This window comes from Equus przewalskii, chromosome 5 (assembly GCF_037783145.1).
Source record: "Equus przewalskii isolate Varuska chromosome 5, EquPr2, whole genome shotgun sequence".
NCBI lineage: Eukaryota > Metazoa > Chordata > Mammalia > Perissodactyla > Equidae > Equus > Equus przewalskii.
This window is the reverse complement of record NC_091835.1, coordinates 33,110,560-33,254,322: the sequence shown is the minus strand read 5'-3', so window position 1 is coordinate 33,254,322 and position 143,763 is coordinate 33,110,560. Positions and strand designations below refer to the sequence as shown.

Here is a 143,763-nt window from a genome sequence, read left to right as displayed (position 1 = left end):
TAATATCCCCCACCATACATAGCTACAAATTTTTTTTCTTGTGAACAGAATTTTTATGGAGCATCTTTTTGAATGCTTATTTGCCATCTGGATATCATCTTTGGTGATGTGTCTATTCAGGTCTTGTGCCCATATTTTAATCAAGTTTTTTGTTTTCTTATTGATAAGTTTTAAGAGTTCTTTGGATGTTTTGGATGGCAGTCCTTTATCAGATGTGTCTTTTGCAAATATTTTCTCCTAGTTTATGACTTGTCTTCTCATTCTCTTGACTTTGTCTTTCTCAGAGCAGAAGTTTTAATGCTAATGAAGTCCAGCTTATCAATTATTTCTTTCATGGATCATGCCTCTGGTGCTGTATCTAAAATGTCATTGTCATACCCACCGTCATCTAGGTTTTCTCCTATATTATCTTCCAGGAATTTTCTAGTTTTCCAGAGGAAATAATTTTTAAATGCAAAATGCAGTCCCTGATTTCCCATTTCCGTGATTGGAGAAGACAGTCGGTCACGCATTAGCCCTGTAAGCCCTCCCAAAGCTGAAAGCTTTATGATCGAAACAAATGAGACAAATGAGGATTGGCAGTAATATTTCTCGAAAAATTTTCCTTTTGTGATCTGATAAACACATCATTTTCCTTTTGAGTTTCTTAGCTAATTAGCTTGTAACATCACCATACATCCCTTCCTATTATCGTCTCTCCGTACTTTATAAGAGTGTCCATCTTCTCTATTTGCATTTCGTAATTCCTCATTCTGTCCTCACTCACACAAGCCGGTCTCCAATTCTGCCCTGTTAAAATGGCTGCTCGCAAAATCATGAATGAAAACTTGCACATTCTGGTTCGTCAGCTTATGTCTCCTCCTGCAGCATTTGACATGGTTAATCATGTCCTCTTTCAGGAAATCTTGCTTCCTTTGGCTTCCCTGAAACCCCACTCTCCCATTTTTCTTTCCCCATTGCTGGTAATTAAGAAGCCACTCTGATCTTGACAGGGACTTTAAGACTTCCTCCTTACTCCACCCCTGGGAAGGGAATCTCAGATGTGAGTCAATAACAAAATAGGCTTCCTCCTCAGAGGGATATACACTGGGGTCCTGATACTAGCAGCTGGAGCTTTTCAGTACAAGGAATCAGTAGACTATGCGTGGAAGTGGCATGGGGTAAATTGCACCATGCCCTCTTCTCAGCCACTAAGATCCCTTTTAATACTTCCCTTCTCTCTCTGCCTCCCTAGAAGAGGCATCAGGGCAGGGTTGGAGGGAAAAGAGACTAGATCAGCTCTGCTCCAGCCTTTTGGAAAGAAACCTTCAATTCTTCCCTTTATTTAAATGTTTTTGTTCATTTCCTCCTTTGCGAATTGGAGAGGTAAGACCCCAAGGATCAAGAGCAGGATGGAAGCTTAGAGGAAAGAGGCCAAGAAGAAGCTGCCTTTGCCTTTAGTCAAGATCACAAGTTAAAGTTACAGATGCCCTCAGGACTCACACACTGCTTCGCACAGCTCAGCAGGGTAGAAGTTCCAGCTCGTAATAAAGAAGGTGCATTTGCACGTAGTATCTTCTGTACATCTTCTGTCAGGAATCCACTGTGACCAAAGGTAGTTAATACAGAATCAGGTCCGCGGGTTTCTCAGCCAAAACTCTGTGGGAAACATTTCTCCATCTCCTTTGTGGGCTCCCCTTCCTCCACTTTTTTCTTAACTGTCAATATTCCCCCAGAAATCTAGGGCCCTCCTTTGTTAGTCCATAAACTCTCCCTGGATGATCTATCCTTGAGGTTTCTTCAACTATCACCTGTGTAAAATCAACTCCCTTTTCTCTATCACCTGGCCTCATCTCTCTCCTAATGACCCCAAACCCAACAAAACTGAACTCATCTCCCCTACCAAACCTATTCCTTTCTGGTGTTTCTAGCCTGAGGATGGTCCCATCGGCCCCTGGCAGCTCTCAACTCAGAAACCCGGGCATCAGCCTTGACTTCTCCTTCTCTCTGACACTCGTGTACAATCAATCATTTTTTCCTGTGAGTTCTTCAGTCTAAAGATGTCTCATAACCCTACTTTTTTCTAGCGCAAACGGCCCCTGCTTTAGCTCAGCCTATTACCATCTCTCATCTAGAAAATTTTGAAAATTTTCTGACTGGTATTCCTACATATAGTCTTGTTCCCTCTCAGATTTATTCACCACACTGCCACCAGAGTGATCATCCTGAAACACAAGTTTAATCATGTTGATTCCGTGCTCAATATGTCCATGGTGTCACCAGAGGCTGAAGTTATAATCTAAATTCCTTAATATGTCATACAAGTCCATTGGTACCAGGAAAGTGCAACTCTGCCCACTTTTCCCCTCATTTCCCAGGACTTCATGCCTCTTTTAATACTGTGGTTATATTGAAATTCTTAGAGCTCTCCAAAAATGTCGTGTTCTTTTGTGTCCCTGCATTTTCACATGTGATCTCCCATTTTAAAATAACCTCCGCTATATCACACCTTATCCGCTTGGATATCTCTGACTCCAAAACTCCGCTCAGCTGTCAACTCTTCTGTGAAGCCCAGCTTGACTTCCCCTGGCCAGTTAGAGGCTCTTGCTGCTGGTCCAGAGCCCTGTGAACACGCCTCCTTCAGGGCACAAAGCACAGCCAGAGTAGCTTTCTCTTCAGCGGGTGCTTTTCCTCACACCGCTGTAAGCTTCCTGAAGACAAGGATAATGTCTTTTCACACGTTTATCTCTGAGTCTAGCACAATGTCTGGTATATATTAGGCACTCAATATATATTCACTGAATGATTAAATCAATATTCATTCATCCCACCTTGGAAGACCTTTATGGGTGTAGGAATGGAAATATAATATAATGTGCACACACTTATGCAAGGCCGTTGGGCACTTTGAGGAAACACAGGAATGGAAGGGAATGCTGGGTTGCAGATGAGATAGATATTATATCCCCATTTTACACACATGTTAACTAAGCACAGAGAGACCACATAACTTGTCCAAGATGACAGCCAATAAGAGGCAAGCAGAGATTGGGAACCCCAGATCTATCAGACAGAAGCTGGAGCTTCCAAGCCATGCAACCCATCAGAAGAACCCTGGTATCCACCGCCTCACCTTCAGGATTCCCAGCTGTAATGCAGAGAAGACTGGGTACAAGTCATTGGCTATGAGACCTTGAGTCAGTCAACAACCTTTTTTAGGTCTCAGTTTTCTTATCTATAAAATGAGGGTAATAATCCATCTCACCTCCCTCACAGAGCTGAAAGCTGAGGTGAAGTTCAAGTGAGGCCATGAGGTCTTGCTTTGAAAGTCACGGAGGGCGTGAGAGGTGCCTACGCAGTCGCCATGAAACCATGGTGATGGATGAATTCCTCAACAACATGAGGACAAGCCCAAAGAGGAAGACAGTGTTCTTTCGGGGTACAGGGAGTGTTGGAGTGGTGGGTCGACTGGAGCCCTCGGGTCCGGGTGAGGCTGGTGGCGATGGCTTCCTTCACGAGGTGAGTTTGCTCAGCTCTGAAGGAAAGGAGCCCCGTATTTTGAGGGAGAGGAGAGAAAAGGAAGGAAGAGGCTGTGGAGAGCTCAGGCTGACCTCAGCGCGGGTTGAGAACATGGGAATGTGAAGTGGGCTAAATAGAATAGATCTACCTTCCTGGGGTGGGAAATTGGAAATCGTTGGACGTAAAGAATAATCTGCATAGAAATGCACAGCCCCTCACAGCTTCCAAAGCAGTGTCACACCCCTTGGCCATCTGTCCCCAGATGAAGAAACTGAGGCTCAAAGAGGTGAAGTAGTTTGACAAAGATGGCACACCTGCTGTGGAGCATAGCTCAGTTTCCGGCCCAGACTGTCTAACTCAGGGCCTGAATTCACCCACAGGACCATGTTAACTCTAAGCTACACTAAAGAAAAATGATTCATGCCAGGGAGAGGGCAGCAGTGGGTGAGAGTACAGGGAGCTGCTGGAGGTGTGAGCAGGCTGAGTGCTTGCCTCTCCCCGTGGACACCCAGCTCCCCCCAGTCATGCTGCAGGAGCATCCTGTCTGCCCCCACCCCCATGTCTCACGTCTCAGCAACCATGACCTCCAGCAGGCTGAGGGGATGCCTGCCTCCGGAAGCCCCAACATCCTGCACTCTGCTGAACCCACACGTGTCAGGCGGCCCGTTCCAGCTGCGGCGCTCAGACGACCTGACCTGACAGGCTGGGGCTGAATTACCGGCCCCTCAGCCAGAAATAACCCTCCGAGAAGTGTGTGGTGGCTACGTGTCCACAGGAAGGGGAGGAGGCAGGGCAGGGGAGCCAAGGAGTCCCAGGATCCCGAGATAACCCGGGTCCGGATGTGCATAGTCCCAAACATGGTGGGCTGGCCTGGGTCAGAGGCTGCAAGGAGGTGAGTGGGAACCAGGATGTCTGCTCCCTGACGTGGGCTGCGTGACAAGCCCCAAGCATCCTGAGAGGGTGGGCTGGGTTCCCACAGGCAGCCTTTGAGCACCAATCAGATCAGGTGGACTGTGTGTGCGTACACGTACAAACACACACACACACACACGGCTCCTCTGCAGTCCTGAGTTTCTATTGTTCCTTCCCTGGGCAGAATCCAGCTTTCGAAGCATTACTGTCTTCCCTCGTTCTGGGCAAAGGCATGAGTCGCCGCAGAGTCGGGTAATAGAAGACAGCAGCCTGGCAAAGGCCTGCAGGCAGAGTCGCTGAGGGCTCTCGACATTGCTCCTTCTCCCCTCACCTAGAAAGGAACAAACATCTTCTAGCTGAATCCCTTTCTTCAACAAAAAACAGACTGAGAATCATAAAGATGAAGATGAGCTTGCCAAAGGCAGACTCCTGCCTCTAAGATCTGCTCTTCCCATTATAGGACATGAGTTGGTAAGGGCAAGATCAGAGACAGAGACAAAATAATCATGCAAGGAGTGATTCCAATGAAGAATTCCTTCTTCATACTGTAGGCATGAAGAGGAGTCACTGGCCCTGAGGTGGGGGAAAGTGAAACTATGGGAAGTCAACCTTCCCAGCCCTGGGCCAGCGCTGGGACTAGGGAGGCAAGGATGGATCTGTTTGCGAAGGCCTCATTCAATGCCCAAATGCAGTTTCCTTTATCTCCATAGCATCCCCTTTCCAAGGGTACACGGAGCCACCACGCTTTCTCCGTAGTGCCCTGTATTCCAAGTGGCACAAGAGAGTCCTGAGCTACTTGTGCAAAGCAGATCGAAAGAATCACCCACTAGTCACAAAGTAGGCTCAGAATCCAGGCGGCCTGATTCCTCCCAATGAATTCGTTCCAGTGAATAAATGTAAGTGTGGTGTGATGGAAGGGACTCTTGCCGAGGGTCAGAAGGCCGATTCTAATCCTAGGCTCTGCCACTAATGTGGCTGTGTGACCTTGGGCAAGTCACCCCTGGGCCTCAGTTTTCCTCATTGTAAAAACAGGCTGTAATGAGGATCCCCAAGGTTCCCAACCTCCAACTATGAGATTCTATGCTTTTATGACCATATCCAGAGGAAAATGGGGGGAAGAAGAGACCCCTTGATCGCCCTGGTTGGGAGGAATTAGCAGAGGGAGTAAAAGGAAAGAAAATGATGGGGAAAGGGAATGGATTCCGAATTCACAAATCCCCCAGGCTCAGAAAGCTCCAGGTGGGGTTCCGATTCAGAAAGGCACAAAGAGGAGACGTGCGCACGGGGCGAGAAGGCTGGGGAACTCCCACCTCAGCAAGGACTTCGCTCCACGAAGGCTGGCAGCCAAGGGAGCCTGGTCCATGCTGGCTTGTAGCAGTAACGGCCTCTCCAGGTAGACCACTTCCGTGAGGCACAAGTGAGATAACCGTTACAACAGGATTTTGAAAAGTTAAAAAGCCCTATGTAAGTATAACATAAAAATATATTTTTTTCTTGGAGGGTAGAGAGTGAACAGAAAGAAAGAGGAGTCAAGGGGCCCCCTGGAAGTGACCCTGGAATATGTGTAGGGTTTGGGGGAGGGAGCACAAATTGACCAACTTTACACTGCGAATTCTTAATTCCAAAGCTGCGTCGCCCATGCTCCCCGACCCCAAGTCTGACCTAACTCTGGCTTGGCTCTGCGTGGAACAAACACAACCCTGCTCTTGTCACCCAAAGTGAAGCTTCTGGGGAATCACGCCACAGGCCTGGCCTCCCCAACCTGGGCCACATGTCTGTAGAGGCAGAGGCCAGGAGAGGGCTTCCGGGAAGAAGACGGTGTCAGCGGGAAAGAGGAGGGGTGAGGAATTAAGAGGGAAGGAAGGGAACTCATGGCAGCAGCCATTGACCGGTCACTTGGACTTCTGCGTCCTCTGCTCTCAGGCTCCTCGAGGACCTTCAGTTTACCAGGGTCCCCAGAGCAGTATCCGCAGGGCTTGAACCCCTCTGTCCTGCAAAGTAAGCTTCTAGTAACGGCAGCAAAGGTGAAGCAGACGCGGCACGGATTCTGCAGTATGAAGAGGGTATTTGTATTCGTTTTGGAATGTATAACGAGGGCTCTATTTATATATTTAGATTTACTTTTGAGCAAATCTGTTGGGCTGAGACTGACATTGGAGTGGCCTATAATATTACACTATAAAATATACATCATCATATATACGACAGTAAGTACTCGAGGAAAGGACTCTGCCTTCCTTGAGTTTGTCTCTAATCCAGTGTGGATGTTATAAGCCACGCAGGAGGAGAGAAGCAAGTCCACCAGCAGAGAACTGAAACCCTTCCACTCCCCATCCACAGGTGGGTACCTCCCAGGCTACCAGGTCTAGTGTAGCAGACGATAAAGCAGACAACCTGAGGGGGTTGGAAGACAGGACAGTGTCCTACCCCCCGAGAAACTCCCAGACAGGGATGTCTGGAAGACACTTTAGGGGGTATTTCCTCCACACATCTCCCCTCCCCAATTTACAGCTGGGACACTTAGGTGCAGAGAGTAGAAGTGACGTGTCTAAGGTTACACACATAGATTTTCTAAAAAATGACTTCCACTTTTGACAGGGAAGCGGATTCATGTGATGGGGGTCGGTGAGAGATGTGCTCATGTCTTATTTTAAAGGAATGAAAGGTGACTAGCTGTACACAGGGAAATATATGCTGGTTTCGTGCATTTCACTTTTCTGATCCTGGAATGAGCTGTTCCAGGTAGTGATTAAATTTTGACACGTTGAGGCAGACACTGTTGCTGAGTTTTGCTTTTTTTTTAATAGATTTTATTCTTTAGAGCAGTTATAAGTTAACAAAAGAGTTAAACAGAAATTACAGAGAGTTCCCATACACCCGCTCTCCCCGCCATGCACACAACTTCCCCATCATCAACATTTTGCATTAGGGTGGAATATTTGTTACAACTGATGCGCCGATGTTGACACGTGATTATTAACTGAAGTCCGCAGTTTACATTAGGGTTTGCCCTTTGTGTGTATAGTTCTGTGGGGTTTGACAAATGCATGACGGCATGTATCCACCTTTACAGTATCGTACAGAATCGTTTCACTGCCCTAAAGACCCCCTGCGCCCCAGTGCTTTGCTTTGTGCCCCCCCAGCACCCAGCTCTCCTCACTGTGCGGCGTCTCGCCTACCCACAATGCACCAGTGACACCTACCCACGAAGGCCAGCACAGAGTGACACAGCCCATCAACTGTGCGTGTTCAGCTCTGGCCTGACAGCTGGCCGAGCCGTGCTCAACGTGCAAAGCATTTGCTCCTGAGCGATGCTCTGGGTCATAACAAGTCCTGAGGCTCTCCTGCTTCTTCTCATTTCCAGCCAGTTTTTGTTCACTGTTCTGGCATCAGCTCCTTTTCAGTCACTGTCTCTCAGATCTCCCTTCTGATGTCACTCAGAATTCTTATACTCAGTGTGGCTGTTTTATACTCTGGAAAAACTTTAAACCTCTAAGCAAATGAACATTTGGACATGTATAGTTTTAATAACTAAGTACTCTCAAACATTTGCTACCCTTATAAAAAAAACCTTTTATGCTCTGTATTAAGTTCAAAATAGGTGGCAAAGTTTAATGTTACACATTTGAAAATGGAAGCTTATATTCAAAAGGGCTAGGTAAACAGCTCTTGGATGCCTAGCCTTCTCATCAAGTCGTGAGCGACCCATCCGTGTCAACATTTACAAACTTGCCAGATCGCTGGAAGCTGGGGTTTCACCAGAAGGAGGGGTGGGGGGAACTTGGAGAAGCACCTCGACATTTTACGTGGGTTTGAACTCCTCTCCAGGCCTTGATGTCCACTCCACCTGAGCTCCAGGTGCCCTCGCCCAGAGTGTTGCAGAAGCGCCTCCCCTGGAGACTAGCCCTTCCATGAGCTTCTATTTTGGAGAGGCTACCACACTAGAACAAGCTGGAAACTTTGTCTTGGGGAGGAGAAATGGAAGCATCTCAATTGGAGGGAAAGAGGGAAAAGGAGGAGATTGCCCTGTGGGGGGTCGGTTCTAGACTTCCTAGCCCACCCCCCAGGACTGTTGGGAGCACCAAACGAGACAGCAGGTGTGAATGTGCCCTGTGGGCTGTGAGGGGCTGGACAAATCCACAGTACGCTCTGTGCTTGTGCTGCCTTGTTGAAGAGCAAAACTGTACTTTTTCATTCCTAGGCTTCTCTCAGGATTTTCTACAAAGCGCTAGCCATAAAAATAGGCTTTCTCTAAATAGTTATATGTTGGTTGAGTGGATATATCAGAACAAGCAAGAATCTGATTACATGTAAGGAAGCACATTTTAACTGTCAGGAGAACCAGATATGGCAACGGCATTTTCAGGAAGACAACTCTGGGAAGAGAAGAAACCACCATTTGTCCCTGGATGGCTTAGACACCCAGCTGCCCAAACCTAGGGATTGGATGAGCCGGATGACAGTGAAACCGTTACTGAAACAATGGAGACAAATCGTGAAGTGGTAGGAATAGGGAGCAGAGGCCTACCAGGTCCTACCATGGGCAGCTGGAGCCTTTCGACAGAGTCTCAAAAAGAAAGGAAAACTGCGAGCCGCCCAAGACTGCCTCCCTGTCTCCAGCTTTTCCTTTCACCTCGATGCCTCCAGCATTTTTTCATCATAGCCTAATAACAGTCAAGACAATCTTATCTCCCAAAATTGTTGAAAAGTCTTCACATTGAGAGAACACGATGTGGGGAACATAGTCCTCCTTAGCACCTTCTTCGAGAGGACTGAGAAAAAGAAGTCAGGGGATGAGGGAAAGGAATGGGATTGTGGGAATATAGATTCCTGTAGCCCCTAGTCCATATTTAGAGCCTTGATTCCCCGTTTGCAAATGCAGGGACTGGACCAGAGGCCTCCACGCAGCCCCCAGGGCAAATTCTCCTAAAGCCGGAGCAGGGGCTGGGGGGCAGGCTGGAGAAGAGTGGGTGCCCCCACCTGCCGCCTACCAAGCAGCCACCAGGGCACTAGGGACAGTGATATTTGAAAACCACAAACCACTGGGCTCCTCCCTGGGCTTCCTGCTCCCATCAGTGTTTCACATTTGGCTCCAAGGTCACACTAGCTCCCAGATCCTCCGCCCTGAACTATGACAGATGAGTGCCCCCTACACACAAAGAATAGAAACCGACTTGCCCTGGGCCCTCCCTTCCTTCACCCTCTGAAGCTTCTGAGAGACGCCACACCCACCAGGCTCAAGGAAAAGGCTGCTCAAAGGCACAGTGTACTGATTTGGTGTTCATCACTAAATTTCCTAGAAAGGCCCATTGACACCTTCACTGCCCAATTAGTCTGGAAATCCAGGATTGGAATGGCAGGTGGAGAAGGGGCCTTGGTCTCCACATACTAGTTCCAGGACATGGTTGGGATGCAAACTCAGTTTCTTGATAAGTACTTTAGTGTCATTAACATCTAGTGTGGGAGATTAGACTCTCCAAGGTAGCTTTGGAAAAAGTGCAAATAGCTGGGCTTTTCCCCTACGTGTTCAGCAGGTCTCAGATTAGACCTGGGGTCCTTATAGTGATTCCAATGGGCAGCCGGCGTTGGAGCCCACTGGTAGGGATTTCAACCACGAGCTGGAAGTTCTGCTGTCTGTGTGCTAACGGGCAAATCCTCGTCTCCACTCTGTTTTTCGATATCTCAGGTGGGAAGAATTATTCTGAGAGTGTTGTACCTTCCTTTGTTCTTGTCAAGCGCGGAATGCTTCTCTCCTCATTCCCTTCAGAAATAAACCTACTCGCCTGGCTGTCCTCTGGCTTCAGATCCAGCTGCTAGGCTTTCCGGGCTTCTTCTTGGAGGGAAGTCTTTGGAAGCGAGTAAGCTGGCACATCAATTCTCCTTCCTAATAAGACAAGCTGAAGTGGCCAGAGAGGGACCCCCTCAGTCACTCCAGGAATGGAGCAATGACCGTGTCCTCCTCCGCACCGTGCCGCGGTGGGTACTGGGAAACGCTCTCCCCCATCTGACAAGGCTCCCTCAAGCCTCTCTTCCCTCCCAGTCCTCCTTGACCACAGCGTCCACCCTCTGAGATCGCCCCCTTTTCTGAACACCCTTAGCATTTCTCACACATCTAGTAATTTAGCTCCTCTCAGACACGCCTTGTATTGAACAAAGTTTTTCTCTGCTCAGTTGTGTTACAAGCCCCTTGAGGGTAAGTTTCTTCTGCTTTTTATTCCTCTAAGTCCCTCCTCCCTTCTCTCCTGCCCAGAGAAGTTTCTCAATACCTGCTGATTGTTTCCCAAGTACTTCCCACCCCTACCACTCGAAACCAAAGAGGAAATGTAGGGGCATCAATTGGCAAATTTTCCTGAATAATTCGCATTTCAATTCTGAAAGCTAGCTATTTCTTCATTAGCTAAGATGTGGTACTACATTTATGAACCATCCTGTGATCATTATTAAAGAAGATTGTCTTATACGTAAGCATTTAAACGTCCTAAATCTTCTGTCTAACCAGGGGAGACAATACTGTACCTTAGAGACACATCCCGGATTTACTAGAGAAAAGGCAAAGAGCGGTATCGGTTTGTAACCGCCTCACTGCTCCCTGCACTTTCTTACCAAGCTCCCCGCTCTCACGGCGTCAGCCCTGACGCTTCGTGGGGTTTGTACGCCTAGCAGTGCTGAGGAGGTCTGCAGGCAGACTACTCAGGCTCAGATGCAACCTCTTCCACGTGCTAGCTGCACATCCTGGGGCACGTTACCTAAACCATGGGCATCAGTTTCCTCACCTCTTAACGGAAACAGAAGCACCTCCTCACAGGGTCATTGTGAAGACAAAATGGGTTACTGCGAGGAAAGCACTTAGTAGGCTCTCAATAAGCATTAGCTGTCACCATGATCATTATGCAGAAGCAGCCTCAGGAGCCAGAGACCTTGTCCTAGCTCTCTCATTTATTTGCTTTGTGACTTTGGACATACAAACCCCAAGGTCTCCATTTCTTCAGGTATAACGTTAAAATATTGATAATGCCTGGTGTACCTGCCTCACAGAGCTGCAGTGAGATTCAAATGAGCTAATACATGGGAAAATGCAGGAGAGCAAATGGCCCCTCTTTTCACCTGCACCTGTATGATCGCACAGCCCAGCGCGCTTTGTAGGATGGTTACTTATTTTTATCTGCCTCCTCAATCAGCTTGTGGGTTCCTTGAAGCAAGGATCCCATCTTACTCTCTCTTCTGTCAACCATGATGCCTGATTATGCACGTGATATGTACTCAGGAAATGGGGAACTGGAAGGGCAGCAGTCTCCTTGTGTGTATATTTTCCCAGGATGTGTTCCAGTAGCGTGCTTCCCATTGGACTGCATGTGCTAGGGCTAGCCCCTCACATCAGATGTAGCTCCCAGAAGGCACATCTGTGAGCAGCATCTGTAAGAAGGCATCTAGTCCCAGGAGCCAGGCACCCAGTAGGCATAATGTGGGGACACCCTGGCCTGCTGCTCTGCCCCTGGGACCTTCCTGGGCTCTGATCCCCTGCGCTCAGCCAGCAGTCTTTCAATCTTCATGAGGGTCTCTGAATTCATCTCCATACTATTGGAGAGACCATAAAAGCAGTTTAGTTGCCATAGACAGTCCAAATGAGGGACACTGAGAAATCCAATCTCAGCATTTTATACAGCAGCAGTGACTTGAAGACCTTGTTTTCTTTCTTCCCATTTTGAAGTCTTCCCAAGGAGGCAACTTTGGTTTTTGTGCCTCTGCTCACAGCTCCCATATCTTTATTAAGAGGTAGTCTTGGGGCATGCCATTTGCCTGATGGTGTCCTGTATTATTTCAGTATCCTTCAAAACACTCACCTAGTGCTGTGTACAGAGAAAGCACTGGATACACAGTTCCCAATTGGAATGAAAAGGACTGAGAAAACCAAAATGAGTGGACTCAATGGGAGATTAATTGCATAGGAGTCTGCTGACGGCGTGGCTGAAGCCAGATTTTTTTCGGAACCGCTGACTGCCTTCACATTTCCTGGTGGAAGTGGGACAGGTCAACAGACAACACAGAGTCCTAGATAACTTTTGCCCACACATCATTCACTTTGTGGAGCGTTGGCTTGAAATTGAGGGGTGTGTGTGTGTCTGGAACCGACGTGCCTTCCGTGAGACTCAGAGGTCTCTGCACTCTCTTCAAATGGGCTGATTACAACACAGAGGATGTGGACAGTGGAGTTTTTCCTGTTTGATGTCACACTGCTACCCTTTAAAAGTCCAAGGGAAAAAAGGAGGGAATTCAGCCTAGGATCCTCAGGCCAGATAGCCACAAGGAAGAAGAGGAGAAAAAGGCCAGTGAGGCACAGCTGCGGAGTCCAGGAGGCAGTGTCAGGTTTCAAACTCCGTGCCAGCCATTCAGAGAGCAGCGATGTCAGGGCCCTGCCTTGGGCTCCTGGTCTACGTCCTGTGCTCCGCAGTGAAAGCCTATCCCAACGCCTCCCCGCTGCTAGACTCCAGCTGGGGCAGCCTGACCCACCTGTACACGGCCACAGCCAGGAACAGCTACCACCTGCAGATCCACAAGGATGGCCACGTGGATGGCACACCCCATCAGACCATCTACAGTGAGTAGGGGCTTCATTCAGGCTGGGAATAAGGGGGAGCTCCTCTGTCCATTCATCTGCAATGGACGTGGAGAGGCCTGGGGCTGGACCAGAAGGCTAACCCAGCCTCCTAGTTTCTTGCCCAGGATCCACTTATTTGTGTGTGCGTGTGTGTGGTGTTCAAACCTTGGGAGAAGACTCTGCCACCTCCCTAATTAGTGTTTACTGGTTTCTCCCAGAATGAATAATTTCTAACTTAACAAAAATCCCTCTTCCCACAATACAGCCACTTTCTCTTGATCCTGTCCAAAGAGTCAAAAAATGTGCTGAAAGAAAGGCAAGGAGGCTGAGAGGCGAAGAAACCAGGTAGCTCATTAGACACTGGGTTTTACCTCATGAACTTTGGACTGGGTTAACAATGGAGGTTGTAAAGAAGATTCCGGTATCAGACCAAGGACTGAAACAGACGAACTCAGGGGCTCTTTCCAACTCTGAGCTTCTAGTATTCTAGCCTTATAAAAATTCTCGGGAAAAATGTGCTAAAGACAGACTGTTCAGGTATGTTGTCTTGGTGAGTCTGACCAACTGCATGAACCATCCATGCATTCACCTGTCCATGCATCCACGCATCCTTCCATCCAACAGGTTTACTGGGGGCTTCAGAAGTACCCAGTTTGGTATGAGTTGGTGATTCATCTCTGCGGAGCTGAAAGTTCCACTCAGCAGCAAATTGAGGTTGTTGGGAACTCCTTGGCAACATGAGACAACTGGAATGTTTTAAAGACTAGATTTTTGGCAAGTTGGATCACAATCCACAATAGTCAATCAATTAGCTATGATTCAAATGAGGGCTCCTTGGTGTGCACCTATATAAGGGATAATGACGTAGGAGGCAGGATAGATACTGAAAAAGACAAGGTCTTCTATTTTAGAAGAACATCTAAAAATTACTCTAAGTATACGGAAAAATGCAAACTGATTCAATATAGATCAAATTAAAGGAATGAAAGAGTAATCATAGTCTTTGTTTAACTAAACAAAATTTCTTATAGGAATAATGATTTGCCCTATATTGTTGTACTAAATTAATCAGTAATTTTGCTGTGGCCTTTCTGTGTAAGACATTCAGTATGCTAAGACTCAAAGGTCCTTAAACCTGGGAGCAAGATATATGCAACTGCAAAGCCGACAGTTCACCCCCTCCAGGTGCTCAATGGATGGTGAGAGGAAATGAGAGGAGGGAGAGAGGGTCTCTCCAAATACCAAACGGGTTCTAGAGCTCAAAGGGATACAGTAGGGATCTGGAGTCAATATCTTGGGAGCCAAGTCTGAGTCATTAGATATAAGTCTGGATACATGTGATGCATCCAAAGTGTTGCTCGTTTTTTTCAAAGGATATTTAACAGAATCTCCAATGCGTCCGCCATTGTTTGAAGCTCTGTGACTGCAAAAGAAGACATGGCCTTTCAGGCACCTCACGTCTTTCACTCCTTCTTGTCGCCCAGCTCACTGTCAGACTTTAGGGAATATAATTTGGGACCTCTCATGGGGGGGCACCCTTACTTCCACTGCAACATGATAGGAGATTTAAAATGTGTGATAGTGGGTTCTGGTAAATTATTGTGATTCGCATAGATGGAAGGGGCTTCATACAACTAAAGAATGCTCATAAAACTTGTCTAGAATCATGGAATCCCTTCACCGAATGAACCCGGCAAAGACGCATCCCTCCGGACAAGACATAGAGCACAGCAGTGCGGCAGTGCGACCTGCTGCGTGGGCTGTGAGTAGCACCAAATTGTAGAACTTTTCCCTCAAATATCCACCGGCATCAGGCCCAGAGGAGGCAGGCGCTCAGTCCTAGCTGGAATGAATTAAAGTGACTGGGAAGAAGCAGGTCTGAAGATTTTTTTTTTTTTTATAGAAATGTGATTTTGTTTTGTCAGTTACAGACACTAGCTAAGCATCGTGTGCCTGTGGAAATCAACACAAACCTGGGAAGGGGAACCAGGGTCAGCATGGTGGGAGGGAGACACTTTTCCTAGTTTATATCACCTTTTGTATGATTCAAATCAGCTATCGTGTGTATTACCAGAGAAAATGTATACACTAAGAGAAAAAGTTACCAGAAAAGGACAGAGGAAACATTGATGCACGTAGATGGGTGGCGCAACTAGTTAACAGATTGGTGAAGGATCTGTAATCCCCTCCTCAGGGAACATAAAGCAACGCTTTCACGCTGGTGGAGAGGTGTGGGGTGTTTTTTTCCCTCTTAATTAATTATACATTTCTAGTGAAATCTGGTTCATTGATTATTGTGCTTTAGGAAATTCTTGATTAGTACTGGAGTGCCCAAACCCTCTTTGGGTTTTGTGACGTTATCTGCCTACCAGATTCTAGGGCCACCCTTGGGACTGACAGCGCCGAGGTGAGGGAGCCTCTCCAGTGTCTGCGTCTCCTGCCCACTATGAACGAGGCCACCCCCACGCCCCGTTATCCTCACTTTGTGCAAACAGCAGAAAGGCGATGCTCGTGACTCCTGGTTAATACACTTCCTAGATCCTGATATCTTGACTTCCTCCACCTTCCCCACTGGCGCTTTCTTTACTTGAAGCTGAATTATCCTCTGGCTCTTCAACCCTTCAAAATATTATCTTTCTTTTGGGGAGCTTGAATCACTTTATATCTACTGCCTTATTTGTCATTGACCGGCCATGAGAATAGAATGGGTCAGGTAATTTTCTACTTTCATAGCAGAGGTTGAGGTGAAGTGGCAATAGCAAAAATTATTAGTACTTAGAAAGTGCGTTTATAGTGGATAAAAATATTACCTCATTACATCCTCAAGACGACCAAATGAGATAAGTGATGGTACTACATAGAGAAAACAAAGGTGGAAGAATGTAAATAACTGGCTCAAGGTCACATAGTTAGTAAATGACCTAAAGGACACCTTGACCCCAATCCGTTGCTTCTTCCAGAGTCACATGCACGGACACTGGCCGTCACTGAAGGAAATGTCTCTTAAGTCTGCCTCGCTCTAACAGGTTGTGGCTCCGGCAGCCAGCGATTTGTGCTTTCCTTCTGTCAAATTCCGCCCTTGATTCTGTGACACTGGAAACCTGCCTTCTGAAACTGCAAAGGGAACAAAATCTGTCTCTTATTTTCTGAACTTCCACACTGGCTCATGCTGGTTTGATACATCCGTTCATCCTCTGTAGCAGCTGCTCGCTCTTCTTCTGCAGGCTGTTTTCTGTTGGGACTGGGCCTGGCAACCGGGAGCACGTGTACCATGCACACTGCCCACACTGACCCCAGCATCTGGCTGGCATGACTGCGAGGTCTGGGCTTGTCACAGACGAGAGGTCAGCACATACTATACGTATCCCACGCGCTTCACACTTTCGAGTCACTTTTACAACCATCACTCCATTCGATTCTAACTGTAATCCTGTGAAGTAGGCAGGACGGCTTCTATTATTCTCTCTTTACAGCTGACGAAACTGAGCGATGACTTGCCCATGGCCACAAAGTTAGTGAGCAGCAAAACTGGGACCAGAATCCAAGTGCCCTGGTTCCTGGTCCAGTGCCCCTTCTGTGACCCACTCGGGGGCACTGCAACTTGGGGTTCTTGTGCCTGCGGGCATGAATTCTGGCACTTGGTTTTGTCTTCTCATACTTGTAATGACTTCTGTGGGAGGCAAACTGTAGGGTCATGGCAAGAGGATTCAGGAAACTGACCTGACTTTGAATCCTGCCTTAGTTTCCTTGTCACTTAAATTGGGATACTGAGACCACCAATATTAATACTAATGATAGTAACGATATAACCATTGCCTTGAAAATTTAAATATGTACTCAGAACCCAATCACTCAAAACCAGTTACTAAGTGTAATGTTTTCCCCAATTAGACTGAAAAATTCATCAGGACAGAAACTATTTCTTACATGTTCCTTATGTTTCTCTCAGGGCTTACCATAAAATTAGCCACATATGTGAGACATGCAGGGAGACCCCATTTGGGGATAATTTAAATATCCTCTACACCTCCCATGCTCTACTCCACTTCCAGAAGCTTCCCTCAAGGCTAACCCTCAGCCAAACTTTGAAACAAATTAACTTTTCTCTTGGGCCCTCTCCCCTTCTCTTCTTTCTGGGCCTGCTCCCATCCTCACTCTCTCTGTCCCACATCATTCCAGTTTCAGTCCATATCAGGCTCTATACTCAGCTAGCGGGCCTGCTCCTCTCCTTGGAGGTCTTCGTATTGAGCGTACGTGGGGCAGGGGAGGAGACTCAGGCTGTAAACCAGGCCATGAGGATGATGGGCATTTACAACCTCTCCACACTTCATCTCTAGAAGAGGGATCTGAACCCCTGCCTGGGCTACCTCCCTGGGGGCTATGAGGCCAAGTGAGACGCATGTGGAAATGCTCTGGTAGGCAAATGAGAGTGGCCCCAAAGACTTAAAGAAATGATTTTCAACAGAAAATGTCAGATAATTAAACAGCATTTGGAGCAAAAAAGTCTTGCTGAATTGGACCCTTGCCACAAAACAGAAAGCTTTAGATTTTATTTAACAAGACATTGGTACTTGTTAAAATTGCAAGTCCCCACGGGGAGCGGGAGGGAGCCACAGTTAAAGCCGTTATCAATTATTTAAGGCGTGGCTAGTATGATTGGGCTTCAGGCTCTTGTTGGAGACTAGTTTTGAGTGGGGCGATTGAAAGACCATAAAAGACTGCACCTGGAGGGGACACCACCAAGTGAGAAAAGGACAGAGAACAGCGATAAAAACCCAAGAAAATTCCATGCATCCCCGGTATCTATCCAACATGGAAAGATCAACCCTCTGCTCCTAAGTAGCTCACTTTAGGGGAGGCACAAGATACATAAACTTGGCTAAAGCAAGGTGAATGATAGCCATGCTGTAAGAGAGGTGTAGGCACTGTGCTGAGGGAGCCGAGAAGAAAGAACACTTAATTCTGATTAGGGAGATCAGGAAAGTCTTCATAGAAATGGTGACTGGCCTGGCCTTGGAGGATGGGTGACTTCAGTAAACAGAGAAGGGAGAGGAAGATCAATTCGAATACATACGATTCCAATATGGCAGACTATTACACAGCTACGTGGGTGGACATCAGACTCCACATGCAAGCTGGATCTTTGAAAGACACCTTGGCATAGACTTAAAAATCGCAAAAGCAGAAGGCTTGGAAGAATGTGACCACCACCAGAAACATTAAGAGGGATTAGCCAGGCAAAGGGGAAAATAAAGGCAGTCCAGGCAGAGAGATAAAGGTGTACAGCACAGGAGAGAGATGCCAGAGTTCAGAGTGCTCCCTGCAGGCAGGAGGATGCAGCAGGAGGCAAACGTGGGTGGTGGGGATTGGAGAGGAAGGGGAGCCAGAAGAATCAGGCTGAATAAGTAAGTATAAGGGGAGGGTTAAGTGGAATCATCACTGCCCTAAAACTCAATCACGGGAGGTTTCATGAATGTGGGTTTTCAGGAAGTGCTGGAACGTGGAAACTGGATGCGCAGCAAGCCTTGACCTGAGTAATTTTCTCCGTAGGTGCCCTGATGATCAGATCAGAGGATGCTGGCTTTGTGGTGATAACAGGTGTGATGAGCAGGAGATACCTCTGCATGGACTTCAGAGGAAACATTTTTGGATCAGTGAGTTTCTTTTTGTGCTGGTCACCATTGGCAAATAATTAATTTCTTTGACAGAACATATAGTGTTATAACCTAAAGATTCCATTTGCAGTTTTCACTATGCACTTTATTCAGCCTAGGGACTAAATGTTCAGGTTTATACAGCTGGGGTGTGAGCCCGGGGCTCTCAGCCTCTAGTCTGAACCGCCTGTTGGTACCCACGTTTGTGTCTAGCACAGCTCCAGGTCATCTAGTCACGCCAATTCATGTTGTAAAGTACAACAGAAAGCGTGGGAAGCCATTGGGGTCTTCCTGATTCTGTTGCTAGACCTCCGTGACCTTGGGCAAGTCCCCTCACTTCTATAAACTTCAGCTTCCTCACCTGGAAAAAGTGAAGTGGGATGGACCACGTGCCCTGGGGGGCTCCCTCCAGTTAAAGGCGTCTAATTAACCATTTCTGCCCCAGCTGTGACGGCTGCTCCTTCAGATTGGTAAGCAAAGGATTTCCCAAGCTACAGGTTGCAGGCTTACTCCAAAGGATTTTGAGATAGTAAAATAGTTGGACTGCTTATCCCCGGAGCCTCCTGCCACCCAACAGGCCACTAGAAATTCCACAAGGGCAACGGCTTTCCGTTTGGCTTACTGCTGTGTCCCAGCACGTGTAACAGTAGATAAATATTTATTGAACAAATATAGACAATCAATCAATCAATCAGTGTCTGTTCACCACATAGAGGCACACGGATAGTGCTCATCTGTAACATACTTCGGAGTTTGAGCAGCAGGCGCTCACTAAAACCTGGTACTGGTGAGCAGCAGAGTGAGGGCTCAGACCTAGGCCATCTGTGGCGGAAGTCCATTCCCTAATTCCCAAACCATACTCTCTTTCTGATGGGAGTAACCTCATTTATGTTTGAGCCTACAAACCCCATCCCATCTCCTCTCTCCAGGTAAGGAGACAGACTCAAGCCCCCTTTCAGCCAAAACAGGGTTCCAAAAGGCAGAGCGGGAAGGACGAGGTCGCGTGTAAGGGAGCCCTCCCTCCGGAGCCGCACTCACCTGGGCCCGGCAAGCCCCGGAGGCCGGCGGGGTCTCCAGGCAGGCCTGCGAGGCCCTCGTGGTCGCCGCTCCTGGGAGAGGCATCTGCGCTCGGTGTGGGGCGATTTGGGAAGCACTCGTCAGAAGCACTCTTCCCCGCAGGGCACGACGGGGTGAAAGACACCTACCTGTAGGGTTGTTGCTGGGGGAGGGTGGGGGGAGCCGGGCACAGCGCCAGCCGACCTCAGGGCCGCAGGCTGGCTGGCAGGAGCGCACGGCCCGGTCGGCCGCCCTCACCGGGCCCGCTTGTCCTTCCAGCATCACTTCAGCCCCGAGAGCTGCAGCTTCCGACAGCGGACGCTGGAGAACGGCTACGACGTGTACCACTCGCCGCAGCATCGCTTCCTCGTCAGCCTGGGCCGCGCCAAGAGGGCCTTCCTGCCCGGCACGAACCCCCCGCCCTACTCGCAGTTCCTGTCCCGGAGGAACGAGATCCCCCTGGTCCACTTCAACACCCCGCGGCCGCGGCGGCACACGCGCAGCGCCGAGGACAACTCGGAGCGCGACCCGCTGAACGTGCTGAAGCCCCGGCCCCGCATGACCCCCGCGCCGGCCTCCTGCTCCCAGGAGCTCCCGAGCGCCGAGGACAACAGCGTGCTGGCCAGCGACCCCTTAGGGGTGGTCCGTGGCAACAGGGTGAACACGCACGCGGGGGGCGCGGGCGTGGAGCGCTGCCGCCCCTTCCCCAAGTTCTTCTAGGGGAACCAGAAAGGAATCCTTTCCAACCCATCTTTCAGAAAACTGCCTCTAAAGGGACCAGCTCCCTTTGCACTGCAAGGAAGGGGGAGGGAGCCTGGGGGAGGGGGAACATGTGGAATTAGCTTCTCCTCCCCATTCGCTTCCCCTGAGGGTCTGCTTTGAGCCCTGAGAAACGGGAGTTTCACGGCCTTCCCCACCCGGCCTGTACCACCCTCCTGAATTAAGCCCCAATAGGTAAATTAGAAATTTCCCCTTCATTAAGGAGAAGGGATTCTGACCCCCGGTATTTCTCTTCCTAATGCCCCTTTTCTTTATCAGTTTAACACTAAAACCAAAGCAATGGCTTAGTGAGTTCACCACTTTGAAGGTGAAGGAAGAGCCAATGCCAGCAGCTTCTCCCCTGCTCCGTGCATTTATTTATATTATCTGCCTGGGCCCTGCCAGCATTCGAGTTTGCAACCTTGACCTAGGGCGTTACAGCTGAACTGAGCAAACTGATGAAAATCCTAATCTCAAACCTTTGTTCTTCCTTGAGCATCTCTGGAGAAGAGCTGTCAAAAAGACTGCTGGCAGGCTGTCAGAACTTAACTAGAATGCTTGGAGAACTGAGGCCGAAATCAAGCTAGAAAACTCAACCTCCCTGTAGGGTGGGCACCCCTTGCCGCGCTCTCTCCCTCTGTGCAGCCAGTCAGAGGGCCGAGAATGGGAACAAAGGGCTCTGTTCCCAAGCGGCCCATGACCCAGCCTTGCCTCTTGGCGCCATCTTTGGCACTAGTGAATTTGGCCTGAGGAGGAGCTTTGGTACTGGCTCAGGAAACTACCCTGCTGGGAAGAGGAAGTACATTCAAACTCTCCCAGGAGACATTTAATTAAGCCTCTACTTCCAGGTTGAGTAGTAATCCATTCTGGATGAATTACACAAATGTTACGGGGGGGGGGGGGGGGATCTTGAGACAATGGGACTGTTTCGAGTTAGAGTTTCTGTGGACTGGCAAATTGCGTGCTTTTGTCTAGTGAAGTGGCATCAAGGACTCAGGGGGAGAAGTCCAATAACCAGGGACCACAATGCAGGAGGTACGAAAGGACAACTCGGTCACAGCTCTTATCTCTTGACCATCCTGCAGCAGTGGCTAGAGGATTAGGTAAAACTCTCCTAGGCTGACACATGTGGGTCTTAATCCCCTTGGGAATACTCGGAGCATTAAATGAAGACAGCTTTCAGTCCCAGGAGCGCCAGTGCTACTCTGAGGAAAACAAAACCTCACTTAGCAGCTGAGCAGCACACGACAGGCAGGACTGTTGCTCAGCCCTCACCCCAGCCTGCCCCGTGACTTAGGTCTTCCTATAAGGGGGCCTCATTTCCTACCTCTATTTAAACGGCCAACTAGTGAGCAGAACATTAACAAGCAAGCTAGATCAAAACAACAGCTTCTCTCCAGGTACCTTTTCTTTTCCACTGCCAGCATGCACCCAGCCTTAGAAATCGATCCATTCGTTTTACTTAGGAATCATTACACAACTGTTTTCACCTGATGGTTTGAAGCTGAACTTGAAGGACTAGTTCCTATTCTGAAACACTAAAACTATGCATACTACTATATAGCAGTGCATGGCAAGTATTTTCTTTATATGGTTTTCATTTCCCACTGGAGACATTATACGTATAACAGCTATTAGAAGCCCCCAGTACTGACAACTAGATGGAAAATCCCAAAAGGGCTTTGGCAGAAAACTGGTTGTAATCTCACAAACTCAATACTATTTATCAGAACTTTCTCTTTGGCAAAGCCAAGGTAGCCCCCACAATCTCCTATGTCCCTTAGCATGTGGCAATATTTATTTATTTATTTGGAAGATTTTGCCTATCGCTCTATATTTATAGATATTTATAAAAATGTAACCTCACCTTTTTCCTTCTTCTGTTTAAAAGAAAAATAAAATTATCCCAGCTTCTGTTAGCTTTTAATCTCTGTATTCTTTCATCCAGCATATGAAAATAAAAGGGATTATGGAAGGGGAGCATTGGGGCCATCCAGAGAAAGTGAAATTGAAAAAACAATCAGAATTTTTAAATATTCGAAGTTTTTTCCCTTCATAAGTGGACTCAGCAAATTTGGCTAATCCAGGCTGTATTACTGAAAACAAAGAAATTTTTTAAATCAATATTGGATTTCTGATCACTCTAGCTCTAAAGTGTTTCAAGAAAGTAATCTTTCTATTTGAAAAATATTCAGACATAACCACATCAATATTCCAGTGAACCAGATGCTACACACTTACACACAGTGTCACTGCCCAGTGAGACTTGATAGCAGGACACTAAGATAATGAATCCACGTCTTCCACTTCTGAATTTGGTACCCCCAGAATTCCTTCTTTAATGTCTACCTGATCAGCTACCAAAATACAGGAAGCAAAGATGCTTTCTATACATCTACAGCTTTCTGGATTCAAATTTGCATCAGTTCAAGCCTATAGTTAGTTTTTCATTACGTGACTATAGAACTTAGTGTGGGCTTCACTATTTTGACTGGTGTTCAAGTGACCGTCTGACGAAGTCTCCTGAGGGGACTGTCTTCCGATTCGGTCCCTCTGAGTGCCAAGGTCCTCTGAGCAATAGAGAAGGGCGACGGGTAGCATGAGGACAGGTACAGAAGTACAGGTCAAATGCTCTGTTTCTTTGATTACATAAAACAGAATTATCAAAGGCAGATTATTGTTTTTAAAGTTCTCTCCAGTTTCTTTTCTTTCCCTTTTTTTTTTTTAAATAGATAACTTGGCCTCTGCTTATAAGGTTCATCCCTCCACAGTATTTCAGAAATAAAGGGCAGAAGGAGCAAGGGAATCTGAAGTTTTATTTCTGGTCCGAAGGATTTTAACATGTGATAAGCCATAGGAATGGAGCAGTACCAAAATAACCATTTGGAAATAAACAGGCCTTCATTCCATTATAGAAGGAGAGTTAAATACTGTAGGGAAAAAGATGTCGTGTGGACATTTCCCTTCCACACACTTAGAAGAGTTCCTTTCTCTGTCCGTGAACGTTCTCCCTGAGGAAAGGAAAATTTAAAGCTTTTTAATACAACACAATTAGTGGGGTGGGGATGGAAGAAGGGAAATAAAGAAAAAAATATACATCCATAGTGAATTTCATGATACATTATATACAGCTGGCTACTAGAAGCTTAGGAGATCCAACCAGAGGCAAGGTTTCCAGTATTTAAAGTCCAATCTTTGTCTTGTCTACAGAATTAGAAATGCTTGTAGGATAAAGAAACCACAACCTTTACACATATATGACGGGTACTTAACGTTTCTATAAAACTTTCGTACATCTTAACTACCTTAACACTTAAAGCCACATAGCTTCCACTGCTAGCCATGACACAGCAACTGGTACCAGACTCGCTCTCCTACCAAAAACCAGTATATAATAAAGCAAAATATATGAGGCAATTGTTTTCAGGCAGGGAGTAGCAAAGACTATGATCTTTGAGAGAAGAGAAGTTTACAAGTCCCATGATCATCCCACTTTCTGCCTCTGGAGCACCTGACAGGGAGAGGGAAGCCGGGCAGAGTAGCAGGCTCGCTGAGCTGAGAAAACAGCTGGACTTTGCAGGGCAGAGTAGCTAGAAGAAGGAGCCATGCAAAGAGGGGATTTCACCAGTTTGCAGGAGTGTTCACTGCAGGCCTTTGGCCAAGGACTGGGCTGCACACGCTCAGAGAAAGATTCAGCAGGCCTAACAAAGATCATCTGCTACAGAACTGGGAGAAAACAGTGAGTGATACCAGAGGCCACAAAATCCTGAGAAACTAGAAATCCAACTAAGCCAGGGTAAAGAGACTCCCTGAGTGCATCAACATTTAACTGAGGCCAAAGAAAGGCCACATTTTAGGACTAAGCCCCAGAGAAAGGAGTACACACTAAAACTGAATTCAAAACTGAAATATACCTGCTCTACTAGAGATTATACCCGGCCAGACAAAACCACAATGATCTGCCACTAATTTAACCGTCTGCCAGAACGGTTGAACACATTTCAAGGAAGATGATACAATGCAGACTCAATACATGGCATCATCCACACTCCATGAGAAGGAATGAGGCAAAGGGGCCCACAGTCAAGAGAAGATGCAATCACTAGAAACCAACCATATGATGACCCAAATGTTGGAATTAGCAGGCTAGAACTTTAAAGCAGCTAATATAAATATGTTTAAGGGTTTTAAAGAAAAGTATGATTATAATGAACAAACAGATCAGGAACAAACAGATCAGGAGAAAAAAGGACCAAATAGAAATCTGGAATCAAAAAATACAATATCTGAAATGAAAAATGTATTAAATGGGCTTAATAGCAGACTGGAGATAAAAGAAGAAATCGCCATTTAATATAAGTTAATATATGTTATCTAATCTAAAGAATAGAGAAAAACTATATTTAAAAAATAACGACCAGACTCAGTGATCTGTGGGACAGCATCAAACCATCCAAAATATGTGTAAGTGGAGTCCCAGAAGGATAGGACGGGAAAGTTTAAATGTAAGAAATATTTGAAGACATATGGCTGAAATTTTCCCCAAACTGGTGAAAAACTGATGTACTGATACAAGCAGTTCAGTAAACCTCAGGCAAGATACACACAAGGAAAACCACATGTAGGTATATCCCAGTCAAACTGCTGGAAACCAAAGATAAAACCTTGAAAAGCTGCTGCAGAAAAATGACACTTTACAGACAACTAGAAGAATTAAGGCTGATTTCTCATCACAAAATAATGGAAGCCATAAGACAAAGGGATGGCACGTTGAAAAGGTTGAAAGAAAATAACAGCTACCTAGCCAGAATTAAATCCAACAAAAAGATCCTTCAAAAATGAATATGGAAAAAAATGAAGGTGAAATAAAAACAGAGAACTTGTTGCCAGGCTGAAAAGAAATAACACCATATGGAAAAAGCATAGGAAACAAAAAAGAGCACCAAGAATACTACAAATGTGGGTCCATTTAAAGCCACTATGTGGGATGGGGAAATGAAACAACATGGCTGCAAGATTATAACACTGTACGTGAAAGTCATACTACAATAACTCTAAGCGGACTGTGAAAAGTTAAGGATACTGCATATGTAACTCCTAAAGTAACTACCAAAATAATAATAATAACGCAAAGAGGTACGGTCAAAAATCCAACAGAAGTATTACAAGAGAATACTAAAAACTATTCAATGGTCCCAAAAGAAGAGAGAAAAGGCAGAACAGTAGAACAAAAATCAGATGTGACAAACAGAAAAATGACAGAGTGAATCCAACCATACCAATAATTACATTATATAGAAATGAAACACTACAACTAAAGGCGGGAATGGTCAGACCGGATTCAACAAAAATACCCAACTATATGCTGTCTATAATAGATGCACTTGAAAGAAAAGGATGGAAAGACATTGTTTTGCTAGGGCCGCCATAACGAAATACCACCGACTGCGGGGCTTAAACAACAGAAATTTATTTTCTCAGAGTTCTGGAGGCCAGAAGTCCAAAATCAAGATACCGGTAGGCTTCACTCCTTCTGTGGCCTCTTTCCCTGGCCTGCAGATGGCCACCCTCCTGCTGTGTCCTCACAGGGTCTCTTCTCTGTGTACACGCATCCCTGGTGTCTCTCAGCGTGTGTAAATTTCCTCTTCTAAGGACACAGTCAGATTAGATTAGGGCCCACCCTACTGGCTTGGCCTCATTTTAACTTCACTGCCTCTCAAAAGGCCCTGTCTCCAAATCCAGTCAGAGGCTGAGGTACTTGGGGCTCAGCTTTCAACACAGGAATTTGCAGGGGACACAATTCAGTTCATACAGATACATACAGTGAAAACAGTAAGCACAAAAATATGAGCTCACTGGGGCCAGCCAGGTGGCGCAGTGGTTAAGTTCGTGTGCTCTGCTTCAGCAGCCCAGGGTTCATGGGTTGAGATCCTGAGTGTGGACCTATACACCGCTCATCAAGACATGCTGTGGCGGTGTCCCATATACAAAGTAGAGGAAGACTACCACAGATGTGAGCTCAGTGACAATTTTCCTCAAGCAAATAGAGGAAGACTGACAATGGATGTTAGCTCAGGGCCAATCTTCCTCACAAAAAAAAGAAAAAAGAAGTATGACCTTACTATATAAACTAATATCATACAAAATAGGCTTCAAATTAAGGAACGCTGCCATAAATAAATGAGGAACATTTTATAATGATAATGGGGCCAATTCATGAAGAAGACATAAAAATCATAAATGTTTATGTCTCTAAAAACAGAGCAACAAAACACATGACACGAAACTGAAGAGAGAAACAGACAAGTACAAATCTTAGATGGAGATGGAGCTGTGAAAACCCCTCTCTCAGCAAGTGATCAAGCAAGTAGGCAAAAAACTCAGTAAGGATGGAGATACTAATGAACTTCATATAATTTATATTTATAGAACACTAAACTAAAAAACTACAGAATATACTCGCTTTCCCAGTACAAATGGAACATCCATCAAGATTGACCATAAACTGCGCCAACAAACAAGTCTCTCTTAACTCAAAAGTTCAAAATCTTGGTGAAAAATAAATAAATGAGGAAGAAGAGTCCAATGTCTTAGGCAGAATTCCAAATAATTTATGTGGATGCTCTGTCCTCAGGGAGGGGAGCACAAAGCCACACTGTGCACAGTGACTTCCTTCCGAAGGGGACAACATGGAAAGTGGAAAAGGAATAACTTTGCAGCGGAGAAACCTCACAAACACTACCCTAGCCAGGCAATCAAGGTCAACATCAACACCAACATCAACAGTCAAATGAAATGTCATGTTCACAATATGTGCCCTTGATCTGATGTAAGAAAAATGATACTTTGCCTCTGCGACCTTCCTTTCAGAAAACACAATGCCACTCTAATGACAAGAAAAACGTCAGACAAATTCCAATAGACAGGCGTCCTAGAAAACAGCTGACCAGCACTCCTCCAAACTGCCAAGGCCGTCCAAACGGGACATCAGAGAAACTGTCACAACCAAGAGGAGCCTAAGGAGACAGAGAACCAAATGTAATGTGGGGTGGGATGCGGTGGGGTGGGGTGAGGTGGGATTGGAAATTCTGGAACAGAATAAGGACATTAGGTAAAAACTAAGGAAATCTGAATAAACTACAGACTTTAGTTAATAATAATGTATCAACATTGATTCATTAATTTTAACAAGTGTACCATACTAATGTAAGATGTCAATAATAGAGGAAACTGAGTGCTGGGTATATGGGAACTCTTGGTACTATCTTTTCTGTAAATCTAAGAACTATTCTAAAAAATAAAGTTTATTAAAAAAATACAAAATACCTGCAATAGCAAAAGAAAACCAAAATAAGGCATCCAGAGATAGACCCACACTTACATAGTCAATTGATTTTTGACAAAGGAACCAAAGCAACTCAGGAAGAAAAGAAAGTCTTTTCAGCAAATGCTGCTGGAACAACTGGGTACCCAGGTGAAAACCATGAAGCTCAACACCTTACCTCACACAAATGTTAATTCCAGATGCATCACAGACCTAAACATAAAAGGTAAAATTATAAAGCTTCTAGAAGAAAACGGAATACTTCCATAACCAGGGGGTAGGCAAAGACTTCTAGAACCATAGCAATAACCACAAAACAAACACAAGGATAAATCAATCTTCTGAATATTAACCACTTCTCATTAAAAAACACTAGTAAGAATGAAATTACATTTTGTAACAAACATATACACTGGAATAAAATTATAAATATATAAAAGTACATATTTTAAAAATATGTAAAAGTATATATACACAATTACATATATATACATACACTTATAGCTGACAAAGGACTTGCATCTCCAAAATATATAAAAGGAATGCTAACTCAAAAATAAAAAGACAAACACAATTCTAAAAAAATAGACATTTCACAAAGGAAGCTACATGAATAGCCAATAAGTACATGAAAAAGTGCTCCACGTGATCAATTAACAGGGATATTAAAAATTAAAACCACTGTGAGATACTACTACATACCTGTCAGAATGGCTAAAATTAAAGACCGATAACATAAAACGTCAGTGAGGAAGTGGAGCACCCAAAACTCTCCTACTTTCTTGGTGAGCATGAAATGGTACAACCATCCTGGAGAAAGATCTGGCAAATTTCTTGTATACTAAGCATACACCCTGCCCTACCCTATGACCCAGCAATTGCACTCCCAGATGGCTATCCAAGGGAAATGAAAACATGTCCACAAAAACACATGTTAAAAAAAAAAGGATTTGCAGCAGCTTTCTCAAAACAGCCCCAAACTGGAAATGGTCCATGTTTTCATCAACAGAATAAACTGTGATATATTCATACACTGGAGTTCAATGCAGTGGTAACAAGGAAGACCTAGATTAGTAACGAGCACACCTGGCACCCAGATCTTGGGTCCTTTATGCCATTTCCACTGAAAGGAACCAGGGCTCTTTGGAGAAAAAGCTGATTCCTGGGACTGGGGCTCAGAAGGAATAAGGTGAGTCTGGAGCATCTTGTTATGTCAGAAAGCAAAGAAGTGCTTAAAGAATGAGGAGGATGTGTCCACTGAACACAAGCAGCAGCTTGAAAGGGTTCCTACAGGACAAATTTGGGACAATTTGAACATAAAATAATAACACTGGGTTTTAAGTTACTGAATAAGAACCCCTGAGTTCATACTGATGTAAATAAATAAGGGAGAAGGAAAAGTTCTTCCTGACTGTATGATGCCAACCAACAAATACAGAACCAAAAACACTTAGAAAATAATCAATGGAGGCTAAAAGAGTGAGTGAAAACTGAATGAGGAACCAGATAAATAGTAATTTTTTGGTGGACAGACTCAATACAACATCACGTAGCTCCTGACAACACTCAGCATTTCTGAATGCTTCAGACAAAATGCATAACCTGAGCCTAATAAGGAAAAATATCAGAAAATCCCAGTAACTGACTTGGGGTTTTTTTTTGCTTTTTTTTTTTTTTTTTTTTTTTGCTAAGGAAGATTCACCCTGAGCTAACATCTGTGCCAGTCTTCCTCTGTTTTGTATGTGGGTCACTGCCACAGCATGGCCACCAACGAATAGTGTAGGTCTGCACCTAGGAATCAAACCCAGGCTGCCAAAGTGGAGGGCACCAAACTTGAGCCCTAGGCCTTGGGGCCGGCCCCTAATAACTGTCCTGTATTTTTTTTTTTTAATAACAATGTCAAGAAAGACAAAAAGAGGATGAGGAACAGTTCTAGACGAAAGGAGAATAAAAAGACATGACAACTAAATGCAGGACACAGCCCTGGATTGGATGCTGGACTGGAAAAAAATAGCCATAAAGAACATCAATGAAATAATCACAATATTTCAATACGGTCTGTGGATTAGAGAACAGATTGCATCAATGTCAAATTTCCTGATTTTGATATTTATCCTGTGGCTATACACGAGAACATCCTTGATCTCAGGAAACTCACATTGAGATTTTGTTGGGGGAAAGGGCACCAAGTCTCCCAGCTTACTCTCAACTGTTCAAGGGGAAAACACGCAGAGAGAGAGAATGACAAAGCGACTGGGGCAAAACGTAGGCAAGTGGTGAATCCAGGGAAAGGATATACTGGAGTTTCTTGGATTATTCTGGCAACTTTTCTGTAGGTTTAACATATCAAAACCAAAAGGTTATCAAAACACACACACACCCATACATACATCACTATAATTATTCTCCATTTAACAAGAGGACACAGCAGCTCAGGGACAGGAAGAGACGTGCTCAGCCAAGAAACTACTAAGGCTTAGAACTTGAATGCAGGTCTTCTGACAACAAACCTTTCCCGTGTCACTGCCCAGTCGGGTCAGACTTAAATCAATCAACAACGACCCCCTAGTCCTTAGCATAGGCCACAAGGCCGCGCCACTCTCCCATGCCCTTAGCTCCCTGCCCTCCTTTCCTGTCACTCTCCCAACTCCCCTGGCCCGGGCCGAATATCAGAGCCTCATCTCTCTTCAGGCCTCGCTCGCCCCGCTCCCTGTCTGGGGAGCTCTTCCCCAGTCACGCCCTCAGTACTCCAGTGTCGCTTTAGAAAATCCGTCCCTGCTCACCCTGGATAAGCAGACTTCCTCCCTCCAGTCTCGATTCCCCCTGCCCCACTTCATTTCTCTCAACAGCACAGACCACACTCTCACAGGTTATATATTTACGTGTCTTCCCTGACAGAATATAGGCTCCACAAGGATGGGGACATGACATCGTCTATTTTTTGCTTACTGCTATATATTTGCAGTTCTTATAATAGCTCTCATAGTTCTTATAATAGTCTGGCATGTGTGTGCCATGCTCAAAAAATATATCTTGAATGACTAGATAAATAAACAAAGGCAGGTGATACCAATTAAATTTGCAACAGAATTTTTCTGGAAATTGACTGATTGAGTCTAAAATGTATATGGAAGAAAAAAGACGCACAGACAGCTAATACAACTAGAAAAATGAACAAGAGAAGGTACTCACCTGACAAGGTACTCAGCAGCAAAGCTACAGTATCTAAGATGACATTGTCATGGGTATACACAGCTCACTGAAACAGAATCAAGTCCACAGACAGACTCCCGCGAACATGGGCGCGCGGGGGTATGAACAGAGAACTGCAAGTTATCTAGGAAAGGAGAGACTCCCAATAATGGCGTTGGGGTAACTGTTTCACCACATGGACAAAAACATAAAACTCAGTTCTGACCTCATGCCACACAAAAATAAATTTCAGATAATTTGAAGATTTAGCATTCAAAAAGTCCTCTAAAACTTTAAGAAAAAAGGAGATTATATATGACCTTATGGTAGAGGAGACTTCTTAAAGACACCAAAACAAACCCCAGAAACCATAAAGGGCAATATATATGGGTTTGACTTAAAATGAAAAACACTTATATGAAAACAATGCATGATGAACATATGTAAAAGGCAAGTAAGCTGGAAGGTATTTGCAATGTTACCCCTGCAACTCACTAAGAAAAAGCCACACAGTCCAACAGAAAGCCAGGCAAGGAATCTACACTGGCGGTTCACCGTGAGAAAATACTAATTGTCAATACACACAGGAAAAAATGCCCAGACTCATCAGCAATTACAGAAAAAAGCTTACTAAAACAACAGTATAATGTTTCTCACCTATCAGATTAACCAGATTTCATCAGACAGTATCAAAGATGTGGAAAATGGGAACTTTCGAATACTGCTAGTGAGGCTGAAAAACAGGACGGCCATTTTGAAGAACCATTCGGCTTTTGTCAAACTGGAGATGCACATTTTTTATGACACAGCATGAGGAGAGGTGCCAAAGGCTGTTCCCTGAAGCACTGTTTCTATAGGAAAACAGTGAATACACCTAAACATCCACTAATAGGAGAATAAACAAAATGTGGTATATTTATTCAATAGAATACACTGGTTATAAGTAACTAGTTCTATACACACCAACACAGAGCTCCAAGATACAACAGGTGAAAACGAAGAACACAGACAGCTTGATGATGTTTATGTACATTTTGAAAACACCAAAACAATATCATTTCCTTAAGACACTAGGTGAAAATGTAAAGAACGGGTGAACGCACACACAGACTCAGTGCCGTGGTCCCCTCTGCAGGGCACAAGAGGGCAACAGGACCGCGAGGACTAGTCAAAGGAACTTCACCTGTATCTCAATGTGCTATTTCTTAAAAAAAAAAAAAAAGGTGGGGAGTTATTACTTTTGGATGGTGGGAATGCGGACATTTATCATTATTTGTCCTTTTTGGTAATTTTTCAAGTTTTCTTTTGCAGCATGCTTCCCCTGGGGCTCCACATGTGCTCTGCTCCAACACTGGAGGAAACTGGTGGCACTGGACACTGAGAACAGCATAACACTGAATTTTATATATGATTTAAATGATGTTCAAAGTAAATTTTGCCTATACGTGATTTGAGCCTTAGCTGACCCACTTCAGAGATTCACAGCGTCATCAACATGATAACTTAAAACAAAATGCACCTAAAACACTTCCTGCATTTAGGGGAGGATTTTTGAGACCAATCGAACTACAAAATTAAGTGAACCAAAATCTCTTCTCTCCAGTGCCATCTGGTGGAAAAAAGAGGCAACCTCATCTGCACCTCCCACGGGGACCCACAGTCGCGGTCCTCAGGCCGCCATTCTTCTCAAGGAAGCGCCCTCTCTCACGCTGGGGTGACCATGAGGTACCCTAGTAACTGCTCGCTTTCTTTAGAGCCTTCCTCAAACTAAATTCTTCAGCCTGCAGGTTAGATCAGAAAGATCTGCTCTTTCGTCTTCCCCTGCTCAGAATCCTTCTTTAATGTTTTTTAATCAGATATGCTTTAACTTCTCCCTCACAAGACCACTCTGTGATCATAATCTGCATTCATCCACATTTCAAACCCTCCAGAGTAAAAAATTGCAAAAGCTGATATCTATATTAAACATTTTAGTGTCATTTTGCTTTTACATAAACTTATGATGGCAAGCATTTTTCATTTAAAGGACTTTTTAAATATAACATACTGTCACTATACATATGCAGTGGGAATTATAAATACTTCCTTCTTGCCAGCACTGGACGGGATCGTAAAAAACATACAGTATTTTACCAAGAGCCAATAAAATAGGCTAGATTTTTCAGACATTAAAGAAAAATATCAATTAAGAAAAGGAAAAAAAACAGTAACAAGGTTATGAAACTCCCAATTTGCAATACTGAGTTCCTCCATCCGTTTACAAGCCAGAGACACAACCATGCGGGGTGTAAAATTATTCCGGAAAATGCCAACTGTACTCAGACACAATAAGTCAATCCTAAATGATTCTCCCTTAGTGTTTTTTTGTGGCTATGATTCCATTCGAGCTTTATGACCTGCTATGACAGACAGCTTTTCAAGTGTTTCCAAACCAGCACCAGCAGAGGATGGAAACAGAGTCAAAGGCACTCCCTCAGAGGCTCCACACCGTTAGCCTTTGATGTACGTTTACATTTAGCAAGTTTCAGTGACTCCATTCAGATGCTCCTGCAGGTTCATACAGACACACTGAACTGTTGGTTGGACTTCTCTTCCTTCCTCAAAGTTTACGATAAAGAGACTAATCCCCGTATTGGGGCTGACTGACACGAGTTCAGATCTGCTCACACTCGCTGGTAAGGAACACTTGAGGTCAGTCACAAGATAATCAAACAGGTTTCTCATGTAGGCACCATGACTCACAACTAAGACACTGGCCGCTAACCCTGGAGCACTGCTGTCTGAATTACATGCGGAGGCACAGGTTTTTCCTAAAGGAAATGTCTTTGCCAAAGAAGTTTCCAGAGAGTTGCTTGGAGCTCCTTGGGAAAACTGTCCTTTCTCATCTGCTTCTTTCAGGATCAGTTGACAAAGAAATTCAAAAAAGTCTTTTCCACGCATTTTCACCTTCAAGAAAAGAAACAAAAGCTTAAATAAAGCGACACTAATGACCGTGTTAAACATGAACATAGAAAATAACTGACTGAATTTTTTCTGTCATCGTCAGCACTACACAAGCAGAGGAAACCGTTTCTCTTCATTCAGTCAGTGGTTCCACAGACCTTTGTGAGCGAGTGCCCACCACATTTCTGGAACGACAGAGGCACTTCGGAGACAAAGATGAGTAAGACACAATTCCCCGCTCCTGACTGCAAAGCACTGAGTCTAGTTAGGGAACCCACAGACAACGGAAGCCCATCAAATAAGAGTGTCAGTCATGAAACTACATTTGGCACCCCGGTTTAGTTAGAACCACAACAAGGACAAAACAGTCTTTCCCTTATTAAATTAAAAGAAAGTCTTTACAAGAAAATTGTAAAAATAAAGAATAGGGGGGAAACAACCACCAACAGTACAACTGGAAAGCAGAACACTCCAAAGAGATGCAAGCACGTGACGACGTCCCTCACCAAGCTGCAGAGGCTGTGACCGCTGAATTACTGGGCCTCTTGCTTTGCTCAGTCTCGCCTGCCGCTCCCCTTGAACAGCACCACACCAGCTCTACGGCCCACCACTACCACTGCTGAAGCTATTGCTTCATATTCAAGTTTTCCTAAGAGTCCCATCCAATAACACATTTCCTTAAACCCGTTATCCATAATGACTGCCAACTTAGTAATACACAAGAAAGACAGGATAGCTTAAAAAGGGGGAAAAGAATGACACTGTACCGAGTTGTTTCATGAACCAAACAACTTTCAAACTGCTTAGCTAAAATTTAGAAACATCCCATTTACACACTAAGTCAGATTTCAGCTCCTCCGACGCTGGGCAGTGTATCAGCGTGCACCCTGCCCCAGGGCTCCGTACCTGGGCTAAGGTCTCTCCTCCGGGTGGTGTGAACATGAGGCATTCTTCTCCGGCTGCTTTGGCCATTGCTCTCAGCTCACTCAGTGCCCTGCCTTCTGCAACTCCGTATTTCTGCAACGGTCCAAGAGACAAAAGGGCCTCAAGTGAATTTTCAGTACAACAGGTCCAGGTTTATGGAAAATTTAAGATAATCATCATCCGGGAATCAGCTTAGTTTCCTTCCGTTTACTTGATTATATCTCCTCTGAAGTGATAATGGGAACATACCCAACAGCGGGCCACGTTCCCCTGGAAAACACAGTTGACATCTTGCATTGTACACTGTGTCCAGGTGGGTTGTACTGAACATCTCACTCAGGTTCACTTACATAGACCGTGGGGCTTTACTGGACAAACACAGGGATTTGCACAGATTCCAGGGCAAGAGACTGACAAGTGCAAGGCACCAGACAGCCCCCGACACCCACACATGCTGTCTCATTTGATCTAATCACAGCACTATGAGATTTGTATCTTCATCTCCGTATTTATAGGTGGGAAAGCTGAGCTTCAGAGAGGCTGAGCAACTAGCCTATCTTCTCACAGGCGATAACCAGCAGAGCGAAAGTTCAAACCCAGATCTACGTGACTTCAAAGTTTACCACCTTTTTAGATTCATAAAGATTGAGCCTTAGCAAAGGACACAGAAGTCACAAAGTAAATACAAATGGCCAAGAAACATGGGAAATCGACCTCATTAGGAATCCATAACATGAAAATTAAAATGGCACTTTTCATAAGTTATTAAATTGGAAGACCAAAGAGACCGCTAATAGCTAGTGTTGATGTGAGAAAAAATTCCTCGTAGATCACTCAAGGAAGCGTAAATTGGCAAAGCTTTTCTGGAACCAAATTTAGCCATATTGATAAAAAGGCTTTAAAAAAGTACACCTTCAGCAATTCCAATTCTAGGAAATGTATTAGATATTTATACAAAGAATTAAGTACAAAGATGTTTATTTTAACATTATTTACATCAGTGGAAAATCTAGTCATGACCTAAATATCCATTAGTAGTAGGTTGGTGAAATAAAATTATGCAATATCCATATATTAGAATAATAGAGTCTTAACTAGGTGACCATACTGATGTGCATTTATGGGCACTGGAAAACACAGTAAGTGAGAAAAGGTGGTTAAAACACAATACGTGTAGTAGGATCACATTTAGAAAAACACAAACATAATCAGACAGACAGACAGATAAATAGGCTTACAGACAAACGTGAACAAAAGTCAGGAGTACACATGACCAAAATGTTCACTGTGTTTGTACGGGGTAGCAATTTTAACTGTATTTTTTTCCAAGCTGTTCTGACCTTTAATTACCTACGATAATGGATTACTTGCAGAATAAAATATTTCAAGAGACAAATCATTATTTATGATTTGCACTGATGGTGTCAAAAGACTGTAACACCACCATATGACAGAAATCCAACAGTAAAACATTACGTTTTATAGAATACATGCACATTTTGCCAGCTGCCCATGCAGTCCTCAGGTCCAAACTCTTACACCGTCAACTATATCTGGAGCAACCTCTACTACAAAGAGGGACATTAAAAACCATCACTTGCTTCGTTTTCACAAGAATGGAAACATCCATTTGTTAAATATCCCAATGCTACACTGAGACAGGTCAGGCAGCACGGCCAGAGCGAGGAGGAGCCCGGGACCCACTGCTCCCCGGCCGTGCTGAGAGCGCAGTGCAGTGGGGATACCGACCACGAACGGCGGTGAAAAGTGCCGCAATGGAGGGAGGTCCCGGACACAGACACACAGCAGAGACGTCCAGTGTGGACTTGGGGAATCACAGAGGGCGAAAGCCTCTGGGCGAGTGCATGTCGGCCAGGTTCGGGGAGCAAAGACTCCAGGCAGAGTGGAGGACAGAATCAGCAGCTCGGTGAGGGAAGGGCACAGGGAGCCTGGGTCACTGAGAAGAGCCCTGAGAGGCAGATGACCAGCGGTCCAGAGCATGGACTCCACGGCCAGCGGGCCCTGATCTGAATTGGAGCTCTGCCACAAACCAGCTCTGTGGCCCTGGGTGTGGATTGACCTGTGGGTGCCTCAGTTTCTACTTCCGTAAAACAGGGGTTAAAAAAGGAGGTTTTAAATCTTCACAACATCACGCTGCTGTGAAGATTAATAAACCGGAAGCACCTGGAAGAGTGCCAGAACACGGTGAGCAGCATGTGAGTGCTCGCTAATGGTATCCACCAGGCTGGGCACCAAGCACAAGGCGAGGGGAAGGAGGCAGGTGGAGACAACAGATGAGATCCCACAGCATGCTGAGAGCCAGGCTGGAGTTAGGACAACTTCTCGAAGGTAAAAGAGAAGGACTGAACTGTTTTATCCAGGGCACAGCAACCAAACTTTCCAAAGATTACTCTAGCCGCAGAGTGGAGATTAGATTGGAAAAGCGGGAGCAAGAGAGAAAACAGGAGCATCACTGTTGCAGAGATCTGGACGACAGACGGCACACTGAACTGCAGCAGGATGGCGGCAGTGGGTTCACAGAGAAACGAAGGAGTCCAGGAACTCTTTAGACGTAGACCTGACATGATGATGATAGGGTGTGCAGTGTGCGAGACAGGGAAGAGTCAAGGATGAATGGTGTGAGAAACTGGGTAACGCAGGAGCGGGCGGAGAGAAGAGAGTGCTTTCCAGTGAGCTGGAGGCAGCGGCTACACAAACAGAATCAACAGTAGGCAGTCTGTTGTGTGGGTGTGCGGCTCAGATAAGAGATCTAAGCGACAAATACTTATTTGGAAACCATGAGCCCACGAAGTGAAATCATAAGAGAGGGTGAAAATACTCAGGGAGAGAGCACAGAGTGAGAAGAGATGGCCCCGCCCAACGACCACGTTTTCTTCTACTGGGCCTGTTCAGGGCTCCGCTGAACTCACATTTTTGCTTAACAGGTGAGCATGGGCTCTCAGGCACAGAGTGCGCCTTTGCAAGCAGCATTCATGCTGAAGCTCTCGTACCTTTGTTGAATTATAACAGAGAACACAAGCGAGTTATGGAAAGCAGTTCTTTAAAGGTGCCCTAGCCATTCTGTCACATTCCTATCCAGGTAGAGAAGGAATCACAGGGCTGGCAGGGACATTAACCAGCTTACAGGTCAGTATTACAGAGCATGCTCAAGATGCTGCTCTAGGAGGAGACAGGGTCAAATCTCAAGTCTGAAATTGCTGGCTGGCTCCAGCTAAATCACAGTTTCAGAAAGACTTCTTTCTGTTGTACAAAATGGGTATAAGAAAGTCTATTCATGCTTAAAACAGCAGAGTAGCACTGGGAGGCTGAGGAGAGGACTTCTCACTTTGAAACGCTTCTGTACCGTGTGAAGTTCTTATGAGGACACCTTGCTTGTATAATTTAAGAGGCTTATCTCATAGGATTATATAATCAAGTAAGACCCTATCTACGAGAGTATGTAACAGATTCTTCACACACGTTAGCTGATTCTGCATCCCTAGCAGGAATGCATGTCATTTTCAGCCACGTGATAAACTGAGGTGGTTTATTGATAGTTCATGGAAAGAACACTACGTAAGTTACCTACCCTTTCTCGAAGTCTTGAATCGTACTTTACTGCCATATCTTTGCAAAATTTGCTCTTCTCCAAAATCCCACACGTGGTCTGAAAATCAAAAGATAACTGTTTCTTTTCTCATAAAAATAACCATTCTGGCCAAAACAGCAATATAATACATGCCATTTTAGTGAATGAAAAGGAACTAGAAATAATCTTCCTTTGCAAAGCTTGCCTCTCCTCTCTACTGCTCATCCTTTGTCTCTTCACTCTGGATTTTCCTATTTCCTTCTAATCTGTCCTCTAGTTCAGAGGTCAGCAAACTCCAGCCCACAGGCCAAATCCAGAGGGCCACTTGTTTTTACAAATAAAGTTTTATTAGAACACAGCCATCCACGTGTTATTTATGGCAGTTTCACGGTCCAACAGCTGTGACAGAGACCATACAGCCCACAAAACTTAATATTTGCTCACTATCTGGCCCTTTACAGTGAAAGTTCTAGTTCACTAATTCTCCATTCAGGTGTGTCTAAACTGCTGTTAAACCTATCCCTTGAGTCTTCATTTCAGTTACAACTTCAGTTCTAGAATTTGCATTTGGTTCTCGTTTACAGTTTCCAGTTCTCTGCTGAGACTCTCAATGTTGTCTTTTATCTGTGCATTGAACGGTTATTTTAAAGCCTACGTCTGGTAATTCCCATGATTGGATAATGCCCGCAGCCATTCCTGCTGCCTTTTGTCTTTGCTCATTTTTGTTCACACTCCCTTCCCTCATTGGGTGCCTGGCTTTTTTCATTGACTAGCGACACTGTATTTGCAAAACTGCAGAAATCATTTCAGTCCACATTTGTTTTGTTTTTTAACCCTCTCCCCACAAATTGGACATTTTCAACATTACTGTTTCATATTGTCAATACCTTTACCCATGTCTTTGCTCACTATTCTCTTTTGAAACTCAGACCTTCCTTCTGGAATTATTTTTCTTCTTCAGTTATCCTTTGAAAATTTATTTACAGCCTGTTTGTCTGAAACGTCTTCATTTCACCTATACTCTAGAAAATGTCTTGCTGAGTATAAAACTCAAGGCTAACCCTTATTATCTCTCAACACATTAAAGAAATTATCAATATTGACAAATTTGTTGGTCACCTAATATTGGCCTTTGGTAGATGGTGTTTTTCCTTCTTATTTCTTCGGAGTTTTGCAATTTTAAGTGTAGATGTGGGTTTCTTTTTATTTATCTTGACTGGAATTTGTCATACTTCTTGCATCTGAGAATTTGTTATCTTTCAACTTCTATAAAATTAACTGTGACCTCTTTGAACGTCATGTCTTTCCCATTCTGAGACCTCATTTTGAAAGACACTAGACCGTCTCATCATGTCCTTCATGTCTTTTAAACACGTGCTTTTAGATCTATCATACTGTGCTACATTTCATTTACTATCTTATATTTACCTATAAGCTAATAATTATTTCAGTTGTGTCTAATCTATAATTTAGTATATTCACTGAGGTTTTTGGCTTTTTAACTTTTTCCAGATTTTTAAATCTTTATCGAAGTATAATTTACAATAAAATACACCCTATTTTAAGTACACAGCTCATCAAGTTTTGACAAATGTATACAACCATCTACATACCATCGAAATCAACATATACAAGAATTCCATCACCCCAAAAGATTCCTTTGTACCTTGCCAGCCGATCCCTCACAGCCTGGGCCCCGGGCAACCACTGATCTGCTTTCTGTAACTACAGATTAGATCTGTCTTTTCTAGAGTCTCACAGATGGAATCACACAGGAGGTGCTCTTCTGTGTCTAGCTTCCTCTGCACAGCATGTTTTAGAGACTCATCCACGTGGCTGCTGAGGTGTTTCCATCACATGACTACACCATCGTTCATTTACCCATCCACCTACTGATGAACACATGCGTTGCTTCAACTCTTGCCTATTACAAATAAGGCTGCTATTATCAAACAGTCGTGTATAGTCTTTGTGTGGACATATGTTCTTATTTCTCTTGGATAAACTCCTGGGACTGAAATTGCTGGATCAGATACTCAGTTTTGTTAAACTGTCAAACTGTTTTCCAGAGCATTTATTGTGTTTTACATTCTAACTAGCAATGTATGAGTTCTAGCTGCCATGCATCCTTTTACCTTTTCAATTTTAGCCATTCAAATGTGTGCATAATGGTATCTCATTGTGGTTTTAATTTGCATTTCTGTCGTGATCAATAGTGCTAAGCATCTTTTCATCTGTTTATTGGTCTTCCATACATCTTCCTTTGTGAAGTACCTGGTCAAATTTAAATCATTTGCCCATTTTAAAGTGGGATGTTTGTCTAATTACAGAGTTGAAAGAATTTTAGATATATATACACATCTATCAATATACAGAGAGGTGTATGTATATATATATGTATGTCTTTGTCAGATGTATACATATACACATTTTACATATATAATATACACATTTATAATTTTCTCAATCTGTTTCTTGTTCATGCTTTGTCCTAAGAAACCTGTGGACAAACCAAGGTCATAAAGACTTTTCTCTTGTGTTTTCTTATAGAATTTTTATAGATTTAACTTTTAGATTTGTTCTATATCAACTACAAGTTAATTTTCTGTATGGTGTGAGGTAAGGGTCAAAGTCCATGTTTCTCCACATGGAGAGCCCACTGTCTCAGCCTTTATTGAAAAGACTACTCTTTTCCCATTGAATTACCTTGGCACACTGTCAAAACCCAACTGACCAAAAAAACACAAACAATCAACTATATAAGTTTGAATCTATTTCTGGTCCCTCAACTTTTGCTTGAGAGAAAAAGTCTTTATTTCACCTTAATTTTTGAAGTATTTTCACTGGGTACAAACTTGGAAATTTTTCAGTCATTATTTCTTCAAAATATATTTTTTTATCCTCCATACTCCCTCCCACCCCACTTCCGTCTTGACACTTCAACTACATGTGTAGTATATTGCTTGATATTGTCCTATACTTCACTGAGACTCTTCATTTTTTTTTCAGTCTTTTTTCTTTTCATAGACAATTTTAGTATGTTCTATTTCTGTGTCTTCATATACACTGACCTCTTCTTCTACAGTGTCTAATCTACGGTTAATCCCATCTTGTGAAATTTTCATTTCAGAATATTGTTTTTCATCTCTAGAAGATCAATTTAGTCCTTTTTTAAATATATATTCGATTTCTCTCTTCATTATGTTCCTCTGAGCACAGTTCAGCCTCACTATTAAAGGTGTGATCCTTCTGAAGTCTACATTTTATACTCTGTGTATTCAACAAAATGTCTCCGCTTTGGTTGGTGGGAACCCAAATGGTTCCCAACCATGTGTGAGCTCTAGAAGTGTCTGCTTAGGGCTCCCCAGTAATTGCTCTCCCCGCTGAAGCTGTGCTGCTGGCCTCATCCAGTCTCATTCTCCGCACGTGCAGATTAACAGTCCCCGAAAGATTGGAGGGGATCCCTAGACATGTCTAGAGTTCTTTCTCTGTGCAGCTCTCTCTTCCAGTACTCCGCCCCACGAATTTCAGTTATTTTAACCTCCCCAAATTCCAAGCTTTGTCTCCTCAACTCACTGAGTCCCCTGGACTTTATCTGGCTTGTCCTACCAGAGCCTGGAAATTGTTTCGGCCAGAAAATCAGGACAATCCAAGGGCTGCCTCATTTGTCTCACTTCATTGGGGATCACAGGCCTATGCTGCCTGAAGTCCAATGTCTGAAAACTGCTGCTTCACACATTCTGTCCTGTTTCCTTGTTGTTTATGGGGGTAGGCTACATTCCAGCCCTGTTACTCCCCAACGATTGTCACAAAAGTCTCCTTCCATTGAGCTTTTAGATGTTGATTTGGTTCCTGTTTAAATCTCTGGGGTCATTTGTATAGTAATCTGTTCCCTAAAGATATTTCAAAAATGTCTTTTATTTCCTTATAGTAACAGTTTTTTGGTTTTTTTTAATTTTAATTAAGATTATGATAGATTACAACCTTGTGAGATTTCAGTTGTACATTATTGTTAGTAATGTTGTGGGTACTCCACTTCACCCCTTGTGCCCTCCCCCCACCCCCCCTTTTCCCTGGCAACCACCAATCGGTTCTCCATGTCTATATGTGTAACAGTTTTTTTAAAATTGTATGTGGTAATTCTAATATCTGATGTCTTTATGGGTTAAAGTCTCCTGTCTGTTGCTTCTGCTGGCTCTCTCCCCCATGACATCTTCTCTGTCTTTTTTCAGACATTTCCCCCCAAGCTACTCTAATTTAAAAATTACCAAAATAAAGTAGGAAAATAAAATGAAAAGAAAAGAAGTTCTGTCAGAGGGAGGCGAGGATTGGAGGTGATGTCTGCGTGCGATTTAACTCCCTACAGAATCTGGTGGCAGATTCTTTTTCAAGGTTACAACTGTCGAGACTTTTGACTCATCAGCCTAAACCTTGACTCTAAACTTACCTGCTTTGTCCTCGTGAGGTCACTGGAGAAAACATGGGTAAACTTCACATTCTTAAGAAATATACCAGCAGCAGCTGCTTGTTTAAACCCAGTTTCTGAAAGAGGCTCATCCACTCCTTGTCCTGTGGTGTTAAGAGAAGCAATAATAACATTCAAATACAAATATAAGGGATGAAAATAAAATCACATGGAAGAGAACATAAATAGCACTTATCTATATTTTACTAAAATATTTTCTTGATTAAAAAAAGAAGGAGGGGCCGGCCCCGTGGCTGAGTGGTTAAGTTTGCGTGCTCTGCTTTGGCGGCCCAGGGTTTACCAGTTCGAATCCTGGGCAGGGACATGGCACCACTCATCAAGCCATGCTGAGGCAGCATCCCACACAGCACAACCAGAGGGACCCACAAGTAAGAATACACAACTATGTACCAGGGGGTTTGGGGGAGAAAAAGGAAAAATTAAAAAAAAACAGATTTTCTTGGGTACTTTTCCACATAACTTTTCAGAGAACTGACAGCAAGTAAAATTAAGCAATAATCCTATAAAGGCTCAGGTATTCAAATTTTCCTAAAAGAATGTTTGCCTCATGAAAATAAATGACGAGAATTCCCGTCTCAAGCTTTCCCCTCCTTCACAGTCACCCATCTCTCGATCAGCTGTGCTTTATTAATGCCGGCTCTGAGCTTACATTCTCAACACATGTGTTATGGTTGATGGAAGGACCAGCACCGAAAGACTTTCCTTCTTTATCTCCGTTACCCAAGGGTTCCATATTGTATTACTTTCCCTCCCTTCCTTCTTCCTTCCTTTCCTTTTTTCATTTAAAAAAAAACTCTGAAACCTTGATGTCCAGGAGACAGGCTGATTAGACACTCTGACAGGCCCTCCTACTACAAAAGGACTAAATGTGTGTATGTGGGTGTGTGTGCGTTGTGTGTGCTGTTCACAGGTTATAAGGAAAATCCCTAAAAGGCAAAGCAAAGAGGCCAAAATACCCTGATCTGAAACTTGAATATTAACACGAGAAAATGGAGCTGCCATGATGCCAGAGAGAGCAGGCGGTGGCGGGGGAGGAGGCGGCCGCGCGGGACAGCAAGGGGGGAGAAGGGAACTCAGCCTCCCTGGCGGCCAGGGACCCTGTAAGGAGCCTCACGCAGTCTCAGTCAGTGGTAAAATCAAACACACATCATCTTCAGAGCGAGTCGTTCTCAATAAAGGCTAACAAGTTTTCTACTGATCTACAGCAAATAATAGTTCAGTCACTAAGTTAACGCACAAGAAAACAACCCATCACGAATGAAAGTCAGCAGAAACAACACAAAACAGATTTAGAACTACTGATACAATTCAGACATTGAAATCAGCAGATAAAGACTATAAACTGTGAATCAAACCGAAAAACAAGGGGCCGGCCTAGCGGCACAGTGGTTAAGTTTGGGCACTCCGCTTCAGCGGCCCAAGGTTCACGGGTTTGAATCCTGGGCGCAGACCTACGTATCACTCATCAAGCCCTGCTGAGGCAGCATCCTACATACAAAATAGAGAAAGACTGGCACAGATGTTAGCTCAGGGCAAATCTTCCTCAAGCAAAAAGAGGAAGACTGGAAACAGATGTTAGCTCAGGGCCAATCTTCCTCATGAAAAAAAACCCCAAAAAAACATAAAGATAGAATCACAAAAATAAGCAAGTAACAAGAAGCCATCAAAAACAACCAGACAGCTTTCTAAAAGAACCAAACCAATCTTTTAATAATAAAAAACAGAATTGCTGGGAATTGAGGGAGATCCCTCAGTGGATAAAGGAGACTCAGGTACACAGAGGCTTAATGAACCCCATGAATGGGCTGAAGGTATTGCTCAGAATGCAGCACAGATACAAGGAGATGGAACAAATCTCCAATATATCAGAGACACAAAGAAAAAAGTGAGAATTCCTAACACACATCGATTGGAACTCCAGAAAGAAAAGAGAAAATGGAGCAGAGGGAATAGGAGATAATGGCTGAGAACTGTCCAGAAATAAGACATAAATCTACAGATAAAGGACACACAATGTACACCAAGTAGGATAAATTTAAACAAAAAAGATCCCTCCTAGACATATTAAGGGAAACTATAGGATACCAAATCAAGCAAAAGGTTTTAAAAGCAGGTATGCAGAAAGACAGATTACCCACCATGGAACACCACTTTGCTGGGGAAGACTTCTTAACAGGAAAATGGAAGCCAAAAAAGCAAAATACTATATTCCAAGTGCTAAGAGAACTGTCAGTCTAGAATTGTCTAGACTAAAAAAGACTGAGTAGAATAAAGACAGAATACAGAATTGTCTGGAACAGAAACAATGGAGACTATCTTTACTATCAACTGATCTACACTAGGGGAGCTTTCAAAGAAGATACTTCAGGAATGAAGGTTTGAGATGCAAAAGAAACGAGGAGAGAAACTGGGTAATGTATACGTAAAGCTAAACAAATACTGGCTAAATAAATTAAATAATAATGCCTATGTTGTGCAGTTAAAAAATGATAGGACCAAGATATTAAACAACAGTAACGTAAGTTCCTTGTTATTTTTCAGGACAGGGGCTATTAATCTTATGCTTTACTAGCTATGAATGGTAAACATTTAAAGGTAACCATTAAAAGAATGGAAATGGTTTATCATTTCAAAGACAGTAGGTAAGAGAAGAGGGAGTTGGATAAGAAAAAGAAAAAGAAGCACTTACGAAGTAAAAGCAAGTAAGAACGAAAAGGAAGACTAGAAAAAGGGAGAAAAGAACACCAAAGAAAAACAGTCCAAACAGTAACCAGGAAAAAAGTAAATAGACTACTCTTGCCAATTAAAAGACATATCATTAAAAAAAAAGAGCCAAAATCAGCCACCTACTACTTATGAGGTAACACCTAAGACATCACTAGACAGAAAGGTAGAAAGAAAAGGAACGGAAATAAATACCAGGCAAATTCCAGCCCCAAACAGCTGGGGTAGCTATATCACCATCAGAACAGCAGGACTTTACAACAAAAGTCTTAGTCAGGACTGTCAGGATCACTAGAAATAATCAATGATCCAATTCACTAGGAAGATACAACTATTTTTAGACTTGTATGTGCCTAATAAAATAGGCTCTAACTATATAAAGGCAGAATATATAAAGCAGAAACTGATAGAATTTGAGGTATTACAAGACAAATTGGCCATCACAGTGGGAAATTCAACATATTCATAAATCAGTATTTAGGTCATGCAGGCCAATCAGTAAATTTACAAAATTGGTAAAGTATAGAAGATGTGAACAAAATCGAGGTTGATTATTTGAAATATAACTCCAAATCCGAAAATTAAGAGAACACAGATTTTTCTCTAGCATACAATGGTAGATTTATAAAAACTGACCATGTTAACAACTTTAAAAGAAGTCTTATCAAATAAACCATATTGTCAGAACGCAAACAATTACACTGGAAGCCAGTCACCAAAGATGAAGAACAAGAACAAAACGCCCAGTCATTTGGAAATTTCAAAAGCAGCTGGAAATAACTCACAGATTAAAGAAGAAATCATAATGGAAGTTTAAGACACTTGGTGCTGAATACTCATGAAACTGCTACATATCAAAACTGCAGGTATGCAACCAAAATGGTACTTAGAAATATCTAAGCCTTGAATGCTTAAAAAAAGAAAAAAAGAGGCTATAACTTAAAGAACTAAACATCTAACTTACAAAGTTTGGAAAAGAACACAAAACAAACCTAAAAGACAAGTGTGAACACAAAAACTTTTATTCGTGTTCCACTGTCAGCTTCTAACAAAATGCGACAAACAGGCAGTACTGAAGGACGAAGCAGTAGGGAACACAAGCCCAAAGGGTGATTTGGGCAAGGCACATGTCAACAGAAAACAAAGGTTCACTTAATTATCAGACGAGCTTCCAGAAGAGGGAGTCAGGCTCAGTGGGTAGGAAAATCAGTTTCTGCAAACTGCAGATGTCCCTAACCAAAAAAATAAACCTAAATGCTTTTCGAATCACAGCACAGAAATAGCACGTCTAGCTGAAAGCTGATCCAAGATATTCTTTAAAAGCCAGACTAGCTGGATCATAGGGAGATTAAAAGATCTGAGTCCAAATTAACAGGACAAGGGAGGGAGAATCTGTTTAAAATAAAGCATCAATCTCATGTGAGAATAGCAATTCTCTTTTTAAACCTCCTCTTTGTTACTCCTAAAAATAAAATAACTGTCTTAGCAGAAAAATACCATTAACACCAGCCAGTAAACTTTATACATCCAAATACAAAATCATTTTAAAACCCAGCAGTTATATTTTAAGACAACTAGACCCAGTATAACTCTTTAATCAGCTGACTGGGCCACTTTGAAGCTCCCCATAAACAATCCGGAGCCCCGTCCTTTACAGCCAACTCACTTAAGAGACTTGTTCCTCGTGCTTACCAACAACTGCTCTGATCATACGTCTGCGACTGTGACGCTTTAATTCTGTAATCCCAATTCGCAATGCGGAGCCCAGCCCAGTCCACCTGCCCCACCAAACCTGATCAACTCACAGATCACGTTAACGCTAAAGGAGAGAGCCAAAATAACAGTCAGAGTATACCAACCTTGAAGTATTTTCTCCTTGTTAAATCTTGTTTCTCCACTAAAATAGAGAGAGGGGAAAAAACTTTTAATATCAAATTAGGTTATTTTGGGGACGAGAAAAAAAAATCAGCAATGAAAGGTAATGATACTCAAAAAGACGGCATATCAATTTTGTAACATACTTCATAATCTAACCTATAAAATTATAATTTATTCTAAACTAATATTTGCAATTATCTACTCTAATGTACTTAACGAGCTAAGAATTTCAAACTGCCTCAAATTAAAATGAATAGATCATAAATCAATCTTAAGTGAACTGCAGGTAGAAAATTCTATTAAAATATATATATAATTTTTGTTAAATAATCTTGTTATAATAATGTTGACCAAAACTACCTTCCCAGGCAGCAGGACCAAAACATGAAAGTCAGTCCGTTCACTGTGAAGGAACAAGTACGGGGAATCTGCATGGATGGGAAAGCAGCTCGCAACCCTTCAAATCCCCTGCCTTCTCTAGTTCCTAGATCTTCTCCAGCTGTTCCATTTTGTAGTGCCGAGAACTAGCTTGACGATCGCAATGAAGAATGGAGGTTTGGGTACCACACTTTTAAGAATTAGAAAACCAAACCAAAGCAAAACAACTGTGAAGCAACCAGAAGAGTGAAAGGACTGGAAACTGTCACAAAATAATAGGCAACCAAAGCTGGAAGAGAAGACAGTGGAGGGGGGTGGGTACCTGGCCAAGACTGGAACAGGGGGGACCTACAATGAAAGCAGGCGTCAAATGCACGGAAAGCTATCAAGGACAATTCAGGTGACACTCCCTGAGCTCCGTTTACGTGCTAAGTACAGTGCCGTGCAGGGGAGACACAGAGATGCAAAAGCCGTGTGGCTGCCCTGGAGAAAGGAGCCGCCTTGTTCTGTGTGGACACTGGACCTAGAATTGGAAATAGTGGGTAAAAACAGTAAACAAGTTTCCTCAGAGCAAGTTATTTTCTCACTTGGAATCAAATGTCTACAGCCCATATTTATATCCTTCTATGTCAATGAGAGGTGAAAATCCTTTAAAGTAAACTTCGTTGCCCTATATCAGGCTTGAGAAAAAAACTGCTTTGGCTCTACACTTACCAGCTGGGTTAATCTCAAGCGCCTCAGTGTCCTCGTCTGTAAATGGGGATAATAATCACAGGACTCGTGATACTCGAGTGAATATAGACAGGTAAAGCGTTTAGAGCACTGCTTAGCTTTTAGTAAGCACCCAATAATTATAGTTGTCAGTCATTTTTGGACAGAGCTACAGAGAAATCAAAGATTTAGCTTAATGCATTTTTAATCTTTTAAAAATGCTGAAATAAACAATATAAACAAATAACATAACTATAAAGCCAACACCCACATAAAACCACCCAAGCTAACAGATCACTGCCAGCCTCCTACGCCCTTTCCCACCACAATGCCCTCCCAGCCCAGTGGAACCACCACCTGGACGTCTGGACGCTCTGTGCTTTCCTTTCCAGCCCGTGAAGAGCGTAGATTAGTTTGCCTGTTGCTGAACTTTATAATGAATTGCGTCTTACTACAGTCGTTCTCCGTCATCTGCAGGGGATACATTCCAAGACCCCCAGTGGATGCCTGAAACGGCAGAGAGTACTGAACCCCATAAATACTATAGGCTCTCCTATATTAAGTACTTATCACACACTGTGGCCGTAACTTTTGCAGCCTGGGGTGCAACACAAAAACTAGCACGAATTACTTTTTCCTTGTTCACAATTTCACAGTTAGAAGATTGGTTCTTACTGTAGATCTGAGCAACCTCAGCATACGATTTTTTTCTTTGACCTTTTCACTTAAAGGAAGCACTTTATGGCTTCTCTTTGGCATCTCCGAATTGCCAGCATCTCTACTCTTGCACTTTGGAGCCATTATTAAGTAAAATAAAGGGTGTCAGAATACAAGCACTGCGATACCACAACAGTTGATCTGAGAACTAAGACAGCACTAAGCGACTAATGGGCAGGGAGCACATACAGCATAGATCCACTGGACAAAGGGATGAGTCACGTCCCGCCGGGATGGAACGAGATTTCATCATGCTACTCAGAATGGCGCACAATTTAAAACTTATGGATCGTCTATTTCTGGAATTTTCCATTTCATATTTTTAGACTGCAGTTGACCACAGGTCACCGAAACTGCAGAAAGCGAAGCCCTATATGAGGGAGGGCTACTGTATATGTAGCCTTCTGTGTGTTGCTTTTTTGGTTCAACATGTTTGTGAGATACTTCAAGACTGCTAAGTGGGGCTGTACTCCCTACATTCTCATTACGGTGTAACACGCCACTGTAAGAATTTACAACAAAGCATTCATGTGTTCTATTGTTGATAAGATATTTAGATTGTTTGCAGTTTGGGGCTATGCTGCCGCGAATGTGTTTGTACAGCGTGCATCAGACTCTCGAGGGCAGTGGTTCTTAAAGTATGGTCCCGTCCCAGCGTCACTGGCATTGCCTGGGAACTTGTAAAAACAAAAGTTCTCAGGCCCCATCCCAGACAAGAATCAGAAACTCAGAGGCTGGGGCCCAGCGATCTGTGTTTTAATAAACCCACCAGGTGGTTCTGATGCACGCTCATGTTTGAGAACCACTCAAGGATTGGTAAACAACTCTTTTTGTACACAGTTTTACTGGTATACAGTCACACCCATTTGTTTATATACTGTTTAAGGCTACTTTCACACCATACCAGCAGATTTGAGCAGTTCAGACAGACTGGCCTGCAGAGCCTAAACTATTTACTATCTGGCCTTTTAATTAAGAGTGTGCTGACCCAAGCACTAGAATTGCTGGGCCACAGGGTATGCAAACATTCAGCTTTACCAGACACTGAGAATGTGATTATACCAATTTATACCACACTGCCGTGCTCCACATCCTCACCAACACTTAGTCATGTAAGAGTTTTCAATTTGTGCCGATCTGGCACCAGAACAGTTTATTGCGCCTTGATTTTAATTTGTATCCCTGATTACTATGAAGGCTGATCCTGCTCTGTTTTCAAGGGAAGCATCAGTTTAAAAAGTAAAAAGTCTCACATGGGATTGATTTACTCAGATCCAGAAGGGAACTCCATCAGATCTTAAAGCCAGAATCACAAACTCAGGTCTCTGCCTGGAACATTGTCCCTTATTTACAAAAGACAGTTGCCGACCCCTGCCTAGAGCAGTGGTTCTTAAACTTGAGCATGTATCAGAATTCCGTGGTGGGCTTAATACAACCAAGACTGCCGGACCCGGCTACCATGTGCTCATTCTCCAAGACCCAACACAGGCAGCCAGCTCTTTTAGGTAGCCTTCCCTCCTCAGTACCATTCTCCACCTACCTATCCTATTTTTAAATACCCCACCTCTCTGCTCTCATTTTACCAGGGCACTACTACCATAAGGTATCATCTGTATGCTAATTAACTTTTCAGTTGTGTGTCTACTCTGGCTCCAGTTCCTTAAAGGCAGAGCCAGAGGTTGCACCACCCTAACATGCCACCACCTGGAGAAAGTTCTGGAAAATAACAGAAGCTCAGTGTACGTACTCTGCAATGGAAGGTCATCTGGAAATACCAAAGTGACAAATCTGTTTACCCTTTGCTCCAACAACCCTATCACTGGAAATACCTGCATTCATCCCCATTTAAAAGAATATTTGCTACAGTATTATTTCTAATAGCAAAAGATGGTAAATAACCTACAAGTCCATTCACGGGGAACTGGTTACAGTAACAAACAGTGGGATATCTACTTAATGGAATACTATGTAACTGTGGCCCCTGAAAAGAGAGAGATTGTATCTAAAAATATGGAGAAATCACCAAGATACTTTATTAAGTAGAAAAAGCAAGATGCAAAATAATATAAAGAGACTATCTTTTTAGAAAGAAGAGAAATAAGAATAAACATTTGGATACGCACAAAGAAACACTGGAAAGATACAGAAGAAACTAATAAACATGGTCACCTACGGGGTGAGAGAAGGAGAACAGGAAGACTGGCAGAATTGATTTGATTACCAAATATGTGGAATTATTAGCTTTAAAAACTATATGACAAGTAACTGAAATTACACAGAACTAGTTACCAAGGATTTGCCATTACTATCGTTGTTGTCGTTAATATTAATGAAAGATTTCTTATACTGCAAAATTCACTCAGAATCATATAAAATGGTTGTGAAAGAGGATATTAACCTCTACCATTCAGACAGACAAAGCCTCCAGGGCAATGATGGGAAACTACCATTTCTGATACAGAAAATGGTTCCCAAACACTAGATTCACTTCCGATCCCAGCCTCATGGTCTTGCTGACACCAAGAATGAAAAAACTGCTGTTTAAATACAGGTGACATCCTCTTTAGATAGTGGCTTTGTGGCCAAGTTCAATTTCCAGCAAAATTCAAAGAACCACCCCCCTCAATCCCACATTTACTTTTATGCAGGAACCTCAAAAGGTTTTGCCTACTTTCTGTGGATCACAAGCTCTCTTGCTCATTTCATGAATTTAAAATCAAGGGTGAGGGGAAACTTAATAATTTTGCCAGTCCAGGTCTCTACAAATCACAGAAAATCAGCAGAGATGATAATTTTTTGTATGCCTGGTAAAAAGCTCAAGATCTTAATTTAATCCCAAGAGCTGATTTGATAAAAAAGATTCAGAATAAAAGATTATATCATCAAAATTGTCATCTTATAAAAAATGGAATCTCACCACTTTGATAGCTTTGTAATGGCACTGCCCCACCATCTAACCATTTTTGGTGAAAGGAGAAAAAATAGCTATAATATAACAAAAGGTTTCCTTTAGCTTGAGGTCAGTAGAGACTGCTGCAAACATTATTCTATTATTAACCTTCACTGGCATTCTAATGGGCATTTTGCCTTCAAATCACTTTATAAATATTACAGAGTAGGACTCTAGAAATAGAATTTATTTCCAAAAACATTCATAAATATTTAGCTTTACAGCTTTTATCAGCCTATCAAGAAGTTTGTATAAATCCTTGAAGCAACCATTTAAAGTAAGTGTTCTGGGGGAGTGGGAGAGAAAAGCGGGTGACTAAAATAGTTTTACTGTTAATCTACTTCCCAATTAACCAAAGTTTGGCTTGTGACAGTGGCAGAGAAGGTGGAGGGAAGCTGAAAAGTCAGAGGAATATATTTTGAAGGAGTTAGGAATAACACCACTCATTTTCAAAATCTACAGTGTGACCCACTTCCAAAACAGAACACTCGACTCTGCAAGAATCCAAATGCTTATGCCAAGAAGTTGTCTTATGACCAGCCATTTATAGGCCTACAAATATGCATCATCCGTTTTGTAGATTATCACACTGTTCTTCACTTAAAAAGATATTTTATTTTGTTAGTTCTGGTCTATATTCTATGGCATTTCTTTAGAAATCAGATAGAAATCTTAATTTCCCAATCATATCATTTTAAAAGTTCAATTCAATAGACAAGTACTCAGTTTGCCACGAGAGAGACAAATCATGAGAAATTAGTATGCATTTGGGACAAGTTTTCAAAATATCCATGCTTTAGCGTACACGGAAATGTAAAGCCTCACCTACCGCTTGATCATGAATCCAGCTTTATCCTAATTGCTCTACAACAATTAATTCACTTTAAAATATAGAAGATTTCAAGGATGGGTAACACAGAGTCTTTCCCTAGATGGTTGAGGGGAAAAAGAATATAAGATACCCAACCCATGATATATTTTTGTTTACATAGAGATTAGCCTTGGTGGCAAAGGATCTCCCAACCGATCAACTCCATTCCCAGAAAACAAACATCACAGTAACACAACAATTACATACGTCTCTGAAAGTTTACAGACAATCTAATATTTATTTTTCTCGCTTTGTTAATGACCAGAACAATGATTAACATTCAACAAAACGTAAGTTAACTGATGCTAGAGGTAGAGTAAGAAAAACAAATCAGTTTTGCTAGCAATAATTTCACTAAGTTATCAACTTTAAGTTATTAAAAGTAAATTAAATTCAGTTTGTAAAACTTTAAGAGTTAAAAATAGAAGTGAAATTTGGATGATTTTTCAGGCAACTGATTGCAAACACCTACAAACACCATTTCAAGGGAACTAGGGCCTTCACCGTGTTGTGTAGGTGATGGAAATGCCAACCTACCTACTGGAGTTGTCAACACTGCTGTGCCACATAAGATCATGAGAACTTGCAGTTTAACAATATCAGTAAACTTCAAGTTCGAAATGTTGGGCATTCTACCCCAAAAATGATACATACTGGTACTTTCACTTCCAAATATGATGAAGAAAGATAAACACACATACAGTAACAGCACAAGATTCATAAAGAATTCAGCTGACTTAAAGAAAGCGCTTTTTGAAAAAGTTTTCTTGCATTGTCTGAAGAGGCACTGTTCAAGAAAATCATCCAACTCTTAAAAAACATTGATCGTGCCTTCAGCTCCAAAGTATCTGACTATCTCAAAGAGTTATCCAGAATCAGGTAATAGAAAACTCAAGCGCAGATTCTCAATATTACGCTAAATGATCCAATCTCACTGATTCCAATAAGTCATTATATTTAACTATGGTGATTATCAATCAAGATACAAATCGCTTCTTCTCCTGAAAGAACCACCAATTTTTAGCTTTGAGAACTCTGAAAGAGAAAAGAGAGATGATCTAAACAAGAAAGCAGCTAACCCTAACTCTAGCAATTATTTCAACAGCTTCATTCCACTTTCTCACGAATAAAACAGAACAAAGCAAACTATTCTTATCACTCTTCACCATTATATTAGGAGAAATAAAAAGTAGCCTCTAAAATGGCTGGTGATATTCAAAAAATCTACAAACACTTTGCTTTAACCCAATAAACTAGGAGGCGGAAGGGTAGGTACAGTGGTTAAAAGGATGGGCTGTAGAGTCAAGTTGCGTTGGTTCAGATCCTGCCTCCCCAGCTTGCCATGTACTTTAAGTAAGTTACGCACGCTGTGTGTTCCCTCACTTGCTAATTCAGGAGCAATCCTTACCTAACTGGATTGTTATCAGAAGTTAATTACAACAGGGCCTAGCACATAATAATTTATTAAGACTTTTTTTATTTTTATTTTTTGCTGAGGAAGATCGGCCCTGAGCAAACATCTCTGCCAATCTTCCTCTAGTTTTGTATGTGGGACACCACCACAGCATGGCTTGATGAGCAATGTGTAGGTCTGTGCCCAGGATCTGAACCCACGAACCCCAGGCCACTAAAGTGGTGCACACGAACTTAACCACTATACCACTGGGCCAGCCCCAAGACTTATTTTTTAATTGGTTTCTACAGAAACCGTATGAGGAATCAATTAAAAAATCAAGCCCTTCTGAAGAAGCAGAGAAGGGATAAAATCCACACTCATATAACTATTGTCTATTAAGAATCTAGATAGGGATCACCTGATTTTTCAAGAGGGCGGTTTAACTCAGATGTTCCACAACTTCTGAGCTTCAATTACATGCCAGACACTGTGCTGACTGCGTCAAGATATCAGAAACTGCTCTAACATTGGAAGAAAGGACAATCAGGACTCTGGTCCCTGTTCTGCTACTGACTGGCTGTATGACCTTAAGTAGGTCATAAAATGGTCATAAAGCATTCTAGAAAATGGAGAGAGGTGGTGGAGAAGAGATAGAGAGGAACTCGATTTCTAGTTTAGTTATTAAAATCCTGTGTATGGTAAAGGGACAACTTCAGATGGTTCCCAAGATTGCGGTCTTATAAAAGAAGAAGACAGAAAAGATGGCAGGTAAAGTCAGCTTGACAAGGTTAAATCATATTAGTGTCCCTTGTGAGCTCCATGAAGTCAAAAATGGTATCTTATTTGTCTGTGTAACCCAGTCCACTGGCACATAGCACCTACGCAAAATGCTGGCTTAGTAAACTACACAGACATATTGGAGGACTAACCACATTTTTATTAGAGCTGTCCTTATAGAAACAGAAGTTATTTCATTCTCAGATATACTTCTTCCCCTCCATTGTGCTACACACTTTACCTTTCTCCCATTTAATTCTCAAACTAACGCAGTGAGGTAGGTACTATCATTATCCCCATTTTATATATAGCGAAACCGAGATCGGAAAGATTAAGTCAGTTAACAAAAGGCCAGGTTAGGAGGCTCCTAAGTGGAGCCTGAATCCTAACCTAGGTCTATCTTGCTTGAAAAATCTGTGCTCTCTTAACCACCTTGAATTTCACTTCCTATTAACAGTCGGCAAAGGAGTGTTGAGAAGGAAAAAGATAAGAAACATAAAAACCTATCAGCATTTAGCTCCCAGTAATGTTAAGATAAAAATATTTGTTCGGGGTGATGCGGTAGGCTGAGATGAGGGCGGAGGCCCCTTTTTCTCTCTCAGAAATGTAATCTCTTGGGGGAAGAAATAAATCTCAAATATATGTCTGTGGGGCTGTCTGTCCTGGCAAACAAGGGGGAACAGCAGAGACGGGGAGAGCGGAAGGCAGGCAGCCAGCTTTAGAACTCTCAGCCTTGGACGAGCTATCCTGCAAACTCTTTAGGATCCGCTGGGGACCAAAACGGTGCACTGAGAAGTCCAGAGACAAGGCTGTCTTTCTTGAGCTTTAGCTCTGCCACCAAGTGGCCGGGAGCCTTGATCATTTTACACTCATCCAGCCCTCAGTCTCCCACTCTGTAACACAGGACTGACGTTATCTAACACCTGCCTTCTGGCTCAGCGTTGCTGGGGGGAGGGGAAATCGAAATGGAACAGCACGTACGAAAACACCTGGAAAATAGCCCGGTGCAGGCTACCCCTCTGAGGAGTGAGCAAGCAGGGAAGAGAGGGGATGACAATCAACGGTCCCTTCACCCACTCCAAAACACACTCAATAAAAGGCACCCCGCGACAGCAATACTCACTGCCGGACAACGGTCAGAGCGAAGCGCGTCATCATGCTGGCCCCGGACGGAGAGGAGCACAGGCCACGGCTCGGTCCCCCGCCCAGCGCCGCCGGCCGCTCTGCACTGCGGGCTCAGGGCGCCCACACCACTTCCGCCAACCCCCGCCGGCCTGCCGGCTCCGCAGCCATAGGCCGAGGCGGCCGCCTACGTCATCTCCCGAAGGCCAATCAGGGCGGTGGGAAGCCGACAGGTCGGAGGAGACTGGTGGGAGGCGAGGCCCCGCCCAGGGCCGCGGCGCTTGCGCCCCTGCGCGCGGGCCCGTGATTGGTGCGCGCAGGTGCGGGCGGGCCCGCCCCGGAGAGCGCGGTGGAAGCCGTTCTTGCCCGGGCAAGCTCGAAAGCTGGAGGCTGCGGATAGATAAGGCAGCCGACGCCCGGATTTGGGGTTGATCTGATTTCAGGCTGGACTGCAGCCAGGAGTCTTACCTCGGTGGTGTACAGCCTAGTACAGTGGGCCCAAGGGGCTTAGCTGTTCACGCCTGCTGAACACCTTGGCTGTAGGGTCCGCAAGGTCTGCGGACTTAGACCGACCCACGTTCAGTCCCCAACTGCGCCTTGACAGACGCCCTCCTGGAGCAAGCTTTAGTCAGGCTCTTTTGAACCCACTTCTAGACTAGGCCTCACGCCCCTGTGTTACCAAAGAATCCTGCTCAGCCAGGATATCAGAATCTCTTCGCCCTTGGTATCTAATCAAGTTCCTCTTCCTGTGCTCTTGATTTCTAATCAAGTTCCTCTTCCCTCTCACCCCTGATAGCTAAGTAAGTTCCTCTTAGTAATTTTCCGTTCTCTCCCTCACCCTGAGCTCTGGCTATAAATCTCCACTGGTCCCGGTCGTATTTGGAGTTGAATTCAATCTCCCCCCATTGCGACAGTCTTGATCCCTATTGCAATGGTCTTGAGTAAAGTACCCGCCCTCCCACATGCCGCCCCTGTTTGTTAAAGAGAGTCCGATGAAAAATTTCTCTTTAACACCCTTCAGGGCCTTGATAACTGAGTTGCTTAACCTCTCTAATGCTCAACTGCATAATAGGGAAAATGGGTAACTGTACCTAGCCATGACACAGGTAAAGCTTACAACATTACATTGGTAAAGCTTAATAATGTTACCCTTACAATGTTTTCCATGCATTTTTACCTAAATTCTCGTATTTGATATGCATTTTCCCCCCTGAATCCCCAATTATATACAAGAAGATGGGTTTAGAGAACTTAAGTGATGCATGGGACCCTTAGCACTACAGCCACACATTTCAAAACAGTGCCACATGTATAATCCCATTTGGCCCCCAGAATAACTCTGAGGTACACAGGGTAGGCTGTATTTTTTTCACTTAAGAGATGAGATAGCTGGCCTACAGAGAAAGTAAGCAATTTGTCTAGGCTCACAGCTTGCCGGTGGTTACACAGGACTAGGTCAGAGATTCTCAAACCGGCTTGCACACTGGAATCATCTAGGACTTTCTGAATGTCAGGCTGCACCCGAGAAAAATACAGTCCGAACTTCTGTGGGAGGGACCCAGGCATCGGTAATTTTTTAAATTCCCAGCTGTTTCCAACGGGTAGCCAGTTTTGAGAGCTCGAAGTTTAAAGCAGTGCTTCTCAAACCTCAGTTTGCATACACATCACCTGGCGGTCCTGTTAAAATGCTGATTCTGATTTAGTAGGTCTGGAGTGGGGGCCAAATTCAGCACCTCTAACAAGCTCCCAGGGAAACGTGAGGCATTTTCAGAATGAGATTTTCCAGAGGGATCATCCAGAGGGCACTAATAGTGGGCCCAGATTACCAGGAGGGTACACTGCCTGTACATAGTAGATACTCTATATTTATGTTCTGATGCCTGAATGAACAAATCAGTCCAAAAGAGTCTCCTGGAAATTTGAACTAGAAAAATGAAATTAATTAGGTAGTTATCTGTAATGGCTAAAGCACAAAGAAAACAGAGTGAGAAACCATGAGCTAGAGTTAGAGATATGAAGGCGCATGTAGGCTGAAGCTGTGAAGAAACAGAACCACAAATAATACGAGCTTGAGAACAGATCCACAGAGCAGAGGATAAGAACAAGCAAAGGTAATGGAAGAAGGAACGACACACAGAGAGAAGCAGACACAAGTGAGTGATGCAGAGACCGCCTGGTCCCCAGTCCCTCAAGCCGCCATAGTACCACAGACCTTGTAGGTTCTAGTTTTTTCGATAAAACCCCTTTCTCTTTAAGGTGGTCTGAGTGCATTTCTGAAGCCTAATTAAAAAGAGCTTCCCACTTTGTCTCATTTAATGCTCACAATGACTCTGCAAGGAATGAGTTATTATTTCCAGTTTACAGATAAAGAAACTAAGGCACATAGAGATTAGTCAATTTCCTATGTCTCAAGATCTCAGAACTGGGTTTGACCCCGAGTAAGTGTGCTCCAGGTGGTATCAAAATTATAACGATGAGAGTCAGAGTTGGCTCTGTTCCGTTAGTTCCCTGACTCCCAGCAAAATGTTTGGAACATGGTAGGGACTCAACTAAAATGTGTTAAATGAATAAATGAAGAATATCTTTTATGATCAATTTGTCAAATGAATCATACATCTAAAAAGTTAGCTGATACAATGGAAGAGAATTGTATTAGGAGAAATTTAGAAATTAAAAAGCAATATTAATTTTAAAATTATCTAAGAAATATATATAAAACAGTGTTTTCATAAACTTTAAGAATCAGGGGAAAAAGCCAGTTGAGAAATGAGGATCTTTGAAAGAACACACATTATCCTACATTCTTCATTCAGTGGTTCAAGGATTGCCCTTCAGCTTATAAAATGAACAGGGAGTTCACTTAAACTTTGTTTAGATAGATGCTAGAAATAACCACTGATATACTTTTGTTGGCAACTTATCAAATCACACATACCTTTTTTTTTTTTAAATGAAAAAGAGTGCTTTTTTGTGTGGCACATTGTATGATGGAATTCTGAATTAGTGAGGATAGGCCAAGTTATTCTGAGGTACCAAGTTAACACTGAAATTTCTGTGGCTTACCACATAAAAGTTTATTTCTTCCTCATGCTAAGTGTCTGACATGGATCAGAAAGGGGCTTTGCTCTGCATAGTCAGTCAGGGACTAGGACTGACAGACATGTTGACTTTAACACATGGACTCATGATTACTGGGGCAGGAGAGGTGTGCTTGTGAAGAATGTGGATTCACTCATTATTTGGTGCACAGTTCCATATATGTCTGAATCAAGCTTATTTATAGTGTTGTTCAAATCTTCAATAAGAAAGAAATGAAAGAAAGGAAGGCAGGGAGAAAGAAAGGAAGGAAGAAAAAAAAGAAAAATCTAAAACCTTAAAAAAAAAAGTTTCCGTAGGCTCTGTCACCAGATCACGTCTTGAGTCCAGCAATTCTTGTGGCCCCACTACATCCAATGTTAAGGCTCCATCGCCTCTTGTCTGAATGACTGTCAGGGCCTCTTTGGCTATAGCTCTGCTGCTTATACTCTTGTCCCCTATAAAACATCCCCTCCTCAGCCATCAAAGTGATGTCCTTATAATCGTATCATGTCACTCCCTTGCTGGAAAAGTTCTCTAATGGATTCTCATTGCAACTAAACTCTTAAAAGGCCTGTGTGATTTTGCCCCTCTCCAGGTCTCCAGTCCCATTTCCCTCTGCACTCTCCTCTTCACCAAGCTCCATTCGGAACGGCTTCTCTCTGTTCCTAGACCACGTCATGCTCATTCCTGTCTCAGAGCCTTTAGATTTTCTGTTCCTTCTGCTTACAAAACTCTTTCACAAGATATTTGGATGGCCACCTCCTTCTCGGCCTTCAGATCTTAACTCAAAATTCACCTCCTCAAAAGGGCTTCCTGCAAGCACAAAGGCCTGCCCAGTTGATATGTATCGTCCTACGGTAGAGCACTTCCATCTGAAATTACATCATTTATGTACTGTTTTTACAGGCTCATAGCCTGTCTCTCTCTGCTTGAACGTAGGTTCCCTGAGGGTGGGGACTATCTTGTTCTCTTCTGTCTTCAGTGCCTAGAAGAGTGCCAGACACATTGTTGGAGCCCAACCAATATTTGTCATCATTAGAAATCATGTTCCTAAAGAATATTTAATAATATGGTAACATTCACCTGATATGTGATTAAACGAAAAAAAAGGATAGAAAACTTTTCACTATAAGCCTGATTTTATAAGAAAAAATACATTAAAAAAAAGAGAAGAATAAACATGTCATTTGTATCAAGGGTTTCTCTATTTATAATGTTATAATACTATGACATACTATAATGTTATAATATTTATAATGTTAAAAATGCTTGTGCTATCCTATTATTAAAGGGTTTTTTCCATAGATATATGCATATAATTAAGCAAAATATCTTTCATAAGGAAAATTATCCAGAGGGTGGAAACGACAGAATGTATATATTGTTCTATGTATGTGGCCACTCATACATGCTAAGGCAAGCCGACTTACTATTACTACCATTTAATAGAGTACAACTCTGAATATTCCACAAGAAATCTTAGTGGATGGGTATGTGTGTCCTTGGTATTTGTTCTGTTTACTTCTGATAGTGTCACTTTATGATTCTAAGAAAATGCAATTTAAGACTCACCAGAATAGAGACAAGAAGATTTTAAGTTTAAGACTGAAAATGGACAGACAACGCTGACATCAGATATTAGTATAAACTGAGAGTCTTCAGGACCAACTGAGAATTGTGGTTTTGCAATTACCCAAGTTACACCCCTACTTTGCTTGTTCCTTCTATTGCTTTTAAGTTGGAAATTAAAGTGGTTTATGCAAATTTAATAAGAGAAAGTCTTGGACTTTGACTGGCAGGGATTTTCCTGCACCTCCCACTGTCATAATTGATTACATGCTGTACCCTGATGGAGGAACAGAAATTCTAGGCCAACAGAAAATCACAAATACATGGTAAACCATCTGCTTTGTCCAGCGACTGAGAAATAATAATGTGACCAATGATCCAAGCAAGACAGGGCTGCCAGTCCAACTGTGCCCATTCCTCCATCAGCTTGATGTCTGCAGGCAGAGGGAGATTTATTTTGGCAGCCACTCTGCCAACATCTGACGTCTGTCACCCATAGTTCCCCATTATTGCTGTTTCCAAAAAATCATATCTGCCAGTCAAACAGCTTTTCTACTGATGGACAGTCGAAGGATGCCTTCTCAGGCTGACCTGCTTCCGAGGAACTCCCCTTTATTTGAACACATATATCCACTAATCCCTTTTCACGCCTTGCCTTTTAGCCTGTCACTTAGTGGGGAAAAGAACTCTCCCAAGCCCGAGTTCACTGCTGTTTGGAAGCATGGCAGTCACACAAGGAAAGATCATGAAAGTTGTAAATGCTATGGTTTTACTGCCATGGTATCAAGAGTAGCCCCCTCCATCAGGATCCACAGAAAAACGATACTCCCCTCCACCCCTGCCTTTCTGGGAAATTAACATTGCTTATATGACACCTTTAAAAATATTAACACGGTACTTGATGTATTTGCATCTATTCGGATTGGCTGATTCTTGATGAAGCTTCCTATGTATTAAGCACTTTACACTGGCTACCTCATTCAGTCCTCTTAAGAATGCAGCAAGGTTTCCTATTTTATAAGAGAACAAGCAGAGGCTCAGAGCTCATACAGCTAATAAAGGGCAGCCCTGGATCCAAACCCAGATCTTCTGTTTAAGTGAAACTCTCTTTCCACTACAGCATCCTGACCCTCCCTGTCACCGTATTTGTGACACTTTGTACGTAATGACTCAACGTTTGATCCAGTCAGTGATACTCTGGGCAGACAGCAAGCACTGGGGGGAGTGATTGGGAAGGCCAAAGCACTTGCGTTTGCCAGAGCCCTGACATAACGCTGAGGAAAGAGAAGACCACTAGAGCCCTCAAATCCTGGTCTCCTGGCCCGAGTATCTGGAAAGACTTAGAGAATAAAGCAAGGAAGGCAGTAGGAAGTGCCACATAGAAGCACGTCCTCCAAAGTCTCTTGATTTTGATTTTACAGAGACATATGGAAGATGTGAGTGAGTGACTGCTGTTAGAACATTGGAGGCATCAAGGCTTTCTAGAAAAGTATTGACCAAGATGTCCAGAGGCTCATTGAACCGAGCCGTGAATGGACCCCTGCAGAAGCCAAGAGTTCTCTACTCACTTCCAAGCCTCCCTACCGGGCAATCCTGAACTAAGGATGGCATGAACCCTTACAGATCCTCAGCTTGTTGCATCCGTGGCAGGATAAGATTTTTGGAAATAATAATCACTGTTTTTTCTCCAGTATTTTTCCCCTGCACTTTTTGACCCTTTATCCTTTGTCCCCTCTTTCAGGGAAAGGAAAGTAACAACAAAAGAGCTAAGGGAAAGAATGTGTCTCCCTGGAGGGTACTAAAGTCATCTCAACATAAGCAAAGGCTTGAGAGACTGTGATGAGAAAGCTCGGCTGCCCCCTGGACTAGAAGGACTCTCTGGGCTGGGGGGTTGGGGGGGGGGCATGTGGGAGGAGAAATGATGAGACCATGGACGTTGGTGGGTCCCTGAGGAATAGGGACAAACTAGAAAGAGATGTGATTCTTTTAAATGACAAAAGTTTCAGAGTTTGAGAGGAAAGCAGAACCCATGCCCCTTTCCCAGGCGGAGCTCCCCTGGAGGCGGCGACACCCCGGAGAAGTCGTGGCGGTGCAGCGCCCTGGACAGAGTCATGGATGACCTTTTGGCTCCGAACCCCAGCACATGTGGGAGCAGCACATTTTTTTTTTACATCCAAGAGTAGCAAAAAAGTCACTGAGAAAGCCACAGTTCAATGTTTGCAATTTTCTTTAAAATATTTCAGGATATTCAGTCTGTGTGGGTGGGTGATTTAGGGAAGCTGTCCCCCAGATGCCACCAGCACTGTGTCTCAGTCTCCCGGGCGGCTCTAACAGAATACCACAGGCTTACACAACAAACACTTGTTTCCCACAGTTCTGGAGGCTGGCAGTCTGAGCTCCTGGTGCCAGCACGGGCGGGTGCTGGGGACAGCACTCTTCCGGGTTGCACACTGCTGACTTCTCTTTGTGTCCTCACGTGGCAGCGAGAGAGCTCGCTCGCCCTTGTCTTCGCTGAAGGTGACAGCTGCCTCCCAATGATTTGAACAGCGATAGCATCATCCAACCCACCACGCTCCCCCAGCGGAAAGTCTCAGGCTTCAGCTCAATTCTCAGTGAGCCAAACACAAATAAATACAGCAGCCAGTGTGGTGGGAGAGGCGTGATGTTTGAAGTCAGCCACATCTGGGTTCCAGTCCTAGCGTGACTCCCACTGCAAGCTGTGTGGACAAGCTGTGTGTGCAACCCGCAGTTCACTCAAGCACCACACACGGTATCAAATTCTCTGGGAGGTTGTGAGAATTCCCTGAGATGCTCGTGAAAAGCTCTTTTAAAACTACAAAATCCACTTGGCTGCCAATTACCTAAAAAGTCCCCCTCACGTCAGTGCTTAAGCTGGCAGTACTGAGTAGCTGAAAGGTTGGTACCTGTCTGTAAAATTAATTTTTGAGAAGATGGAATTAGTGCCTCTCTGACACTCTGCCGCAGCCTTGACGGCAGCTGACACTTACAAGCTCTGGCTGTGTGCTAACATGAATCATCTCAGGAGGTCCTGCTATTACTTAACCCTGTTTCACAGACGAAGAACTCAGTCACTGAGGGGCTAAGTAATGTGCCCAAGGTTACAGGCTAGCAGGTGGACTGGTGGGGACTCCAGAGCAGCAGTCCACCGGGGCACTGAGTTCCTCACCACCCCACCAAGTGGCAGGCATCCTGTGACTTCTCATCTGTTCCTGCCACTGGCCATTGAGATCAAGGAGGGCAGGGACGGCACGTGGGACCTGGAAAAGCAGGGGCCGAGGAAACATTTGCTGAACGAGGTGCTTGGCACAGAATGCCTGGGGTGTAACCAGCCCCCCCCCCCCCCCCCCGTCTGTTGGATGCATGAGCAGTGCCCAGGGCCACCCCCACCCCCCCCCCACCCCACGTGAAAGTGAACGATGAAAAGTACTCATTTTTAGTGGTTGGGATGACTGAAACACAGCCATGGCACTTGTACTTTTTCAACATACCTAAACATTTCAGACGTTTGTCTTCTCATGGGGTAATTATGGTGCCATGACAACTAAAAGTGACTACAAAAACCGACAGCAGAGAAAAAGCTGATCTCTAACCAGTCCACCTGGCCCACCTGCAGAATTCACTGTGGGCTGAGGGGTCTCCAAGGAATTTCAAAAATCTGGCCCAGTCCCCGGTTATCTGATAACTAAAAACCCATAAAGAGATGAGGGAGGTGACAAAGGCTAATGAGGAGTGGAGGTCGTTTCTATTTGGGGTAGAAAAGCGAAGGGAGGGTCCCAGACCTGTTCCGCTCCACCTGGGGCTTACAGCCGGCGAGGTGCGCCAGGCACGTTTCAGGCTGCAGAGACGGGGACGCGTTAGGAGACAGGCAGGGGACATCAACGCGTGAAGCAGGTCCGGCGGGCGCTGGGGGCAGATATGGGAGTCAGGCGGTCCTCAGCTGCAGCCCCTACGACTCTGCGGGCCCGTCGCTGCCGGAACCGGAACGTAGATTTACCAAGGCTAGTTAAAACTCTGATTTTCACGTGAAAGCTCTCCTCCTACCCTGGCGAGTGAGTCCAAGGCAATTTAAGTCGTGGTGGGAGTCAAACTAAATACATCGGCAGGCTGGCTTTGGTCTGCAGGCTGCCACTTGGCCATGTCCGAGCTGGGCCCTGGGAAGAGGCGGAAGAAGTCGTTCATCACCTCCGCCGCGCCCAGGCGGAGTCAGATGCGACCGGACAGAGAGAAGCAGGTGCGCGGTGCTGGCCCCGCGCGCGCCCCCGGGCGGCCGGCAGACGCCGGGCTGCGCGGCTCGCGTCTGTGGCACTCGCGCCACCTAGTGGACTTCCTAGGAAGCGCCTATTTTTCAACCTCCCTGTTGACCCCTACAAAGGCCCGAGGGTGGTGGACCAGGGGGGCCAGTCAGAGCCAAAGCAAATGACCACAAACGAAACGGAAGCCGTGTTCTGGATAAGCATTAACCCACAGCTCCAGGGGGATACTGGGATAGGGGCCGAGGGAGACGAGCGGCCTTCGCATCGCTTCTTTCCCAGGCTGCCCAGTGAGCTGGATCCAGGCTGTGGTCAGAGCTGGCAGAAGCGGCCCCCCTCCTGCGGGGAGGCCCTGAGCCCGGGCGGGGAAGCCACTCACCCTCTCAAACTGCCAGCCGTAGTCCTTAAGCCTCAGGAGGAATTAGGTCCGTGGGAATCCCAAACTCAGGTTTGTGGCTGAGTTTATCCTCAGGATAACATCTGTGCACATAGTGTTTACAATCCACTCCACTGTGTGCTCTTCAAGCGACTGGAATATTTCCCCTTCACTTTTAAGATCGCTTCCCATCTCTTTATTTTTGGAAAAGGTCAAATTTTGTTTCTACTGTTTCCAACTATGCTGCCTTTCACCGAAAGTGTTTGCCTAAACGGGTTCGTTTGAGGAAGCTGTCCTGTCTCCTCAAAAGGTGCCCGCCCCCACAGCAGGGCGCCCGTTCAGGCCATAGGCTTGGGCACAGCTGTGACGGCTCTGCACAGCCTCATGGCCGTGTGTGTTGTTTCCCTGTGGAAAGCTTAAACCACAGGACACGGGTTTTGTTTTCTCTGTGTTTCCCTGAAGGCCCAGTGTAGGCCCTGCACACACGTCTTGGCTACGGATGCTCAGCTTTTCTTGACGTGCTGAACCTCCATGCCTAGTCGCCAGCATCTTTGAGGTGGTTGTCGCAGGGGAGAAGAAATCGGTGTAGTATTCAGCTTGGAATACTTGCTTCAAGACAGTACGTTGAGAAGATTGCTAAGCCAACTGGAACGTTTTACTTTGATAGTACCTCTATGCACTGAATAAAAGTTCCAGATCTCTGGAAAGTCTTTAGAAACACAAAAAGACTAAAGCACAAACAAAAGACCTGGGATTTCTAGGTCTTCACTCCATCACCAAATTCCACTTTCCGAAGGGCACTTTTTTCTCAACTTTGAGATTTTCCAATTGTAAGATGAAATGGGTCTGAAAGAGCGTGTAAGGGGCCGGTAGATTTATCCCTGGCCAGCTGTGTGGAATGCAGCGCCTGCTTTGTCTGCTTTTTTCCCATCCTTCAGCATCCACAGCTCTGAATGGGAGAAGCCCTGGTGTTACTGGATGGCATTTGAAGGAGTGGTGGTGTCGTGTTATTAACAGCTCCGGCACCGATCCTGCAGGGAGACCAGAGCAGGAGGGGAGGGAGGGGGGCTGGCTGGACAGCAGGGTGCGCACAAGAGAATTCCAAGGATGGTTCAGAGTGGTAACTAGAGACCTTGGAAACTCCCAGAGGCCCAGCAGAGTCCACTAGGCAGAAACCCAAGAAAAAGTTATCCCTGTTTGTCTCCAAGAACGGTGGCTACCAACAGGGGACGGAGACAAAGGGGAATTTCTAGAGTCCTTGTAAGATCAAAAGTCCTATTCAGTGGACTTACTTGAGAATAACAGGGAATGTCTTCATCTGGACTTTCCCAATGACTGGTGTTAATCTTACTGCTGGCAACTCAGGACAGAATTAAACTGGAAAACAGCCTGCAGCGTCTTTGAAAGACACAGAAAACTACAGAGAAAATGGATTTTTATGATAACGTCCAAACGGCTATTAAGCCATTGCCTTTAGCATACCCACCTCTCTGGGGAACGAAGCTGGTCTGAGGAGCTGAGGTCCAGGAGCAGCTGGGACCAGGGCCTGCCAATTCGTTTAAATGCTGACTTCCTCTCCCCTTTCCCGGGCTCTGCCTCGCCACCCCTCCACCAAGGGCAGCTGTGGCCTGGTCCTCACAGGCGGGATACAGAGCGGATCAGGAGTTAGATGGGAGCCATGAAGAGCAGCAGGCAGGAGGCAGGAAAGCTGCAGGGGTAGGGTTCTCCAGACACCCCCTCCAGAATCTGGAGATGGCACTAGGGGCTTCTGGCACCTCCCAAGCCAGGAGATGCTCACTCACAACCAAGAGTGAGTGGCTGGCTATAATCAGGAGACTAGCATCTGAGGCCCAGTGATGATAGCAGTGACTTCCCCCCCTCATGAAGGTGGGCTGAGGCTTCTGGTCCCTCAGATGGTTGCAGGGGTCACCCAGAACGAAAAAAAAAAAATGTCGTCAATTACTTGTATTGCAATAACAGAGATGCACAGGTGGATTACCCTCCAGATTAGGATTTGTATTTTATGCCGCTACCCACTGTTGCCAACACAGTTCTGACGTGACAAAGATGTCTTCCATTCTGAGGACTGCTGGTATATAAATAATTCAAAATGGCCAGGGAATTTAGGTCAAGGTGAGTTTATTGTCCAAATAGCATAACCTAATTGCATCCAAAACCATTTTCAAATCCATCTTTAAGCTAGTCAGAATAACAGGTTATTATTTTTTTTAAATCACTTAACACTGAACAGATAGGACCTCTTAAAAGGTAGCTGACTATACCATGTCACCATCATAGCCAATAAAACATTTTTTCCATACTTCCTAAAAACCTTTTGTTTATACTGATCATGCTACTTTAGCACTTGCTAGCATCCCGACCAAATAAACACCCACACCTCTTATAGAGTACATTGTGAGAGAATAACATTGACTCGATATGGCATCACACTTGTTTTAAAGCAAAAAAAAAAAAAATTATAATAATAATAAAAGAAGTCCAAGATGAGAAACTGTAACTGAGAGAGAGAGATCTGAGGTACATGGTACAAGGGTAATGAACATAATGGAAAAAATCCAATGGCCCAGTGATTTGCTGGGGATTTAAGAGTTGGCCAGTAAGAACTAAAACCAATTAAAAATAAGAAACAAAAAAATTTTTTTAAGGACAGGCACCTGTCAAAATACATTGGATACTGTAATGGCTACAGTCAGTAAGGCACTTTTTTCCCCAAAGTGGGCTGCAGGCAAAGGAGTAAATGCCGCAGCTCCAGCATGCATGTGTCCATTTGCTGATGGCTTCTTGAAACCTGAGCCAAGAATCGGGTCTGACTGCCCAGCCAAGTCTAAAAGCAGAGACACACAAATGTAGGAGAACAGTTCTGGCTGAAATGACCGTTCTGGGTTGTTCAGAATCCAGAATCGTGAAAAGCCACATGGTATGAGGAAGTCATAAACATCCTCTTGAATCTTCCTGCCCTATTTTGTACAAACTGACGACAGCCTGAGCAGCTCTTGACAGCTGCCCGGAGCCCGCACCGACAGAAGCCTGCACCCACCACAGCTCCGGAGTACGCTGGCTTAGGGGACTTCACCGTCTCAGCACTAATTTCCCTTTTAAAGCTATGCTCAGGGTTGGACTGTCTCAAAGATAAACAAAGAGGACTCCTTTTGGCTTAGAAGCCAACTGGCTTACTCAGCCCTCCTCCCATTCCTACGTCCCATTCCCACACTACCAATATTATCTTCTTGAACTAGAAAATCATTATTTACAGGATATAAGGTGCAAGTCTATTTCTTCTCCCATCCCTGCCCCCTGTGACCCAAGGAGAGAAAATTCCTCTGCCCTCTTTGAGAAAGTCACTCAATCCTGCCTAACATGCTTAACCTGTGGGTTCCAGAGCTCCCAGGGTGGGCTGGAAGGGCCCCACAGGCGCCGGGCCACGGGAAAGCTACGGCTGCCTCTGAAGAGCAGCCCGCTCTGCTCGCAGAGCATCGCGGTGTGCCGCGGTTGGGGCTGCCTCTCCGGGCCGCGTGGGCCCCTGACCTGGGGGCTAAAAGAGGCAGGAGAGAGCCTCTTGCACAGCAATCACAGGGGTCTGGCTGTAAGAGATGGTGAGCTCTTCAGTGGGGTCCTGGGGCAGTTCCAGAATAAAGCGTCCTCTAAGAGAAGCCCCTTCTCAGAGGAGCTCTCCTCTCAGCACAGGGGAGACATTCTGCCGAGGGATCTGTCCCCTGCGTCCACCTGCAGGCTGCATGACTGTTAGGAACCCGCACGGACTGAATTATGCTTAGCATATATTTTTGGCATACTAGGATTTTCCCCCCTAGGATTTGGCCAAAATAGGGGAACAAACAAAATTTGGCAGGCTAGGGGAACAACTTAGCCCCCACTGATGGAGAAATAAAAGAAGAAAAAAAAAACCACAGAGAGGAGGAAGTAAAGAAGAAACAGAAAGACAACAAGGTAAAAAAAAAAAAGACCAGAATAGGTTTGGAACCCCCTTTAGATGGAGATGAGAAAGAGAAAAAAAAAATCCATGGGGAGAATTGAACTCCCCTGGGACAGAAATTCCTACAAGGAAACCAAGAACCAAGATCAAGAGGGTATTAGCCACTTTAACAAATCCAGGGTTCCTTCTTTTGTTTAAGGAGGGAGCAAGAAGAAAAGCCAATCTAGCACCTTCCCCATCATCAACCCCACACCTTCTATCACTCTAAGCCCCGGGAAGGAGAAGCAGCTAGAAGGCCCCAGTGGTACCCGGGGCTCCAGGAAAAGTGGAAAGTTACAGATGCAGGGAGAGTCTGTAGGCCTGTTCCCTTCCTTATTTGTCAGGTTCTCTCATTTGCTGCTTCAGTTTGAGCTTAGAGGCTCACTGTTAAATGAATCTGCACCATGTTTTCTCTTTAGGCTCCAAGACTCCCAAGAACTCTGGAGACCATGCCTTTTTCCATTCTGTGGGACTCCTCAGGGCCCAGAAGAGAGTCCTGTGCAAAGTGGGCTCTTGAGAAAACACTGGCTGCTCAGCTTTCCTCTCCAAAACTTCGGAATTCACCACCCACTGCCCCACCAGAAACTCCCTAGAATTTTAGGGTCATGCTAACTCACCAAATCCTGAACCCTTCTAAACACACTCCAAGAGAGACTGACTCATCTAGAATTGCATCTCTGTAGAGAAGCAGCCTTTCCACCTCCCTTCCACGACCAACCCAATACTCATCTGGCCTATTTTTTCCAATCATGCCAAATCAATGCGATTTAAAACCCGAAAACCACTGAGTGACCCTCAGCAGAGGACCTGGCCTCGCATAGTGCTTGCCTGTTGGCAGTCCGAGACTGGTGGGAGAAGGAACCTCCGCAACACTGCCTGCCACAGATTCACGTACCCAGATTCAGACTTAGAAAACCTCTGAGATGATCCTAACCTGGGGATGCCCATGTCAGGGAAGGGAAAAGAGAATGGGGAAACTTTCAAGATGAAAGGACCCTAAGCAGATGAAAGGCCTGCTTTAGAAAGGGCCTTCAGGTGAGGATTTCCAAATAGCCTGCTGGAATTCTTTTTCGTCTGTCTCCTGATACCTGGGACCTAAGTGCAAATTGTGACTTCCTAGTCCTGCGTCAGTGTTTGTGCTGAAGGGTCTGCCTTGGGGGGGGGGGGAGGGGAAATCCCTTGGTTCAATTGTATTTTTTCCATCATGATGAGGATACCGGAGTCAAAACGGAAGCCCGATGACCTTCATGACTGACCAGGTCCCTGGGTGTGAGACCCTGGGGACACTCACCCCTCCTTCCACCTGAGAGGGGCACGCAGCCCCCTCCCGCCCCTTTCTCCACACTAATGGGCTCCCAAGCAGAAACTGTACGGTTGTGAGGTATTATGAAAACAAAACTGTGAATCATTGTCTTTTGTAGCTATTGATTTTGTCCAGTAAACCTGAGGTAAAGAATACTCTGTCTTTGAAGAATGTGATCAGAGAGGAAAAAAAAAAAAAAAAAAAAACCCATGAATATGCTACCAGAAGAAAACAAACTACGGAAGGGCTTTTCCAGTACGAAGAACTCATATCTCAACCATCTACTTCAGGACTTGGAATTTAAGCAGTAAAATAATATATTATAAAAATGTTTATAAAATAGCAGCACACTCTGTGAAACCTTACAGCTAGGTTCTGTTAACGTGAATAAGGATGAATGATCTTAGCTTCTTAGCAGCGCAAAAAAAAAAAAAATAATAAAAACTGAACACAATAAAATGAAAAATAAGAGACCCTTAGATTTTTCTCCATCCTCAACCCTCATACTACGAAACAAGGCAGAATCTGTGTATAAAATAATTCTTCAAGGTAGCCCTGTTCTGATTTTTCTTTTTTACTTAAAAAAGGCAAATATTTTAATAGCTTCATTACCTGTCAATTAATAATTGTGCAAAAAAAAAAAATTGTTGCTCCAACCTCTTTGCTAACTGAATGCATCTAAGAAGTGGAAAGGAAAAAATTCAAGTACGCTGAATACAACTTTGCAATGAAATTAACAAAAAACGGAAAAGGGAACAAAAGCGGCACTGTGATGCTCAGCTGTCCGTCTTTGCCCAGCAATAACTTTTCTTTCCATGTCCAGAGAAGAAGTATATGGGTGGGAATTAAGATCCTTCTGTGCCATCAAATTGGTAACAGATCTTTGTTTTTAGGCTTTTCTGAGGAATGTTGTGATGGGAATGTCAGCGGAAAGGGGTGTCTCTCGAGTCCCGGCAGGGATACCAGAACTATGTACCAAAGAACGTCAGATACCAGAAGTGAACAGTTACCCGACCAGGGTCAGGAGGGAAAGGGGCAGAGGAGAAAAAGGGGAGGAGTCTCTTCAGCACGATTTGCATAAACCATCCCATCTATCCCTCGGGAACAATGTTTCAAAGTGCTTTTCGAATGGAATGGTTTATAACAATGCTACTCTGTGGACCAGACATGCCAATCAGCACCAAAAATTAGTTTTTTCCTAATAAGGGATGCCAAGGTCACATTACTGTCTTTAATACATCAAGAGAAAAGATTCCACTCCACATCCCACCCTTGATCTCCATCTGCCTCCATTTCGTCTGAGTTTTGGTTATGGCCCATAGCTAGATTGCCCGTTTAGATAAGAATACAGTGGCGTCTGCAATGAACCATGTTTGGAAGAAGAAGCAAGATGTCAAAACCGCGAAGCCCAGGATCCAATCACCTGTGTCCAACTGGCAAAATTAAACATCCTTTCTAGGTAGCAGCTACTGTAGACAGCAAGAGTTTCTAACGAGAGACCCAGCAATGCTCCTGACTTAGCAACAAACAGGTGTCCGAGAGCAAAGGTGTTTCTACATCCAAAATGGTTCGGTCACGTTGAGAGATTGGACTCCCTCCCCATCACGTCCCTCCTTATTTCTAATTCCTTCTTGAGTTCATTGCTTTGCAATCTAATCATGCCATAAGTGGCATATGCACTTCTTTGAAATTATACTAAAAGGGGTGTATATGTGCTAGTTCATAACATGAAAAAAAAAGCCTCCTCTAATTTGTTCCCATGTTGCAGGCGTACATTTTCTCTAGCTACTCTGCAGGTTTTCCTGTAAGCGTTTTACTATTACTTTTAACATAATCAAACAATAACTGTTCGCATATACAAGGGATTCCCTTCTGTTGTACTTGAAATAGGCACCAAATGCTTTTAATTATTCCATTTTTATAGGACCGTTTTCTCTCACTTCTAAAAGATCTTTCAATACGATCTAGGCGGGGGCAGAATTTTTTTTTTTTTTTTTTAAGTTTCATCCTAAAACATAAAGAACAAAACACAATCAGAGAGAAGGAGAGAGAAGATTTGAACATGTCTCTCCCGTTCGGCCCGACTGACATCCTCACAGGTCAATATCCCGCACGTCTGTAGGGGTGCTGGCTTGGTCCAGTTCATCCTCCGACTTGGATCCATCCCCCTGGTCCTGACGGAACTGCTGCAGACTGTTGAGCAGCACCACCTCAATCTGCTCCTGGCAGGCTTTGAGGCAATCCTACAAGGAGAATGGTCCAGACCAGAGCTGTTAGCGAGATCAACAGTGCACAGAGCATTTCATGAAGAAAACATACACAATTCAAGCCTTGCATAATTCCGTGCTAGTTTTCCAGCAGAAATAACTATGAAGTGAAGGAGATGTGTTCGTGCAGTGCCATGGAACCTCACTCCTCCAGGTGGGGTCCGTGGGCTGGCAGCATCAGCATCACCTGGGAGCTTGTTAGAACCGCAGACTCTCAGCCCACTCCAGATCAATCTAATCAGAACCTGCATGTTAGCAGAAGCCCGGGTGGTTGGGATGCACGTGAGACTCTGAGAAGCGCTGGCCTAGATGAGGAGCCATTTATGGACATGGAGCACCTGGTGAACAAAGGGCCAACCAGATGCTTTCTGCTTGGGGAAGTTGGGAGGAGACAGAGAAAAGAGGACAGCCAGGACTACAGACAGTGCTCCAGGACCAGACAAATGTAGGATGTGAGGAATAGATAAGAAGGAAGAGGATGGATTGAACGGTACTAACCTTCACAGAAACTGCATTAAGCGCTTAAAACGAAAAAAAATCTGTTTTTCTGCTTATTTGCCACTCCCTCAACTCTGATAAAAATACAACACAGAATGTTTACAAAATTCTGGACACTTGAGCTGTCCAGTTTGGGAATACGCAAGAATTTGCAGCATTGCTTTGATATTAGTCTATATTTGGTAGGGAAAATTTGGAGCGTGTTTGCCCCAGGCAGAAGCTTCTGTTAGTTGGATGCCATGGCAATTCGTGGTGTCACGAGAAAGGGATGATGGTTCAGACTAGCAAGTGGTGTGTGAGCTCAAGAAACTGCTCCTAGTAGATACTTCCCAGCCTCTCTCCTCTGCAAGGCCGCCTTTCTGCACTCCCTTACCGGCATATACATATGGGAAATCTGTTAGATGGATCCTGCCTGGGTCTTCCCACAGTTTAATATATGCTTCCCTCTTGTCTGTTCCACTGTGCAATTTTCACTGCCCAGAAGTTAATGTTTGCCAAGCACAAAAGCATTATCTTTATTTTCCGAAGATCTAAAATAAAGGTGGAGTTAACGACTGAGGAACCAAGTTTCCATTGCCCCAAATTTTCCCTTCCTATCTGTCGACCGTTTCAAACTTCCAACTACAGCTTTTTGTGAAAATTAAAATTAGGGACAAGAGCAGCCTGAGTGCTAAGGGCAGAGATGAAATCTCACCTGGAGTGTCAGAAGGAAGAGAGGGAAGGTGGCACTTGCTAGTCACCCGCCACACTTGCGGGCAGCAGCTACGTTACTGAACTTCTCTGTCACTTTCCTCACTTGTGAAATGAGGATAACAAAGTGGTCACAGAGTGACGATCCACTGAGGCCACATATACAAAGTGCTAAGTTCAATAAATGATAACCATTTATCGTGAACAGCAATAAATCAGTCCTGGAATCTGAAAGAATTCTTTAGATTTCTTTAAAATGGGGTACAGATTAGCATTTGGTCCAGATTGGTGAAGGGGCCACTGTGTGTCTGGCACCAGGGATTGAGTGTCGAACAAGACAGACCCTGCCACAGAGGCCTGTGTGCCACCCTAAACAAGCTGAGGAGTCGGGGACTGGCAAACCACGGACATCTCTCAACCTTTTCCGTGGCATCTACTGCTCACGGCCTCCACCCTGTCTGACCCCCTGAACCTGTGATTAGAAACCTATGGCCTTGCCTGGCCCCTTGCCCTGGTCTTTCCCATGCTCCTCCTCTGGGGCCCAGCCTGCAGCAGCTGTGCTCCTAGCTCACTCACCACTTCCCGAAGGCGCTTAGGTGGTGAAGGATGAAGGCATATGCTTCTAAGGGCACTTGCATTTCAGCAGAAGATATCTAAAAACTTTAAAGCCTTATAATCTACAAAAGTCAATCTTAAAAAGCCAAAGCTACTGGCAAAAAATGCCTATCGTCCAAACTACTCTTGAGAAGGTCCTCCATTAAGAGACCGACAGTGAGTCCAACTCTGTCAGTTTTCCTTTCAAAGCTGAAATAGACAGCTCGTTCTCCATTGGAGCACCATCTGAAGGAGCCGACTTGTTCTTAGGGGCCATGTTGGCAGCATAAAACCATCTTCAAACTCTGGAATCTTCCTAAGATGCCCCCACCCCCAGAAGTGAGCAGGAGCGGAGACGCAGGAGCACAGCAACGGGTCTCACGTCTCAAGCACCTTCCTTTCCTCCCGTGCACCCCTTACTGAGGAATGCTGAGCCACAGAGTTTACGTGAATATTATTTTCCTCTTTCTTTTTTTTCTTGCAGGTACTAATGAGCTGAATCCAGGCAGCTCCTGTGTGAGGTCCCCCACTACAGAGGTCCTTGAGGAGCTCTTGAAGATATGTTTAAAATTTTTTTCTAGGAGGCAGGGGGAATGAATCAGAGCCCCTCCGTAGCACAGAGATAGTAACTGTATGCTTGTCTCCGTGGAAGGCAAATCCTACCAGAGCATACAGCACGAAAGAGCTTCTGCTATCTAAAGAGGATGGCAGGATTCTCAGCTGACTGAGGGACGATAGATATGTGTTTTGTGTACAGACAGATGATAGCCCTGAACCATTAAATTAAATTAAAAAACAAATGCCTCTTAGGTGCCAGCAATGAGGGCTTTTTAAAGAAAGCTTCACGTGGCACAGCAACTTGGTGAAGACTTGCTGATACGAAGTTCGTGTGGAAGCCAATGCCCCCCAATAAGAAACCCAGAGCCTCCTGGCCAATCCTGTCTGGCTCTCCTTCAGAGGCTCTAATTTGGCCCCACAGAGAGGTAATCTGGGTCAGCACACTTTCCACCTCAGTAACAGGAGCAGCTCAGGACGCCATGATCATCGCTACGTTAGCTCACCAGCATCCCTGAGATGGATAGTCCTTCAAATGAGGAGACAGGGGCTCCAGATAGCTAAAGAACTTGCTTTCAGGCCATGCAGGGTCTTCCCTTTGGAGTCGTCAATGTTCCTACTGTTGCTGGTATTCGGCCTCCCCTTCTAGCAGCCTGAGCTCTTAACGGGACAGTTCTGAGGGCTGGGACATTTGCCAGTCACTTCTACTGGACTTTCAGAGCCATGGGACTTCAAGATATCACATGTATCAAGTGTCACATTTATGTAATTTCCAGCCAAGAACACATGTATAGGCTTTTCTGAATAAAATGAAGGAAGATTTCATATAAAACATATACTCTCTTTCCTTTCTTCAGCCCCATTTTAACTTCAATCTAAATTATTACTATGGCCAGCTCTTGATCTTTGATACCTCTTACTTGAAGGGAAAAATGATGACTACAGCAGTTACCCCAGAAATGAAGGACCCTGAACCCCATTCCCTGCTCTCTTCTAGATTCATCTGTGACACAGCAGGAAGCTAAACCTCTCTGTGGTAAACCATGTCCCCCATTCCTGGAAAGCTCTCTGCCTAACCCTCCTTCACGTTCCACTTGTTCACAACTTGGCTATTACCAGCTCAATTTTCAACTGTGTAGATCTCTCGTTCTTAGCTGGATGAAAAACTCCTTAAGGGGAAGACCCTGTCTTGTATTCACAATGTTGAACATTCTACTCTGAGATGGTGGCGAGAAAGAAATCAGCATCCCCCTTCCTTGAGAGAGAGCTCACTATCTGCATTTTGATACCCTCATTTAGCACCGTAGGAACCCTTCTTGGACTTGCAACGAGCATGTGAATTTCCTGTGAGCTGGTGGAAAGTGAAGGAAGAGAAGAACGTGTGGTGGTGCCATTACCTTCAATCAGACACGCCAACTCCACACGGCCCCATTCTTGCCCAAGGAGCTCCCAGTCTCCCAAGGAGCAGGGCAGCAGGGTGCCTGGGACTGGGGTGGGGAGGCGGTGACCTGCGGGAAAGAAGAGCCCTGCCTCAAATCCGCAAGGCTGCTTGTGCCAGGAGGCCAGGAGAGAAGGAACTGGAAGGGAGGCACGTTGAAGAGCCTGAAGCGAAAAGGAGGCAAGGCTGGAGAAGAGTGGAGTTACAGTATTCCCAAAGGGCAGAATTATAAGACGACACACACGGATAATTACAGAATGTGAGAATTTGGGGGTCCAAAGGGCTTTTGGAGATCAATCAAACAGCCAGATGCTCTCATTTTACAGCTAGAGGACTGAACTGAAGCCTGGCTCGTCCCCCAGCTACATCTAGTTAGAAGCTAAGCCTGCCCTTAGAAGGGCAAGCCTTCAATTTCAGAACTCTTTTCCCTATGAACTTCTGCTTCTTCCCAGCTCTAAGTAAAGACATACAGGGCAGAGAATCTCCAAGAAAGGGAGACACAGCCCAAGTGGCCGGAAAAAACCCGACAGAGCCTCCAATGAAAAGATGCTACGTGCATGTAAAGTGCAGCGGCTCTGGGACCTCTGCTTTCCGGCAGCCTCCCAAAGCACCAGCCATTGTGTTAAGATGCCCCAAATTAAGCTGATTAAAAGGAGAGCCATAATGCTCGTCTGTCAGCCTGGACAGGTGGCACTCCACAGCGCTGGAGGTCGGGCAAGCCTCCAACTTCGATGATGATAGGCCCCTCCTCTGCGCGCCCCCAGCCTCGGAGCCCTGACAGCAGTGTTTGTGATCTCCGGCTTGTTACACGGGCCTCCGACTTCCTCTGCTCGCTGGCTCGAGCTCTGCGCCCTGCACCCTCCTCGGCCCCCATGAATGGGCTGACGGAACTCCTCCCATTAGCCCCCAGTGTATCTGCATCACTCCATTGTCACCACACACGCACTGCACTCAACACGGGGACAAAGGGCTGAATGAGCCCCGGACCCCGGCCAACTCAGGCAGAGACAACTTAGGAAACTATCTCATTCTGCCTTTCTTCACAGGCTGTTTGGCCGATTTCCTTGCATACCAAATGAGGCCCGCAGGAAAAATAAGGCAGGAGAGGGAAGCACCAGCTCCAATTCTATCCCCTCCACCGCCCCACCCCCAGCTCCCCTCCCGGCAACTCTTCACAAGGTTCTCGACCACAGGCCCTGAAAAGTTCACCAAGGATGGTCTCAGTGATACAGGGGGCTCTAGAACAAGGTGTGTGTGAGAGGACTGGTGTTTCTAGCTAAGAAGGACCAAGACACACGGCTGGGGAACAGCATCTCCCACAGAGAACAGGTGGTCAACATCCAGGCTTCTTCCACGGCACCACTAAATGTTTGATAATAGCTCAGACAACCAGGATCATAGCATGCCAGGACAACCCTAAGCAAGAAGATCCTGGCATCTTCTCTGGGCAATATTTTAGAATATGAGAGACTTTAGACGTAACCTAGGTAGAAAAGGATAAATATAATGGCCATGTGACTAGAGCTTCTGTCTGTTCTGTTCAACAGCTTCCAGAAACTTCACAACATCTTCATGGCTTGTGAGCCTCAATTCTACTTTTTCCTTAGTGAATTATTTAGCAAAACTGTGTCACGTGAAAATGAAGCGACTTGTTCTAAGATAAAATCAGGTAAAACTCAGAAGACCCTGACATATAATTTATGTGAAGAAATACCTTTCCAACAGACACGGGGAGAGCAGAGAATGAGAAAAACACTCGAACCCCATCTGCCACCCTTTGTCCTCCGTTCTGTCCTTCTCCCTCCCTCCCTCTTCAGCATCATTCCCCAGTGGCTCTGCCAGGGGCTCGGGATAAAGAGCTGAGTAAAACTTGGGTGTTGTTCAAGAGGTTCTATAGACAAGTGAACAGTGAGATAAACGCTGGCACACAGCGTGAGCAGAGTGCCCGGGGACGGAAGAGGAACCCCGATTCAGCAGGGAGAGGTTCACTGGGGAACCGGGACAGTCGATCCCCCTCTCAAACTTACCCTTGGCAACGGAAGCCCCGGTAGAAGTTCCCCTAAAAGCCAGAACTGCTTCTCTGGCTGGTGTCTGTTTTTAGCAACACTTACGAGTGGAAGGAAAAAGTACTTAAAATATACCACCCTCTGAGACTTTCATTCCCTGTAAAACTGTCAGGCTTCTCACTCAGCTTTCTCTTTGGAATGAAGCGTTCCGGTTTATTTTGGCAACGAGAGGAAGCAACAAAGACCAGCTTTCTTAGAGCTGCATGGGTCCCTCCTATCAAAGCTATCTGCCGCTGGCCAACGAGCCCAAGAGACTCGTCTGGCGTTTCAAAGGAATCAGGGTGAAACCCTCCTTCAACAATCTGATCCTTGCCAATCCATGGGCAGAGAACACTGTAAGCTTGCAGAGGTCACAAACAACAAGGTGCCCGGGCAAGCACAGAACGGCAGGGATCCTAGGGTGAAACGTCAGCTCTTCCTGATTCCTATGTGTTAGTGCATTAGAGCCAGGGGGACAAAATGCGGTCCGTGTCTGTGTGTGTGTGTGTGTGTGTGTACATATGTACTTTTTTTATTGTGGCAAAATAAACATAACATAAAATTTACCATCTTAATCATTTTTAAGCATACAGCAACATTAAGTACATTCACATTGTTGTGCAACCATCACTACTCTTCATCTCCAGAACTTTTTCATCCTCCCAAACTGAAACTGCATCCCCACTAAACACTAACTCCCCCATTTCCCTCACAGCCTGGGCCCTGGTAACCTCTATTCCACTTTCTTTCTCCACGAATTTGATTATTCTAGGTACCTTGTCTACGTGGAATTATATAATATTTGTCTTTTTGTGCCCGGCTTATTTCACTGAGCATGTTTCCATGGCTCACCCACGTTGTAGCGTGTATCAGCCAGGTTGAACAGTGTTTCCTTGCATGTACATACCACATTTTGTTTCTCCATTCCAAGGATATTTTCTATCACCAAGTTTACTCTGCCGGGAGGCCTGTGTTTTCACATCAGGCCTGGTGAGCTCCTCCCTCTGAGGTGATTTCCTACTGCATTTATAGATCTAACACATTTTCTGGTACCTGTTCATTTACGATCTTCATTTGCTAGGGTGTTACACGCTTTACTCTTGATACTCCCTAGCATTGCTAGGTTCCTTGAAGGCAGGAGCCTCATCTTTCACTTCCCACGCACCAGCCACCCACCCCAACTTCTGCCATGCCTTGGCTCCATGACTGGCTCATCTATTATGGCTTGCTCATCATGCAATAGTCTGCAACAAGTGGGCCTTTAATAAATACTTGCAGAAACGAATGGAGAGGGAGTGCTTGCAATACACCACTTCTTGACTCACGAAATGGTAAACAGAGCTCAGGAAGCAAAACTCACCTCCCTCCAAATGCTAACGCCTTCCAAATTCTAGTCCTTTCATATGCCTTCACTCTGGGCTTCAGCTCTTCAGCACACACAGGCTGGTGGATGGGGGCAGGCTCAGCACTTGGAAGTTAGGCACACACAGAAAGCCCAGCCCGCTGCTGCGCAAGCCTTTCCACTAAGAACGCTCCCAGGGAGAGAGTGAACCAGCCTCTGGGGAGCAGAGGTAAGCTTGGAATTTACTGAGGTCTCAAGATGTTATCTGAAACAGTGGTATGAATTTTATATTCTACTATGTTCATGCGTGGGTTTTAATATTAAAATGTTTAACCCTGGGTCCACTGGTGAGAATGAGGCACATGCCTGCATCTCCAGGTTAATAGCTGGGATTTATTTATTGGAGGAGACCTCTAAGCTGGTTTTGTATCCATTCAACTCAGTCTGACAGCTGACTTGAACAGACTGGCTACATAGTATCTGGAAAGGGCCAGCAGTTTCTCCGGGATGAAATGAGAGACTGGATTGCAGTCCTGAAAAGCAAAGCATAGCCCAAGAGCCTCAGTGGCACCCCAGGAGTGAGCTCTGTCCATCTGAAACCAATAAAGGGAGACAAAGAGATAAGGAAGAAGGCTGGAGACCGGGTGGGGCAATCAGCCAATCAGAGCAGGTCTATAAATATCTGAAAGAGGTTACAATGCCTGGGGGTCAAACTCTTGTCACTGACATTTTTGTCTCTGGGGGTCGAGGAAGGGCTTGTCTGAAGCTGGTTGGGAGTCCTTTTTGCAAGGCAGCCTTAATAGGAGATATTCAGAAAAGGAAGGAAGCGTAACATTTCTATAAATGTTAAGTTCTGTCCAAGATTTGTCTCTAGAGGATTCAGAAGGCATTCTTCACGTGAAGCTGCACGGGAGGGGTCTTTTCAATCCGGATTTTGGAAACCACATTTAAAAAGCCTATGTGTTGGAGCCAGCATTTTAAAAGCATATCTGAGAACTGTTTCAGAGGAGGACCCACGTTTGTTTCCTCACGCCCTTCAACACCTCCCTGAGCCATTTCCCTGAGATGGTAATAAATGCCAAGGCAAGACAGAGGCGGGTGGATGAGAAAGCCAGCAAACTGCAGCCTCAGGCTCTCGACGTTTGACCTTCTGCTCAGTGTCCCTGGTGGAGGCATCAGCCAGGCCTGTGAACCACATCATCCCTTAACTCAATATATTCCCACCGCGGGGTGTTCCGAATCCCCCAGGCACGTCCCGAGGGAGTCATCACGAAGTTCCCCTGCATTCTTGGGCCCTTCCATGGTGACTCGCGGGAAGGCCTCCGAGCTGTCACCCCTCTCTCAGTCGCCTTTAAACCGAAGGCCTTTTTCAGACAAAAAGATTCCAGGAGCTGCTGCAAGGGTGGAGTGCAAAGTTCCCAGGGCAGGCGTCAGAGCTTCCAGGTTCTAGCCCCAGCTCCGCTGCTGCCCTCCCCTCCCCCAGGCCTGTGACCTCTGCCCTCTGCACTCCAGCAGAAACTAAAGGAACTGCTTCTGACCTCTCAGAACCACCCTGGCTCTAACCTTCCGAGGTTTGCAACTTCCAACCAGCTGACTCAGAGCCTCACTTAACCCTGGTCTGTCTCAAAACCTTTCTTCTTCTAAGGAGCTTCAGATTCTGCCAACTAGAATTACAGCCTGTGGGCTGTCCACAGGGCACACACAGGGGAAAAATCTATAGCTAATAATAGTTCCTTGAATTCATTGGGCACTGTATTCTTTTAAGAGCGCTTTTGAATCCATTACCACACTGAACAAAAGGGAAGTGAGAGACGGGCGGGGCTGAGAGGTTCGTCAAGGGTGGGCACCACTCTCGTGGTGGGGCGCTTCTTGCATCTCCACTCCGTTCAGTGCAGCTGATCCTGGCTCTAGCTGTCCCTTCTCTCTGTGCTTTCCAGCCTCAGCGTGTGTGAGCAGACACAAAAGCTCCACACTGTGGAGGAGAGGCAGCCTGACAACGTGGACATAAATGGAAATTAAGCAACACTTCAGACCCATTGGGAAGCCCAGGCCATAAAGGAAAACTAGGAAAGAGCCCTCCCTTCCCTCTGTATCTACTCGCTAAGTTCTTTGCTCTATGAGATGGTGCACAGGTTTTTGAAACCTTACAAGAAGGCCACACCTGAGTTTTGTACTCCCTTGGATGTTGATCTTAGAAAACGGAAACCAACCACAAAAAAAATATACCTCTGACACATCATCGTCAAACCAACTGTCTCTTTCCCTGAGCTGACAAAAGAGACGTCTGGTCCTAACCAAGATGATGGCTGCCACCTACCACGTCTGTGTTGGTGATCTTGGCCAGCAGGTCTACCAGGGCATCACCAGTCAGCGAGCTCACATCCTCATCCTGCTGGAGCCCACAGATGGCAGCTCCCACACTTCCAGTTGCGATCATCGATGGCGGGTACATGGCGAACTTAAAGTCTGTGAGAACAAGAGGCAGAAGGTCAGGGCACAGCAAGAATCTGGCTCCAGGAGCTCCCCAGCCTGAAGACACTCAGAAATAGGATGGTGGCAGGTCAGCTGTACAAGTGACCCCTTACCCTACAGACGCATCCTCTCTTGACTCTTTCCTTCCCAAGACACCATTTATTTATTTGCCACCTCACTGAGGTGGTTCGATTTGAAAGGAGGAGACTGCGGCAGGGAAGGCAGAGTTTATCTGAGTGCGCACAGTGAATTCACAGAGGACTCAGGGTCCCCAACTCTCAGCCCCACAATCCTGTGAGGGGCGAGTGTGTGCAAGGGACTATTCTCGGCCCTGGTTGGGAGGAAGGTGAGTGAGACACGGTCTCCTCTGGGGGTGACGGCAGGAGCAGAGCAAGGAGGCCTGAGACCAATACAGATGAGACAGCCCACGTGCCACATAAGTGGGACAAACCAAGGGTTCTAGATGTGGGAAGGAGGAGGTAAAATTTTATGAAGAACAGTAATCCTGATGTAATTTTGCCACATTCTCTGGACAGGAATCAAGGACTAATGTAGCCCCAAACAAGACGATTTTATTTAAAAAAGGAAATGAAGTGAGAGAAGCAGCAACAGAGGGAACGAGATGGTGGGAGCCGAGCTTCACACAATTCCCAACTTCTAGCCCAATGCCAAGGACCTCAGGACATTAGGAGAGAGAAGGGGAATTTAATCACGCACCCAAGATTAACCATTGCACCATAACCAGATGGATAAGCTGGTTTAGATTTTATGACTCTTGGACCTAAAAATTCCATTTTCTTGCTGGGAAAAAAAAAAGTGGTTTGCTAGAGAGAAGTGCAAAATGAGAAGAAATTTGAGGGGCTCAAACCCCCTCCACTTCCGTTTCTCCAAGAGGATGCTCCTAGCACTAGAGAGCTCAGCTTGGGAGACCAAACCCTCAATTTCCTCTGAGCGCTCCCCAAAAGGGGCTGGTGACCAAGATCAGCCACTGCTCCATCCATCAACACAAGAGAAGGAAACCTACACCTTACTCCTGTTAGTGCCGCTGACAGCTACCACCAAGCAACACACAGTACCTTACACGTTATGTCCCGTTTCAGCTGCACGTCAACCATGTAAGGTACACACAATTATTACCCTCACGTTGTGGGTGAGAAACCTGAGACTTCTGAGGGTCTGAACTGCCCTCTCCCCTGCCCTGTGCTGTACGTTAAAGAGGCTGTCGTTTCATCACTCATCCTATTAACGGTCTTGGAGGGGAGCCCATCTTCCACAGCACGCTCTCTCTAGTTTTAGCATACTCCATTGAGTTTGCTGTACGTAGAGTGGGAGGGGGTCAGAAGGGAGGGTTCAGAGGGAAGACATGGGTCATGTTCCACATTTCAGCATAAATATTAGGCTGAATCTAGAAAAACAGTCAACTTAATATTTCTCCTTCTTCCTCTTGTAACAATGCACCCATGCAAGCACCCATATTAGTAATGTCACCATCCAGCATCAAGTTGGTGGTGGTCTTAGAAACACTGCGGGACCCCAGACCATGCACACGCCCTCCCTCCCGCCTCCGCCAAGACCCACGAACAGAGCGGGCCTGGCCGTCTGGCCAGCTTTCTCCTGGACTTCCTTCCCTTAGCTCACTCACATTTCTACCTCTTGAGGGACATATATTGTGGCGTTCCACCCAAAACCTGCTCTCCACTGACTCCTCCAGTGCCTTATCTATCCCCTTGGCTGGTGACAAAGCCAGCCTCTCTGCCTCCTGCTCTGCTGGAGGTCTCTTCCACATGGGGTCACAGGAGACTGTTTCTCTGCCCAATAACCTCGTTAGCTTTCCCCTGTGACACTCATAATGCAGATGAGGCAGCCAGCCCATGGCCCTGGGCCCAGAGGCACTGGGTGGGAGCATCTGGCAGGGAAGGGCATCTCTGCCCAAGGCCTTGGACCAGGAAGCACACCTCACACATGCCTATCTTTGTTGTTCTGCTGCATGCAAAACCAACTCCTATTTTTAGCAAATTAATTAACTTCTGGAAGCCAGAGAGTTTATATGGGCAGTCCTGGGGTACAGCAGGTGCTAGAGTTGCCCAGAAGGACTCCACCTCCCTTCTTGCTTTGCTAGGAAACTGCTGTGGGGAGTTCCCCTGGAGACACTGTCCCCTGCCCCCAGAATTGGGGAGCACGGTGTGCATGAACATGGCTGCTTCTCGGCAGCTCAGAGTGGCACAGACCAGGCAGAGTGCTCCGGTGGCAAGAGAAAGAGCTGCTGGAAGCTGGGCCAGCCACTGTGCCGTTCCTCTGCCGCCCATACAGCAGCAAACCAGTGTCTTCTCTAGCTCCCTGAGCAACTGCCCAGCTCCTCTGGGTTAGTCAGACAGGAGACAACATTAGCACTAAAGCCGGGTCCACACTGTGGGACCGTGGGCAAGTCACTTCCGCCCTCCGAGCCCCAGAATCCCATTTATCTAATAAGGGGTCAAGTTAGATCAGTGTTTTTCAAACTTCCAGCTGCAACTCATTAATGGGTCATGAAGTTCATTTGTGGGTCATGACCACCATATTTGTTGTTTAACTGAACAGAATAGGATAGAAAGTATCAGTAAGTAATGCATGTAGTAAGGGTAAACACTGTTTTGAGAAACTTTTGTATCAGTTTGACATGTATCGTGAGTTTGTGTTATAAAATGTATTTCTTCCTTCATGGTTGAAGTCAAAAAGTCAGAAGACAGCAGAGTGGCTAATCTCCCAGATGCCTTCCAGGTCTAATTTGCTTTTACTCAAGGTTCTGTACTAAGAATGAATCCCAAGGAAAAGAACAAGAACGAGACAACAGAACACAGCACAGCTTCCCCCCGCCAGCAAAGTCACAAGGCATCTACCCCTCTCAGAGCAGTGCTAGTTCTGCATGGCATCAGGGGCTGCCCCAGGCCCACTCGCAGGGACACCCCCTCTCTGTGGGTAGGGGAAACAGCAGAGACAAAAACACCAGAACGAAACATCTGAAGGGTCGTGTCCTTGTACTAGTTCTATTTAGTCAACTTCTACAGTCACCCGTGGAAATTTCCACCCAACCCATTCAGCCATTCCTGGAAACCTTAAACTTTGGCTGTGTAACCATACTGAGAACCACTCACGATATCCACTTGAGAGGAGGCGGCAGAAGAATCAAAACTTCATGCACATGTGCTATGATCAAGGTTATGATCTTCCAGAAATATATGAATACAAACACACATGCGTACGGATGAACTGAGAGGATACAAAGCAAATGTTTGTAAAATTTTCTACCACTGGGGGGGAAATATGAACGTTTGTAAAATTCTCTTGTAATATTTTATTTTAGCAAATAAAAACCAAGTAAAAACCTCTTAAATCTCTACATCTCTTGGTCAAAAAGGCCAACAAGCCATATCTTGGTGCAGAAGGCACACCCTGGGGTGGGGATCTATCTCCACCCTCAGTTGCCCACCTGGAAGGATGAGACATTTGTGACTTCCTGAGATCCCTCCTTCTCCTGCAGCAAGGTGACAGGCAGTTAACTGACCAGTGACCCGTTCTGACCCAGTTCTCACAACATGTTCCTCCCTGTTCTGGGCAGCATGGATGACTCCCCCCAAGATACACAAACACAGTAATACAGCACGGTGCATTCTAAATGGCTAGGTACATACAACATGGATAACTTCCAAAGAAACCTCTCAAAGAAAGGAGGTGCTCAAGTGGACAGGAGCATTGGAGACCGCGGAGGACTCTCCAAGGAGACAGGAAGGATTTAGACAGCAGAGTTAAGAAGCTCCAAGAATCAGAATGTGGAGGACACAGGCTGATGTCCCTCTACCAGCTGTGTGAAGATGGGCAAGTTACCTGAGCTCTCTGAACTTCCATTTTCTCACCTGCAAATAAGGATAATGATACCCACCTCATAGGGTTGTTCTGAGGATGACTAAAATAATCCATGTAAAAGTACAGTGCCTGGCTCATGCTAAGCAATAAATGTCAGCCGCCGCCACCACCGTCATCGTCATCACCACCCGTTCTCACCACTGGAACTTCCTGTGGGATGGGGATGGGCAATTCTGACTGTGGGAGATTCTGTTCAGCATCTGCAGGGGCGAGGAGAAAGGTGCCCAGCATCCGCAGACTGCAGGCAGATGCTGAGAGCAGGCCAAGCACACCAAGGCCAGGAAGAATGAGGGCTCTGATGCCTGGAGAATTCTGCACTATCAGTCATGTAGGTGTCCCAGAAACGACCTCATCAAGTCCCCAAAGCCTTCTGCTGGTTTGTCAGGAGCAGAAGCCAGGGGCCACAGGAGAATGAAAGAGCTCACAAACATGCAATGAAGGAAAGACAGAAGTTGGCACCCGTCTTCCCAGTGCACCCCACAGTCATCAGCTGTCTCTCACCCAAAGGCAAGGACAACGCCCACATGCTGGAAGCCTCTGCATGGCCTCCTCCTCCTCCTGGTGAGGATGTGGAGACAAGGGGCAGATGCTAGGGTGATCCCAGCTCTGCAGACAAGCACGGGCGGCTCAAATGCTGTGGGCCCATCCATGGGGTAGTGATGGCAAGGTATTAATCCAAACAACTCCGAATTCATCTATTTCAAAACCCTTTCTTTGACAGGTGAATCAATGAACTCTTGAGAGGTTAAGTAACTTGTCTAGTGTCTAATGCTGGGCCTGGAGTTAAGATCGAGGCTTTTGGACTCTGGATCCAATGTTCTGTATAACTTACCAGAAGGTGACTAGCTCCTCCAGGTCACCTCCCACACCCCACCAAGGAAGACAAGGTCGCCTTTCCAATCAGAAGTGCAAGAAAGAGCCCTGGCTCAGGAGTCAGAGACAGTCCCGGTCCCAGCCATGGCCCCCAGCACGTACAAGCTGCTAACCTCCCAGGATGCCAGAGGAGCTCCTCGGGGCCCCGCTGGACCCCTTAATTTGGGAAAGGGCAGTGAGAAGTGCTCCCAACTTGGCACCTTGGTAAGATTTCTCTGAAGAGTTCTGATCTAAATGGGTTGAAAAACCATGGATTACCGGGTGGGGCAGGCAGCTCAGCCCTGCTTGTTTTGGCTGCAGCGGCGGGGCCTTGAGTGCAAGAGCGGCTGCTGTGCTTCTGCTCACCACTAGGGGGCGAGAGGCACTTGTTCCGAGGCTGAAGAGACCCAGGGAAGCCCCAGCCAGGCATTTCCCCTCTCCTCCCACCAACCTGCAGTCAGGTGGAAGTTTAAAAGGCCAGAACCCTGGGCGCTCATTGGCCAGCAAATGACGTGAGCAGCACACATGTCATCTGCCACCCCCAGAATAGGTCCAGCACGCCCTGTCCTTGTGGGGCAGGACTGCCACAACAAGCTGATGCCAACTTCACTCCAAAGGCCGAGGGGGAAGGGGAGGGGAGGGAGACGGCTGGAGAATGGAAACAGCCTGCTCCTCATTCATCTATAGCTAGACAGGAAGTGAGACAGCCCTCCTCTCACTGCCTGTCCCCACAGGGCGCACTCACAGAAGAACTGAGACTCCCGGTTCAACATACCACTTCCCCTCAGCCCCATGACCTCTCAGCTGTTGAGGCAGCTCAGGGGCTCACAGATGGAAAGGCAGTTTCAATTCTTCCTTCCTGACAACCACCAAGGCCAACCTCCCTTTCTGGATCAAGGGCCAAGTCATCCACCCTCTCTGGGCCACCACCGTCTTGCTATAGCCTGGGGATGAAAAGTCAGGAGACATCTTAAGGCAAAGCCAGGAGGACTCAGAGAGCACGTGGGTTGTCATCAGCACTGGGACCCAGGCCCCGGGGTGGTGAGCCTGGTCCTCATGCGCGTGGCACAAGAGCTAAGCATGGCATCTTGAAGTGGGGCTCCTGGGCAAACAGAGGGAGATGTGGGGTGCCCTGGGTAGGGAGGATGAGCACCTCCTCCCCCACCCCCGCACCGAGTTCAAACTCAATGCCACCGGCTCTTCTAGACTAACTGGAATCATCTGTTGAGCATGATATCATGCGTCAAGAATCTCCCAAGGCCAGAGCGCGATCCTGAGTCATCTCCAATGGTCTTCTTCCCTCATCAGAGACCTGGAGGCTCCACCATCAGGGCTACAACCAGGGGACGCTAAGACTCAGTTCTGCTTCCTGGGCATCAAAACCTCTAGGAAAGGGTGTACCAGGGGCTGGCAGTTATAAAGGTCTCGACCTCACCCAAAGGCCTCCAGTGACCAGGACCGGCCCGGAGAAGGACGCCAGGCAGATGGAGGCAGTCTCGCTCCCAGAAGCCATTTTGGACTGAGCCAGGAAGGGAAGGAGGGCACCTCTGCGTCTCAACACCATCTCACCCTCGGGCCCCTTACGGGAAGACTGACACTCCACTCCCCTTCCTGCAGCCCCTCTGTGCTCTCCTGCACTCTCTTCCCCTTTCACACACACATACACTCTCCATGCAGACGGCAGAACGACTGCCAGCTCTTTCACAACCAGCTTTCCCCATAAACTAGCCACACAGCCTGAGGGCTGGCTACTTTCTCCTCTGGACCCACCGTGGGCCTCCAAGACCCCAGCTGCAGGTGCTTCTTCAGCTCCAGGACAGAATATCCAGAATTGGGGGGAAAGGAGAGAGGCATGAGGCTTTAAGGAACAGGCTGGAGTGTCTCCGGATCACCTACCTCTGGTCCTCCAGTTACCTTGCCCCTGCTACCTGCCAGACAGCCCTCACCCATGCGTCACACTCTGGCCCCAGAGTGTGGAATCTCATCTAACTGGAAGGCATTTCCTCCAAGAAAAACAGCCCTTGGCCTTCACGCTGTCAGGCTGACTGCCATAACCGCCACACAGTGGGGATGCTATGCGACTCAGTCACCCACCCAAACTCAAGGGCAGATCAGGAAAGAAATGCCTTGCAAGACAGGCCCGTCCTTTCTAGACCGAGGAAGCTTCTGAGAGCCTTGCTCTGCTCTGACTGGTCCCCGGCTGAGCTCAGCACTTGGTGCGTGGTTTTCCTTTGGTTGGAGATGCTCTTCCTCCCATCTTTCCCCACCCCCTGCCCAAAGCTAGTTCAAGGCTCCCAAAGGCAGTATCCGCGACTTCCTCTGCCTCCCCTCAGACCTCTGTCGTCAGTCCTCGAATCCCAGGCTCCCTATTCTGGCCCCAAAGTTGGCTGCCACCCCAAGGATCTAGGCAAGGAGGCCAGGAGTGGGGGATGGGATTCTCAATTTTAGAAAATGGACCTTTACCGAATCTGGGGACCTGCCTGTGCCTGGTATGTTCACCCACCATCTCTACCCCGCTCAGAGATCAGAGAGGAGGAACGGGCAGACAGACCCCAAAAGATCTGTCAGTCAAGAGACAAGGTTGAAGCAGAACTCTGGCCATCAACAGCTGGGCAATGGCGGAGCTGCAGGTCAGGGGGTCAGCTGTCCTAGGGCCAGAGAAAAAAGACTGGTTGACCCCTCCCCCAGAGTGAATCATGACAACAGGGAGGAAAGGGACAGCCGGGCCTGGGAGATAAAATGACGAGTCAATGAGGGACTGACCTCTAAGGCCCAGGCCAGACAGCAGAAGAAGGGAGGAAGCAGAAGAATGGCTACTGTCTAAAAGGCAGCAAGCAAGGATCTATGCAGGCTCTGAAGAATGGTCCCAGGGCTGCAGGACAGGCAGCTAACTCTCCCACAAAGGGGCACAGGGCACAGACGCAAGCCGCAAGCCGTGAAGTCCTGGCTGGATCTGGAAGGGCGGGACTAAAGAAAACAGCGAGAGGAAACCTGTGCCCTGGAATCAACCGTAGGTGGCTTGGAATCCGACATTCGAGCCAGCGAAGGCAAAGTGAGAGGTCCTGCCGGAATCGGATGAGGGCAGCTGGAAAGGTCATCATATCCATCTTAGTTGGAACAGTTAACATCGGAAATGGCAGCATTTTCACAGTCAGTACCCAGGCACGTCGTCCTGCACAGTCCTTAGTCTACAAAGTACTTCCTGGCACATCAACTCTTTCTAATTTTCATTTGCCAATCACCCTCAAAAGGCTGTAGGATCATGTATCAACAGGCATGTTTTGCAGATAAAGCAGCTGAGGTTCAGAGAGGTTAAGCAGCCTGTCCAAGGTCACCCAGTGATAAGGAGGAAAGCCTGACCTTTTGACTGTGAACACAGAGCATATACAGTATTGCATATTATATGATCATCTGTACATACTCCTGAATAACATGTAACAAGGTACTGAAAACAGTTAACCCCTGAGCCCACCTACGCAACTCAAGCACTCCTGGCAAACTTGAGCTGAACTCCTCCCCACGCCCCCCGGGGGGCAAAAGGTCTGCCCAGAGGGTGGGTTCGTTACTTAATTCTGATTGTGAAAATACGAACTCCTGACCTCTCTCCCCTGAACGATTAAGGTTCCAGGGTCTCTACCACAGCCACTACCAAGAAAACAACGGTAGAAACTGTCCAAGTTCAATTTAACGAGACAGCATCAACCACTGTCTTTAGTTTATTAGGAAAATGCAAAGCAAACGGGGCCAATAAAAACTATGTATCAATTGTGGGATCAACATGACGGGTGGAAAGCTTTTAACATGAAAAAGCCACTTGAGACTGCTATGTACGTTAAAGGCTACAACCCAAGTCTAAACTCCCCACGTGAAGGGAAGGCGTCAGAACCCAGGACTTAGAAAGCCAGTCCTTGCTGCCAGCCAGCCAGGTTCACTCCCCCGGCCTGCGGAAGGAACAGCTAGAAGGCTATAAATGCCCCACAGTAAAAAGAATTCCTTCGGCCTCCCTTACCACTTATCAGGGCAGGCAGCACATTTATCTCGACGGTGTGCCTTTAACCTATATTTGCTCCCACCCCCCCACCCCCCAAATTTCCTCTTGGGCTTATCTCCAAGCCATCCTTTTCCTCAAAAGATTAAAGATTCAAACACAACCAGAGAGCAGTATATATAATTTTCAAAGAGTACTTTAGACATCATAAAGAATATTTTAACAGGTACAATTTTTTTTCCCTTACCACACCTGTCCTCGTAAACCATTTATGAGTTCAGCAGAGAAAGAGGATATACCAGCCCAGATAAAGTAAAAAGAAAACAGCCCAAGAATGAAACCTTGGACTCTAGATTAGTGGGGACCACCCCCTTCCCTAAACCCTCAAACCCAAGGAAGTTAGCACCCCGCTCAGCCTCCCCTTGAACACTCCCCAAAGGGCGCTCCAGCCTCCCCCGGCTCCAGGCGGCTCCTACCAGTGGCACACAGAGCAATGAAGGTCTGTGCGTGCTTGCGGATCAAAGGCAACTTGTCATTCGGCTGGGGCAGCTTGCGGAGGATGTGCTCGATGAAGTCGTGAGGGGTGACGGCTGCCAGGTTCCACTTCAACTTCCCCAGCACCACCAGCTCCCACTCCTGGTAAGGAAGGGAGGAAGAGAACAGTATAAAACCCGACGGCTGCCCTGGTGTCAGGGCCTGGGGGTTGGGATACAGACCAGTTTTAACGATGCTCATTAGGACGCTGCTAGATCGTAAGGTGGACCCATTTGTCAAAGTGTCCCTAAAGCTTTGAAGTTGCTGTTGACAGCTCTTCTTATGCTTCAAATGTCAGGCTCCATGGAAAAAAATGAGTGCCCAGGTGGCAATTGCCAAGATTCTGCTTTCTTCTATTTCTTTTCCTCTCCAGCTCTCCCACCCCCACCCAACCCTGACTTCCATGCAATGCTTTTGCCCGCCCATCCAGAAGGTTAAACCCACAATAAGAAACTGCCAAGGTCATTATGGCCCTTTGGTAGTAATTTATTGTCTATGTCCCTATCACTGGATTAATAGGCTTTTTAATCCTCATGGAGAAATGATGCACACAGATGAAGCTCAAAATAAGGTTCCTTGGCCCAAATCCTTGGCAACCAATTAGCTTGCTTGTAGTTGGTGCCAAAAAGTGCCATTTTCCTCTCTACTATTAAAACGTCCCCCTCGACATATAATGCAGTAATCTTGGGGAAACGATACTCAGCCAGAGAGCACCCTTCCACCTAGATGTTGCACAGGCCTGTCATCACGATTGAAGGATCGAGATCATCATTAGTAACCTCACTTTGCAGCTGGAGGTGATTCAGGGCAAGGTGAAGGTGCTTGTCCCAGGTCATGAAATCCCTCAGTCCAAATGCTGGGACAATACAACCCTGTCCTCTGGGGGCCTCTCCCCACAGCCCACCTAGTGAAAAACCTGTTTCTCTCCCTCATGGAGGTATTTTTGGGGAGTTGTGTTCACAGGAAAACAAGCCAAAAAGAAAACCTTAAAAATGTGTGCAATCAGAGGGGAAATAGGTCTATCGATCAACCATCATCAAAAGAAGGAGAGGCAGAGACCCGCCTGTCAGTGTACCCCGCTCTCCCATGCACCCCAAGATGCCTGACTCTCTTTCGTTTGCTGAGCCAGCAACCAGAGTCCCAGCCTCCTCCTGCAGCACGAACCAGCTGTGTGGTCTGGGGTGGCCTCAGCTTTCTCGTCTGTAAAATAGGACTCCTCCAGACCCCACCCTCTGGGATAGAGAGACAGGTAATGGAAAAAGGCACGTTTATTTGGAGCAAGAGAAATGAGCTTGGGGGGGGGGGGTCCCAGAGAAACTGGAGTGTTCTGAAGTATACCTCAGTCCACCATCACCTTGAAATAAATGAACCAAAAGAAAAATAAACTAGTCCCAGTGCTAACGATTTTTTCTTTACAAGCTTTAAAGGCTGCTTTGCCTTTTCACAGAGGGTGAGTAAAAAACCCGACAGACTCCGAACAACCAGGGTCTTCAAAGATGGCTTAGAATTCCAGCCCTCCCTCACGGGGGCATGTGAGCATAAACCACTCCGCTTGTCCCATTATTAAAGGAAGCAGATCTCCCAGAAGAAAGCACCTTTCGGGGCCTCTCAGACCAAACCAGAAGCAGCTGAAATCTGGCAGCGGTTCAAAGGTGAAGTCATTCATGCCCCTCTCTACATTCTGGGCAATTCTATCCTTGCACATGTCTGCCACTAGATGGCAGCACAGCCCCAGAAAGGATGGCCTCTCTCACAAAGGGCTCAGTTCTAGCAGCCAGGCTCAGCCCTGTGGACTTCGTGCAGGCCTTGCCAGTAAGCAGGGGGCGGGGGGCGGGAAGAGGGGGCCCCTTTTTCAAACAGTGCAGAGAAAGGTGTGCAGACCACTGAAGGTGGGCCTCGGAGCCGCTCTACCATTCCAGGGCTGTTGCAACATGGACATCTTAAGTGTGAAGCTGCAGGGAAAAAAAGTTAGATGGGACGGGGGAAAGGTTTGTTGGCAGAAACCCAGAGTCAAGACAGGACCCCCGTGGTTGTATAGCGGTCACAGCCCCACTGGAGCTAGGAACCGAGGCCTCAGATCCCTCCAAAAAATGCCAAACTTTGACTCTGCTCAGAAGTCTAGGAGCTGATATTTAGTGAACAACTACTATGTGCAGGTTCTTTTGAGATGTTCTAGATACGGAAGACGCCACCTTTGAACTCAGGTACTTAGGAGACACACCATGACCTTCTTACCATGTGAGAAGTCAGACTATTTTCTCAGAATTCAGTGATCGAAAAATTGGAATTTAATTAAAATATTGTCATTATGTTCCAAGCCTCCCTTACACACACTCACACATGCGGGCACACGTGCACACGCACGCGCACAACTGCAAATGAATCCCAACACCACAAATCTCCGTGGGGATCTTAGTCCCGGATGTAGCCTCAGTGCTTGGCACAGCAGCTAGCACACAGTAGGGACACACACAGTCTAATGTTAAATGAGATACGTCCCCTAAGTGTGAAAATTCCAGTGTGGGGTAATTTTGCATCCTGAGAATCTGTTTTGGGAGCAGTGGGTAAGAGCACATTAGGCCAGGAGGCAGCGAAGAGCAGGAATGGAGGGAGAAAGGAGACAGTCATTACCAGCAGCTCCTGAGGCTTGATGGAGTTGTCGGTGTAAATGCACAACTTTTCTGCCGTCAGGGGAATGGTCTCCTTGAGCTTGGAGGCTAGGAACATGCAGACAGCACCCAGAAGCTGCAGATGGGTCTTAGGAGTCGGGACCCCTGCCAAGAAGCGGTCCAGGTAATTCATGGCCAAAGGGAAGACTTCCTCTTCACACTTCTGCTCCTCACAGACCTACAATGGGAGAGTGGGGGGGGGGGGGGGGGGCGGGGGAGGGGGAGGGAGAGAATAGTATAAGGAAAAGAGAAAAAAAAGAGAGAAAAAGCATAATCTATGGAAACAACAAAAAATATTTAATTTTGGGGGGGAGGGGTGTAGACTATGTGATAAGAATAAAGACGAGGAAATTGGGGTGACTCTAAACAGCCCATCCGTGCTCGGGTCTTCCCCGGGAGCCTGAATGAAGAGAGAGGCGGCTTCAGGACCCGAAACCAGGAGTCAAAGAACCGCGCGGCGGCCGCCCAGCGCGACGCTGCCTTTGGCTCCTCACTTCTCCGCTCAGTCTCACTCACTCACTCTCTTTTTTGGATTTCGTCATCTTTTCAAAAAATCAATAAAAATATTCTGGAAGCTCCGGGGGTCCCCTTCTTGGTCCCATCCGGATCCCCAGACCCTGCTCTATCATTCCCGACAATTGGAAAAAATCTCCCGAGGGGTCCCTGCGGCCCAGGCGCCGCTATTGGGGGGGTGGGTGGGGAGAGGTGGGGAAGAGAGGGGGAGGGCGCAGAGGAGGAAGGGCGCCGCAGCCTCGGCGGCTGGAGTCTGAGCATGGGGAGACGGTTTCAAAAAATAATTAAAAATCGAGGAAATACCCTAGAAAAGCCCTTTTGGCGTGAAAACCCCAAAGAGGATGCAGGCTTCCCGAAACGGAGGTTTCGGGTGCCGGCAAGGTCTGTATCTGGACCCCTGGGGCTTCGGATCCCGAGGGGGAACTTGGAGGGGTGAGCGCCGCGGCGGGAGTGTCCGGCGGCGGCCCACAAGGGCAGAAACTGGGGGACGTGGTGACGAGCTGGGGGAAGACGAGGATCGGGGGGCCGCCGGAGAGAGGCCGGGGGACGCTGACCTCTCCTTTAGGGGTGCCCCGATATCCCCCCTACACACACCTCCTCCCCCCTTCCTACCCCACCCAAATCGCCGCACCGAGGAAACTGGAAAGCCAAACCGTAAGTAACCTTTGTGAGGTGGGGGTGGGGGGAGAGGGCACTATTAGAAGTGCGGTGGCCAGGATAATGGGGTGCGAGGGCGAGAGGGCGACGTTTTCCAGTCTTTCCAACCGGAGTTTGCAAAGCAACATGGCGAAACCACGGCAGGTCCAGAGCTGTGCATACGTGGGCACACGGCTTGCTCGGCAAAGATTTGGAGCAAGGGTAAAGAAGTGGTTCTTTTGGGTTCCCCTAAAACACACGTTTCTTCAATATGACTTCCGGGGCTCCTGAATTCCCCATTTCTCTCCTCCTCCCTCCTCCCTCCCCCTCCCCCCTTAAGTGCCAACGCGGAGTCGCGACCACATGCGGGGACCTGAGGCTAGGACGAATCTGCTCTGGCCTTTTGGGGGGCTTGCTTTTTTACTCTTGGGTCCCGATTTCACGCTTCTAGTCCCTTCTTCACTGCACCGAAAGCAGCCGCGGCTTCGCAAAAGACAGGTCGGGATGGGGGTGGGAAGAAGAGGCAGCCACATGCAGGCACACGCGCGCGGGATGCTCCCCCACCCCCGCCCCAGGACAGCCTTGTTTCTCCCAGATTTTCCTCCTCCCTCCTCGCCCCCTCCCCCAGTTAATCTTGCATCCTGCAAGGATCAGAAATGAAGCCACGCGTCTCGCCAAAGGGCGCGGGATAACCTCGCGCAGAGGAGCGGGGCGGCGGGCGCGGAGGCTGCCCTCTTCCAGTTTTAGGGTCCCTGCGTGGGAGGGGGCGAGAATCCGGGTGGGGACAGACAGAGCGTCTGTCTGCGGACCTACCTCCAGCATCCAGGTGGCCACCATCCTGCGCATATAGGGCTGGATGTCCTTCTGCACGCATTTGAAGTAGGAGCACTGGGGAAGGTAGCGCTCCTCGATGGTGAGCAAATTCTGCAAAACGCGGTCGTCGTAGAGCAGGTTGGCGTCCGGCACAGCCCTGCGGACCGGGTCCACCTCGCAGCACAGCAGCTCCATGGCCAGCCCGGTGCCCACTCGTTCCCCTGCTTTCTCCGGACTGGAAAAGTTTTGTTTTATTTTTTTGGAGGGGGAGGGGAGAGTGTTCCCCTTACCTCCTTCCTTTGGCTAAATAGGGAGTTTTCGGGGAAGAGTTAAGAGCAGAGAGAGAAGCAGGAGGAGAAGAGAGGAAAGGGATGGGCAGTGGGAGAGAGCGCCTCGGGGGCTGCTAACTCTGCCTGCCCTCCCCTTCAAACTGGTCTCGCTCTCCCCAGCTCGCTCTTCTCTGCTCTGCGAGGCAGTGACGCAAACTGGCTGGGCAGTTAGCTCTCCTCCCTCTCGCCTCGCTCCCCTCTCTGGTTCCTCCTCCCCTTCCCTCCCCTCTCGTCCCTCCCCTCCTCCTTTCAATCTCTCCCTCCCTCCCTCCTTTCCCCTCTTGTTATTAAGGAGAACAGCAGCTGGCCCGACCTAACTTCAAACGCGGTCCCCCGCCTCCCCCCACCCGTCTCCTCAGCTCTCCGAGGCCCTCTCCCTCTATCCAGCCCCGCATGCCAGGGGCCCCGGCTAGGGGAACCCACCAAAAAAACACCGATTCTTACTTATTCCTTCTAATTTCTCACATTCTGTAGGTGTATCAGGCCAAATTACGACCCTCCAACTTCGGCTTCTTCAAACCTGGTCCTAACACTCCTGCCCATGTATTTAAGATCCAGGAATGACGGGTAGATTACTTGAAGACGGGGTGGGCTCAGACGATTTAGAAATAGACTCCTTGAGTGAAAAATAAGGAGGGTGATTTTTAGAAATTAGCTACTTCGCATCCCCAGAGAGAAAGGTTACGTCCCTGAAATTCATATGTTCCTCATCCTTTCGAAGTTTTTTCAAAAGCCCGATTTAAGGGACCAGAACAGCGTCCCCCCCTGTTCGCCCCCCCCACCCCCCGCAGATGTATGTGGAGAGGAAGAAGAGGAAGGGGTGGGTGTTAGGAGGGAGGCGGCGGCTTCTCCGACGTGATAGAATGTGACCCTGGAGCAGAAGCCATCCTGTTCTTGGGGGCGCTACGGGCGCCATTGGGAGACGCGGCCAGGCTGCTGCAGGCAGGGGGCAGGGCTCCCAGCGGTTCCTCCGCGGCCAGAGGCCACGCAGGAAAAACCCGCTTCCTCGCCCCTGCATCTGCTGACAAGCCGCCCGAGGTGTCAGCACGGAGCGTGGCCACACTGATACAGCTTTCTAGGAAATAGTCCGGGAGGGGGAGGGGGGAGGGGAGGGGAGGGGAGGGGGGCGAGGGAGGGATTAGGTTTGGCTCCCCCTGTCTCCCCCTGCGCATGCAACACCACCCCTTCCTTTCCTCGGAGGCCCAAGGCTTCCACCCTTGGTCCTTCGCCTGCATCCTCGCCGACCCCTCTGGGTTCACGCCTCACTCGCCAGCCCAGACTTTCTCCCTTGGAGCGGGATTGCGGTGGAGACGCTGCCTGCGCAGGCGGCTCTGACATGGCTCAAATGCATCCTCGGGTCAAGGCTGCTCTTACAGGGGATATGGTGGCGTTTCCTCACCTCCTTCCTCCCGCCACCCCCTACCCTGCCTTCCAGTGTTATTTCCCTTTGGGAGGTAGGCGAGTGAGCCCAGCGCCCCCAGCGTGTTGGCCGAGCTGGCACGTGCAGCGAGCATGGTGTGGGTCGGGGCTCTCTGGACACACCGAGGGCGACCGAAGGAGGGTGGCCTCCTTCACCGAGAAAGGGGGCCCGAACCGGGGCGTGCAGAGCAAGGGGCGGGGGGGGTGGGGGGGGGGCTGGGTGAGCTGTGCACGCCGTTCCCTGAAAGGAGGGGGGAGGTGGAATAGAGAAGGCGGAGAGTGAATAAACCAGAGGCGCTAGCGATTAACTCTGGCCCCGGGGCCAGCCCCTTTAAACGAGGGTGGGGCGGAAGGGGTGGGTGGGTGGGGGGGAAAGGGGGGGGATATCGCTTTAAAAGGGTGAGTAAGAGTTTGGGGCGCCGTCTCCCCTCCCTCTATTTGCATAGCCAATAGCTCTGGGGCTCCTGCTACTGCGCGCTGATTGTTACCGGGCAGATTACTTTTTTTTTTTTTTTTTTTTTTTTTTTTTTTTTTTAGTAGGACGCCTTCCCCGCTACATCAAAAGGAAGCCAAGGGAGGGCGGAGGGAGCGCGGGCACTGGGGCGGGCGAGGGCTGGGGAGAGGCCCGGGCGCCTCCGACCTTATCAATAGCCGCAGGAATTAGTATCCAATCTACAGTAGGTAAAGAAAGGGGAGGGAAGGGGGCGGGCGAGGAAAATGTCTAATTGCTGTGGAAGCCATTAGCTTTCGGGAAGGAAAAAAGCTCACTGAAAAACCCAAGTTGCAAACTCAAAATGAAACAGTCCTGCGCAGCGGATGACACTCGGCCGTGCACAGTGTTCCTCGGAATAGAGTCGGTCCATAACAATCGCCTATTGGTTTTAGTCAACTTGGACTTCCCGACTTAAGCTTTTTGAGTCACTCTGGATAAATACATTAACTTACATTTTAAGACCCCATAAAGGAATTACTGAAACTTCACGTCAGGTACCTTGGAGCGGATCAAAGAAAGCTGCTCGGGAGGGGGGGCAGTAAGGGTGAGAGGTATTTTAGAGTATAAATCTAACCCGACAGGCAAGGACAGAAGCCGGCGAGGGCTTCCAGCCTCTTGACATCACTTGATAACTAGCCGAGCGCAGTCTTTTCTCCACCTCGCTGCGGGGAAAGCATCCGAGCCCTGGGTCTCCTCAAGGCGGGTGGGGGAGAGGCGGGTGGTCGTCCTCGGGGTCTCGCCCACCCTGGGGAGAAAGCCTGGGTGGCGAGTCCTCAAGTGTCCTCAAGCCCAGGGCCCTCTCGCCCCTTCCTTCCCCCCCTACCCTGACCCTCGTCCGGCTTTCTAGAGAAATTCCGGCGAGGAGCGGGGAGGGGGGAGAGGCAGCTGCGAAGGGGAGGGGCGCCGAGGGTCGCGGGCGGATGCCCCCTCTCCCCGCGGCCCGCTGCATTCTCCGAGACCCGCGAGTTCGGACGCTTCCCGCGTGGCAGGCTCGCCTCTTCAAGTTCCCCATGCACTTCCCCTTCCTATTACGGGCTGTTCCGAACCTTAACCTCGCCTCGAATCCGTCTCCCGGGAGAGCTTCGGTCTCCGGCCCCTGGGGTGGGGCGTGGCAGGGTGCGGAGGTTGGCAGGAAAGTCTCCCGGACGCTTGGACTGGAAACTGAGTTTTCCCTTTTGGTCGCCACTCGGACCGTGTGTTAAAACTTTAATTTTGCTGTTCAGAAGCACTCCGCCTAGCACGCGGGAAAAGGCACGTTGCTTTCTGGGCAAACGTGCGCATTTTCTTTGAGTGTAGACTTAGGTTTAGAGAAGCCCAAGTGCCGAGGCTCTGGCTTGGAAGTCAAAACTGGTCACTGTGGCGGGGAAAAAAAAAAAGAAGTTGGTTCTTCTATATCCCTTTTTCATCCCTCAAAGAAAAAAATATATATATTGTGTCCTTTGTAGCATCAGTGATAAACTTGAGAGAACGCAAGTTTTCCGGGACTTTCATTCCCTCCTTGCCGGCTCCCCACCCCCTGCTCCTCGCGTTTTGCAGTTTCGGTTGGAAAGTGTACAAAACCCTGTAGGTGTAGGTGCAGCCCGGTGTTGGGTGTTCATAGGCACATTTCTGCAGGAACCTGCAACGCTAGGCACACGGACTCCCAAGCTCACCTGGCGGACGCCGGCCAGCCAGGTGATCCCGCCGACGGCTCAAAGCTTCAGAGCCGCGCGAGTTCGGGCCCCGCCGCCTCCGCGTCCGGGCGCTCAGGCCGGGTGGGGGCAGGGCTGTGAGTTCAGGCTCAGGAATGGGGGCCGTCGCCCTCCGCCCAATTCTCCCAGAGACTAGAGCTGTGTTTGTGTTTTTCCACTGAGGGATGGATGGTCAGACAATCAAAGCCGAAAACCCGACGGTTACTTAAAAGTAGATGGGAAGTGTCCCAATGCCGGCTCCGGGCTCAGGGAGTACCGGGAAGGACCTAGAAGAGGTATAGAAAGGAATTGGGAGGCCATAGGAAGGGAATAAAAGCAAATTAGAAAAACGTGCGAAAGGAAAAGAGGGACAGGTCGGCCACTGGACAACAGAGGGGAGGGTGGGTGGGGACGAGGCGCCGGGAGGCTCCAGGACGCCGGGGCACTGCGATTCCAGGTGTGGCTGCGCTTGCGGGACCCTCGCACCCCCGCCTGTGCGTCCCCGGGCGCTCGGGACCCTGCGGGGCAGAGTCGCCGGCCTGCGCATTCACACTGCCCTCCCGGCGCTGGGCTTGGAGCGGGGCTGTGTGCCGGAGGCAGCAGACGCGATAGGCGTGGGTTCGGAAGGCGCGCGTCTGCCGTCTCTTCACCCACCTAGCATCTTACTCCCCTCTCTTGGAAATAAAATAAAAAATAAAAGACCCGCTTCCCCCCTCTTCCTGTCTGATTCAGCTGCAGGGCACGCCTCACACGGCCGAAAATAGCTCTGGAAATGCATTCGCTTTATGAAAGTGAATTTTCCAATAAGATTTGGGGCGGGGGGCGTCTGGCTCGCGGCGTTGGCGGGGCCCTGCCTCCCGGAGGAAAAGGAACAGGCCGACTCGGTCCTTCGCCCTCCCCAAGGCGCCCCCGGGAGGGGGCCGCTGGGCGGCGGAATCGCGCCTCCGCTGGGGGAGCCACCACGCGGCTTTTTCGCGGAATTTTGACGTCACCCACACGTGGGGGAAGGGGCTGGGAGAGCGAGAGGAAGCGGCGGGGGAGGGGGCCGGGCGGCGGCGGCGGCGCGCCGTGTCCGGACCTCGCGGTGGGCGCTCGGCGCGGGCGGTCGCGCGGCCCGCCGACTCGCGGGCTGCGAGAGGCTGAGCTCGTCTGCCCGGGAGCCCGAGCGGCGACCCTCCTCCCGGGCCCTCCCCGCCCCGCCCCGCCATCTTCCACCCCCGAGGAGTTTGTTTTTTAACTTTGAAATCGGGAGCAGCACTGGGCTCCCGAAAAAGCTTATTTCTTGGATGGTGGTCCCGTTCTGCTCGCTAGCGACGTCAGGCTGAGTATCGCGATTGCCGGTCGCGACGGCCCGCCGCGTAGCGGTGTCCCCTTCCTCCAGGGAGGGAGGCTGGAACGTGTTTATCTGTTCCTCGGGTAGTGAGTTCTGCATTGATTTTTACACCAGAAGTTTTTCACGCGCGACTTATTCCTCCCTGCCCCACGCCCCATTCACTATTTAAATACCAGCTGGGTCGATGGATGCTGTGATAATTACATGTAAGATCTATCTCCCGAAGATGGAGATGAGCAATATTGGACGAATTTTACTCTATTAGGAGCAAATCTCTCTAGAAACGTGCTTGTCAATAGTTCCACAAATAGATGGGCAGAAGTGCAGGGGGACTCCCCTCCCAGCCGCTGGACGCCCAGGGGGAACCCGCCCTCGTGGAGAACCTTCTGGTCTGCAAGGGCTTGAGCTGCGACTGCGGGGTCAGCCCACGTGCCCTGATTGCCCCTACATTTGGGCAGAGTCTTTTAATCTTTCCATCTGGGGGGTGATAGCTGAAGTGTGTCCTTTTCTAAACCCACGGTGACAATGCAGAGTTTGTGCTGAAATTTACAGGAAGCTTCAGTGGAAGTGTTTGGGAGAAAAACAGTAAATGTGAACCGGCTTCTACCTCAATGAGGTGAAGAGGCTGTTGCAGGAATCAGATGCAGAAAGCTAGGGGCTTCTTTGAAAATATGGATTTGAGGGGGAATTACTTGTTTCAGATGTTAAGGAGAAGCTTTCTGTTTGAATCAGGAAGTGTGGAAATGTTTCTTTTTTTAAGATGACAGAATTTGGTTATGAGCAGTACTTTCTTCCTTCGTTTTAACACGTTCCCTCTATTTTCAGCTTATTATTTATTTCTTTTTCGTTTAATAGTTGCTGATTTGACCCAGGAGACTTTGTTTTGTTTCTTCTGAAAAGAAAAAAAAGAGTTAAAATTAATAAAAATGTCCATACTTGCTGTTGAAGCTCAGCCTGAGTGAATTGTATTTAAGAGTGCTTGGTTTTTGGTGTCTGATTTGATGGACGCTTGGTTTGTGTGTGCAAAGGTGGAAAAATAGAATAAGTTATTGGAAAAAAAAAGGAAGGAACCAAAGGAAGTGTTTAAAAAACCAAAAAGACAAATGTCCTTTACAGTTTGCTCCTGCTGAATTTCAGACATTTAAGTTGTGGAAGGTCAAGTTAAGCACTTTGTAGATCCAAATTTTTAGTAAAATGTCAAGACTACCCCCACCAGAATATTTTTTTGAGCACTAGTCATTTTTATTTGTTTTATGAGCACTTCAATTTTGTCCAAGTTCAGACACTCATTCTCCTTTAAAAAGTCCACTTTCCCAGTGTGATTGAACATTCTTTCGATTTCATACGTTTATTCAGCTCTGTATCAGTTGCAACCAAATTGAAGCAATATAAAATATTTCTAATAAATATTCCTTATTTCGTATTTTATTTTTCAACCTTTAAACACAAGAATTGATAGCATCTGTTAGTACAATTTGTAACATAATTCTACAATATGTTCAATTCATCTTCTCCGAACTTTTAAAAACTAATTAATAAAAACCAGAGAAATAGTTTTCTTGTTAAGACTTTTTTTTTCCTAGTGGCAAATTTCAGGAGGCAAATTGAAAATTTTTCTAAAATTACTTTCTTGGTGGTCTTTTGTTGGCATTTAAGAGGAATGAGTTTTGAAATGTGAAACAGGTTGTTTTTTAAAGGTTTATAATCTTCAAAGTGTGCACCTCTGGAGAGAGATGTTCTGTCTATTTTAGGATTGACCTGAAAGCAGGCAATCTGTGTAAGTATGCTGGACAATCGCAGCTAGGTTGCATTTAGACTATTAGGAGGAATGCATTTCCTCTTTGCTCAGCCCTAAGTAAGGGCATCTGCTCTTACATGAACTTGAAACAAAGTTTGCGCCTATTCATTATGTAAACAACTTAGAAAAGCACAAATCCAGAGCAGAGGGGTTTATGTGGAAGGTGAAATTAGAGCAGAAAAATCCTAATTTATTTCTGTGGTTAGCCATCTCAAATCACACTTTCCTTGTGGTCCCATCAGCTATAAGACAAATAATTCCTTCTTTGTGTTGTATAGAGGTGAGCTCCTTCAGCCCTATTTAATGATGATGATGATAATCATTCCTCTGTCTCCTTCTTCTTTCAATGAATGTGTGTGTGAACCTTTATTTTTCTTTAAAAACTGTTATCAAATTGTAAAGAAATATGGTTACTACAGTTAGATTTTTGTCCTGGGAAATAACACCAAAAGCACTCAATTTTGTGCTTTTGAAAACAAAAAAAATCACCAAAATTTAGTATACCTGTTGCTTAGGAGAAGAAAAAAACACACAGGATTAAAAAGGAACCAGAAAATTCCTTTGCCTGACTTCCAAATCCTTTCCTTCATCGTGCCCACATATGTTTCCGTTTTTTGAGAGCAGTCAGTCAGTCCATCCAGCAAATGGAAACCCCCGTCCAAAAGTCTGTCCTGGTGGCAGGGAAGATATTCTGAAGCAAATGGTTTGGGTTAGTTTATAAAAGGTTTCAGATGAAAGGTCTTACATCTGGCATCCCATGGCCACCAATTATTTCAGGATCATGAAACATTATTTTAAAAAAGTATTTTGAGAGAGGGGAGTCTAGATTCTGGATTAGATCTGTGCAGGCCGTTTTGTGCGTGGGTCTTCCGGAAATCGTTCAAACTCAGGACAGGTAGTTGTGTCAGGTAGCAGCACACGAGATCTCTATTGTGTCATTCCAATAAACTGGTGAATAGCAAGTTTTTCTGCCCCTTACTTCGGAATATTTTTCTTCTATTGTTTCTCTTTTTAAATAGAATGGTATATCTAATTAAAAATTTCCCTAACAGAATAGTGGATAAGGCTCACATTTACTTGCCTTTGTACAAGAAAAATTCATATACTCTTTGTAGTGTAATTACCAGCCATTTTGTGTCATCTAGCCAATGATTTAAGAAAGTCGGTAATGAAACTCCAGTAAAATTTGCCACACTTGGGATGAAAACCATACTTACCTAAAGAAATCAAGGTCTGACCTAGGCTGCCTGCATGTGTCGTTCAGTGGAAATCTTTCCGATTTAGGAAAGCCTTGTTCTCTACCGTAGATTAGATACAGTCCTGCTTGGAAACAGAGAAATGGACTGTAGAAACTTGTGACATTTTGGCCAATCATAGAATACGCCTCCTGTGTCTGGGAGTCTGTGATGGAAATTCTATATAGTATTCATCAAGGTTATTCATGCTGAGCGATCACATGTGTTAAACTGATAACATCACAGGTCTGTGCACAGATACATCAGAGCGTGTGGGGGGCACGCTTCAGATTTGTAAGGTAGAATTTAAGTGGTTTTAATGGAGGAGTCAAATATGCTGAGATTTCTGTGCTTTGGAGAATGCCTTTGGCTTTTGCGATTTATTCATTCGTTTATTTGACAAAAACTGAGTTCTTGCCATGTGCCCAAGAGTGGGCTAGGCATTGGGGGTGTAGTGAACGTATGGTTAGACGCTCAGTGAATGTTTTGGAAGGCAGGCAGGAAGGAAAAAGAGTGGAATAGCACAGTGCCTGTCCCCGAGAAGCACATTGTCTAGTGATTAAACATGGGAAAGTATTAACATCCCATACGTGAAGGCTTTTAAAAAATAATAAAACTTTAGAACAAAAGGCATAGAACGAGATGCCATGTTTTACCCATCTCCCATGACCTAAACCAGGGACGTGGAAATTGATCTTCTCTTTAAAATTCAGTCTAGTCAAGTAATTATTACTTGAATGGCGTAGTGTGTTTTATTATGTTCTTAATTTGTTTGTAATCCATTGGAACTAGTTGGTTGGCTGCCTGGGTCACGTGTTTAGGGTTTGGTTAGTCCTTTTCAAGTAGCCATAGCTAGAGCTGCTTTTTTGGTCCGTCAGTCTGAGAACATTCCTTTCTTTGAGTAGCTGTATTTCCTGGAGCATCTGTTTCTCGTCTGAGTGAACCCTCCCTCAATCTGACAGGGTATTGATTAGTCTTTCCCTCCTTTGGTTAGCAAGCTGATGTTAGAGGAATTCATTTACTTGTCCTGAGTCATCCAGAGCAGAATGTAGACCCCTGATTATTAGCTTGGGAGTCTCCTAAAATTGATGCAGCAAAGATTGTCCTTGTCATTAGCATCACGTTGGTGAAATGGCTGTAGGCTAGAAGTCAGAGCACTGGCATTCTGGTTCCTACTCTGCCACCGGTCAGCCCTATGATCTGGGGATAGCTTAAATGTTTCCATTTCTGATGGTCCTCAGCTCCAAAATTAGCAAGCTGTAGTAAAGGCTCTTTAAGTTCCCATGGCTGTATCATCACATCATCATCATCAAAAGAGGCATCAAATCTTATAGCATCTTTTATATATTTTATGTTTTATGTAACAATTCTTAAATTGTGGATTTAGATGTGTTCTCGCTCTCTAGGTATCTGGGACGTATTAGCTCATAGTGGATTGGAACCTTTTAAACTCAGTTCCCTAGATAGGTGGGCACTTGATGCATGTTTTCAGCTGAGGGAGAATGCTGTTTTCCTTACCCTAAGTCAACAGAATAGGATGTCAGTCTTCGAAAATACGTGGAATGTAAAAATAGATGGAATATAGCACTGTTTCAGGGTGCTTACGGAAATCCCAGCACATAGATTAAACTAACCTAATGCTTATTCCTGCAACTCGAGCACAGCCCTCAGTAGAGCACATGTGGAATACGGTTTGAATGGGCCCTCACTTGCAGTTCCTTCAGTGACAGCTCGAGCCTCGTGGGCCTCTCTAAACGAGGCTCCTTCTGAGCCATGTGGAATTCATGGCGTATCAGGTGGCTCTTTAGGTGAAGAGAATAAAGCAAATTTCCCAGAGTTGAAGTCTTTAGATGAGACAGCCCTCTTGCTTTCTGGCATATTCTAATAACTAGAAATAAGCAAGTAGAGCTCTCTGCTGTTTCCCACATTTTCTCCCTCGTGTTTTATTGCTTTGAACATGTGAGAAACTTCATTTATTGGGGTTCTTTGTATTCTAGTAAAACCCACTTAGATGTAATTATTTGCTTTACAAAATTATGTTTGTAGACACATTTCCTCTTAAAGTGTGGCCACTGAGAAAGAGAAACTTGTAGTAATTAGTAAACAATTACATTTGGAATAGTTTCTGGGCAGCGTTCTAAATACTTTTTAAAATATGTGGCATACAGTGTCAAGGAGAGAGCGCTGGACTAGGGTGGAGAGGGGTGGGTTCTAGTCCCCACTGTGCCACAAGCTGTACAGCTGGAGGCAGGACTTGTCTGGTATTACAACATTTTAGGGTAGTAAGGGAACTCCGTGCGTCTCCCAGTCCATACCCCCGTCAATCATGGAGGAACCCCTTCAGAGCATCCCTGACAGATAAAGATAATACCTTACCTCAGACATTTCTACTGAGGAGGAACTCATGTCCTCTAAGGCATCCCCATTGTCTATTCTAAGTTTATACATTGCTTTCTTACGTTGAACAATATGCTTCATCAGCATCTAAACTTAGCAACAATGGTGAGTGTCTGCTTACTATTGGTGGGCCTTGAGCTAGGGCCTTTGCTCTATAGGATCTGCCTGGGAACCATGTGCCATTTGGATCCTGAAGAACAGATAGGCTAAATGACTTACCGAAGGTCACACAGCTAGTTAGGGGCCCAAAACTTCCTGCTTCCTGGCGATTTCTGCCCACAAATGCTATCTCTGACCACTGAAACAAGGTAGAATTAACCATCTCCCTCATTTATGCTGACAGTTGGTCAGATATTTGAAGATGCCGTCCCTCCATCCATTCTCCCCCAGGCTAGACTACCCTTTCTCTTCAGCTATTCAGTTGGATGGTAGCCTCTCGCTAGCAGGCTAGCCTCCTCTAGATCCTGACTGGTTCACAGATATCCATCTTAAAGTATAATGTCTTTCTTGATGTGTGTCTAATGAGAAAGAGCAACTTGGAGCAACTCCAGAAACCTACAGACCATCAAGATGGTTACAGCAAAACATACTAGGCCATGGACCACCATTTGCCTCCCCTCCCTCCACTTTCCTGGTACCATTGAGAATATACTCAGTGAGTACCACTGAGAGTATACTAGTCTAGACAGGAAAGAGAAAATACTTGTCCCATCTCTGGAGGCTGGTTTTATTAATGAAACCCAAAACTGCAGTCCATTTTCTCCTCTATAAATTGAGTGAATTAAACTATGGATAATTTTGCCTTGTCTATATTCTGTGGCCCCAGGGAACAAAACTAAGATCTCTAGTAAAATGTTAGAAGGAAGCAGATTTCTGCTCATATAATGAGCTTGCTCTGTGATCTGTCCCAACAAGGCAAGGGTTACCTTGAGTGATCAAATAAAAGACCTATAGTAACTTATTAGGGATGATACAAAGGAATTGGTGAGTCATTTATTTGCTCTGAGCCTAGATTTCCTCATCTATAAGATGGGAATAATAATATCCACCTAGCAGAGTGGTTGTAAGGAGTAAACATGGTGTGCTTAGCACTGTGCCCTGACATAAAATAAGTACTGAGATAAAACCAAGTGGGGTTTATTATTATTGTTAAACTCTGTTGTGATTGTGTTCTCTCAGAATCAGTTCAGTGCTAGGAGTCCATGGAATTGTTACTGTATTTCATACACTCTATGAAAGTAGGGACATTTCTGTACCACATCTCAGCTCTGGGGTATCCCTACATACTGTTTACCACTACCATGGGTCAGTTACTCAGTGGCTGCTGCCAACATGGTTTTATCGCAAACTAGTCCATTCTAAACTCCGGAGTACCTGGTCCTCAGAGGGACATGTCCTAGGAGGTAATATTCCAACCTGAGTAGAAGGGACAGGGGAAACCCAATCTACACAATCACAGAAGTGGAAAGAACCTTCCATATTGAATCCATTGTTTACCAAAGTGAGATGGTGGTCCATGGAGGGGCATTTTGTGTTTTACTGGTTTGAGGTTTATTTTAATGAGTATTAGAAAAACATGCAACATATCAAACCCATAATTTCACAAATGTTATAATGGTATTTAAGTTTTAAAAAGAATCAATTTTTTAAAAATTAAGTTGAAGAAGGGGTATATAGATATTGTTTTTAAAAATCAGGGAGGTTGTACGCAAATAGTCAAAATTTGGGAAACAAACTCCAATACTTCCTTAGAAAACTAAGGGACAGCAGCACACTTACACCCACAATCACACAGCCTGTCAGTGGCAGTGCTGGGACTAAAGTAGCTTTCCTCACTTCCGAAACTAAAGTTAAGACTTTGCACAGATTCCTATCATCTAAACAATAGCATTACAATTTCCCCTTTCTTTTTGTTTCTTCTGTCAGTATTTTATTGTGTTCTGCACAGCGTTCTTTTCACTGACTGGCCTTAGATGCTTCTTGTTATGTATTTCTGTTTTAATGATTTTCCCCACTTTGAACTTTTGGACTGAGTCCTTTGCTTTTTCCAGGCCACCACTGCCTATGATTTTTGCCTCTCCAAGTAGGTTTTCCTTTTATCCTGTCACCTTTCCAAACTTCTCTGCCTTTTTAAAGGCAGAGAAATGTCACTATTTGATTTATCTGGCAGTTCTCTGGAAAAACTCCATTTTAAGGGCTTTCTCTCTGTGAACAGCCCTATCACCACATGTTTGTCCAAAACAATCAGCAACAATTGTTTAACATTTCTACTACCTGAGTTTGCTGTACCCATTGGGGCAAACAAGAGGCCAGCTGAAAAAATTAAAAGGAAACACTGGGAAATGTGCCATCCATAGAGGCTTTGAAAAGCACTGACATATCCTTGGGAATCTGGAAGGCCACATGCATGTACATGGCTTTACATGTACCCAGGAAAGACCTGAGAAAGCCCTAATTACTCACCACGAGCTGACCCTGAGACTCTGTGCAAACAGAAAGTGATAGTTAAGGCAGAGTTTTAAACTGCCTGCCAGATTGCTGAAGGCATGGCCCCCCCCACACACAGAGAGTCCCTTGACAAAGGCTAGGAGACATATTGGTTCAAGACATTTAAGGAAATCTCTGTCTAATCATTAGCTGACCATAAAGCAAACTAAACAGAGACTTCAGTGGTTGCACATGACCAAGAATACAGACTTTATAGAATTAGTCTAGGAGAGTCATTAAGTAAACAAACAGCAACAGCAACAAGAACAGAAACAATAAACCTGGCAGCAAGTGTGTGTGGCTGATCTGATTGGGGGAGTTGCAACTTTCTATTATCTGAAACATCTAGTTTTCAATAAAAAATCTTAAGACACACAAATAAACAGGAAAGTATGGCCTGTACACAGGGAAAAATGCAATCAATAGAAACCAACCCTGAGGCAGCCCATATATTGCATTTACAAGACAAAGACTTTAAATCAATTACTTAAAATATAAATATGTTTGAAACACTAAAGGGAACCATCCTAAAGAATTAAAGCATAAGAAATAGAGAATATCAATAAGAGACAAGTTCCTAAAAAGGACCAAGTATAAATTCTGGGGTTGAAAACTACAATAACTAAAATGAAAAATTCACTAGGGGGCCTCAGCAGGAGATTTGAACTAGCAGAAGAAAGAATCAGCTAGCTGGAAGATAGGTCAATTGAGATTATACAGTCTGAGGAACAGAAAGAAAAAAGGATGAAGAAAAATGAACAGTCTCAGAGACCTGTGAGACCCCATCAAACATACCAACATACACATAATGGGAGTCCCAGACAGACAGGAGAGAAAAAACGAGGCAGAAAGAATATTTGAAGAAATAATGGCTGAAAACTTCCCCGTTATTTTAAAACATTAATCTTTCTTTTTAAACATTAATCTGCACATCCAACAGGCTCAACAAACTCTAAGTAGAATAAACAAGGATAGTCACACCTGCACCCATCATAGTCAAACTTTCAAAAGACAGAGAAAATCTTGAAAACAGCAAGAAAAAAGCAACCCATCACATACGAGAGAGCCTCAATAAGTTTAACAGCTGACTTCTCCTCAGAAGCCATGGAGGCCAGAAGGCAGTGGGATGACATGTTCCAAGTGCTAAAAGCAAAAGACTGTCAACGAAGAATTCTCTATCTGGCAAAATTACCCTTCGAAAGTGAAGGAGCAATTGAGACGTTTTCAGATGAACAAAATCTGAGAGAGTTTGTTGCTGGCAGACCTTCTGTACAAGAAATGCTAAAGGAGGTTCTTGTGGGTCAAATGAAAGGACAGTAGACAGTAACAAATCCACACAAATAAAAGCACTGGTAAGTGTAACTACATAGGTAAATATGAGATACAATACAGATGTAGTTTTTTTCTTTTTTGGTAACAGTTTTCTTCTCTTATCTAATTTAAAAGCCAATTGCATAAACTGTTAATAGGCTTATAAGGTATAAAGATGTAATTTGTATGACAATAATAGCACAAAGGGGTGAAAGGAACAGTGCTGTATTAGAGTGAAACTTTTACATACTATTGAAATTAAGTTGGTATTAATCCAAACTTCATTGTTTTAAATTAAGATGTTAATTGTAATCCCTGGGACACCCACTAAGAAAATAATTTGGGGAGAAAAAAGGAAACAACAAGAGAATTTAAATGGAACACTAGGTAAAACTATTTAACACAAAAGGAGACATTAAAAAAATAGAAGAAAATAGAAGAACAAAAAACACATAATACATATAAAAAACAAATAGCAAAATGCAGACATAAATCCTACCTTATCAGTAATTACATTAAATGTAAAACGGACTAAACACTTCAATCAAAAGGAAGTGATTGGCAGAATAGATAAAGAAAATATGATCCAGCTATGTGCTCCCTACGAGGACCAATTTGAGATTCAAAGACACAAATAAGTTTAAAGTCAAAAGATGGAAAAATAGATATCATGCAGTACTAACCAAAGGGAGCTGAAGCGGCTATACTAACACCAGACAAAAATTGTTGCTAGAGGCAAAAAGAATAATTTCTCATGATAAAAGGGTCAATTCACCAAGAAGATATAACAATTATAAACATATATGCACCTGATAAAAGAGCCTCTTTTGAAATGAAAGCCCCAAATGAAAAATATTTGTTTTGTATTGAACAGAAGCCTGCCTCTGTTGCTTGTATTCCGTGGTCTTATTTCTGCCCTCCAGAGCGTCATGCAAAGAAAGTCTGACTCCTGTGTGACTAGAGAGTTGTTCAAATGTTGGAAGCCGATGCTCATGTCTCTTCTGACTTTCAATCTTTTAATGTGACCTTTGTCTTATAAAATTTTTCCTAGAATTCAGTTATGTTCTCTCGTAAAGAAAGCAACTTCAGTGTTCAGAGTGGAACCAACTTTCATAGAATTTCACAATTGGAAGGAAACTGAGATTATTTTTTCCAAATCTCCAATTTTATAAATAAGCAAGCTGGGGCCCAAGCTGGTTAGATCATTGAGCTGGTTAATGGCAGACCAACATCCCAACTCCTTGTCTGGTGCTTATTCCAACACTTTCCTTCTATGATAGTTTCCCCCACTTTGGGTGCTGGAGAAGGTCACTGGCTTTGGGTGAGAGAGAGACTAAATAACTCTTCCCCCTTCTTTCAATTGTATCTAGCATCCTTCATCTCAAATTTACCATGGAAGATAAAAGCTAAGAGTAATGGAAGGAACTACACTGGGCATTGAAAGACATAGAGTCTCATCTTTTTTGGTCACTAACCAACTTCTGAGACCTTGGATAAGTCACTTCAAAAAATAATGATAACTACCATCTGTTGAGCACCTGCTGTTTACCAGGCACCGTGCTAGGCACTTCACCCTCAAGCCTCTCTATGTAAGTGTTCAAATGGGTCTCTTTTCTCATCTATAAAACAAACAGGTTGGACTATGTGTTGTCCATGGTCCCATCCACTTCCAGACTTGGGTGACTGCACGGAGCTATCTTTATCAGGATATTGTTACAGTCCCTGAGGCTTCATCTTCTTCCCCCTCTTTCCTGTTTCCCAGCTGGCAGTGGTAAGGCCGCTGGAGAATAATGGCTCTAGACTTGTCACTAGATGAATCCTCTTCTCTACCCGCCCAAAGGGCTTTCCCTTCTCCGTAGGATTTAGCTTGACTCTCACTGGCCCATTTTGGGTTCCCAGGATTATATTCTCTGCCCTCCTCTCCCTTTAGATTCTCCCCATGGGCCTTTGATTCGCTCTGATGGCTTCTTATTTCACCTACGGTTTCTGAGAAGTCAAGTTGGAAGCGGTCGCTCAGCTTGTACATAAGCGGCAGACTTGGCAGCCGTATGATCCCATTGCCTTTGTTATTTCTGCTATAACATGACTCCTGCTTCTGAAACTTCGCTTGATCTAAATTTCCCACCCTTGCTTGAGACGTGGCCAAAGCCCTGCCTTTTCTATCATCACCTCAGCCTGGCCAAGTGCTCTTCGCTCTCAATCTACCCAGCAAGTGCTGTCTGCACTACACATCAGGCACCGCCTTGGGACTTATGCCTTGGGGTTTAGTGATCATACTACTATGAATCCTGGCTCTATTACTTATTAGCTGTGCAACCTTGGGAAAATTACTTAACCTTTCTGGGCCTCAGTTTCCTCAACTACAAACTAGAGATGCTAGTACCTCACAAGGTTTTTGTGAGGATAAATAGGTAAAGGCAAATAGCATAGTGCCTGACACATGAAGGAGTGCTCGATAAATTGACTCGTCACAAGATGTAGGGGTGAGCCTTGGCTAGCCCAAGCTGATCAACATAATCCCATCCATCTTGCTAGAGAGACTGGGTTAGAGATGGGTACATGAACTTGACTAGCCCAGAGTGACTTTTGGGACCACAGTTGGATGATGTGGCCTCAGATGTGAGACCTGGCATTGCTAGAACCGTTTCTTTTACTAGCAGGAAGCCAGCCTGAGAGCAAAGCTGACACTTGTAGTAAGGCAGAGCTGAGAAATCAATGAGAATTAGAACTAGAGGCCTGATCAAGTATCTCCTGAAGTGCCTCCGACCTCTAGAATTTTCCATTGCTTGAGCCAATTTAAAAATTTAGTATTTAAACTCACGTGCTAGGTTTTATTTTTAATCATTTGCAACTGGAAATATCCTGACTGACACTCTATATTATTATTATTACCTTCCCATGTATGCGCAACCCTCTGTCATTAGACTGGAATGTCCTTTGGAACATAGCTAACTCACTAAGCTCTATGCTGCCATGCCACCTAGTACAGTTTTGTCACATAGCAGGTTTTCATTCACCTACACTTCATGCCACCATACTCATTTCCCCCTGGGATTATGGCCTTTGAGCGTCTTTAAGGCGGAAAGAGAAGGTGGCTAGAGTCCCAGGGAGAGGGGTCCCCTCTTGCTTCTTCAGCTTCTTACTGAGGCATAATGACGGGAAAGTAAAATACTTCCTGGATTAGCTAAGCTTTACTGAGCACTAGGCATTGTACACACAGAACCATCCTTTTCCTCTTGGTTACCTATGGCTACTGCTATTGTGCCCTGTGTTACAGATAAGAAACTGATGCTTAGAGAGGTTACTCAACTTGTGTAGGTCACACAGCTTCTACATATCATAACTTAGAATCCTGAACTCAAATTACCGTATCCCTGTCTTTAAGTTCTCATTCCACTTAAAGAAAATGAAGCTAGGAGTCTTAGCCAGTGCATTACGGGTGTGGCTTATACATGAAAGATGATATAGAAGTCTAATCATCAGACCCATGCTGAAAAATAGGCTTTGGACTGGCATCAAGAGATTGGTAAGTAAATGTACATTAACTTCAAAGAAAATGTTTAAGATATGCATGATTCATTTTGTATGATTTCTCACTTTCCCGACATTTTCAGATAACCCACTACCTTCCCAATCACATCAGAGAGATCCTGACTTTTTGGTTCTCTTTTTTGAACGTAAGAGTTGAAAACCTACATGTGATCATGCAAACATAGCGCTCTGCAACTTGATTTTTTTCAGTTAACAATAACCTCTGTGCCAATACACAGAGACACACTTCATTCATTGTAAGTGCAGAATGCGTCTCCACAGTAAGACTGTATCATGATTTAACCAGTTTCTACAGTTAATGGGCGTTTGAGTGCCCTTCTTCACCAATTTTTGGCTTTTATTAACAATGTTCCCTCAAGCATTGTTGGTACTTTTCTTCTTTGTGCACTTGGGTGTCCATAGGAGGGGGAGAATTGTGGGCTCTTGATTCTCTAAATTAAAAGATCCAAGATAGAAAATGAATATCTTGAGGTCCCTATCTTCAACGACCTTACAGTCTATAGGGAAGCAGACACATACACACATAGCTTTTAAGAGAGAGGGAGATAGGGGTTACCTCAATGTTCTGGGAGTACAGGAAGACAGAGACTAAGGGGCTCAAGTGAGTGGATGACTGAGAAGGCTGCATGGAGGAGGTGGCATTTGAGCCTGGGCTTGGAGGATGGAAAGGTTCTGATGCTTGGTCTCCTCATCTTCCTGTCATTGCTTGGCAGTGAGCCTGTTGTTTGGCTGGACTCTTCGTTAACCGTTTGATTGGACGAACAGCAACAGAGATGAAAGGGAAGGATGCTCTGGACAAAGGAGACAAAGGCCAGGAACAGAAGTGGGAAAGTGCACAGTGTGCTCAGAGGGCCAAGAACTGGCTGGTGGAGCTGTAGCATATGGAGCCCCAGTCACCTTGGGGTAGCGTGGGAATGAAGAGATATCAGGGGCGTGGTCTAAAAAGCACCCGGGAGGGATTAGGTTTGCCTGGAAAAGAATTTTTCTTTGATGAAGGTTGGGTAGAGAGTTTAAGGAGGGAGCAGACAGCTCTCTGATTGGGATGATCTGAGCCAGCTGGACGGATCCACGCTCTTTATAGGTGACCTGACAGCCCCCAGCTTTACCGAATTTGTTACTCTGGCAGTCTTTATGCTTCACTTTTGGGGGTTGTTTCTGCTTTGATTTCAAGGAAAATCACCATGTGGAAGAAAAACTACAAAGTTTTAGCGGGGGAAAAAAAACCTTTTAGCTGCCACTATGTCTACATCCATAAAAATCCTCTACATGCCCCATGAATTTGAACATGCGGTTTATCTCATTTGTTCCATAAAACATCAGATGCGACTTTAATGGCCTAACCCCAAAAAGATAACTTGACAGCCCTCAAACATTCAGCAGCATTCCAAATAACCTTTTACTGGAGCTGGCCTTCTACGGGGCCATGTGGATGTCAGACGCACACAACTTGAGTCACGCTGACATAGCTGGGATGCCTGGATTGCAATGGAATCTCGGGGGTACCAATCACAGGCCAGAGAGAAGCCATTGGCTGCAAGAAACAATGCCAGAGTGTTCACGTCTCTGCAGAAGGAGGGGTGTTGATGGCGATGGGAATGACAATTGCAGGCAGAGGAGGACGATGACCCCAAAACAGGATGGGCACTTGTCAGTGATGCTGGGCCACTGGGCAGAAGCATTCCAGGGGCTCGGGCTGTGGCCACATCCTTCTTCTCCTGAGTCCCAACCAGAAAAGTTAAGAAAGTATACATTTTCCCTGAAACTGCTTCCTGAACGGAATGCCCTGCTGTCTTCTGGGGTTTGAGAAATCCAGAGTTTTTAATAATGGCCAAAATGTATTAAGCGTTTATGTCCACCAGACACCGTGCAAGGCATCTTACAGAGAATTCATTTCATCCTCATGACTCCATGGTGAGGTAATTTTCACAATTCCCATTTTATGAAGGAGGAAACTGAGGCTAGGAAGAATGAAGAAATTTACCTGAATCCCACAGCCAGGAACTGGCAGAGTCAAGACTTGAACCAGAGTCTTTCAAAAGTCAAGGCCTGGGCTCCTGACCACAGCACTCAAAGCCACGTGGCTGGTCCATGTGATCTGTGCCACCCACAGCAGCCCCCGCCCCGGAGGCTGGAACTCTTGAGTGTTGAGCAAGTGGAGAAAATTCTAAAAGGGATTCTTTTTACTCTCCTGGTTTCCTGGGGTCAGGTAAGCATGTTTAAGCATCCTGTTCAGTCAGCACTGGTTTACTTCAGTGATTGTGCTGTTCAAGACCCAAGGCTAGGCACAGTGAGGGGATGCGAGGAAGACCCAGACGCCGCGATGCTCTGGAAGGGGGCTGCAGACTGCAGGCAACGTGCGGGCACCCGTCTTTGGGAGGCTGAGTTGAGGTAGTATTCCTGTGTCGCTAATGAGTTTGCTCATTACTTTTCTAGCTAGGATCTGTCTTTCTTTCTTCCAAGCTTCTTTACCTTTTTCTTTTTCTTTTTTTTTCTTTTTTAACAGTGTAAACCTTTTTCTGACTTACTCTATGCCAAGTTAGGTGCTAAATCATTAACACAAAACCATTAGCATGCAGCATCTCAGTTGGTCCTCCCACAGTAGAATGAAGTTGGTACTGTTAGTGTCCCTGTTTTAGGAAGATCAAGAAACTGAAGCCCAAGGAGGTTAAGTGATGTGTTCAAAGTCTGCCTAATTCAGTGCCTTGCCCTCTTCACCATGATAACAACATGTGCTAACAGTGCCCTCACTCTGTACTTCTTTTATGGCAACCCATTCGGTCCTCACAACACCTATGATAGGAACTACTATTGTTTCTGTTTAATAGATGGGGAAACTGAGGCACAGAAAAGTTATGCAGTCACGCGCTGCATAACGATGTTTTGGTCAACAATGGAGTGTATACACTACGGTGGTCCCATACGATTGGCCCCACAGAGCCTAGGTGTGTAGCAGGCTAGACCATCTAGGTTTGTGTCAGTGCACTCTGTGATGTTCGCACACAATGAAACCGCCTGGCCATGCATTTCTCAGAACGTATCCCCATCGTTAAGTGACGCACGACTGCAAATTTGGCCAAGCTCACCCAGCTGATAAGTGGCACAGCTGGGATTATGTTTGACTGCTTATATTTTGTAATAAAATAGGAAGACATTCCTCACTTTTTGTTTTGTTTTGTCTTCCACTTGAATCCTCCTGTGATGACCCAGAGTGGGATGCCAGGGTACTGAGAACAGAGTCTCTGAGCTGACCTGGGGAGGGTGCCAGTGACAGCCACGTCCCTGCCGCTCTGGAGGTGGAGGGCAGTAGAGAGAGCAATGAGATGGCAGCCGCAAGCCTGGGGCCCTGCCAGGGAAGGCCTCAAAGCCCACCTGTGGGTCGGCACCCCTGTGCTGGGCAGTGCACAAAGACGAGCCGTGGCTTTTAGGAGACCAACTGAACACGGTCCTTGGGAGAGGAGAAAACCCAGGGGCAGGGCGGGCACGACCTCAGCCTTCGGGCCTGAGAAGGGCTGTTCTGTGGAATAGGGGATGTAGGGAGCAGCTGTCCCAAGAACGGGGCAAGAAAACACAGGTTCCTGTTTGGGGAGCAGCAGGGGCATTTCAGGGAGAAAGCGGGATCCATACCCCACACTGTACAATGTCCAACCCTGAAAGAGGAGGCTGCGGAGTCTGGACCCAGAGGAGGGGTCTCTAGAGAGAGGAGAGGGGCCTCCCTTAAGGTGACCTCTTCCTGACCTCTGCCCCCTAACCTTCTGAAGCCCTATCCATCCTTGAAGCTGTGGCTCCAATGCCACCTCCTCCATGCAGCCCTCCCTGAGCAAGCATCCCACACACACCCTTAGAACTCACAGTTCCATTCAGGGGACGGAAAGCCTAGGTACTCTGAGGTCCTGGGCAGCCCGCATTCGCTCAGGGCAGGGCTCCCCAGTGGGCTGAGGCTCAGACGAGTTATTTGGGTGATCGAAGCCTCAGACACTCTGGAAGTCAGCCCAGTCAGTCACAGGCACTCTCTCCCCAGTCACCCCCTTCTGCTGTTCATTTGGCCTTGGGTGTGGGATGTCCTGTCACCTCTCTGGTCCAGTGTCTCCTGGTGTTAGCAGCTCCTTGCATGAACACGTGTCTCAGATGGTCAGACAGCACTCACTGAGCACTTACCGTGTGCCAAGCACTGCTGTGACTGCTTCCCAGAGCTTATCTCATCTAACCCTCCCAACAGCCCTATGAGGTGATGTCATTATTGTCACCATATTACAGAGAAGGAAACAGAGGCTGAGGTCCTCAGCAGCTAAGGAGCAAGCTAGGACTTGAACACAATGTGGAAACAAATCTGGGATTTGTCACTGACTTGTCCTCGATGGAAAGAAGTCAGGGAGCTTCTCCCTCCTTTCCAGCTCCTGTAGCTCCCAGCAAGTCCTATACATAAGAATTGTTCAATAAGTGTCAGGGTATTGACTGTTCAAAGACATTTCTAATCTGCTTTTTCAATAATCAGTGAGTTAGGCTGCTTTGGAGAGGACAAGATAGTGTTGAATCCTTGCTAGGGAAAGTCAGCTAGCTCTTGGAGGAAGTGAGAGGTTTGCCGGCAGTGTCCTAGAAAACTTTATTCCAAGTCTTTAGGCTAACTGTGAGATAATAAAAACATATATATTTGGCCTTCTTCCCCAATTCCTGACACAGAGCTCCTAAGTCCCTTGGAATTTCCTGGGTGATAGGAATAACAGGAATGTCTTCTGTTCTGATAAGGCCGCTCTTGGTGGGCCCCCAGATCGCTTCAGGACGGGGACTGGTCACCAAAAAGAGCAAGGCATGATTAGAGAGTTTGAACTCTGAGCCCCATCCCCCAACCTATGGGGAGGGGAGAGAGGCTGGAGAATGAGTTAATCACCAATGGCCAATGATCTGATCAGTCATGCCTAGGAGGGTGCACTCCAACTGCGTGGGGACAGAAGGTCCTGTGCTCAGATCCTTCCAGATCTCACCCTATGGACCTCTTCGTCTGGCTGTTTATTTGCATCCTTCATAATAAATTGGTAATAGTAAGTAAATGTTCCTGAGTTCTATGAGCCGTTCTAGCAAAGTCTTGCACCTGAGGAGGTTGTGGTGGGAACCCTCGAAGTTATAGCTGGTCAGTCAGGAGTGCAGGAGGCAACGTGGCCCTTGTGACTGGCATCTGAAATGGAGGCAGTCTTATGCCCTTACGCAGTCTATGCCCTTAACCTGTGGGGTCTGTGCCAACTCCAGGTAGTTAGTGTCAGAATTAAATTGAATCGTAGGGCACCAGTTGGTGTCCGGAGAGTCGGAGAATTGGTTGGTGTGGGGACAAAGCTGACACATTTGGTGTCAGAAGTTTTGTGAGTAAAAACACTTCGTAGTAGCAAAGAGAAACGTGAGAAGAAGTTGGGAAGGAGGGGTGCAGGGGGACAGCCCATTTCAATTAATTAAGTGACTCAGCCAATCAAAAATGCTTTATTAACTGCTCTTTCTTCTGTCCTCCGCTTGCAGGAGATTGTACTATAAAGCTCATACAAGGACTGATGCTGAAAATGCACCTTCCAGAAGATGCCAAGGAATCACTGTATACTCAACTTGATCTCTGCCGCCTCTGTCTACATCTCCAGTCCTGGACACTGAAACCGGTGCTCAGGGGTAACCTCGTCAGAAGAATCCCTAACCACGGGCACCAGGAAAGTCGAGTCTGTTTCTCTGTGCTTGCTAAGATAGGGAAGCAGACTCCAGCGTTTAGAGATTTTTTTCTTGGAACAAGAATTGAAACAGGGGCCGGCCGGGTGGCATGGTGGTTAAGTTGACATGCTCCACTTTGGAGGCCTGGGGTTCCCCAGTTCGTATCCTGGGTGCAGACCCAGCAGCGCTCATGGAGCCATGCTGAGGTGGCGTCCCGTTTAGAAGAACTGGAAGAGCCTACAACTGGGATGTACAGCTATGTCCTGGGGGGCTTTGGGGAGAAACAAACAAAGTTTGGCAACAGATGTTAGCTTAGGGCCTATCTTCCTGACCAAAAAAAAAGCATAAAAAAATAATGTTAAAAAAAAAAAGAACTGAAATGTAAAGGATTTTTTTCAAGTTAACATTCAGTTCATACAAATGGAATTTGGAAGAACTTCTCCAAACGTTGCCTGTTTTGGTCAATTGACCTTTTACTGTAACAAGCTAATCGGAAGCCACAAATAAATTGGGGAAGAAGGTATTCATTTCACCAAAAGATTTGTTGCTTAGCTGGATACTCTCATGGTGCTTCTTTAAATTAGGAGCATTTCTAGTACCTATTAAATAGTTTCATTGACTTCAGAGTGAGATTTATATATTTCATTCAGAAAATAGTCAAAGTGTACTTGATTTTGAAATTCTTAAAGAATTTAAGAATTAAATTAAAGCTGAAAGGGGCATTTGCGCCCCCCCTCCTCACTTTAGAGATGAGGAAGCAGTAGCCTGGAGAAATTAAGTGTCTCGGTCACATCACAAGGCCCCGTGGCAGGCTACTCGATTTCCAGCTTTCTCCCATTACTGTGCATCTTCCTTGCATCCAAAATGTCTGACTCTCTACCTGGTCCTCAGCTGTTGTCACAGATGCTTAATCACTCACCCCTCTTTTGGATTTCTTCCCTTTTATTATGGAAAATTTTCAAACATAAAGGTAAAGAATATAATAGAAATAACTCCCATGTGCCCCTCACTCAGCTTCTACAATTATTCACATATGACCAATCCCCTTTTATCTGTACCTATCCCCAGTTCCCGTTCCTGCACAGATGATTTCAAAGCAAATGCAAACATCATGGAATTTCATCTGTAAATACTCGGGTGTCACAGTGTGTGCGCCCTCTCGCACATGTGTAAAACCCACACTACAGCTATCACGGCTAACAAAATTAACAATTAGTTCCTGAATAGCAAATTTCCCCGATTGTCTGTCTGTCTGTCTTTCTGTCTGTCTTTCTCTCTCTTTTGCAATTGTTTTGTTAGAGTCAGGATCCAGACAAAGCTGGAGATCAGGTCTCAGGTCTCAGGTTATCTGATCATTCGAAGTTCTGGCGCTAGAAGGTTTGCTGAGCAAGGGGAAATACGTTGCAAGACAAGGCTCCTCAGAATCGTCGTGGATCGCGTTTGTGTACATGCCTTGACCCTTCCTGAGCTTCTCTGACCCATGGCATTCGGGTCAGATCTGGCAAACAGGTATCAGCTGCCTCGCACAGAGCAAACTGAGGCCTGGAGGTGTTGTGGGATCCAATCGCTGGTCAGGCTGAGGCCACTGCAGTTTCCTGACTCAGCTCTTCGGACCCCACAGCATGTCGTCGTAACCCCATCTCGTTGCAATTAGCACGGCTCCTACTTTTGTAGGGGCTCAGTATGTTCCCACCCTCTTCTAAACACGTCTCTGTAGGAGCTCGTGTAACCTTCCAGCAACCCTAGGAAGTAGGTGCCTTTATTCTCATTCTGCTGATGAGGACTCCTAAGCACAGAGGGGCCGAAACATTTTCTCAGGGTCACCCAGCACCAGCAATTACAGTCAGGTCTCTCTGATCCCGGAGTCATGCCCATAACCTCTGTAATTTTCTAGCATCACACTACAAGGCAACTGTAATTTTCGGTGTGGAAAATTTACCTCGATTCACTTCATCTTTCTTCTCTTTTAGAATTTGGCTTTAAATAGGAAATAAAATTACAATTTCTACTCTTCAGACACCTCCTGCCCACGGACGTGATCTTCCTCCACCTGAATGCGTGAAGCTCTACACGATCCCTGACTGGATCATTGAGAGCTGAAAATACATCCCAGGCTGCGGACCTGTCTGCCCCAGCCTCACCCGGCCGACAGCTCGCGTCACGCAGTCCCCGCCTCGGCCTGGCCCTGCTCACTCTGTCTTGTGCTTTCAGGAGCAATCAAAGCCCTTTTTAGAAAATATTTCCTGGGCTTCTGTGGCCTTGGATGGACAGAGTTTTCCACTAGGCCTTTTTTTTTTTTTTTTCCAGCCACACTGGCCCTTAAGAAGATGTTACTCAAGTCTCCACACCTACTTCAAACATTTTTAGGGGCCCTGGCTGGGGCCTCGTGTGTGACTGCCAGGAACCCTACGGAGAGGAGGAGCCAGCTCCGGGGCCCTGCCTTGGTCGCAGTGTTTACTGAGAGCTTGGAGGCCGCCGGCAGGGTGGCCATTCTTTTTCTCACACTTCCCCAAACGGCATATTCTTGTGGGGCAGCTGCTGCTCCCGAGGCCGTCCTTCTGCCCCCGGTTACTTTTCCCATGTTTGTATCCCTGGTGGGATTCTCCCCCCTTCCTTTTTTTAAGGGCTTTCTCCTAAGTCTCTCTGTCGCGGAACAGCTGTGCTCTGATATTAGATAGAATGTGTTCTGTGCTCACCACGAGCTTAGGAACAAAAGGGTTTTAAGAACCCTGATAAATGAACAAGGTCTCTGGGAAGATGAAATGTTACCAACATTTCAAACAATCACAATCCTTGTGCATCTCGAAGGCTTTGCCCTTTCACAGCAGTGCCGGGCGGGCACTGATCGTGGAGCCTTGGAGACTGGCATTTTTTTTTCCCGTCTCCCTGTCGACCTCACATGGGAAAGTTGGTCAGAAGATGGCCCTTCGCTGGCATCACACCCCGAGCTCGCTTTCCCACCGGCTCTTTGCGCCGGGGTGAGGCCCCTTGGAGAGCTTCAGGGAGCTCAGTGAGCACAGAGAGGCCAAGGCTGGCTTTCCGGGGTCTCTTACCTTCCAGGTGGTGTGGAGGTTCTCACCTCCTCTGAAAACACTGGGCGCCACCCCTGATTCCGCGCCCCCTGTCTGCAGGTGCTATGCTGAGCGCTGCACGTTATCCTATTCCATTTGCAAAGCAATCCCGTGAAGTCAGTGTTACCGCCTTTAACTTCAAAGGAGGAAACTGAGGCTTTAGGAAGTTAAGCGACTAGCCTAAGGTCGTAGCAAGCAAGAGGTGCAGCCAGTATTTAAATCCAGATTTGGGGGACTCCAAAGCCTCTGCTTTCTTTGGTAAAAATGGCATCCCCGAGTGGCGGGCCATGGATGGCCAGCCAGGGGTTCCTTGGCTGTTCTGCCCTCTTCCTTCCATGGAGGACCTCCTTCTAACCCGGGGGACTCGAGTTTCTTTAAATGGTTCTCCTCACCCCGATTCCCACCTCGCATCCCCACCCCTGAAGTGTGCACTGTCGTCCGTAGTTCCCCATTTTAATGTCCTCCAGACCTTAGGCTACCTACTTTGGTTTACTCGCAGCCCAGTCCACACAACCCAGCCCAACAATCGCTCTGCAGCCCAAGTTTCCTCGTGGTCCTGCCTTACATGGGAACAGAAAGGTCAAGGCTTGAAGTAAAATGACAGATGGAAAGAAAAGCCTCTTGCAGCCTGTGGAGCTCCGTGAAATCCTTCCTTATGGGATTTCCCTTGTCAGGGCTGCGAGAAGAAGCCTAAAGGCTCACGGCGAAAATCTATAACACACAAAGGCACTGTACGCAGGGGCACGCACCACAGGGGAACATCTGACTAGCAGTCCCGGGGGGTATTGGGGGGGGGACACTAGGGTGATGGGGAAGGAGGGGGGAGGAGAGGGGAGGAAAGAAAAGAGGGAAATGACCAGCATCATGATTTCGTTTCCTGCCTGTTGGCACCATGCCTGCTCTCCTCCACAGAGATCTGGAGAAGAGGTCTTTTTAAAATGCAGCAAGAAAGACTGAGGCTAGACCCAAGGAAGAACAGCAAAACCACCTGAGCCTGGAGACCCAGGAAGTGATCGTCGAGGCCTCTCCTTCTCTGGCAGCCTCTAGGACTAGGATTCAAAGTCGTCATGAGGGGAGCTCAGGGGTGGCCTGGCACCGAGGTGGAAGCAGGAACTCAAGGATTTTGGCCCTGTGGATTCAGGAAGGAGTCATCATGGGTTGCCTTAAGTGGCATTCCTTTCCCAAGCCAGAGTGGGGTCGAGTCAGTAAGTCCACATAAGAAACTGCCAAGATGTGGGCGCATGTGGAGCAAAGTCAGAATCTCCGTCTCCAGCCACACACGTGTCGCACACCTTTTCCTCTTCTGTCCTGAGTTTGCAATCTTTTCTAATTTCCTTCACCCTTTGAAGCCTCCCTTTACCCTTATGGAAAACACAGACGGAGCATCTTTCTTTCTGGGCTTTTCATGTTGATAAAGAAAAAGACTTGCCTGGGCCACAGAGGTGATCACAAAGCGCATGTTTCCAGCAAGTCTGGGGAAGAGGAAGAGGCAGCTTCTGGTGGCCAGGCATGGCAAGGCTGCACGGGAGTGAACTACTGTCCCTCCATTGCCCCTGTGCTCCCTAACCGGGCGCCTCCGGGTTCCTTCCTGCAAGGGCAGGCTATAAAATGTGCTAAGAGACCTCCTTGGAGAGGGTGTGGCGGTGGTGATGAGGCGTGGGGAAGGTTCTGTGGGTTCTGTGCCAGCTAACTGGCCGTGGGACCTTGGGCAAGTCATTTCACTCCCTCTGGTCTCTGTTTCTCCTTTGGCCAAAAGGGGTTAATCTTGATTACCCTGCTTGCCGCATGGGGAAATCATGAGGACCATGTGAAATAAAATTTAGAAAGTTCTTTGAAAGTGACGTTTAAGTGTGATTGTTACTCCGGATTTCAGGGAGTGCAGGAACAGGAGCCAACAGTGGGCTCCCCGGCCCCTCCTGCCAGAAGTTGCCAGGCCTCTATAGCGGCAGTGACCATAACCCGCCAGAAGCCGTGGGAGGAGAGGGGCCCCAGAAGCCAGCAGCAGTTGGAACCGTGGCTGGCCGAAACCCCCAACCTCCCTCCTTGCCTGGCCTGCTCCAAACCCCAGGAAAATCAGAGCTTCTGTGGAAACTTAAGCTGTGCCTGCTGGACCAGACTGGGATGGGGGTGGGAGCTCTACTCTGCCAAATGGTGGGCATGGAGGGCGAGCGACAGCTGGAGGGTAGAGAGCTGGAGGGGGCCAGAGCCCTTCTCCTGCCAGCCTGTGCTAGGCCTGGGGACTGCCGCCTGCACACAGCGTGGCCCAGTGTGGGGACCAGGAGTGGGGGCAGGGTGAGTGGGGGAGCCTGTGTGGGATGCTGGAGAGGCCTGGGCCGGCAGGCAGGCGTAAGTTGCACACTGCCCATCGAGGATTCAGGATTGGGTCCAGCCTGGCAGTCCCCTGTTGTCTCTTCCTCCAGTGGAGGAGGCTCCTTGCTTGGCTAGAAGCACATGAAAGGCTGTGGACTCACCTGCCGCTCTTGGTGTCCAAAGACCCTCTATTCCCTCCCCCGCCGCCACTCCTCCTCCCCAACACGCAGTGCCCTCCCACCCCACCCCCCACACACACATATGGGTCCACCTCCTGGAGGAAACCCAGATGCACAGGACCTTCCAGGCAGCTCCTGTGGGCCCATGTGTGAGCCTGCTCTCCCTCAGTTCTCCCATCTGCCTGGCCACCTAGCCAAGCAGGAGGACGCAGTGCAGGGACCGTGACATGGAGCCCACAGAAAAGTCCGCCTGAGGCGTGAGTGCTGCCACGCAGTGCTCTGGGCTTCCGAGGTCAGCTCTCCGGCCACAGTTTTACCCTCCTAGACACTGGGGAGCAGTTTCTATACCCTGGCCTGTGACGTCAGCTGGCCTCTCATAAAAGGGTCCATGTCCCCTTCTGTAGGACACAACATTTTAAGACTGATTTAATTAGCACATAACATAGTTTTAAAAACTAAAACGTATACTTATTTCTACTTGTGGCCATCAAACCAATGACATGAGCTTCACTGGCCTAAGGAATCTCCAGTACTTGTTTCAATCCCTCTGCTGATTATTCCTACCCCCACCCCACCCCAGGCCCTGCCCGTGGCCTTGGGAGGGTGCCTTCGCCTCTCTGGGCCTCAGCGTCCCCACCCCACCCCGAAGGAGGGGGATGGGCCAGGTTTCCCTCCAGTAGGAAACTCACTAAAAGGCAGAGGAATGATGATGCTAACTTTACCATGTATTTACTGCATACCCTCTATTTTTTCATTTAATTCTCACCAAAAAAATGTATAATGCTAGTTGGTAAGTTCAGCCTCAACCCCTCTTCTATCACTGACCTCATTTAGGTTTCACCAAACTGCCCATTTTGCCTCCAAGCCCACCGGATCTCTTGACCCTCTCCTTTCATTGGTATCCTCACTGCCGCCCTTAGTGGTCATCCCCTCACCAGCATTTGGCTGAATAGCACAGCAGCCTCAAAGATGCCCTCTCCTTTGCTGCAATCCACTCACGATTCTTTTTGAGGCCTACAATTGCCCAGCCTGAAACCCCACCGTCTTCCAGACAAAGCCCAGGCTGCTTAGTGAAGCCCACGAGGCCCACCATGAGAAGTTGTACACCGGCTGCCATTTATGTGCCACTCACTAAGTGACAAGTGATTATCATTGGTTGTAGTTGACTGTTATCCTGCCCTTTTTACAGATGCGGAAACGGAGGCTCGGAGAGGTAAAGAAACTTGCTCATACAGCTGGTCAGTGATGGAGCCATGATTGGACGCCAAGTCTTGACTCCAAAGCTTGTGCCCTCTCCTCTGTTCCACGCTCTTTCTCCAGCCTCCCTGCCCACCATTTCTCACTTCCCTCACTTCACTATCATGCACCTTGAAGGTGCTGTGACGTTTAAAGCCTCTGGTTTTTATAGGGTGTTCCTTCTGACTCATGTGACACCCCCATGCCTGCCCAGGAAACTCCTATCATGCTCCAGGTTCTTGCTCAAGCATTTTATCCTCTGTGAAATCTTCCCAGACCTCCTTAAACAGCTTGAGATAGTTGTTCCCTCTTCTGGTTCACACTGTCTTTTTCATCCTGCTGTTACTCTATCAATCGTGTCATACAGTCTTCATTGAACGGCCTGACTGCCTCCTCTATGGATCTGTGAGCATTCAAGTGTAGGGACCAGGTTTTATTTGTCATTGATTCCCTAATCCCAGTCACAGGACCTGGGGTTAACATAGATTGAACTGTTTTTCAAATGTTAAGTGCTTTACACGGACTATCTTACTTAACTTTCCTAACAAGCCTGTAAGATATTGTTTCCCTGCTTTTCCAGGTGAGGAGATTGAGAGTAAGGGAGCAACATCAGCTCCAGAATTTTAATCAATTTAATTTATGAGTTCTAATCGGGTTGCAGGGGTACCAGGAGATTCGTCCTGACGCTGGGTTTCGATATGCATTGTTTTACTTTACACATTGTGTGTTTTGGAGGGTTGGCTATGACAATTATGCCGACCTCCCCCTAGTGCCACTCAGCCACTCCTTGGTGCCACTTCTAGCAGGAAGTGATTTGCCCACGATCACACAGCTGGAAAGTGGCAGAGTGAGCACTTGAACCGTGCCTAGTTCTGGAGAACACCTGAGGGGGCTGCCAGGAGGCGGGTAGTTAGAAGTCATTAGGTAATGAGTCATTAACATGGGCTTTACAAGAAGAAACCCGAAAGACTCAATTTTTTCTAGCTTCTAGGTTAATAGGGGAAATAAGTCATTAAAATGTACATAATGACACATACGAAAAGGACACACCTAGCAGGTGCATAAAAATAGCAACTGGGCAGAAATCTCTCCTGGAGCTGGGAGCCGTGGTGAGGGACACTGGGTGAGGAGGTTCTGGGCAAAGGAGCTCTGCCTCCCGTGTTGGTGAGGAGGTGTGCCGTCGTGAAGCTGCAGCCTGCCTCCCATGGGGTTCCGGTTTCCTCATCTACAGAGAGGGGTTTACATTCGGTGTTCTCAAAGTCCCCTTCCAGCATTGATGCTTTACGGCTAGTTTTGTCTTCAAATATTTCAAAATACTCCAACTATTCCCAGAGAGAACGTACTGAACGCACAGAGCACTTCAACTCAACTCAACTCATTCGCTTCCTTTTGAAAACCTTCTCAGAGAGCAGCCTCTCAGACATTCCCATGAGGATGGTCTGTTTTGAGACTCATCTGTGGCTGGGTCTCCTGGGGAATCTGCTTCTCCCCTCCCTGTCCGGGAACGCACGGATCTTAATATTCAGTACTCAGGAAAGTCGGCTGCAAGAAAAGAAGAAAAATCATAAAGTTCTCCAAGGCCCAACAAAATTGGTCTGCAGTTCTTCATGATTTTGTGTTATCGGGGCCAGTTCTTCCTGTGATAGCGTAGATGGCCCAGTACTGTTACCTGGGGGTGTGGGTAATCTGGCAGATGACAGAGGAGAAGAAGCTGCTTGGGTTTCCCAGGCAGGTGAACTGGCCATCTCCAGGAAGGACGGAGAGCTTCCCCCCAGGCTGTTTCCCTGTTCTTGCCGGGAGTCAGAAGTGGAGTGGCCCACGGGGTGGTGGGGAGTCCAGCTGCCTCCCAGACGCCAGCCCTGCCCAGCCCCCTTTGGAGAGCAAGAGGGAGATGAATTTAATGGTTCTGGTTCCAAGCCCAAGGGTCATGGCTGCCTCGGGGCGAAGGTTACCAGCACTCCGAGTCTAGGGGAGCAGCAGCTGCCTGGGAACCCCATGGAGCTGCCAAGCGCCTTCCATCCAAGGATCCCAGCAGCCTTCGGAGTGAGAAGGCAGAGACGATGGGGGAGGCGGACACGGAGCATGTTGGGAAAAGGCCACTGAAAGGAGCTAGCTCTGCTGAAGCTCTGGCTCAGAGATGTTCTGGGGGCTCCTGGGTGTTTCTCTGAGACCTTCAGAGGGGGGAAGAGGTAGGCAGGTGGGAGGCAGTGACCACGGCCTGGGAGGACAGCTGACCTAACAGGAGTCCTCATGGCCTGCCACAAGGAGACCCTTCCACAGAGGAAACAGTTTTAAGCAATCATTTGGCAAGTCATTTGTTTTGTGCCAGGTGGAGATGGTTTACAAAGAAGACTAACTTTACCTGTTTTGTTCTGGACTAAAAATAAAATTTTTGGTGGTAAATTTGTAGCCCACCTTTACGGGGGTGTTGAAGAAGATTGCAAGAAGGGAAGATGTACATGCCCCTGGTCTCCTCCTCATGCTGTCCCTCTGCTGCTCTCTCTCCTGCCCAGTGGCAGGGAAAGCACAGCAGCTGGGATGCAGGAGGAGGGAGGCAGGCAGAGGGACCGGGCGGGTTCACTGTGATGTCTGGACATCTTCCTCTCCTCTTCTGGGTCCACTGAGCCCCCTGGGAAGCCATCACTCAGTCCTCCTGCCCATTTGGGGATCTGGGTGACCTTTCCCAAGGACTGGGCCAGCCAGTTTCTCCTAGTTGGAGCTCCAGAGAAGCTCCTCCTCCTGGATCTGGATGCTCCTGCTGTTGACAGGCTAATTCAGCGACCCCTGCTTGAGCTCATGGTTCCCAAGATCCAGCATCACTTCCTTGCACAGTAATGGGCTCACCTAGCTTAAGGAAAGCCAGGCCACTTGGGATATTCTGATTCCGAGTGTGAACAAATAAGGAACCTCTGCTCTTCCAACACAGAGAAAATGCTACTGACCACTCTCCCCCACCCTCAGTGCTGGATGAACAAGCAGTATCTTCTGGGTTCAGCGCTGGAGATGGGGTGAGAGAGACAGAACACAAGGCGCCAGCATCCGTGCTCCCCGCTCTCACAGTCTCTTGCTAGACATGGATGTATAGGAAACTCGCTGTAACACTGGGGGGGAATGTGGCTCTGGGAATGTAGAGGATGGGCAGATTCTCTTCACCTCCCAACAGGGGGCTGGGCAATCAGGAAAGCTTCGAGGAGGTGGGATTTGATTCAGAATTTGGAGGACTGTAGGATTTTGGTGGGGAGAGATGGGAGGTGACACTCCCAGGCATAGAAGATTTGAGCAAAGCCTTGGGAACAAGAAATGTGTGTAAGGAGTAGCAAATATTAAATTTGAGTGAATCATGCATGTTTGGGGGAAGTGGATGCTTAGAGCTGGGATTCGAGTGAGAGTGTGAAAGACCTTGTTGGAGATACAGGGGGTTCCAGCCAAAGTGTGGAGGACCTGAGTTCTACTCTAAAGATTTTGGGCTTTGTTCTCTAAGCACTACAGACCCTCTGAGTGTCAGGGGTTTGGAACAAACTACCTCTACTTGTTGGTACCTCCCCATCTGCAAGAAGACTGCCTAGAGCCAGGAGCTCAGCCTGGTCAAAGCTAACCAGCCCAGAGGAGCTCAGACCCAGTGCCCACAGCTGCCATCATTAGCTGTGTGCTCTCAGCAGCCCAGTAGGGGTGCACAAAGAACAGGAGGGCCCAAGGCTCAGGATGCTCAGGCTTGTATTTGTTCTGCTCTGAATGAGGTAAGTGTCTTTAGAAGGACAACTCATTCGACACACATTTCCTGAGCACATACTGCTTGCCAGGCACTGGGACAGACTTGGAAATCCCAAAGGAACAAGACCCAGTCCCCATGCTTGGGGGTGCTCACAGGCTACACAATTAAACAGGTTGTTTCAATACCACCAGGTGACAAGTGTCCTTACGTTCCTTCCACCCAGGACTCTCTGTGACCTCCTTCTTCTGTGCCTCTGTTTCTACAAACCAGATCTAGAGGTTGGACGGGGTACTGGGCCACCAGGCACAACTCCCTGGGCCCATTTCTTTCCAAATGGAAAGAATGCAGGAGGTCCCAGGAGCCCTGCTTCCTGAACTCCTCCCACCCGCAGGCCCCGTCCCTACAGAGCCGTGTAAAACCTGGGTCTTGCCCCTCGCTGGGAGGGGCTGTCTGGGAAGGTGAGTCTTGCTGTGAATGTTCTCCAAGATTGTGAATGCCCTCCAGACACATGGATTCCCAAGGGTCAATGAAAAGCCCACTGCTTTAACGAGGAGCCAGGGCCCAACACACCAGACAGTGCCTTGGGCTCGGAGAAATTGCACACAGGCCCTGCAAGAAGGGAAGTCCCTGAGACCTAGGGCGGGACTCTGCCGCCCACCACCCTGACCCAGCCTTGCTCTCTGCTGCTTCCCAGCCCACGTTCCTAATGCAAACCAGATTCCACCTCGCTGCCACTGCTTCCCCTTTGCTCTTGCCCACCCCGGGGGGTCTGCTCATAGGCTCATCTCCACCTTGGAAAGGCCAGACCCTTCTCTCCATCAGTCCCTATCTCTCCCGGCAAAATCTGACTTCCAAGAAGCTTTCTGGACTTGTCCTTGGTGATACTGACCACTCCCTTTCTCTGTACCTGCTCAGTGCTTACATTCTTTGATCTCCCTTCACTTGGTATGCCTCTCAGTGACTCATTTCTGTGCTATGAGACTTCTGAGAGGACTAATGGGACCAACCAAAGCCATGGTCTCCCCCCCGGGGTACACATACACAGTAGGTATGCAAGATGCATGGGGTTAGGAAGAAAATGGTAAACTTCTATTTATTTAAAAAATATCACTGTAAAGCAAGGGCTTTTTAATAATAATGTATCAGTATTTGTTAATTAATTGTGACAAATCTACCTTACTAAATTAAGATATTAATAATAGGGGACACTGAGTGTGGGATCTATGCAAATTCTCTGAACTATCTTTACAAATTCTCTGTAAACCTAAACTTTTTCTAAAATAAAAGGTTGATTTTAAAAATAGCATGCTTTTCACAGTCTGTATTTTCTATATGTCTTATGATGGACACAATGTTATTATAAAAGTACAACATAGTTAAAATATAGACATAGTTATATGGACAATGTTATTATAAAAATACAACATAGTTAAAATGTCAGCTGCACAGACAGTCGGGACTCAAGTTAGACAGAAGTGTGTCGAGGCAGATGGCCCGGGCTGGCACCAAGTCTCTGCTCCGTCAGGCTGTCCAGAGGCCCAGGCGCCTCCTTTCCTGTCACCTCGCCATTGCTAGATCTGATCCTTCTCCATGGAGTCTGAGATGGCTGCCTACCAAGTCCATGCTCCAGGGGGCAGCATGGGGGAAATGAGGGAGAGGGGCAGCTTCCAGAATTTACACATCACTTCCCCTCAAATCCCATCCTCCAGAACTTAATCCAAACGGCTATACCTGGCTGCCAAGGCATGGAAAATGTAGTCTTCATTTTGGACGGCTATGCGTCCAGCTAAAACATAGGGGTTTTAATATTGCAGAAGGATGGAAAAAGGGTATTGGGAGATAACTAACATCCTTTGTCACAATTGACAATTTTACTTAATTGATGACTTAGAAATAGGTGGATATGCATATATTGAGGGTACTGCTCAAATTTTTAAAATGGTAGGGGCACACAATCAGAAAAGTTTAGGCTGCCAGTTTCAGACACTAGTGAGGGGACAGGTTGCATTTCTGGCGCAGGCTGTGTGGACCCTGACCAGAGATTCTACCCCGAGGTCCCATCAAGCCTGATGAACATGTGTACGTTTCCCTGTTGCTTGGTACCAGACGCCTCAAAGCCTCATCTCCTTTGGGTCTGTTTCCTGGTCCCCAGTTGGTCACCATCTCCTTGTATGCAGGAACCCTGTCTGTGTCCTTTGGAGGGTCTTCATTTCAGTCAGGGAGGACTGGCGAGTGAGGAAGGAGAAAGAGAGCCTGAGAGAGATGGGCAGACAGAGAAAGAAACAATGGCAGGTAAAACCAGAGAAAGAGAGAGAAGTACCGAGTGCCTAGACATTGGGCCTGGCGCCCAGGAGAGAAGGCTGCAGAGGTGGAGGGACGCCAGGCAGAGGGGAGGCCCATAGAGGCAGGCCAGCCCAAAGGGAAGAGGATGTTTATTTGCAGGCCTGTGAGGTCACTTGCCCTCTGAAGGTGGGGCAGCCGAGTGGTGGGCGGACTGGCCCGGGAGCGCTGCTCTGAGCTGCCGTCGGGGGACCTCCCAGCCTGCTTTGCCAAGGTTGTTCTGCCCTAGTGGTCATCTGAGAGGTGGGGAAGGGGCTACTTTGTGGGTGGGAGGAGAGTCCCGTCACATCTCTATTTCCTGTGTGCCCTCCCCCTGCACACACGTGGGACAGCCTTTGTGTAGGCCTTGTGTTTATTCGTATAGGTGAGTTTCCTTCTGGGTCTATGTTCCTGTCTTCCAGGAGACCACAGGTGCCCCAAATACTGTCCCCTTGGTGCTTAGGAGAACAGAGGTTCAAGCCAAGTAGAATGGGAACACTTAAGTGCCAGAGATGATTTCCACCCGGGAGGACTGGGGAGGGCTTCACGGAGGAGGTGCCAGTCTTGAAGGACAGGAAGAGAGACTTTAACAAGTAGAGATGGAAAGAGGAGGAAGGATGTTCATGGCAGAGGGAGCCCTGTGATCAACGGCAGGAAGCACAGAGTATACTAGACACCAAAGGGGGTAGAGGAGGAAGAAGGTGGGAGGAGAGTACCAGGAAGCTGGGGCCCTTCCCTGTACTGGTAACAAGAATGCAACAAAGTGACTTCCCTCAAGTTGCAACTGAGTATTTCATGTTCTGTCTGCAGAAGATAGGGGCAGGACCAGGTGTCTGCCCTGGCGTCTGACAATGGGCAGTATTCTATAAACCCCACTCTCCCAGAAGCCCTGGGCATGTAGCTTTTGTATGCAGAGGGAACTTCTTTCTCACCCAAGGGGTCGAAGTTTCCCAAGTCCTGGACACTGGGGTCATCTTCGCCATCGTGGAGTAACGGGTGGGGAGGACCAGAGCTGTCAAACAAGCAATCAATTATACAGGTAGTCAGTCAACCAGCAAATAATTGTTTCCTCCTCCTTCTTCGCGCTGGCTGCTGTACCACTCTATTGTTACGGAACCAATTCAGCTCCCCTTCTGTACATGATTTGATTCCACTTATCGTGCTTTTTTTGAACCTCCTCATTCCATGAACTTGCACAACATATGATATTCTAATTCCCTCCCTGCCGGTAATGGTGCTCTTCCTCTGTCTCCTTTGCGTCTCTCACCCCATATGATTGGCTTTCCCCATGGCTTTTTCCCTCCCCGAACACTCCATTGATTTTTACCAACACTCTCATGGTTTTGTGGTCACCTCACTCATGCAGATATTTATCTGCATGGATGGTGTGTTGGTTGAAATACTTTTGGCAGCAAGCAACAGAGACCTTGACTCAAATGGCTTAAATAAGGACGCTTATTATCACATAGCAAGGAGTCTTGAGGTTGTTTCTGGAGCTGGATAATTTGATGGCTCAATCTGATGAGACACCCAGTTTCTTTCCGTCTTTCTGCTCTGCCATCCTTAGCATGTTGATTTTTGCCCTCAGACTTGTCCCCTCATGATCACAAAATGGCTGCAGCAGCTTCAGGCAATGTCTCTTCACAGAGTCATATCTAGAGGCAGACAAAGGGAAGATCTTCTTTTCACCTCATTTTAAAAAAGAAATAAATCCTAGAATTTACTAGAATCCTCTTTACAGACATCCCATCTCATTTCATTGTCTAGAACTGTATTGCATTCCCAGTTTTTTTTTTAATCCCACTCTTAAACACTGGTAAGGGGAATGGAATTATCTATGATTGTATTGTGTTAATCAAGATGCATGCAAAGTGCTTGGGTCTGAGGCCGGGTTAGGGTCCAGACTCCTCTGAAAACAGAACCACTCTACATGTGAACAAAAGTGGAATGCAGGGGCCAGCACATGGTGTAGTGGTTAAGTTCACACACTCCAGTTCAGCTGTGCGGGGTTTGCTGGTTTGGATCCTGAGCACGGACCTACATGCTGCTCATCAAGCCATGCTGAGGCAGCATCCCACATACAAAATAGAAGAAGATTGGCACAGATGTTAGCTCAGCAACAATCTTCCTCGAGAAAAAAGAGGCAGGTTGGCAACAGATGACAGCTCAGGGCCAATCTTCCTCACCAAAAAAAAAAAAAAAAAAAGTGGAATATAGTTAGCTAAGAAGAAGGGGAAAATGGTTGTTGGATAATCAACAGTGTCTGCCACAGATGGTGGCCAGATCTTTGTCTTCAACCCAAATGTTTCTCCTAAATCCAGTCCTGTGTCTTCACCTACATTCTGATATTTCCATTTAGATGTCGTAAAGACACCTCAAATTTAACGTACCCTTAGCTGAGCACCTCACGCAGAACAGCTCCCCCTCCTGATCCCCTCACGTGTGGAGACTCCACCGTTCTCATGGCCTCCCAGCTGGGTGCTTCCCACTGGTCTTTGCCCTCCTCCCTTTCCTCGTCCCCGTTTCAGTCACTAGGACGTCCACTGCTGCAGTTGAGAGGAAAGGAGATCTCTGGCCGCTGAGAATTCCCAAGTCAACCAGGGATGGCAAATGGTTTTTGTCTTGCATTCCTATTTCAATTGGTTGGTGATAGTTACCTGGAGCCTCCTGTGAGACAGATCCTTAGGCAAGTCTGGGCTCTGGGAGAAAGAGGGTCTCGATTGATTAGCAAGTTTGTCATGAACACTGGAGAATTAACTAGTGAGATATGTGCAATGTGTTTGCTATCCCTGTGTCGGGGTTGGTTTAGGGAAGGTAAAGGGATCAACGGCGTGGGAAAAATAACAACAATTATAAGAATACTAGTTAACGTCTATTGAGCACAAACCATACACCAGGCAGGGCGATGAGGACTTCACATAGAGCGTCTCATTTGATGGTCCCCGTAACCCTGAGAGACAAGCACCGTTATCACTCCCAGTGGAGTAACTGAGTCTTCACTGAATAACTTGCCCAAGATTATGCAGCTCCAAGTGGAAGAGGCAGGATTCGGTCTGGCTCATCAGACTCCACAGCCCTTGCTAAGTAAGAAAGTGGGAAGCTGAACCAGCATCCTCATTTCCTGTCACTAGGACATTTCTCTCAAACCTGAAGTGTGCACACAAACCACTTATGGCTCTGGTTAAAACACAGATTCTGATTGAGCACATCTGGGCTGAGTCTGCGATTCTGCATCTCTAACATACGCCCAGGAAATGCTGATGTTGGTGGTCCACGGACCGCACTTTGAGCAGCAAGGGCCTAGAAGGTGAGGCCCATCAGTGTGGGATCTTTGTCTGCTTCCCCTGCCTCCTGGGAACACGGCTCACATGTGTTTCCCAGTCTATCCTAAAGACAGACATCTGCATCAAATCCACACAGAGTTATATACGCCATTTACACACCTGGCCATAGACGCCTCGCAGGAAGTCCTCACTCCACTCTTCTCTTCCCTTGTCTGGCAGCTGCATGTCAACAGCCAGGCATCCTCAGAAACCGTGTTGAAGAGGACAGAGCCCCTGCCAGCCCGGGCCCTTGAATGACGTTGTGGAGCAGCTTCCCACCCCCAACGCCAGGTGCACGTTAAGTGAATGAGAGACTTGTCTTAAGCCACTGAGATCTGGGGCTCTCACTGCTGTGGCAGCTAGTATTACCTTAACTAATACAGTTCCCAATTTTTCAGATGAGGAAGCTGAGGTCAAGAACAATAAAGTGATTTTTCTAGGAATATAAGCTAGCTAAAGAAAGAGGGAGAACCGGGATCCAAGCCTTCCAGCTCTAGCTGCCGGCCTCCCCTCCCCTTCACCTCCTGTCCTCTGAGGGATTTCTCACCTTGCTTGCTCCCTGCTCTTCCCTTTGCCTTCTAGGGCTAAGGCTGGGGCGGAGGGTGGGCCAACAGGGCATGGGCAGGCGGACTGGAAAGACCCAGCCGTGAGAAGAAACAACCCTAAGAATGTGCATGATGTAGGCCAGGCTGCCGCCAGTGAAGGATTCCTGTGATTGTTTCCTCTGTAGCGTCCAGGATTGAACTTTACAACAAGATTTTCTGGTGTTCAGATTCATGCCAGGCCTTTCTTAGAAACAGGGCTAGTATTCCAGCTATAATTGGGGTTTGGTGTGGGATTCCCACCTAAGGAGGGAGACTGAGCTCCAAGGATCTCCTAAGAATAGAGAGGAAGGACTCCTGCCACTGTATGGGCCACTGCTCAGCACCAGCGCTGGGTTTACCGTCAACTCTTTATTGTCCTTGGGACAGACACGGGCCACCAGAGGTTCTCTGTATCCCCAATGGATCCTCAAAGTTGCTGCTACTGCCTGTTGCTGTTATTTTCATGTTTCAACCTTTAATGGGATCCCTGCCCTCAGCTGAATTCTCCTACCTTACATATCATGGCTCACCCCATGGAGAGTTAGAAGAAAGGACATTGTCAAAGGGAACTGGGAATGAGGAGCACCAGAACTGGGAATGAGTCAGCTCCCCGGGGGCAGGAACCTCGTGTGTTTTGTTTAAAGCTGTATTCCTAGTACCTGGCACAGAGTAGGCCTCAATCTATTTTTTTAAATGAATGAATGAATTCGTTGACCTAAGCCCCCAACACGTAGGGATTGTGCAACTTAATTTGTTTCTAGGTACATTCTAGCCAAATGCGAAGGAGGGAGGACTTGTCTTCAAACCCAATTTAGCTCCCCAAAGCTTCACCCCATTTCTGTGCCTCTCCTGCTTCTCTTGAGATCCTTTTCTCATTTTTGGAGTTACAGGGGCCTACCCTTTGTGTTTTTGCTGTAATGACACCAGCACCTGACGGAGGGCAGAAGTCCTGACTTTTGGTCCTGGTTTGGTGGCCACTTTGCTCTGTGGGCCCAGGCGAATCACTCATCTTTCTAGCCCTTCAGCTACAATGTTTTCCAAGCTTCCCATAAGTTCTAATCTTCTAAGAATTCTCCAAAGGGAGGATTGGCTATCAATCATTCACTTGTAACCATGGATTTAGCCTCCAAATGCCTTCCCAGATGCGTTTAGAACTTCCTTTCTGACAGCAGAGTGAAAGAATCCCATTTCTAGCAAAAGGAGATTCACCCCTAAGATCAGGAACAAGACATCTTCACCGTTTCTATTTAACATACTATTAGAAGTTCTAGCCAGAGCAATTGGGGGGGGGCGGGGAGAAAAGAAATAAAAGGTACATATTGGAAAGGAAGAAGTGAAATGATCTTTGTTCACAGATGACATGGTATTATGTACAGAAAATCCTAAACATTCCACCAAAAAAAAATTTGTTAAAGCAAACAAACAAATTCAGCAAAGTTTCAGGATACAAATTCAACACACAAAAATCAATTGCATTTCTATACATTGAACAATCTGAAAAGGAAATTAAGGAAACAAGTCCTTTTGCCATAGCATCAAAAAGAATAAAATATTTAGGAATAGATTTAAGCAAGGAGACAAAAGACTTATAAATGAAAAACTATAAAGCATCCCTGAAAGAAATTAAAGACATAAATTGAATGACATCCTGTGCTCATGGGCTGAAAGACTTAAAATTGTTAAGATGGCAATACTACCCAAGGTGTCCTAGAGATTCGATGCAATTCCTATCAAAATCTCAATAAATTTTTTTGTAGAAATAGAAAAACCCATCCTAAAATTCATATGGACTCTCAAAGACCCTGAAGAGCCACAACAATCTTGAAAAAGAACAAAGTTGAAGGATTCTCGCTTTCTGATTTCAAAACTTGCTACAAAGCTATAGTAATGAAAACAGTGTGGTACTGGCATAAAGACAGGCATATAGACCAATGGAACAGAATAGAGAGCCCAGAAATAAGCTTTCAAATGTATGGTCAAATGATTTTTGACAAGGGTGCCAAGACAATTCAATGGGAAAAGGACAGTCTTTTCAACAAATGATGCTGGGAAAACTGGATATCCACATGCAAAAGAATGAAGTTAGAACCCGACCTTCCACCATATTAAAAAAAATAAATAACTCAAATGGATCAAAGACCTAAATGTAAGAGCTGAAACTATAACACTCTTAGAAGAAAACATAGGGGAAAATTTTCATGACATTGGATTTGGCAATGATTTCTTAGATATGACACCAAAAGCACAGGTAACAAAAGAAAAAATAGATAAATTGAACTCCACCAAAATTAAGAACTTTTGTGCATCAAAGGATACTATTAAGAGAATGAAAAGACAATCCACAGAATGGGGGGAAATATTTGCCAATGATATATATGATAAGGTATTAACATCCAGAATATATAAAGAATTCCTAAAACTCAACAACAACAAAAAACCCAATTTAAAAATAGGCAAAGGACTTGAATAAACGCTTCTCTAAAGAAGACATACAAATGGCCAATAAGCACACCAAAAAATGCTCAATATCTCTGGTCATTAGGGAAATGCAAATCAAAACCGCAATCAGCCAGCACTTCATACCCATCAGGATGGCTATTATTAAAAAAATGGAAAATAAATAATGGAGAAGATACGGATATATTGGAACACTTATGCATTGCTAGTGGCATGTAAAATGGTCTAGCTGCTTCAGAAAACAATTTGGTGATCCCTCAAAAAGCTAAACATAAAGTTACCATATGATCCAGCAATTCTACTCCTAGATATGTACACAAAGGAAGTAAAATGAGGGACTCAAACAGATACTGGTATGCTAATGTTTGTAGCAGCATTATTCACAAGAGCCAAAAGGCGGAAACAATCCGAGTGTCCACCAACAGAGAATGGATAAACAAAGTGTGGTACATACATACAATGGACTATTATTCAGCCATAAAAGGGAAGTTCTGATACATACTACAGCATGGATGAATCTTGAAGGCATTGTGCTAAGTGAAATAAGCCAGACACAAAAGGACAAATATTGTATGATTTCTTTTATATGAGGTACCTAGAGTAGTCAAATTCACAGAGACAGAAAGAAGAATGTCCCAGGGGCTGAGAGGAGGGGGAGATTTATTGTTTGTTTATGTGTTAATTTATTATGGGGACATTTTTTAATGGGTATGGAGTTTCTGTTTGCGGTAATGAAGAAGTTTTGGGAACAGGCAATGGTGATGGTTGCACAGCACTGTGAATGTAATGCCACTGAACTGTATGGTTAAAATGGATATTTGACCACAACAGGAAAACATATGTGAGAGGAAGAGAGAGAGAGATTCAGTGATCAGTAACAAATGGCTAGAGGGCCCTCGACTCAGTGCCACCTCTTCCTTCATCCAAGGTAGCTCAGTGCAGCCACTGTCAGATGACTTGACAAATGCTGTCTGGTCATCCTACCTGTGGGCAATAAGGGAGAAAGGCAGATCTCAGCCAACTTCTGACTCAGGCTGCTCCTGCTCAGAAAAGGGCCTGTGATAGGATGGAGGAGCCCCTAAGGAATGGGGTTTTGTCTTTCAATCCTGGCAAGTTGATCCTTCAGCTTCTGGGGTTGCCCACGTAGCCACCTCAGCTCCTTCCACAAAGCGACTGTGAAATGAGAGCCTGAGACGAAACTTTAAGAAGTCCAATAAGTTTTCAAGACCATCACATCCCTGGCAGCCCCTCTGTCTGTGCATCACTGAATGAATCCACATCTTCTGGTCTTCTGTTCTTACTTTTGCCTTAACATCCAAATAATACGGATTGAGCATCCATTCCAGTACCATGGGAAGCCCAGAGTCTTTCCCAGAGCCCTCCCGAATATTTGCCAGGATTCTGTTTGGGAATTTATAGTCTCATGGTCTTATTTGCATTCTAATTCTCGCCTTATGAAATTCTTGATTCTCATTTACATTTTGCTCCCCACTCCCTACCCCCGTGGCGGGGCAGCTGTTCCTCCTCATTCCTCTCTTGTCTAGAGTTCAGACCATGGCCCATCCTCCTTCCCCCAGAGCAACATTAACACAATCTACTGTGCTTAAGAGACTTTCCCAAGGGTCGGGAATAGCTGGCCGGGTGACACAGGGCAGGAAAAAACCACATATTGAAGGGCACACACCAGTTTCTAGAAACTCATTGGCCCTTCTCTGACATAAGACCCTTTTTACTGGTCATACCCCACTTAGTTCTACATTCCCTCAAGGTGACTGAGAATCCCTTCTCCTCTCTTCCAGGATCCTAACCCTGCATAACTTCAAAATGTCTATTTAGCAGCTCACAAAGCAATTTTGCTTTTAACCTCAACATCACACTGAGCTCTGAGATTTCTCTTTGCACATCTGAAAGTCCCTTTGAGGAGTTTTCCTAAACCCCAGATGTTCCACCATTAGGTACACAAAGAACCGGGAGAAACTCTGAACTTATAGTTTCTTTACTTTGGGCCGGATCAAATCTTAGGCAGGCAGGACTCACTCATCCACAAGAGAGAGGCAACCTAAGAGGCTGTAGAGTTTCTCTCTTCCTAACATGCATGTTTCCCTGGGTTTTAGTAACACTGGAGATGGGGACTCTGCCTAGCTAGAATACTGTAAGGACTTCCACAGGCAACAGGAGTTGTCGGATTGTCTAGATAGAGGTGCCTGGTGCTAGAGACAAGCAGGTGTGCAATGCTGGGCCCTGGTCACTGGAGAGTGAGCCAGATGAGGGTGCCTGGGGCTGGTGCCCGATGAGATCAAGTTCTTGATCTGCCAACCCCTTCTGTGTGGCTCTTTGGGTGTGGTGAGTCTCAGATTGTGAATGAGAGGTTAGGGGGAAAAGAAAATTTTTCTGGACTGGAAGGTTCCAGAGACAGATGCTGTCATTGTCGATGCTGTCATTGTCAATGCTGGAGGACTCAGGGCCAGGAGAGGCCAATCTAACACAGCTTGAGTAATTAAAACATCGTGGCAGTGCCACAGGATGGATGCGTGGACCAATGGAACATAATAGAGAATGCAGAAACAGACCTGCGAATATTTGCAACTTTGAAATGTGACAGAGGTGGAGTAGCTGATTGAGGGGGAAAGAGGAACTCTTCAACAAACAAAGCTGAAGAAAATGGTTATCCATATGGGAAAAGAGGAAATTTGTTCCCTACCTCACACCATATAAAACAACTTCAGTCGACTTAACCATCAAAAAGTTACAAAATTTTAAACTTCAGACTTCAAATTCTAAATTTAATAGAAAATATAGGTGAATGTCTTTTAGACCTTGGAGCAGGGGAAGGTTTTTCAGACAAAACACAGAACGTGTTAATCCTGGAGTTATTAAAGAAAAGAACATCAAAATGTTACCTTAAAAAAATTGAAAAGACAAGTTACAAACAGATTAGCTTAAAGAATATTTAAAGAACTCCCACAAGTCAACAAGAAAAGCATTAACAACCCAGTAGAAAAATGGACAAGAGACATGACAGGCATTCACAGAAGAGGAAACACATACAGCTAATAAACAAAGAGATACTCAACCTCATTTGTGACCAGAGAACTGCATCCATTCAGCTGGAAGATTAAAAAGTGTGACTAAACCAAATGTTGGAGAGGATGTAGGTAAACACATCTCTGATTGCTTATGGGTGTAGAAATTGTTACAACCACTCTGGAAAATCTTCCTATAACTCCACAACACGGCAATTCCACTCCTAGTTACATAAACAAACTTTTCACACACACCGAAAGACATTTCATGGCAGCATCACTCACAATAGCAATGATAAGAGAAAAGATGAAAACGTGAATGTTTCACACAATGGAATATTGTACAATCTTCAAAATGAGTGAATCACATGACATACAATATGGGGGATGCTTAGTGGCATCACATTCAGTGCAAAAGTAAATCTTAAAACATAACCTACAACAATTATATCCTTTCATAATGTTACAAACAAATAAAATTAAAATACATACCATTTAGGAACACACGTAAATTAAATAAAATTATATAAAAAGGAAAGCAAGGAAATGATGCATCCAGAATTTAGTATATTGGTTACATCCCATGGGGGAGGCAGGGAGGATGGGATGAAGAAAAGCCATGTGTTGGGTAGTGTGTTTCTGGGAGTTTGTTATATTATTAAAAATAATAGCTAAACAAACAAGTAGGGTTATGCATGAAACGAGGATAGGAGTGTATCACGAAATATGTATTATCATTTAATACAGTTCGGTGCAACGGAAATCCATCTAGCGAAATAAAAGGCGGGGGGCACGTTAGGTGTGACTGCAGTGGAAAAGCCCAGGATCTGACTCAGAAGATAGTGGGATGTAACCTTGGACAGTTGTTTAGTCACTGGGAGGCTCAGTTTCCTGCTCTCTCCCATGGGTGAAAGTCCCAAGAGCTGCTTGGAACAGGTCTGCTGCAAGGGTGAAGTGAAGAGCATTTTGTGCGCTGTCCAGCGTTTCAGACG

The 143,763-nt window shown here is 46.1% G+C and overlaps 3 protein-coding genes and 2 long non-coding RNA genes across 5 annotated transcripts; 2 read left to right on the top strand and 3 right to left on the bottom strand.

Annotated features, from left to right (window-relative positions):
* The first annotated feature begins 12,675 nt into the window (after positions 1–12,675).
* On the top strand, positions 12,676–24,718 carry FGF23 (fibroblast growth factor 23). The gene is made up of 3 exons (XM_008544426.2): positions 12,676–13,006; positions 18,557–18,660; positions 19,996–24,718. The coding sequence occupies exons 1-3, from the start codon at positions 12,811–12,813 to the stop codon at positions 20,434–20,436; spliced, it is 741 nt and encodes a 246-aa protein (XP_008542648.1). The 5' UTR covers positions 12,676–12,810; the 3' UTR covers positions 20,437–24,718.
* A 7,162-nt stretch (positions 24,719–31,880) lies between these two features.
* TIGAR (TP53 induced glycolysis regulatory phosphatase) lies at positions 31,881–56,736 on the bottom strand. Its single transcript, XM_008544425.2, has 6 exons — positions 56,459–56,736; positions 47,517–47,554; positions 42,895–43,016; positions 38,448–38,525; positions 34,841–34,951; positions 31,881–33,937 (listed from the first exon to the last, which is right to left on the bottom strand). Exons 1-6 carry the CDS (start codon positions 56,491–56,493, stop codon positions 33,506–33,508), a joined length of 816 nt encoding a protein of 271 aa, XP_008542647.1. The 5' UTR covers positions 56,494–56,736; the 3' UTR covers positions 31,881–33,505.
* A 3,985-nt stretch (positions 56,737–60,721) lies between these two features.
* LOC139083502 (uncharacterized) lies at positions 60,722–65,996 on the bottom strand. Its single transcript, XR_011540275.1, has 2 exons — positions 64,905–65,996; positions 60,722–64,382 (listed from the first exon to the last, which is right to left on the bottom strand). It is a non-coding gene; the product is annotated as an uncharacterized lncRNA (long non-coding RNA).
* Positions 65,997–67,873: 1,877 nt separating this feature from the next.
* On the bottom strand, positions 67,874–97,442 carry CCND2 (cyclin D2). Its single transcript, XM_070620538.1, has 5 exons — positions 96,852–97,442; positions 94,852–95,067; positions 92,163–92,322; positions 82,792–82,940; positions 67,874–73,288 (listed from the first exon to the last, which is right to left on the bottom strand). Exons 1-5 carry the CDS (start codon positions 97,044–97,046, stop codon positions 73,139–73,141), a joined length of 870 nt encoding a protein of 289 aa, XP_070476639.1. The 5' UTR covers positions 97,047–97,442; the 3' UTR covers positions 67,874–73,138.
* Positions 95,597–121,176, top strand: LOC139083500 (uncharacterized). The gene is made up of 2 exons (XR_011540274.1): positions 95,597–96,056; positions 120,378–121,176. It is a non-coding gene; the product is annotated as an uncharacterized lncRNA (long non-coding RNA).
* The last annotated feature ends 22,587 nt before the right edge of the window (positions 121,177–143,763 follow it).

Excerpts from the sequence above, each read along its gene's own strand:
- TIGAR (XM_008544425.2), bottom strand. The coding sequence starts at position 56,493 with ATGATGACGCGCTTCGCTCTGACCGTTGTCCGGCA. Across the intron at positions 38,526-42,894 it reads ACCTCACGAGGACAAAGCAG|ACCACGTGTGGGATTTTGGA; the intron begins GTAAGTTTAGAG and ends TTTGATTTTCAG. Across the intron at positions 34,952-38,447 it reads ATTCAAGACTTCGAGAAAGG|AAATACGGAGTTGCAGAAGG; the intron begins GTAGGTAACTTA and ends GGACCGTTGCAG.
- CCND2 (XM_070620538.1), bottom strand. The coding sequence starts at position 97,046 with ATGGAGCTGCTGTGCTGCGAGGTGGACCCGGTCCGCAGGGCTGTGCCG. Across the intron at positions 95,068-96,851 it reads TGGCCACCTGGATGCTGGAG|GTCTGTGAGGAGCAGAAGTG; the intron begins GTAGGTCCGCAG and ends CTCCCATTGTAG. Across the intron at positions 73,289-82,791 it reads AGATCACCAACACAGACGTG|GATTGCCTCAAAGCCTGCCA; the intron begins GTAGGTGGCAGC and ends TTCTCCTTGTAG.
- FGF23 (XM_008544426.2), top strand. The coding sequence starts at position 12,811 with ATGTCAGGGCCCTGCCTTGGGCTCCTGGTCTACGTCCTGTGCTCCGCA. Across the intron at positions 13,007-18,556 it reads ACCCCATCAGACCATCTACA|GTGCCCTGATGATCAGATCA; the intron begins GTGAGTAGGGGC and ends TTTTCTCCGTAG. Across the intron at positions 18,661-19,995 it reads GAGGAAACATTTTTGGATCA|CATCACTTCAGCCCCGAGAG; the intron begins GTGAGTTTCTTT and ends TTGTCCTTCCAG.